The following is a 144,179-nucleotide window of genomic DNA, read 5'->3' as shown; positions in this document are numbered from 1 at the left end:
TTTCAAAACAAAATGACAACAGGATGAATGCACACACTTGAAAATACAATACATGCAATGTTATGCATCATAGTGATGCAACCTCCTTTCAGTTTCATACTGCATGTCAATTGAAATCCTTACTGAAATGCACACCTTCTCAAGATTGCGCTTGACTGGCGTGTCAGGCACTCAATTACAGCTGTTTTATCAAGACAATGTGTTTGTTTTGTAAAATATAGTTCCGGTCTGGTGTGGCACCCCAGCTAACGCACAACGTTGCCACAACGTGGCGTGTTAGCAGGGACTGTCTGCGGCGCGCTGGTGTGTCCCGGGCTTTAGAGTAGAGAGACAGTTCAACTGTAAGTATGAACGGCAGAAACGGATATTGATTTCCCTTTAAGTAGAGCGTCAGGGACAGCCTCCCTGGCTTACGGCCATACTAGCCTGAATACGCCCGATCTTGTCCGATCTCGGAAGCCAAGCAGGCTCGGGCCTGGTCAGTACTTGGATGGGAGACCGCCTGGGAATACCAGGTGCTGTAAGCTCTTGCACCTTTTACACACCAGAGGGCGACAAATCACGAGTTTTAACTTTGGATACACACAATTTCATCATTATTTCAGATTTTACTTCCCCAAATACACAGGCATACAATAGATCTTGTTCTCCAACGTAAACGGTCCCTAGTAACTAGGGTACATTCGTAAATAAATTGAGCATCATGGCTAGAAGTGACTAAATGTTGCCTAATCTTTCTCATCAAGAAATGACACAATTACAGCAACACAAAAAGGAACTCCACCGGACAAAGTTCAGTGCTCACAAGGAGCCTCATTCAACACACACGGTTCCATTCCCATTCATGCAAAGCACGGAAGTGTAAAACTTGGGAACATACTTGAGAGCAAAGATCACATTCAATCTCAATCAAGGCACGGATGTGAATGCAACGGGATGAAATTACTGAAATGATGCCTGCCCTCGAACTGTGATGATGGACTACCCGACTCGCCAATAATATTGGGTTCTGGTGTATTGAAATACAGGAGCTGCTGGATTTGTGTGTTTTCTTACCCCCTCACCATAGTTTGTCAAATGTTTAAACAACTGAACTTATATTCAAGGTTTGTTTCTCTTCATATGTTTTACTGGTTTACATTTGTCTCAGCAACCTGTTGAATGATTCTTCTGCTTTCAAAACAAAATGACAACAGGATGAATGCACACACTTGAAAATACAATACATGCAATGTTATGCATCATAGTGATGCAACCTCCTTTCAGTTTCATACTGCATGTCAATTGAAATCCTTACTGAAATGCACACCTTCTCAAGATTGCGCTTGACTGGCGTGTCAGGCACTCAATTACAGCTGTTTTATCAAGACAATGTGTTTGTTTTGTAAAATATAGTTCCGGTCTGGTGTGGCACCCCAGCTAACGCACAACGTTGCCACAACGTGGCGTGTTAGCAGGGACTGTCTGCGGCGCGCTGGTGTGTCCCGGGCTTTAGAGTAGAGAGACAGTTCAACTGTAAGTATGAACGGCAGAAACGGATATTGATTTCCCTTTAAGTAGAGCGTCAGGGACAGCCTCCCTGGCTTACGGCCATACTAGCCTGAATACGCCCGATCTTGTCCGATCTCGGAAGCCAAGCAGGCTCGGGCCTGGTCAGTACTTGGATGGGAGACCGCCTGGGAATACCAGGTGCTGTAAGCTCTTGCACCTTTTACACACCAGAGGGCGACAAATCACGAGTTTTAACTTTGGATACACACAATTTCATCATAATTTCAGATTTGACTTCCCCAAATACACAGGCATACAATAGATCTTGTTCTCCAACGTAAACGGTCCCTAGTAACTAGGGTACATTCGTAAATAAATTGAGCATCATGGCTAGAAGTGACTAAATGTTGCCTAATCTTTCTCATCAAGAAATGACACAATTACAGCAACACAAAAAGGAACTCCACCGGACAAAGTTCAGTGCTCACAAGGAGCCTCATTCAACACACACGGTTCCATTCCCATTCATGCAAAGCACGAAAGTGTAAAACTTGGGAACATACTTGAGAGCAAAGATCACATTCAATCTCATTCAAGGCACGGATGTGAATGCAACGGGATGAAATTACTGAAATGATGCCTGCCCTCGAACTGTGATGATGGACTACCCGACTCGCCAATAATATTGGCTTCTGGTGTATTGAAATACAGGAGCTGCTGGATTTGTGTGTTTTCTTACCCCCTCACCATAGTTTGTCAAATGTTTAAACAACTGAACTTATATTCAAGGTTTGTTTCTCTTCATATGTTTTACTGGTTTACATTTGTCTCAGCAACCTGTTGAATGATTCTTCTGCTTTCAAAACAAAATGACAACAGGATGAATGCACACACTTGAAAATACAATACATGCAATGTTATGCATCATAGTGACCTGTGTCTTTAAGCATCATGACTTAACAACCTCCTTTCATACTGCATGTCAGTTTAAATTCTTACGTAAATGCACACCTTCTCAAGATTACATTTCCTGGGACAGAAGCATTCATCGTTAAGACACCATTTTGTTACAATTACAGCAGTACATTGATTCTGTGGCCGATTTTAATCAAGTTCATATGAATTCATGGGGTATTTAAGGTCCATATACATAAGTATGGCAATGCTGTATATGCAACTCCTCTCTAATAAGGGTTATCGTGCAAATGGGGGGACCTATTTCGAAATGGTAGAAACTGGGGGGAAATCCACTAGGGGGATTTTCGGAGTAGAATCTGGCAACCCTATTTGACTGTCTTGTCAGGTGCAGATGTAGGCCATAAACTGTAATTCAGAATGTGGCTAGAAATATGGTTCTGTTCCACCAACATGGGGACTACTTTCTCTCAATGGTTTCTTGAATTCATATACAGTGAGGGAAAAAAGTATTTGATCCCCTGCTGATTTTGTACGTTTGCCCACTGACACAGAAATGATCAGTCTATAATTTTAATGGTAGGTGTATTTTAACAGTGAGAGACAGAATAACAACAATAAAATCCAGAAAAACGCATTTCAAAAAAGTTATAAATTGTTTTGCATGTTAATGAGGGAAATAAGTATTTGATCCCCTATCAATCAGCAAGATTTCTGGCTCCCAGGTGTCTATTATACAGGTAACAAGCTCAGATTAGGAGCACTCTCTTAAAGGGAGTGCTCCTAATCTCAGCTTGTTACCTGTATAAAAGACACCTGTCCACAGAAGCAATCAATCAATCAGATTCCAAACTCTCCACCATGGCCAAGACCAAAGAGCTGTCCAAGGATGTCAGGGACAAGATTGTAGACCTACACAAGGCTGGAATGGGCTACAAGACCATCGCCAAGCAGCTTGGTGAGAAGGTGACAACAGTTGGTGCGATTATTCGCAAATGGAAGAAACACAAAATAACTGTCAGTCTCCCTCGGTGGGGCTCCATGCAAGATCTCACCTCGTGGAGTTTCAATGATCATGAGAACGGTGAGGAATCAGCCCAGTACTACACGGGAGGATCTTGCTAATGATCTTAAGGCAGCTGTTAGTTAGCAGCATAGTTGCCAAGAAAACAATTGGTAACACACTACGCCATGAAGGACTGAAATCCTGCAGCGACCGCAAGGTCCCCCTGCTCAAGAAAGCACATGTACAGGCCCGTCTGAAGTTTGCCAATGAAAATCTGAATGATTCAGAGGAGAACTGGATGAAAGTGTTGTGGTCAGATGAGACCAAAATTGAGCTCTTTGGCATCGACTCAACCGCCGTGTTTGGAGGAGGAGGAATGCTGCCTATGACCCCAAGAACACCATCCCCACCGTCAAACATGGAGGTGGAAACATTATGCTTTGGGGGTGTTTTTCTGCTAAGGGGACAGGACAACTGCACCGCATCAAAGGGACGATGGACAGGGCCATGTACCGTCAAATCTTGGGTGAGAACCTCCTTCCCTCAGCCAGGACATTGAAAATGGGTCGTGTATGGGTATTCCAGCATGACAATGACCCAAAACACACAGCCAAGGCAAAAAAGGAGTGGCTCAAGAAGAAGCATATTAAGGTCCTGGAGTGGCCTAGCCAGTCTCCAGACCTTAATCCCATAGAAAATCTATGGAGGGACCTGAAGGTTTGAGTTGCCAAACGTCAGCCTCGAAACCTTAATGACTTGGAGAGGATCTGCAAAGAGGAGTGGGACAAAATCCCTCCTGAGATGTGTGCAAACCTGGTGGCCAACTACAAGAAACGTCTGACCTCTGTGATTGCCAACAAGGGTTTTGCCACCAAGTACTAAATCGAAGGGGTCAAATACTTATTTCCCTCATTAACATGCAAATCAATTCATAACTTTTTTGAAATGCGTTTTTCTGGATATTTTTGTTGTTATTCTGTCTCTCACTGTTAAAATACACCTACCATTACAATTATAGACTGATCATTTCTTTGTCAGTGGGCAAACGTACAAAATCAGCAGGGGATCAAATACTTTTTTCCCTCACTGTATATTACCCTGCTGTATACAAAGCGTGTAGCTAATTTAATAGCACCCGAAAACGCACGCAAAGACAGGAATAACATGTAAACTACACACACATCAGCGCTAACCACTTCCCCAAAGTGCTGCCCAATGATCATAATAATAATAATAATAATAAAAGATCTTTCTGTGTATATTTGATAATCTGGTTAAGAAAGTATGTCATTACACTTACCTGGCTTCCTCTCTTGGCTTTGTCATCCCTGATGAATCGATCCTTCTCTGTGCTTGACACGTTAGAAGTCTTAGACATTTGTTTTGCACCATCTTTCAGTGGGTCGCAAGCTACAGTTGACTTGAGCGCTTTCGTTATTTGTCCACATCTCGCACACTGCTTAAAACAATCTGTGGCTCTTTTATGGGGCGCCGTTTGTGTCATACATAATTTCATGCACGAAAGCTGTTTTGTGCACGAAATACACATTTCGTCCCACTAAATGTACAATATCTGTAATTCATTTCGTGGACGGAATGATGAAAGAGGGCTTTCATTTCGTTCACGAAATAAAATGCAACTTTTGCATTTTGTGCACGAATTGTATTTTCCCTTACAACATTTTGTGGACATAATGCAAACTCGGGTGTTCATTTTGGCCACGGAAGGCAAAGTACATTTTACATTCCGTCCACAAAATTGCTAATACTCATTATGTGCACGAAACGAGCATTATGTGCACGAAATGCCATTTTGTGGGACGAAATTCACATTACGTGGCATCGATTGTTTTGGATGTTTAATTTTGCTTTTAAACTGTTCTACCACTAATGGGGTACATTTTGAAAGAGGTATCGCATTTATTTATGGTCATTGTACAAACTGGTGTAGCGACAAATCAAAATGTCCTCCACTGGTTTTGAAAATCGGGTGTATAGCAAACAGTGTTGTAGACTTGTGAGCCTGTTCACCCGTGAGCTGCTGTGTTTATTACAGAAGCAGCTCCTGCGCAGTGGGAACAGATATACTGCTCTAGTCCAGGCTGGGAAATGAACAGCCGCCACATGCGGGTCTCTTGCCTGATCTGAACACATAAACCCGCCTGTTAGGGGAGATGGGCAAAATGGCGGCGCGGCGAAAGTGCTCACTAAATGAGCGCGCTTTTAAAGCAGTCAGATGAGGGATGTTTTGGACATTTTACCGATAAAACTGAATGAAGCACGTTTTATAATTTTAAACTTTTAATTTGGCACATTTTTCAGTATTGTACACATTTATGACGGCGATTTTTTTTTTTAGGGGGGGTGCCAGGGGGTGAAGGTACAGATTAAGACGTTTGTAGTTCATTTCAACCTAAATGTCAGAATCCCCTTTTAAACCCTAATTACAGAACTGACACAAGAAAGCCGCTAAGTGTAAGAAGCACACAGTACTATTAGTCCGAGATGTATTTTACACTGCAAACCCGACCGGCCGGTTTCGCGGGAAAGTAGAAAGATCAGCTCTGCACATGTATTACTATTGCTGTTATTGCTATCATTAAATATTACTGGTAGTAATAACGACAACAACAACAAAAATAAGGCCATTTGAAGATGCTTTTAAATTGATCAAACACTGCACAACACGATCGGCTGGTGGGCAAAGAAGTTCATTCCCCCCCTGCTCTGTCCCGCTGAAGAGACGTGCGCACTGTCTATATGCGCGTTCAATGAGCAGCACTTTACAGATGTGCAAATCGCAGCTACTGTTTTAGTGTCTAACACGATGCTCTGCAGTTCTGTTATCAAATGTAGAAAAGATTATGGGGTGTATATTCCCAATTGAATTAGAAATGACCACTGCTTTTTTTTCTTTTTTGTATTGTGTGTGTGTGTGTGTGTGTGTGTGTGTGTAAGTATTTAAACATTTGAGACATTTTTAACGGTGTTTATTTGCAGGTTCGAAGAGGAGCTCAAGGCAAAACACCCGAACATGATTTATCTCCTGATGTAAGTATGTTACATTGCTGAACGAATCAGCACTCCTAACCAGTTTTCTGTTGTCTTTTTATGTATGGTCAAAATTAATACAGACATAGTAACTTATGTTGTATCTGTAATATTATGCAGTTGCATCCACAGCATGCCTTTTCTTTATATTGTCTTTAGAGAATTCTGCCTCTGCCTTCAGCATTCCGTGGCAGAACACGATCTCACAATCCTGCAAAACGGAGGAGAACTGTTGCTGGAAGGGCCCGGGTGGTAATTAAAGACATCATATGCCTTCCGTTCAGTATACCCGAAAATGATAATACTTGGAAGACACCAAGGGGTCAGGAAAAGGAGAAACTAGCTGCAGAGGGGCTGACTGGCAAAATTAATCTGGACTCTACCTGGAATGTTCAAGAAGTGCAGGAGGAAATTCAATCATTATTCCAAAACAAATTCAGTAGAGATGGAGATCAGTTTTTTTTTTTTTTTTACAGGTACGTTTTTATTCATCCCTATCTTAATTTTCATATTAAAAATTCATTTGAGCTGATTATGTTGATAATGGTAGTCTCACATTTTTACTTTTTAGTGTTTGTCAGGGGCAAGGAAACTAATTAAACCCAACATATCTGCCAGTTTTTCCTGGAATGGAGCTGAAGTTATTAGTCTGACAGGGCAAGGAGCTCTGTACATTCTCAGTCACCACAATTTGCCAGAAAATGAGGTAAATTGTGTTCAGCAGGTTTTGTGAAGGAGCATGTAATATTAAAGTTTAATGTTTAGTAACCCTTTAAATTTAAAAAAGGCATAATTTATCATTTGTTTTTCTGGAACAGGAAGATGAAACCGCAAATGTGGAGAATACAACACTCCAAACTTCAGTAAGACTTGATACACAAAACAATAATTCACAAGTACAAGAACCGGTAAGGAAGATGAGTTTTGTATATGTTTTGAGTGAACAATCTATGTAACATGAAGGATGACTACCTTACTGTTACATTTGAATAGTGGTGCAATAAACTGCAGTCATTTAGATATTGCAGTGCAGGAGAGAGATCAATTCCTGATTTTGCCTCCTCACATAATCCAGGTCACTAACCCAGCAGTCAATCACATCTCTCCATCCTCTATAGACAGATGGGTTCCAGTTTTGTCCACATAGCCAGGCCATCACTGCCTCAGTCAAAGCAGCTGAAGACAAATCCACATTTAAAAAGCAAGAAAGTGGTGCAATTTCCTAAATTCAGGCTGACAGAAGCAAGTACAGAAGGACCAAACTGCACACTAACATTGCCAAATTCACTTTTGCAGTCATGTTGTAATTCTTATTTATATATTTTTTCCAATTGGTCTTACAGACTTTACTTCATCCAAGAGATGTCAGTGAAGAAAGGTAATGTCTGAACATGTATGTTGTTTCAAAAACAAAGTTGTGTGACTTGGCTTTGAAATTGTGTTGATTGTGAAACTGAGAGTGCTGATTTGACAGTTTAAATGTTATAGGTGCTCATGATTTATAACAAATATGGATTGCATTTAAATATTTTTTTACTGCAGCAAAGTTGTATTTAATTGATAATCAAAGTTGTTATCTCAGTTTATTTAATAGCATACTTTCAGAGTATGAGGAGGGTATTCCTGCTGTGACAGCTGGTTCAGTGGTGACTTCTGTACCTGACAGTGTAGACAGGCAAGTATAAAGGATTTAATGTATACCAGAGTTAAAAATAAAGATATATGTGTGTGTTTAAAAGTCATAGGTAATAAAACATGCAACCAATGGCAGAGCCTCTGCCTTTTGGCTGATTTATAGTGGGGACCTGTCCTGCACAAAAAAAAATGCCAAACAGAAAACCTTCAACAAAAACACAAGATATACGTAATATATCTTGATATACACAGGCTCTAAGAATCATGCCCCCCCAATGTATTCTCACTGTATACCTCTGTATACAGTGGCACCCTCAATTTAATACAAGATCTAGATGAGGAATTACAAAGAGCACTAAATGTTGGGCTTGTAACTGAACCTTTTTGTTAAATATTTTAATCAATTTCAGATAAAGTTGGTTTATGCTTTTCTGTAATGGGGACCCTAATAAGATGCTTGTAAATTGCAACTTTATTCCAATAGCTCTAATTTTAACAGTAACACTAATCTTAATCAAGGAAGTATAGTATAAAAACATTGTCTTCAAATTGAAAATGCATGCATTATGTGTAGTCTACTTCTCTACAGGAGCCCAGAAAGCTTACTCAGAGACCTGTGCACCTCAGTACTCATAGATGGAATTCAGACTGTCAAAGTCAGAAGGACCCATGCTTTCCAAGATTTAATTAAATGGATGAGCAGAGATGACTATGGTTGGAATAAATCTCTCAATGCTTGTTTTGTTGGAGAACAAGGACTTGACTCTGTAGGACCACGCCGTAATCTGATGGAGCTGGCTGCCCGTGGTTTGATAAATTGGGGGGGACTTTGGAGTGGGGAAGAAGGACACCTGATCCCATCTACAGACTTTACTGTTTTACAAAATAGAGCCCTTTTCATGACAGGCAGAATTGTTGGAACAATTCTTATTCAGAGCTCTCTGAAGCTAAACATTTTTGCTGAATCACTGCTGAATACAATTGCAGGAATAGATCAGTGGTTTGTGGAAGATGTTTCTGATGAAGATGTTCAAAGCAAACTGAAAGAGGTATTAGTTATTTTTGCTGTACAATATACATACTATTCATTGACGAATGTCCACTCGTAATTTTCAAAAATGTGATGCATGGGAATAAGTTCAATTTATTATCACAATGAATAGTTCATCACCTTTTTCTGCGAAGTTTATAATTTTTCTTTATTTTAGGTATTTAATCATGGAAGAGTGGACTGGAGTGAGGATCCTGTTGTTGAGAAGATAGCAGGGGACATAAGCTTTTTGGGGCAGGCGAATGATGCCAAGAAAGTTGACTTCATCAAAGCTGCTGCACGCTATTACACTTCTGTAGTGAATCGTGCTCAAATTGAGGAATTCAAAGAAGGCCTTGAAACATTCGGTATAGCAACTTTGATTAAGATATATATAATTTTTTTTGTTGCAATTTTAGATGTGATGAAGCTGCTTCTGTGTGGTCAGAAAAGAACAGTGATGCAGCCGGATGATGTGTATGACATGTTCGAGGCCCAGTTCTCAGAAACAGGGTCAAATTGCAGAGCTTTGGAGGAAGAAGCGATGATGAATTTCATGTTTTTTATTAGCAGTTTGACAAACAAAAGTAAGCAAGCACTTTTATAACCTTAACATTAATCATTTTAAATTACCTTCTTAGCTGCAGCTGATGTTATTTAATTTCTGAAAGTAGTTGAACTATTTAAAATGTGTGTAATCATGACAAGCCAATATTTTATAGTCTCTCAACAAGTTAGATACTATACTCACTGTAACTTGATGCAAGCTTCTATTCCATTTATTTGTATATTGTGTTTTCTGATTTCAGATTCACCGTGTACATTAGAGGACTTAAGGATGTTCCTAACTGGAGCAAAACAGTTTCCTGTTGGTGGATATGAAATTCAGCCAACTATTGAGTTCAGCAGGGATGTGCAGTTCCCAACCGTGAGCACTTGTGGCCTTGTTTTGAGGCTGCCAATTGGACTCAATGAAGAGCAATTCAAAACTAATTTTAAATTTGTAATCCAAAGCTGCCACGACTTTTCCTTTATTTAGTGAAAGAATAGTGATTTTTTTTTAAAGGACATCCTCATGCATCCATACTCCTCAAGTCAAGTTTGAAGCATCCCCTACTCAAGTCTCTGTTGGTAAGATCATTACTCACCCCTCCCTCCGTCAATCATCACTGCTCCGGCCTCATGCTTCATTGCTTCCATTTCATTATCATCACTTAGCAGACACCCTTATCCAGGGTGACTTACATTTGTACCCATTTATACAGCTGGGTATTTTACTGGAGCAATCTAAGTGAAGTACCTTGCTCAAGGGTACAACAGCACTGTCCTACCCAGGATTTGAAGCAGTGAAGCGTGAGGCCAGAGCAGTGATGATTGATGGAGGGAGGGGTGAGTAACGATCTTACCAACGGAGACTTGAGTAGGGGATGCTTCAAAATTGACTTAATTGACCTAAAATGGACACCGTATACTTGCCCTGCAGAACATGTACACAGGTTGCATTTTGGTTGATTGTTACATTGAGGTTTTACTTGAGTTGAGTGATTTTGTTTTTATGTTATGAAAGTTATGGTAAGCTGTGTCAAGACCCTCTTTTGATTAGGTTTTCTTACCTTTAAAGCTACTTGTAAATGTTAATCTTATCTCTTAGAACAATTACTACTAAGAAACTACTACTTGGTTTGTCCATCTATTCCTCGGTCTGTCGCTTGATATATTACACCAGAATATTATTTTAAAGAATGACTGAAATTAAAATTGCCTATAAGCAATACAACTCTAAATATTTATTTACACTACATATAACTTGTGTAACTAGATAAACAAAGTGATACATCTGCACATGTCCTATATATACACAACCTAGATACATTTTGCATTGTTTTTAGAGTGGTTTCACAATCATTAAAATAACTACACAATAATATGCATTAACAAGTAAACAAGTCACTCCAAAAACAATTCAATTTTGTTTGCCCCAACACCATACCATCTTTTGATGGTGTTTTCTTGCATTAAGTTCCTTATATCTGAAATAATGCAAGCAGTTAATTTTCCAGGAGATATGTTCCTACACAATTGATTGCTTTCTTGAACATTTCAACAGTATTTGCGATTGTGACTTCATTACGTGGTACCTCACGTCTAAGAACTTGAAGAAGTGAGTCTGATGGTTGAACTCTAACATCTTCAACATCTACAGTGCCACGGCTTAAATGGCCTTCAACATTAGATTAATTAGTTTGATGTTCATGTCTGTGAAGTTCCATCATGTGTATGTTTGCATGGTGTAGCTGCAAAGGTGTGAAGTTTCTCTCAGTTGATATTCCGTGGTGATTGTGCACTCTTGTGTGTTCTGCCAGAATTTTATTAATCAGATCAGAAAATACCCAATGTAAACAGAAGAGATCTGCTTCATTCAGTGGATCAAGTAGACCTTCTGATTCAAGCTGGTAGAACATATCACGAAACTGAGATGAGACTAATCTGTTTATATCACGCCACATTCTTTCTACACATTCATTGTGGACAGAACTGCCTACAATTACAGATCTCTCAGTATTGTGATACTGCATCATAGCATACCAGACTTGGGTATTTTCCCCACCATGATCTGTGCGGACATGCAATGGCCATGCATATTTCTCAGTGGCTGTCTGAAACTGCTCAAGAACTGTATGTGCCCTGTTGTTATTTGCACATGAGAGAAAGACAATAAGCCTACTGTAACCATCTATTCCACCATGCACAACGAACTTCCAGCGTATCAGTTTGTGTAGTCCATCTAAGTGCCACACAAAATTTGGGCAAGGGGACCAGTACACTCGTCTATTGATTACAGAACTTTGTCTCATAGAGATGCCAGATTGATCAACTTCACGTATAACGTTTCTGAGTCTTCGCCGTGGTACATATATATCACGTGACCTAAGATGCCCCAAAAGATATACCTCTCCTGCATGTGGATGATTTTGTTTAATTTCCTGAATTATCTTTAAATCATCTTCAGAGATCTCAGAAAAACTTTTATATTGGATGTTATGCTCCTTAATTATTCGATACACAGTGCGACGGCTTATGTTAAGGTGACGGGCAATATCAACAATGCGGAGATTAAGAGCAAGCAAATCCTCAATAGATGAAACCCGAGCATCAGCTTCCTAAGGAAAGGAGAAAAATGTATACATTGTAATGTTTATACAAACAAGTTTATACTATAATGTCAAACAGTTTTTGTTCCCTGTGCATTGCAACTGACATAAGGATACATTTTTTTAAATTGTATTGCTATTACTGTTGTAGCACATGCTTTTATACAAGGGAATTTACTTTCAAATGTAGAATTACATAATACTTTGAAAGAATAAACCAGAACATTGTACAAAAATACATTTAAAAATATTATGAACAGATGAATTTGAAATTTGAATGTATTACTAAAGACTGCACAATGCCATAACAGTAATCTACAAGAAGAGTCAATTTTAACATTAAGTAGTATTCATACCTGTATTAAAAAATTGAATGCAAATAGCAAAACAGCCATGTAAAATTCTTACACCAGGAAAGAAATCGTGTTCGGGTGTTTCGCCTTGATGAGCTCCTCTTCAAAACTGCAAATAAACACCGTTAAAAAGTTAGATCTCAAATGTTTAAATACTATATAATGGAATAATGATTGAATTTCCTCCTGCACTTCTTGAACATTCCAGGTAGAGTCCAGATTAATTTTGCCAGTCAGCCCCTCTGCAGCTAGTTTCTCCTTTTCCTGACCCCTTGGTGTCTTCCAAGTATTATCATTTTCGGGTATACTGAACGGAAGGCATATGATGTCTTTAATTACCACCCGGGCCCTTCCAGCAACAGTTCTCCTCCGTTTTGCAGGATTGTGAGATCGTGTTCTGCCACGGAATGCTGAAGGCAGAGGCAGAATTCTCTAAAGACAATATAAAGAAAAGGCATGCTGTGGATGCAACTGCATAATATTACAGATACAACATAAGTTACTATGTCTGTATTAATTTTGACCATACATAAAAAGACAACAGAAAACTGGTTAGGAGTGCTGATTCGTTCAGCAATGTAACATACTTACATCAGGAGATAAATCATGTTCGGGTGTTTTGCCTTGAGCTCCTCTTCGAACCTGCAAATAAACACCGTTAAAAATGTCTCAAATGTTTAAATACTTACACACACACACACACACACACACACACACACACACACACACAATACAAAAAAGAAAAAAAAGCAGTGGTCATTTCTAATTCAATTGGGAATATACACCCCATAATCTTTTCTACATTTGATAACAGAACTGCAGAGCATCGTGTTAGACACTAAAACAGTAGCTGCGATTTGCACATCTGTAAAGTGCTGCTCATTGAACGCGCATATAGACAGTGCGCACGTCTCTTCAGCGGGACAGAGCAGGGGGGGAATGAACTTCTTTGCCCACCAGCCGATCGTGTTGTGCAGTGTTTGATCAATTTAAAAGCATCTTCAAATGGCCTTATTTTTGTTGTTGTTGTCGTTATTACTACCAGTAATATTTAATGATAGCAATAACAGCAATAGTAATACATGTGCAGAGCTGATCTTTCTACTTTCCCGCGAAACCGGCCGGTCGGGTTTGCAGTGTAAAATACATCTCGGACTAATAGTACTGTGTGCTTCTTACACTTAGCGGCTTTCTTGTGTCAGTTCTGTAATTAGGGTTTAAAAGGGGATTCTGACATTTAGGTTGAAATGAACTACAAACGTCTTAATCTGTACCTTCACCCCCTGGCACCCCCCCTAAAAAAAAAAATCGCCGTCATAAATGTGTACAATACTGAAAAATGTGCCAAATTAAAAGTTTAAAATTATAAAACGTGCTTCATTCAGTTTTATCGGTAAAATGTCCAAAACATCCCTCATCTGACTGCTTTAAAAGCGCGCTCATTTAGTGAGCACTTTCGCCGCGCCGCCATTTTGCCCATCTCCCCTAACAGGCGGGTTTATGTGTTCAGATCAGGCAAGAGACCCGCATGTGGCGGCTGTTCATTTCCCAGCCTGGACTAGAGCAGTATATCTGTTCCCACTGCGCAGGAGCTGCTTCTGTAATAAACACAGCAGCTCACGGGTGAACAGGCTCACAAGTCTACAACACTGTTTGCTATACACCCGATTTTCAAAACCAGTGGAGGACATTTTGATTTGTCGCTACACCAGTTTGTACAATGACCATAAATAAATGCGATACCTCTTTCAAAATGTACCCCATTAGTGGTAGAACAGTTTAAAAGCAAAATTAAACATCCAAAACAATCGATGCCACGTAATGTGAATTTCGTCCCACAAAATGGCATTTCGTGCACATAATGCTCGTTTCGTGCACATAATGAGTATTAGCAATTTTGTGGACGGAATGTAAAATGTACTTTGCCTTCCGTGGCCAAAATGAACACCCGAGTTTGCATTATGTCCACAAAATGTTGTAAGGGAAAATACAATTCGTGCACAAAATGCAAAAGTTGCATTTTATTTCGTGAACGAAATGAAAGCCCTCTTTCATCATTCCGTCCACGAAATGAATTACAGATATTGTACATTTAGTGGGACGAAATGTGTATTTCGTGCACAAAACAGCTTTCGTGCATGAAATTATGTATGACACAAACGGCGCCCCATAAAAGAGCCACAGATTGTTTTAAGCAGTGTGCGAGATGTGGACAAATAACGAAAGCGCTCAAGTCAACTGTAGCTTGCGACCCACTGAAAGATGGTGCAAAACAAATGTCTAAGACTTCTAACGTGTCAAGCACAGAGAAGGATCGATTCATCAGGGATGACAAAGCCAAGAGAGGAAGCCAGGTAAGTGTAATGACATACTTTCTTAACCAGATTATCAAATATACACAGAAAGATCTTTTATTATTATTATTATTATTATGATCATTGGGCAGCACTTTGGGGAAGTGGTTAGCGCTGATGTGTGTGTAGTTTACATGTTATTCCTGTCTTTGCGTGCGTTTTCGGGTGCTATTAAATTAGCTACACGCTTTGTATACAGCAGGGTAATATACAGTGAGGGAAAAAAGTATTTGATCCCCTGCTGATTTTGTACGTTTGCCCACTGACAAAGAAATGATCAGTCTATAATTGTAATGGTAGGTGTATTTTAACAGTGAGAGACAGAATAACAACAAAAATATCCAGAAAAACGCATTTCAAAAAAGTTATGAATTGATTTGCATGTTAATGAGGGAAATAAGTATTTGACCCCTTCGATTTAGTACTTGGTGGCAAAACCCTTGTTGGCAATCACAGAGGTCAGACGTTTCTTGTAGTTGGCCACCAGGTTTGCACACATCTCAGGAGGGATTTTGTCCCACTCCTCTTTGCAGATCCTCTCCAAGTCATTAAGGTTTCGAGGCTGACGTTTGGCAACTCAAACCTTCAGGTCCCTCCACAGATTTTCTATGGGATTAAGGTCTGGAGACTGGCTAGGCCACTCCAGGACCTTAATATGCTTCTTCTTGAGCCACTCCTTTTTTGCCTTGGCTGTGTGTTTTGGGTCATTGTCATGCTGGAATACCCATACACGACCCATTTTCAATGTCCTGGCTGAGGGAAGGAGGTTCTCACCCAAGATTTGACGGTACATGGCCCTGTCCATCGTCCCTTTGATGCGGTGCAGTTGTCCTGTCCCCTTAGCAGAAAAACACCCCCAAAGCATAATGTTTCCACCTCCATGTTTGACGGTGGGGATGGTGTTCTTGGGGTCATAGGCAGCATTCCTCCTCCTCCAAACATGGCGAGTTGAGTCGATGCCAAAGAGCTCAATTTTGGTCTCATCTGACCACAACACTTTCATCCAGTTCTCCTCTGAATCATTCAGATGTTCATTGGCAAACTTCAGACGGGCCTGTACATGTGCTTTCTTGAGCAGGGGGACCTTGCGGTCGCTGCAGGATTTCAGTCCTTCATGGCGTAGTGTGTTACCAATTGTTTTCTTGGCAACTATGGTCCCATTTGCCTTAAGATCATTAGCAAGATCCTCCCGTGTAGTTCTGGGCTGATTCCTCACCGTTCTCATGATCATTGAAACTCCACGAGGTGAGATCTTGCATGGAGCCCCAGACCGAGGGAGACTGACAGTTATTTTGTGTTTCTTCCATTTGCGAATAATCGCACCAACTGTTGTCACCTTCTCACCAAGCTGCTTGGCGATGGTCTTGTAGCCCATTCCAGCCTTGTGTAGGTCTACAATCTTGTCCCTGACATCCTTGGACAGCTCTTTGGTCTTGGCCATGGTGGAGAGTTTGGAATCTGATTGAATGATTGCTTCTGTGGACAGGTGTCTTTTATACAGGTAACGAGCTGAGATTAGGAGCACTCCCTTTAAGAGAGTGCTCCTAATCTGAGCTGGTTACCTGTATAAAAGACACCTGGGAGCCAGAAATCTTGCTGATTGATAGGGGATCAAATACTTATTTCCCTCATTAACATGCAAAACAATTTATAACTTTTTTGAAATGCGTTTTTCTGGATTTTATTGTTGTTATTCTGTCTCTCACTGTTAAAATACACCTACCATTAAAATTATAGACTGATCATTTCTTTGTCAGTGGGCAAACGTACAAAATCAGCAGGGGATCAAATACTTTTTTCCCTCACTATATATGAATTCAAGAAACCATTGAGAGAAAGTAGTCCCCATGTTGGTGGAACAGAACCATATTTCTAGCCACATTCTGAATTACAGTTTATGGCCTACATCTGCACCTCAGGTGGACCGACAAGACAGTCAAATAGGGTTGCCAGATTCTACTCCGAAAATCCCCCTAGTGGATTTCCCCCCAGTTTCAACCATTTCGAAATAGGTCCCCCCATTTGCACGATAACCCTTTTTAGAGAGGAGTTGCATATACAGCATTGCCATACTTATGTATATGGGCCTTAAATACCCCATGAATTCATATGAACTTGATTAAAATAGGCCGCTGAATCAATGTACTGCTGTAAATTGTAACAAAATGGTGTCTTACCGATGAATGCTTCTGTCCCAGGAAATGTAATCTTGAGAAGGTGTGCATTTACGTAAGAATTTAAATTGACATGCAGTATGAAAGGAGGTTAAGTCATGATGCTTAAAGACACAGGTCACTATGATGCATAACATTGCATGTATTGTATTTTCAAGTGTGTGCATTCATCCTGTTGTCATTTTGTTTAGAAAGCAGAAGAATCATTCAACAGGTTGCCGAGACAAATGTAAACCAGTAAAACATATGAAGAGAAACAAACCTTGAATATAAGTTCAGTTGTTTAAACATTTGACAAAATATGGTGAGGGGGTAAGAAAACACACAAATCCAGCAGCTCCTGTATTTCAATACACCAGAACCCAATATTATTGGCGAGTCGGGTAGTCCATCATCATAGTTCGAGGGCAGGCATCATTTCAGTAATTTCATCCCGTTTCATTCAAATCCGTGCCTTGAATGAGATTGAATGTGATCTTTAGTCTCAAGTATGGTTCCCAAGTTTTACACTTTCGTGCCTTGCATGAATGGGAATGAACCGTGTTTTGAATGAGGCTCCTTGTGAGCGTTTAGCTTGGTTGTGTGGAATTCAGTAGAGATTGTAAGTGAAAGAGTAAAAGTGTTGAGAGTTCAGGAGAAGCTTGGGGAGAGAGAAGTGAATAGTGGAGTTTGCAGGTATAATATAAAAGACTGAACCACAGGAACGGCTCTGAGCAGCGCAATAGGATCGGTCTTTATACTGCGAGATGAGGGGAGAGCGAGAACGCAGTCCCCCACTATCAGAAATGATGCAGTCGAGATTCCCACATTTGGGGAATTTGCAGGGGTCAGCACAGCCGGAGTGCAATGGCCGAGCCTTGCCCTGGGTGAACCACTTCAATTTTTTTCAATTTTTAAAATACTTTATTGATTCAATTCAAAATAATACATACAATTCATTTACATCTTTGCATTTTCACTCAAACAATACAAGCAAGTTTAACGTTTAAAAGCATTTCCATGACAAATACTAAAATCTTGTGCTAAAACTACGAAATGCTAGACTGTGCAAATGTATTTTCACCTAAATGCTCAAAAGGAGTTACCCTAGGTGAACCAATTCAATTTAAAATGATTTATTCAATGATGCAGAACATTAATAAAAATAACTATGAAGTAGAAAAATATATAAACAATGACAACTGTCAATACTAAAAAAAATTGTTTAACTACATAATTACTATTTCCATAGAAATGTGTACTTTTTAAAAAGAGGAAAAAAAAAAAATCCATTAAAAGTGCAAGTGCATAAAAAAAAAACACCCTAAAATAAAAACTATATACAAGTTATATAGTTTACATATATAAAAAAAAAAAACAATACATTAACATTTATCCATTGCACAGCCCAACACAATTTTTATTGCAAACAGCCCCCAGCCAGCTCCCCTCCTCCCTCGATTTTCCACAGTAAGGCTGCCTCCTCTTTGCCCACCTTACCCACATCTCTTAAAAAGGGGTTAAAGAGAAATTTGGGGAAAAATTTCCAAGCCAATTGTCAAAAAGGGCCCAAAAAGCTTTTGCAAACAAACACTGTAACAATAAGTGTGAGACCGACTCCTCTCCAAAACAGCCAGGTCTAACACAGCGAGGGCTGGGGGTAATACCCCGTTTATATAAAAATTCTCTAATCAACAGACGCTGATGTGCTGTACTCCAGGCCAGATCTTTATGAGCATTAATAAGAAAGCAATAGGAGATGCGTTTCCATGCTATTCTTGTCTGGATCTCTGTCAAAAGACCAGCCGCGGTTAGTCTCTCCCCATCTACCGAAAGCAAGGTTTCCAAACTATGGGCATTAACTTTGTCAGGAGGGATGCTACTGTGAACATAGGTTCTTAAAAAAAAAAAAAAAAAAATCTAACTAACTCATAGGGAGGGGGGCATGTATCTGAGAAGGGGGTGTCTAAGCTTATCCTTGTGCCACATACCCTGAGCACCTTTCTACCCACCCAGAGACGGGCAAATAAAGGTCCAAACACGTTCTCTGGGGGTGGTTAAACAACCTTTCAGGATAAAAGAAAAAAAATAAACACCGCAGTTTTTTACCAACATCTGGTACACCCTTTCCCCCCAATTCTGGGGCTTTATACAATATTTCCCTCCTCAACCTCTCTTGCTTCCCTCCCCATAAAAACTGGAACATAAGCCTGCGAACAATGACTATGCACCTATGCGGAAAAGGAAAGGTAGTGGCCAAGAAATTCAAGGTAGATAAAAGTTCTGATTTTATGACCAAGATTTTTCCTGTCATGGTGAGATCTCGGTCGCTCCACTGGTAAAGTTTTCTGGTAATAATAGGGATTTTGTTTTCCCAATTAATTACCTCCACCCCCTGTCCAAAAAACACACCCAGAAATTGTATTCTGTCCTTCTGCAATCGAAGCCCATGCTCCATTCTTGACTCTCTCCAGTTATGGTAATAGAGGTCACTTTTTTCTTTGTTGATCTGTACACTAGAGGCCAAAGAAAATTGGTCACAAATCTGCAGTGCTTTCTCTACCGAGACATTATCAGCAAGCAATAGGGTAACATCATCCATATAGAGGGTCAATTTGACCTCCCTGCCTCCACTACCAGGCACAGGAAGTCCCCTAATCGCCCAATTCTGACACAGGGCACAAACAAGTGGCTCCATTGCAAAAACAAAAAGCAGCGGCGATAGTGGGCAGCCCTGTCTAACTCCTGAAGCGATATTAAATGGCTCGGATTTAAAACCATTCACTAAGACTCTACTTTTGCTGCCAGTGTACAACAAATCTACCCAACCTCTAAAAACTGGACCAGAATTCATTTTCACAAGAATGGATTTTAAAAACTCGTGGTTTAGGCGGTCAAATGCTTTCTCAAAATCTAAGGCTAAAATACAAAGGGGAAGAGGGCGTTCCTCTGAAAACAGGCACACATCTCTTAGCAGGGACAAATTGTCTGCCATTAAGCGGCCTGGAACTCCACAAGATTTTTCTGTGCCTAGCACTGTGGCCACAACTGGCTGTAAACATAAGAAGAGGGCCTTGGACAAATTTTTTGTGTCCACCACTAACAAACTGAGGGGCCTCCAATTTTTTGTCTTTCTTATTGCCCTTTTTATGAAGGAGAGAGAACACCTTCTCTTAAGGAGTCAGGGAGCAGACCGTTTTGAAGACTGTCATTGAAGATTTGGAGTAGTGGGTTACAAAGCAGATCCCAAAAGGCACAGTAAAACTCTTTCGGGAGGCCATCAACACCTGGAGATTTATCATTTTGCATACTCTACCGCCTTCCTCAGCTCCTCAACTGTGAGCTCTTTCTCCAAGCTGTCCCTGTCCACCTTGCTCAAAGTTTGTTCTATTTTAGATAAAAAGGGGGAAACAGAATCCTTTTCTACTTGTGAGGGGCTGTATAACTTGGTGTAAAATGCCTCAACATAGGAGAGCATATCTCTGGAATCTGCCATTTCTCTCTGTTCTTCATCCACTATACGCTCCATAATGGTTTTTGAGCGGGCCACCTTCCTAAAAAAGAAACGGGTACACTTTTCATTTTCTTCCAGGAATTGTACTCTGCTCCTTAACAGGGTACCTCGGCTTCTCTCTTCAGCTATCCTCATCATATCTTTTTTTAGATTAGCAATATCCACAGCAACGTCAAAGCCGCTGTGCAGCATGGTGTAATAACACTGTAGTTTTCCCTGTTTTCTGGCTAAAAAGGCTCTCCGTCTAGCTGCAACCTTACGCCCCTCCGCAAGAAAAAAGGCCTTGGTTCTCCCTTTTACCTCCTCCCACCATTCTCCCATTGTCCCATATAAAAATTGCAAGGATGACCACTGGGTTAGTTTTTCCTTGTAACGATCTACTATTTTAGGGTTTTCTAATAATTTTTGGTTTAATTTCCAGGTACCCGGGCCAAAAGCAGCACCCCCCTGGAGTCTCACTTGACAATCCAATGCCTGGTGGTCAGTAAAAAAAAAAGAAAAAAACGGCCAGAGAGAGGCATCAATGACATGGACCCTTACTGACGCAAATACAAAATCAATTCGGGAGCTAGTACTGTGTCCCGACCACGTAAACCCTGGGGAGCTAGGGTGTATACTTCTATATGCGTCAACTAGTTTAAAATCTTTCAATATGTCATTTAATAGGTGGGAGCTAGAATCTAAATTTTACTGCAGATAAGGACTGCCGGTCTTTTCTGTCCAAAATACAGTTAAAATCCCCTCCCACAATGACATCCCTCCCACACAATAACAGAGGAGACAAGGCCCTAAAAAGGTCACCCCGGCCCGTCACATCTGTAGGGCAGTAAACATTAATTAACCTGATTAGATTCCCTCTCAATACAATGTCCATGCACAGCAATCTCCCATAGATCACCCTCTGTACCCTTTCAATATTGGGGTTCCCCCCTTTAAAGAGTATGGCAACCCCTGAAGCCCTATTGTTATTATCCCCCACACAGAAACCCCCCCAGTCCACATGTCCTCAAACTTCTTATATTTATCTTGATAAGCCAGGCCACATTCTTGCAACATGAACACATCCCCTCTACCCTGGAGAAGGAAATCAAAGACAGCCTGGCACTTGACTCCGTCATTGATCCCCCGAGTGTTTAAGGAGACTATATTCAGAGACATAAGCAGAAAAGGAAAGATTATCTTAACCATGGACATAGTCTAATATGTACCTTCAATTACTGCCCTTCTTTTCTTTTTCTTTTTTAGAGCTGCTTGCCATTGCTTCGCTGTGGACTCTAGCATCAACGTCGTACTGGTAAATGCTTTTACAGATGCAGTTTCAAGAAAAGCCAGTGAGCTGGAAGCTGAAGAATGCCAGCTCTCTTCACGGTCTGTAAAATCTTTGATCTCCCTCCTAAGAGAGGAGAGAGGGGAGGGCTTTCTTTTCTTAGTGTCCTGACGGAGGGCATTCTGAGGGGGCCTAGTCAGGGGGCTCGCATCTAAGTGAGCTCTGGGCTCCATATTTTCACCACCTTTGTTGGTCGAATCTTCAAGCTCGATGGCACTGGAAGATGGAAGGTTACTGAAATCAATTCCCAGGCCTGAACCTCTACAGAGTGTGTCCATGAAGTCTTGTACTAGGGTCTGAGTGTCCACCTGCTGTGTGCAATCCCAGTCTTGTTGACCCTGGCCAAGGGGTAAAGAGAACAAGTCCTTGCTATTCTCCAGACTAGTCACTGCACTTGATTCTGTTTCACCTTGTTTGGGGGCTACTAGCAGGTGAAAATTAGGCGGAGGTTCAAGATCAGCAGGATGTTGTGCTGTAGGTGTTGTCTGGTCTAGTTGTGCACTATTTGAGGGCTGTGGCTGCTGTACTCCATCCGCAAGCTGTAGTAAAGGCAGTTCTGGGTCTGCACTCATTGAAAATGTTGCATAAAGTGTGCCAATTGCTGAAAAAGGCTGGGCTAGGTCTACATTTTCTTCAGGCTGTTCTAGTTGGAGTTCATCTGCAGGCGATATATAGCCTGTTTACCAACAGGGGGCAAAGTGTTTGCAGACTGAAAGGAGGTTTGGGGCGGTGGCTCAGGTGCTTGGGGGAGCTTTGTTTGAACAACCTCCTGGTCTGACTCATCACTGCTCAGTTCAACTGTTATTCCCCTTCTTTTAACAGGCTTGTGCATTTCAGCCATAGTGTTAGCTTTAACTTTGTTAGCATAGGGGCAATTTTTGAATACATGCTCTTGAGAGCTGCACAGGTTACATTTTAAAGGTTTCGTACAATTTGCGGCCAAATGACCCCTCTCTCCATATATTTTACAACTCACTATGGTACAAGTTGCTGCAAAATGTCCTACAGTTCCACAGCATCGACAAACTTTCGGTTGCCCCAAGTAAAACACATAACCCCGACATGCTCCAATCTGAATAGTTGATGGTAAATGACACAAACCTCCATTCACAGTATCTTTGTTCAGTCTCACTTGAAACCTATAGGTCCCAGTTTTAACTCCATCTCTAACACTGCTCCCATGGAATACAGAGCAGTATTGAGCAAGCCAAGTATAAATATCCTCCATTTTTGCCAGTTCAGAAAACATAACCACATTAATAGTTTTTCTCTCTCTTGCAGTCAACGGAACAATATTAATTTTTTCAAATGCTGGGATGACTTCTTTTTTCTGTTCAAACAAATCGATGCACTTCTCAAATAGAGGGTATGTCGTAAAAACCATGGCTTTCTGACCTGTTAAGACAAAAATGTAGTCCAGATGTCTGGGTTCCATGGCCAGCTCCTTCTGCTGAACTGCATTCAATCCACAGTCAAATCCTGGGCAAACTCAAACCGGACTGCATTCCGGCGCATCCCGTAGGCCGCCATTCTCGGCAAAAAGACGACGATGTCCTCAGGTCTGGATGATGTTGACAAAGTTTAATCAATCAATCTGTTCTGCTTCTTGATCACGGCGTCTCCCCTGCCAGGTAAGTATAAGTTGTACATGCCTCAGCCGCCGCCGCACCTCGGAGCGGGTTCTTCGATCACACGGTGGGATATTGTGCGTCACGCCGCTTTATTGCACATCCTCTCTACACATGAATGTCGATACTGATGGTCATTTGGGTTTGCTGTAATTGCGTCATTTATTGACGAGAAACATTAGGCAACACTGGGGAACACTTTGATCCATGATGCTCATCTTATTTACATACTGCTCTACCATTGGTTCATCCTTCATCCAAACTCCTTTACGGCAAAGCGTTTACGTGTGGAGACGGCAGCGGCTGCGTAAAATGTAGTGGAGTGACTTAGCAAAGACATTGCATGTAATATACTTCAGCTCAAATATATGTATGGTATGTGAATTAAATGGTGCTTATGAACTTGTTTAAGTGAAGAAGTTTGTTCAAAATGCGAATGATCTAAAGTGAAGAGAGTGCAGATCAGACAGTTTGGGTTCAGAGAAGTGTCACATCCCGACACACACTGAAATCACAGACAACACAAACTCATCACACGAAACACTAATGGATGACACGGGCTTGTCTTACTGACGAATTCCCTCGCTTACGGCCATACTAGCCTGAATACGTCCGATCGGCCAGTCGAGAATAGGTGTAACGGACTGCGAGCCCTAAACTGGGAGAATTGCCCTGTTACAGTGGTCATTGTCACCACTTGGTGCCTATAAGTATTACTTTTGTTTTAACACTGCTTGTGTAACTTAATGTGATGAATACTTTTCTTTGTTTGGAAAGCATATAATCACACTTATGCAAGTTTGCTTGTAGAACAACTCCACTGAAAGAGACTTTCTGTTCTTAGTATACTTTGAGGTGATTAAGAATGCCAGTATCTCTTATCTGTAATGCATTTTCACTCTTAAGTTTTGTTTGAAGCGTATTATCTTAAGTGTAACTTTATTTTATTGTGTACTTACCCAGTGTGACTTTTTACTTTTGTGTATGTGCTCACATTTCTATTACTCAAATACCATTGTAGTTCTTTCAAGCAACTGATGCATTAATGTAACTAAGTTATCAAGTACATGAAGTATAAATGGCAAATACAGACATTTATTTCTGGGACTATTTCTGCTATTGGAAAAGTTAAGATGAAAAGTTGTATGTTTTTTGTTCTTGGGACAGTTGAAAGAAACTCACAAATCACTGAATTTAATTAAGCCAACTGCTAAATTAATCTTAGTAAGTTAGCAAGTGTATAATAAGTGTAAGCTAATTTTTTTCTATGCTTGGTTTTTCAGCCAATCCAATAAATAGTTGAACTGAAATCTCATAGGCTCAATTAGATTATTGAGGGAAGACACAGTCAAGTAACGGGTGTGCAATAATCATTTATTTGTGACAAAAATAGAAAACTAATATCATTTAATTACATTACTAAAACAGGTAATATTTAGCTTCTGCTGAGTTACAGGATTGAAACAGATTAAACCCGGTTTCTCTCACTGTTCCTCACAGAGAGCAGCTGTGGTCAGTCTAGTCAGCAGCGGGCAGCCGGGTCTCTCTCTCTTGCTCTCTTCTTCCTCCTGTCCTCCTCCTTGTCACTGTTGTTGTTCTTCTATACTCCTTTGTTCAGTTTATAATTTATATTGTTCCTACTAAACCAATAATAGTGAAACACCTCTATACCATGAGCTCAATGCGTGATGAGACCATGCTTCACTCTGTCCATGCTTAAGGTCAAAAAGGTCAACACAAGAATACACTAGTTATTTAGGATTCACGGGTTCCCATGTAGAAATTCTACATTGTAGACCAATTTGCTGTACCTTAAAATATAAGTAAATAGTAAAATGTATTATTAAATGGCAAATAACTACATTTCAGAGTCTGTTATTGGACAATGTAAGAGAGAGTTTCTTACATTGTTTTTGTTCCCCCAAAGGACAATTGAAAGAAAGTCATTAGATCATTCTCTCTGTGTGACCTATAACAAAAATTCTGCACATTTAAAAACTTGTTTGTCATTATTGTTACAGTAAAGCCCAATATTCACTGGTACTGTATACATCTGAATAATTAGGTGGGTGCATTCTTTTTAGATAATGGTAAGTTATAATGGTTCACCAAAAACAAGCATGTGCAAATATACACTTATTATTTGGATTTGAAGAATAACCTCTGTGTTAAATTTAAACTGTTTAATATAATATACAATAGTAGTAAAACCAGCAATACATATAACCACAATATACACTCACCTAAAGGATTATTAGGAACACCTGTTCAATTTCTCATTAATGCAATTATCTAACCAACCAATCACATGGCAGTTGATTCAATGCATTTAGGGGTGTGGTCCTGGTCAAGACAATCTCCTGAACTCCAAACTGAATGTCTGAATGGGAAAGAAAGGTGATTTAAGCAATTTTGAGCGTGGCATGGTTGTTGGTGCCAGACGGGCCGGTCTGAGTATTTCACAATCTGCTCAGTTACTGGGATTTTCACGCACAACCATTTCTAGGGTTTACAAAGAATGGTGTGAAAAGGGAAAAACATCCAGTATGCGGCAGTCCTGTGGGAGAAAATGCCCTGTTGATGCTAGAGGTCAGAGGAGAATGGGCCGACTGATTCAAGCTGATAGAAGAGCAACTTTGACTGAAATAACCACTCGTTACAACCGAGGTATGCAGCAAAGCATTTGTGAAGCCACAACACGTACAACCTTGAGGCGGATGGGCTACAACAGCAGAAGACCCCACCGGGTACCACTCATCTCCACTACAAATAGGAAAAAGAGGCTACAATTTGCACAAGCTCACCAAAATTGGACAGTTGAAGACTGGAAAAATGTTGCCTGGTCTGATGAGTCTCGATTTCTGTTGAGACATTCAGATGGTAGAGTCAGAATTTGGCGTAAACAGAATGAGAACATGGATCCATCATGCCTTGTTACCACTCTGCAGGCTGGTGGTGGTGGTGTAATGGTGTGGGGGATGTTTTCTTGGCACACTTTAGGCCCCTTAGTGCCAATTGGGCATCGTTTAAATGCCACGGCCTACCTGAGCATTGTTTCTGACCATGTCCATCCCTTTATGACCACCATGTACCCATCCTCTGATGGCTACTTCCAACAGGATAATGCACCATGTCACAAAGGTCGAATCATTTCAAATTGGTTTCTTGAACATGACAATGAGTTCACTGTACTAAACTGGCCCCCACAGTCACCAGATCTCAACCCAATAGAGCATCTTTGGGATGTGGTGGAACGGGAGCTTCGTGCCCTGGATGTGCATCCCACAAATCTCCATCAACTGCAAGATGCTATCCTATCAATATGGGCCAACATTTCTAAAGAATGCTTTCAGCACCTTGTTGAATCAATGCCACGTAGAATTAAGGCAGTTCTGAAGGCGAAAGGGGGTCAAACACAGTATTAGTATGGTGTTCCTAATAATCCTTTAGGTGAGTGTATGTTACATATATACTTTCATGTCCACTGTACTATTTTCCTTTTGTGCCATTCCAGAATTATTTCTGTATCAAATTTAAACTGTTTAGATGTCAAAGAAACAAAAATATTAGAAAGACAAAACATATATTGACAGTATTTTTTAATTTCTCTCCCCTATTTCTGTTTTCAGTTTAATTTTTAATATGATACTTTGAATTCACAAAATTGTATTTCCTCTGTCAAGCTCATTGCCACTATATCTCTATCATTCTGTTTAACTTTCTCATCAATTAAATGCTTCTGGTGCCCCTTAAATATACATTCCCATCCATTTTTCTTCTTTTGTGTACCTGTGTGATGTCAATAGCATGTCATATACTAATAATTATCAATTGAATTTCATTTGTTGTTTAACTATTACAAAGCTTTTACAGTCAGGGTGCTGATAGACTATTACATCAAAACGAAATGAATACAGTGTAAAATTGATATACATTTAAACCTTGCATTACACCTAGTATAACTTTAGTCATCATGTAGAATAAACAAACTACCTGAGCAGTGCTTCCTGTAGTCACTGAAGCAGGTGAACATTATAGGATATAAATGTTTTATATGATATAATCATGTTTTTAAAAGGTTAATAAAATACAACTTACCACGATATAAAATATAAATATTTGTAATCCTTTAAAATACCCAGTAACTGTGATCTCCGTAGAATAAATGCGAGTGCTTTACATATACGTTAATTTCCAAGTACCTAAACTGCTTTGGCAAATGCAGGCAGAAACTGCGCGACAGCGCCAAAAGGCGTAGCGGCAGCAGGAAGTATTACATCCGTAGTGGTTTAGCACTACCGCCAAGCAGGCTCGGGCTTGGTCAGTACTGGGATGGGAGACCGCCTGGGAATACCAGGTGCTGTAAGCTTTTGCACCTTTTACACACCAGAGGGCGACAATGCACACGCTAATTGAATAACTAAGACAATTAAATATTTCCTTTTTTAAGTTCAAATGAAATTAAAACAAACGTAACTTTAATGTATATAATAAGTCTATTGACAGGTATATTTTGTTCCTTAGAGGAAGGAGTTATTTTAATAAAAACGTAATGTAGCGGATATGTCTTCTCTTCCTCTCTTCCAAGATGCCGTTATTTCTTTTGCCTAACTACGCTTAAGCTCCCGCCCCTTTGACGTGTTGCTGTCATACCAGCCACCCTATCAGCATCGGTTTTGGTTTAACCAGCCAATGAAGCGTCAGGAATGTACCAAGTGGGTGTGCCCTCATAGGTAGATCAGGAAGTAGAGTGTGGGCAGTGGGCAGGCGCATGTGTTGCAGTCTGGTTTTACATTACGGATAATTTCACCTACATGTAAGTAAAATGCTCTTTAAACATTATATTGGTTATGTTAACAATGTTGTCTGCGGTGGAAATACTACAAAATCTCGCTTTTAAGTTTCATTATTGTGTTACCCGATTTAATAGCTGTCACAAAAACGAATCACTTTTCAAATCATCGCATACTACGGTACAATACAGTAAGTGCAAAATATACACCATGAGTTCTAGTATATATGAACGAAATGAACTGCAAAATACAGAGTTTTATTCCCTGATCTGTCCAGAGGGGTGGAGCATGGAACTTTTAAGTGACATTTTCTTCTTCACTTTGAATGTTTACAATAATATACTAATACTAATTAATCAAACTGCCGGTAAAAGTCTTTTAATTAAACTACTTCGAAGATTATAAAGCCACAATATAAGAACGCCATATGGAAAAGTGTTGAACCAGATAATGTCTGTACTATAAAGTTGCCACATTCTCTAAAATTCGTGCTTTTTCTATCCATTCTGTCCAGTATCAGTTTTTGTCAGATTCCTGTTGTAGCCCCTGCTGGTCCTGCCCTGCTCTGCCCTGCTTGCTGTGAGTGATGAGTCTGAGAGCCTGTGGTATGATCATATTCAGGCGGATGCCTACTCCGGACCCAAGCAGCATTCAGTTCCTGCTGCTGCAGACGTCATATGGGGAGCATCACTGGACACCTCCCAAAGGTGAAGGCTCAGGGAAGCTGGGAAGACTCTTATTGCACAAGCAGCTTGGTCCTTTTCACCTTGGACCCATGTAGGCCCACACCAGGCTGTCTGTCTTGTCTTATCTTATCTTCTATCTCCCTACCTCTCTCTCACCCGCCGTCTCCCAGGTCATGTTGACCCCGGCGAGGATGATATGACCACAGCTCTGCGAGAGACGGAGGAGGAGGCGGGGTTTACGGCGGGGCAGTTCCAGGTGATTGACGGGTACCAGAGGGAGCTGCAGTACAAGGTGCGGGGCAGGCCCAAGACCGTGCTGTACTGGCTTGCGGAACTGCTGGATCCCAGGGCGGCTGTGCAGCTCTCTGATGAGCACCAGGACTACCGCTGGCTGGGTTTGGAGGAGGCCTGCACACTGGCCGGGTATGCGGACCTGCAGGAGACTCTAAGAGACGCACACCGCTTTCTCACTGACAACGCACAGCAGTGACTGCTTCGCTGCTCTGGCCTGGCCTGACCTACAGACACAGACTCATACCAACATGCACACACACTACTGACCTGACTGAAATACAGACACACCGTACTGACGTGCTGTTGGACTGACGTGAGTCACACATACATGGATGTACTGTGTTGGATTGGGCCATGACAAACACACACACTGTACTTACATATACATTGCACTGGACTGAAATGCTGTCGCACACACAGGACTGGACTGACCTACAAAACTACACAACCCTGATCAGCCTGTAATTGATTCATTAGGACTCAAATCCAGTCCAAGAAGGCAGTACATTTGTTATTTGATTTCCTGTAAATTATGAACTGTAATGAACTTTAATCTGTAATTAAAGCCAGACAGGGATATGTATGTTGCTTCCTCCACAATGACTGTGAAAGATTGGACAATGTAACCATTAAAGCTACCTTTTAAACATAAGGTAAGCGTGGTGTCATTACTTGGGTTGTTAACGAATTCCTTTTGCCACAGTTGTGGTGTACCGGAGTTATGCAGAAAACCTACAGCAACACTCCCTCAATGTAGTGAGTCACTGTCATCATAATATTTAAAGCAAGGTTGTAATTTCAAACATATTTTGTCATTAAAACTAATGGTGCAATCAGCTGAGCCTTCTTTCTCCTCTCTTCTGTGTGCCGAATCAATGGCTAAACAAGTACCGCTTTGTAAGCTTCCATTACAAAACCTGACTGTGTTCACCGAAACATGAGGGCAATTTACAGGTTTGCAATGATAGGATGTTACTTTTATCTGGTAATTTCCTAACTTTGGCACAGTGAAAAGGACACACCAAGCTAGACCAATAATGTAATTTGTTTTTCCAATTATCAAAAGGTAGAGAAATAGAGGCAACACCAAAAGTAACAATACAGCATCCTTTATTTCACATTGTTATTAGTCAGTAAATAGATGCAGAGACCAAAATAAAACCTACAGCAAGAGAAATAGAGGGGGCAGGGGGGAGGCATTTTAGTTCTACAGGGAAAGATAGGGGGGGGGGGGGGAATGCAGAAGAGAAACTATACCAACCAGGGACAAAAAAAAAAAAAAGTAAAACATAAAAGTGGTGGAATTTCAAGTCAAGACACACTTATTAAGAAACCTGTAAAATGTGGCATTTTCAGGAGGGGCTTCCTTTATTTAGCGATCTTTCTGTTTGCAGTCGGCAGTTCGAGCCCTCTATTTTCAGTATCTTTGCTACTTCAAATTCCTCGCTTTGTCATTTTCTTTTATAACAAGTCATCTCAGTGATTGCGTTCCCCTCCACCCAATGAGATGAGGAGGTGTATGAAGAAAGATGGTCAAGCATAGCAGAGAGAAGAGAAGGGAGAAAAATATTCCCCTGGGTTTACCACACTGCACTGGTCCACTGTACGCTCATTCTGAAGATGCGAGTCTTGCAGGGGCATTGTGGCTCGGCGTCCTTGCTCTGCAGGGGCTGCCAGTCTCGGCAGGAGACCAAGGGGTAGTTAGGGCTGGCCTCCTCTCTCCCATTCTATCAGAAGGTCTGCCCCCCATGGAAGCCATGCAGGGATCACTGGGGCTTGAGCTCCTTCCTCCAGGGCCCCACAGCTCCATGGGCATCCCCTCATGTCAGGAGAAGCCAGATAGCTGTGGCCAGACTGGGTGGCGACAGTCACAGGGCCTTCAGCTTCAGTGCCTGGGGCAGCAGTCTGGACATGGACTTCACGTGTTGAAAAGGAAACCGGGAGCTACAAATGGATGAGGGGCCCAAGCAGTAAGAGCGGCCTGGGTTCTTCCACAGAGCAGTTTCAGTGAAGCAGTGGCTCAAATGCAGGATTGCAGCAATGACAACACCGGGTAGCCTCAGTCACTGGGGCACTGGCAACTGGAGGAAGCCTTTTTCTTCCAAAGCATCGTCCCATTGTGGCTTCTCTGTGGACCGCGGGGTGAAGACACTGACTCTGCCCATTACTCCTTCAACTCTAAGAGTAGAAGGAGGAAAAACACCCACAGATGTGGCACACTGCGAGGCAACTGTGGCACAAGGATGAGTTCAAACATGCGACAACTGACAATTCTGTCATTAATACACACAAGTGCTGTGGAGCAAAAAAGGTGACATAAGCAACATGGTCTGGATTCACTTTCCCAAAAGGCACACCCTGATGCAGTATCCCTCCCCCCCCACTGAGGAGGTGACCCCCAGGGTGCCCAGCAGTGCGTCCACAGCCCCAAACACCTCTGCTCCCCTGACTTCCATATCAGACAGGTGTCAATCAATGCAGTACATTTTTAAGCTAATTACAAGCCAATAAAGAGTTTATCTATATTTAAATGAGCACCCAGAAACAAATTGAATTTTTTTTTCCACTCTACACAAGGCCTAGCACTCTGTAACTGGCCAAGCTATGTGATGGAAAAGTGTTAGTCTGCTCCATTTAGTGCTTGGTATTTTGTAGCAGATGCATCTCTCTGTGGGATCTGCATCTCTCTGTGGGAGATTTTTTTTTTTTTTTAATTTTTAGTCTATTTTCTTAATACTTTTTAGTTCAAATCTAATGGAAGGGTGAGTTGACTTGTCCAGTCCATTGGGAAATTTAGGAAAGGCAGTGATGCTTTCCTATTAAACACGGGGAACAATGTTTTACTTAAGAATATCTAATAATAAGTTTATAACCCAGTACATCACCATACATAGAGAGTCACTTTACTATAACTCCTGAAAATGGTTATTTGTTTGACTGATTCTATCAAATAACTGCAAGCTGGCCCAAAAATGACACGCACACACAGTTCGTCTTTCAAATGGCTGGGTAAAATATCAGGTTAGTTTCCATCCTCATTCTGAAGCCTCCCAAGGCTGCCTCTCAGATAAGGAGCCAGAGTCCTCTGCTAAAGCATTTTAAGATTATAATCGTTGATCAAATTGCACAGCACAAACATTCTTTGGATCCTAAGACAACTCCTCGAATCCCCACTTTTTAAGTATTCTTTTTTTTTTTTTACAATCTCCAGATTGTATACAAACAGTGCGGTGACAGCCTCAGTGAGCTGTAACACCACGACTCAGAGGAGGGAGCGGTTAACTTTTGGCCAACCTGGAGTATCTGTGTGATCAGCCCTGATGGTTCCTTCCAGGCACGGAAAGTATGAGAAGCGAGCAAAATACAAACCAAAAAAAAACACTTTTATGGGGGGGGATAATTACAAAACCAACAATATCCTCTGTGCAGAAGGGGGCGATAGAGAAATAGACATCTCAGTGGGTTCTGGGATACTGCATTTCATTCAACACCCCCCACCCCACTTCCCTCAGGGTCACTATTTATTTATTTATTTATTACCAAAGTTAATGGGCCAACCTTTCCTCTGGTCACTACACACACACACCTCTTTTCATTTCTGAGGGATGTGGCATTGCCCCAGTCTTGCTCACACCTATACTGATTACATCACACCTGCAGAACCCAGCTTCCACCAGCCTGACACCTCACTCTGCATTCTGGGGGGTTTAAACAGTGCACGGCTCTTTATGGCTGCTGTTTCTCAATCTTCTCAATCCATCCCCAGAATAAGTAGAAGAGGCTCAGTCTGGTAAGTCTAGTTGACGTTGCTCCTGGTTTGGGTTATGAATGATAAGACACTTAACATAAAAGCAGATCCAAAATATTTAGTTTTTTTCTTTTGTGATCCAAAAAATTGCCCACCTACAGAACACCCCCCCACACACACACACACGTCTCCACTCTCTCATTTCTGTGAAGACATAAGGGGTTGTTTTGAGGTCCCCCCCCCTCAAATCCTCCTCCTCCTTGGTTTCAGAAAGCTGAAATTAAGCCGCAATCGTGTTTAAGTAATCAAGCAAATCTCAGCACAAGATTCGGTCCCAGCTGTCCAGGGTCTCTCTGTTGTCCCATGCTGCTGGAGTCATGTCAGTGAGCTCAAACCTGCAGCGAGGTGGCCTACACAGAATCCACACTGATGCACTGTGGCCAGGCGAAGGAGAAGGGCCCAGAAAGGGGTTTTCCTGCCTTGCTGAACGAGTCCTACTAACACAACCAGGACATTTCCTCTGCCTGTGTGTAGCCCAGCTGTGAAAGCCTTGATCCCAAAGGCCAAATCAGCCAGTCCCCTCCAGCACTGAAACCCAGGCCAACACGGCACGTTTCCCCTCACATTCGCAGTCCTGCTTGAGCTCGTCTGTCTGTGTTTACTTGCTTGCTTGCTTGACTGCAATTTATCATTCCTTGTCCTTCACCTTAAAGTTCCCTCGGAGGTGAGCCCAGCAGAAGGTCGTCCAGACCACACTACCCACTGCTCTTGCTGGGGCAAAAAAAAGCCCATCCATCCACCTAAATGAGAGAAATAATCCCAGACATGCAGCCATGCTCCCTGGGCTGGCTCGGAAGTTGGGGGGAATCCAGGGTTTCCTGAATGTCCCCACACCTGCAAACCACATCCCCTCCCACTCTGTAAAAAGCAGAGAGAGAGGGAAAGAGGGGGAGGGGGAGGGGGAGGGAGAGGGAAAGAAAGAGGGAGAGACACACACCAGCTGCACTTCAGTTCAGGAGTGTGTGTGTGTGTATGTGCGTGGTGGCCCAGTGCATGTATGTGTGCGTATGTATGTTGGGCAGGTGAATGCTTAGTGGGAGGTGGGGGGGCACATTAAAGCAGTCTGACACTGTATTCACACACATTGACAGCCAAGGCAAAGGACTCCCCTCTCTCCCCTTCCCAATCCACCCCCGTATCTCCCCCGCCCCGGCCCACTAGGACCTCTCGGAGCTGCAGGGTGGGCTGACTGAGGCCTTCGCCAAGAGGTCCTTTAAGCCCCAGCGCTGAGACAGTGTCCACAGAGTTAGTCCAGTCCAGGGGAGCAAGGGAAGGGTCCCGCTCTGTGAGGCTGAAGGGCCTGTGTGCTCGTTTGTCCTAACTGGTTCGGCGAAGCGGAAGGGAGGGGGAGGGGTGTTACTACAAGAAATTCTGTATAGAGAGGAGGAATGAATGTTGGGTGGGTGGGGACAAAGACTCAAATATGAAAAGAAAAAATCCAGCTTGAAAGGCCAAAGCCTTCCCCCCCCACCATGACACACACACAAAGCAAGTAAACTACAAAACCAAAAACAAATGAAAAAGATACATACCACCATTCTCCACCCCCCACCTGGCTGAAGACCATCTATTAACTGATTTTAGATTCAGGGTATGAGGAATATAAGCTGGTACAAAAAGAGGTTTGGGATGTCACAGCGCCCACCTGTGGCCCCTCTCTCCACTCCTGAGACAATCGCTGCAAAATCATGGCGTCCCTGACCCCTGCCTCCAAACCACAATGCCTTGCTTCCTAGTCCACAGCAATCAGTATTAATATCCCGTCTGCAGTTTGGGTAACTACGCCAACCAAATGCACACACTTTATACGCTACAAAAGGACACTGTATATATCAATCATGTGGGTGGCTCCATGTCTCAGAGATCTGTACTCTAACCTCCCCCATGACCTCCAGGTCACCAAAAGAGAAAAAGGAATAAAGAACAAAATCTGAAGTCGGAGAACATTTTTAAATCCTAGAATCATGGAGTGGATCAGTTCAGATTTTAAAAGTGATATTGTTGGAGCTGCTCAAACCACAGCAGTCGCCTTCCAAATGTGGATATCACACTCATGAGAGAAAACGACAGCCACAACATTTCCCCTCCGAGATACTGCCATTTGCCCCTGTATGAGCAGTATAGCCCTGCCTACGAGCTGACCACACGGGACTGTTCAGGCTCTGTGGGAGTACCTCTGGGAGCAGCTGGCGAGGAAAAGACAGGAGTCTGAAGCCAGATACTGTTATCCCTTATCCGATACTCTGCCCATCCTACTCAGTTTAATTTGCAGAAAAGGTGTCTGTGTGGGAGGGCTGTTTTTTGTCCAAGCCCCACTAGAAAACAAACTGATAGCGATAGCTCTGGGCTGGCCGGGGATCTGGGGAGCAGTCGGGGGCTTGAGCACTTTTCTGCTCAAAGTGGTTGTCTCCGTCTGGGAGGTGGAGGGGCCTGCATTCTCGATCTCACATTGCCCTTCCTCTGCCGTCTTCCAGAAGACAGCGAACGTAGCAACGGACAGACTAAGGATGAAGACGACGCTGCACTGCATAAAACCCGACAGCGGCAAATGAGAACAATTGCATAAATTGTCGTTTTGGTAACAGCCAATTCATTTCTCTATATTTCGGTACTATTTTATTCTACACAAAAGTCCCTTGAAAAAATAAATCTAAGAAGCAACTTGAAGCCTCTCAACAGGAATGAGGGAGGGATGGTAGTGAGGGGGGCGGGGGTTCGAGTTGTGATGAAGTCGCTGCTTTTTCGGTTTGGTGCACACCCCCCCAGCTCAGTTATGCAAAAATATACTAAACAAAAACAAAAAGAGAAAAGGTCCTCGCCAGATGGGGACACAGGGGTTTTGTTCCCGTGACAGGGGGACAGGGTGGCTTTGATCGAGGGAGGAGGCCATCTTGTGTCCTTTGTGTGCTGGTTGCTCCCCTTCAGCCAGCAAGAGGGTTTTCGGTTGGATATTTTTGGCTGTGTTTGAATGGGGGTGGGGGGTAATAGGGAAGGTGCAGCTGACATGAGACAGGCTTGGGTATCGAGCTGGTGGGAGTTAAGTTAGAACTCCTTGATCCAGGAGCCTTGGACAAAGACAGACAGACATGTTGAGGGAGGAAGGCGCACAGATGGGTGGGTTGCCGTCAGAACTGTCCTGGACTAGCACATGGCGGAGACGGGACAGAAGGGCAGGGGTGAGAGAACAGGAAGGGGATGCGCTCAAGACACAGTGTATTCAGAGTGTTGGACAGACCGAGACGAACGCAGACGAGGCTTGTGGACTGGGGGCCTTGGACAGACAGAGGTTAGTCTGTGTGTGTGTGTAGGTGGGGTGGCGGTCATGGGGCAAGTGAGGGTGGGTGGGTGGGTGTCGGAGAGCTATTTTTGGGGAGAGGATAAAAGAGGTGGGTGGGCAAAGAGGGGGTGAGGGGGCGGGCGTCTGAGGTCAGGACTCCTCGTTGCCGGAGTCCTCGTCGTCGTAGCAGTCGCCCTCGCCCCCCTCCCCCGCCTCGGCCACGTCGCCCTCTTCCTCCTCGTCCTCCTCCTCGATGTCGTCGTCGTACAGGTCGTCATACAGCAGGTCCGAGCTGCTGTCGTGGGAAGGCACTTTGGTCTGGATGCAGTACTCGGCCAGCGTGGTGGGCACCTTCACCCCGTCCTTCTCCGCCTCCGCCTTGGTGGCCAGAACTTGCTTCCTGTGGTGGGAGAGACATGGGGAATCTACAGATTATCCTCAGCTGGTACAAAGCGTGCGTGTGTGTGTGTGTAACAGCATGCGTGCGTGTGTGTGTGTGTGTGTGTGTAACTGTGCGTGCCTGCGTGTGCGTGTGTAACAGTGTGCGTTTGTGTAACAGTGTGCGTGCCTGCATGTGTGTGTGTGTAACAGCGTGCGTGTGTAACAGTGTGCGTGTGTAACAGCGTGCATGCGTGCGTGCGTGTGTGTGTGTGTAACAGCATGTGTGTGTAACAGCATGTGTGTGTTTAACAGCGTGCGTGCCTGCGTGTGTGTGTAACAGCGTGTGTGCATGCGTGCGTGTAACAGCATGCGTGCGTGTGTGTAACAGAGTGCGTGTGACAGCGTGCTTGCATGTGTTACAGCGTGTGCGCGTGTTACAGCATGTGTTCTCGTCTCGCATAGTGCAGAGCAGTGTCTGTACAGTGCGTTTTCCTCTCAATGTATGCACAGTGTAGTGGCCTGTGTTGACATGTTTGTACTGTGTGTATTCCCCATGTCTCCTCTCATGTCATGTGTGCAGCAGTGTGTGTGTGTGTGTGTGTGTGTGTGTGTTGACCATGTGAGCAGCGCACCTGATGATCTCAGCATACTCCTTGTCCTTGCCCTTGCTGTCCCTCCACTTGCGGAACATGACGGAAGCGTCCACGTTGGCCGGGGAGAAGGTGTTGGGCTCGTTCAGCAGGGAGATCACACTCAGGAGGATGGTCCTGCACACAGACACACACACTTGCTCACTCAGTGTTCAATTAAGAAAAATAAAATAAAATAATCAGACGCAGGTCAGGAGGACAAAGGCCAATTCAACTCCCACAGCAAGAACATCTGGGAACAATCTTTACTACGATACACAATACCTCTGACAGGCTCACAAACTCTGTCTAACCCTCTGCCTCAACATCCTTACTGTTCACACCAAATACAGCACACAGCTCCTATCTGTCCAGTACTCACACCAAAGTGCCGCATTAAATACCAGATAGAATTCAGTGTGTATCAATTTGTTACTTAACACAACCTATATATACTATACTGCCATGTAATACATCTAGTATTTTGCATACTACTAAACTGTATTCCATACATGTACTACATTTCACAATTCTGTAGCTGTTACAAGTACGATATTTTGCACTATTAAGCTCAGTTCTCAGTATTTTTAAACCCCGACAGCTTTTTTCTATGTTATGGTTCTGGTGCAAATCCAATCTGAGTGTTTTTCTATCATAACCCCTCTTCTACTGTTCATATCCTCCAACCTATCAAACAAAGGAGTACCCAAGCATTTCAGAATACAGTGTAAAAATATGAATAATAACATCAATTATCTAAAACAAATCCCTATTTAAAGTTTGCACTTTCATACTAGGGATGCACCGAATGTTCAGCAACCGAAATTATTCCGCTAAAAAAAACACTTTCGGTGTTCAGCCGAACAAGTGAGAAGACCAAATAAATTTTACCGAACAATGATGCTTTTGATGACGCGATCAAATAGCAACCAGCTATTGCGATTTATTTTGTTTTCGCTGGAACTCGAACGCACTGTTCTGTTTGCAAACGCAGAGCAGCAGTCCGAGTGTGGTTTGGAGAGGTCAAGCCAATCGTTTAATCAAGTAGACCATATAAATTAGCTAGCTAGATAGGTCTTATACATTTTGTATTTCACTATTGTGACCGGAAAACATTGCCACAAGGACGCCAATGTAAGACATTTTCATTGCAGCTCACAATGCTAAACTGGCAATTGAATGAAAATGTATAAAAAATTATATTAATGTTCAGTCAATTACAGCTGTAATTGCAAAATATTCCTTTATAAAACAAATAGTCACAACCATTATAGTTAAATTTGAAATAGTGACAATAAAAAGTTGTGATAATATCGGGACAATAATACAAGAGTCTGACACGACATGCGTGAGAGTTGAAAGGTCTGCTATTATGCCATTTCCATACATCTTCTAATAATGTATTTTTACATAGATATTTATTTAACAAAGTTGTTGTGTTAGATAAGTATTCATCAATTGCATCAATTACAACGTATTAATTTGAAACGATTTGTGACAGAGACATGCATGTTTTGGTGCGTAGTGGAGCTTCTGCTGAAGAGAAACGTGCCTTTGCTGGCGTGTGCGGTACTGACCAACGGAAAGGACGTCACTGTCTGTCATCATTCCTAGAGATTGTATATTTTTCACCCAACCACAGACCGTGACTCTATGAATATACAGTGAGGGAAAAAAGTATTTGATCCCCTGCTGATTTTGTACGTTTGCCCACTAACAAAGAAATGATCAGTCTATAATTTTAATGGTAGGTGTATTTTAACAGTGAGAGACCGAATAACAACAGAAAAATAAGGAAGATCTGGGCCAGGTCCTGGGGTCGATGTACAGAGAGGGCAGATTGGCCCCTTCGATGAAGAAGAGTATCCTCTCCCTTCTTCACAAGAAGGGAGACACGAAAGATCTGAGGAACTGGCGGCCAGTCAGCCTCCTGTGCACCGACTACAAGATACTGGCCAAAGCACTGACGCTCCGGCTGCAGCGGCCACTCCCTCAAGTCGTGGGTCCCGACCAGGTCTGTGGTGCCCGGGGGAGATCGGCGGCCGACAACGCCATGCTGCTCAGGGATGTCGTGGCCTACTCGAACGAGAGAGGGCTTCCCCTGGTCCTAATCAGCTTGGACCAGGAGAAAGCCTTCGACAGAGTGGGCCACGAATACCTGCAGCTTGTTATGGAGAGGATGGGTCTCGCTCTTGGCCTGAGGAAGTGGGTCAAGATCATCTACAGCGGCCTAAGCAGCAGGGTCCTTGTGAACCGCCACCTGACCGAACCATTTCCGGTCAGGTCGGGGGTCCGGCAGGGTTGTCCCCTGTCGGCCCTGCTGTACGTCCTCTGCTTGGAGCCGTTCATGCAGGCGATCCGCCGGGACGTCCGGGTGACAGGTTTCCATCTCCCGGGTTCCGGCGGAGAGCAACTGAAGGCCCTGGCCTATATGGACGACGTGGCCGTGGTCTGCACGGACGCTCCGTCCGTGGCCAGGGTCGAGGAACTGCTGGACGGCTTCTGCAGGGCGACGGGGGCCGCTGTGAACAAGGCCAAGAGCGAGGTCTACCTCTCCAGGGCATGGCCTGTCGGCCGGGGCCCGCCGACCGTGTTCCCTGTGAAGCCGTTTATCAAGGTTCTGGGGATCACGATCGACGGGACCAACACGGGCACCCGGAGCTGGGAGGAGGCCATAGCAAAGGTCCAAAAGAAGATCCACGGCTGGAGCACAAGGACCTTGACGATGGCTGGTAAGGTGCTGGTCGTAAAGGCCATCCTCTTCCCGATACTCCTCTACGTAGGAATGATCTTCCCCCCAGACAAGGGTATCGCAAAATTAGTGACCCGAATTATATTTCGGTTTGTCTGGGGGAGCAAAATGGAGAGGCTGAAAAGAGTGCAGATGGTGAAGGGTACCCTGGATGGAGGTAGGGGGGTCCCGGACGTTGTGCGGCTGATAAAGGCGCAGGGGCTGGCTTATGTGGTCAAGAACATCCAGGCTGCTGGCAAGAAAGTGAGTTTCATGAACCGCTTTTATTTTGCCAGCAGCCTGAGACCATTCGGCCTCTGCGCCATGGACAACACCAGGCCGCACTCGTGGGATCCCCCGCCGTTCTACAGGGCGCTCCGAGCCTTTGCGCTCGAAGTAGGTCTCCATAAAGTCGTGCTGGCCTCCTGGGATTATAAGACCATCTGTAGTCAGATGAGATCTGCCCAGGAGACCAGCCGGATAGAAGATTTCCCTCCCGAAACCTGCCGGGTTTATCTGGGCTAACGCTACGCACGTTTGCCTCACGAACACGCAGAAAGATGTCTCCTGGATGGCTGTGAGTCGGTGTCTCCCCACCCGAGTGTTTATGCACAGAAGGGGCATAGCTCCTTATGACACCTGCCCCTATAAGGGTTGCTTGGGGAAGGAGACGGAGGCTCACATCTTTAGTGAGTGCCCCTCCGCCCACAGGGTCTGGCTCCTGTTTTCTCCGTTCCTCCACAGGTTCGCCGTTCCTGCGCGGGCGACCGCCCAGCAGATCCTATACGGTCCAGCCAAGGGAATCTCTATATCTACCTTGAGGTGCTGGTGGCGTGTCGTCTGCGCAGTGAAGCAGGCACTGTGGGAGGGACGGAACATATGTTTGTTCAATAAGCAGGAGCTGGACCCGATCGTCATCGCGCGGAGGGGCATGGTGTTTGTGAAAGACTACGTCAATCTGGAGGTCCATCAGAGGGGCAAGGAGGAAGCCTTTAAGAACTGGCGCATACAAGATCTGGGGGAGCTCAGGATCCCGTGATGGGACCCACCTCCGGGGACGGTTAGTTCCCCCTGCTGGAGCCCGAGTCCAAGATCTTTTAAAGATCTTTTAAAGATTTTATGAATGATTGTTTTTAAAAGAAGATTTTAAATAATGAATCTTAATTGTTTTTAAAGATTTAGTTGTTTTTAAAATACATTGTTTAGGGTTTTTTAGGTATAGTTTTGTTATATTTTGTTGTCAAATACATTGACCGTTTTTGGGTTTAATTTAAAATGCATTAGACTTTTTTTGTTTGTTTTTTATTTTTTCCTTTTAATTGTTTCTTTATTTTGTCTAATGCATTTTCTGTTATTTTCAATGTATTTGACTCTTTTGTTGGTGTGCAGTTTTTGCTTTTATCACGTTTTGTTTATTTGATTTGAGCACATTTATTTTAAAAGTTAATTGTTTTAGTTTTGTTAAAATCACAAAGTTTTTAAAATTTTTAAGTGATTTTAAGGATTGATATGTCAATGTTTTTAATCATAAGTATTAAAAATTGAATTGTTTTTATTTCATGCAATGTAAAATACTTCAACCCAATAAACAGTATAATTTTAATGGTAGGTGTATTTTAACAGTGAGAGACAGAATAACAGCAACAAAATCCAGAAAAAACGCATTTCAAAAAAGTTATAAATTGATTTGCATGTTAATGAGGGAAATAAGTATTTGATCCCCTATCAATCAGCAAGATTTCTGGGTCCCAGGTGTCTTTTATACAGGCAATGAGCTGAGATTAGGGGCACTCTCTTAAAGGGAGTGCTCCTAATCTCAGCTTGTTACCTGTATAAAAGACACCCGTCCACAGAAGCAATCAATCAGATTCCAAACTCTCCACCACGGCCAAGACCAAAGAGCTGTCTAAGGATGTCAGGGACAAGATTGTAGACCTACACAAGGCTGGAATGGGCTACAAGACCATTGCCAAGCAGCTTGGTGAGAAGGTGACAACAGTTGGTGCGATTATTCGCAAATGGAAGAAACACAAAATAACTGTCAGTCTCCCTCGGTCTGGGGCTCCATGCAAGATCTCACCTCGTGGAGTTTCAAGGATCATGAGAACGGTAAGGAATCAGCCCAGAACTACACGGGAGGATCTTGTTAATGATCTCAAGGCAGCTGGGACCATAATCACCAAGAAAACAATTGGTAACACACTATGCCGTGAAGGACTGAAATCCTGCAGCGCCCGCAAGGCCCCCTGCTCAAGAAAGCACATGTACAGGCCTGTCTGAAGTTTGCCAATGAACATCTGAATGATTCAGAGGAGAACTGGGTGAAAGTGTTGTGGTCAGATGAGACCAAAATCGAACTCTTTGGCATCAACTCAACTCGCCGTGTTTGGAGGAGGAGGAATGACCCCAAGAACACCATCCGCACCGTCAAACATGGAGGTGGAAACATTATGCTTTGGGGGTGTTTTTCTGCTAAGGGGACAGGACAACTGCACTGCATCAAAGGGATGATGGACGGGGCCATGTACCGTCAAATCTTGGGTGAGAACCTCCTTCCCTCAGCCAGGGCATTGAAAATGGGTCGTGGATGGGTATTCCAGCATGACAATGACCCAAAACACAGCCAAGGCAACAAAGGAGTGGCTCAAGAAGAAGCACATTAAGGTCCTGGAGTGGCCTAGCCAGTCTCCAGACCTTAATCCCATAGAAAATCTGTGGAGGGAGCTGAAGGTTTGAGTTGCCAAACGTCAGCCTTGAAACCTTAATGACTTGGAGAGGATCTGCAAAGAGGAGTGGGACAAAATCCCTCCTGAGATGTGTGCAAACCTGGTGGCCAACTACAAGAAACGTCTGACCTCTGTGATTGCCAATAAGGGTTTTGCCACCAAGTACTAAGTCGAAGGGGTCAAATACTTATTTCCTTCATTAACATGCAAATCAATTTATAACTTTTTTGAAATGCGTTTTTCTGGATTTTTTTGTTGTTATTCTGTCTCTCACTGTTAAAATACACCTACCATTAAAATTATAGACTGATCATTTCTTTGTTAGTGGGCAAACGTACAAAATCAGCAGGGGATCAAATACTTTTTTCCCTCACTGTATAGCCAATACAATTAAACCCTTTTAATGACATGCAGAAACCCACAGAAGGGAGTAGTATATGTGACACCATATAACACCCCTTCTCATTTGTTAGTGTTTATACAGATACCCCATTAGCTGCCATGTTATTGCATATGTGATTGATTAATTTGAAAACGATGCTCCTGCCTCTATTAGCAAGTGTTACAATTCAATAGAATGCAATGTTTTGATCAAAGACCTTATAACACTTGCAAGTAGAAACTGTGTGGTCTATACAGGTGTGCAATTAGCTTTTGTTATAATGATTGATTAATTACCTGAATAATTGCCACGTTTTAATGTTCACCACACATTTATGCACCCTCAGTCAGTTATAGGCCTAATATAATCTATTCAAGAAAGGGGGCTGCCTCTGAGAAGGACCCCTGCTGCAGTAACTTGAGGCAGACGCCCCCACACACATACACACCCCCAAACATCACAGGCTACTCCAGCTCACCACCTCCATGCCCTCCCTGTTACCTGACATTCTGTGTGGGGTTCCACCTCTCGGAGGGCAGCTCTCCACTCTGGGGGTCGTCCACAGGGGGGTGCAGGATTGAGATGCACACGTCGCCGTTCTGTGGATGGTGCACGCACACAGACAAACACAAACACAGAGGTTATTAAATCAGCTTCCCTCAGCTGCAACAACTAACCCACAGCACAACCCCTCACCTTCCCGCTCTCTCTATCCCATCCACCCCACCTGCCTCTCACACTCAGTCCTTCCGCTGTGACCACTAATTTAACCCCCTCCCTTCCTCTTTTCCATCTCTCCATCTTTCCCAATCCTTCCACTGTGACCAGCAGAGCACCCCCCCCCTACACTCATCACTAACCAACACTTGTTTTCTTGTCCATCTCAGTCAACTCCACCTCCCACCCTCTCCCTGTCTCTCCACTTTACCCAGCAGCCGAGGAGGTCTCCCTCAGAGGCTGACCTCCCTGGGTAACTGTTAGCTCGGGGGGGTATCTTACCTCATAGATGTTAGGGTGCCACATCTTGGTGAGGAACCTGAATGTGGGTGGGGAGTAGGGGTAGTCAATGGGGAATTTAATGTGAGCCTGCGAACAGAGAGTGGGTGGGGGTGAAGTGGGAAAGTGACAGGTAGGGAGAGAGAGAGAAAGAGAGAAGAGGAGAGAGCAAAATTAGAATACTTTTTGACACCCGTTTTTCCAGTTCATTAATACAATTCATTCCTGACCTTGTTTCCCCAATAGAAAGAGATATAGAGGGGTATTAGGGAACTCAAAACAAATTTAATCCCCCACACTTCTCCCTCTCGGACTCTCCTGCTGCTTGCGTGAATGTTAAGCTTATGCTTTTGCAAGAGAAGGGGAGTCAGTTATGGTCCCTGGCAGTGCTCTATATTGTTCAGAGCCTGTCAGAAAACTCAGCACAGGCCGAGGGTGGGGGCGAGTGAAAGCTACCCTCCTAAACATGCCTACAGACCCACACACACCTGCCCCCACACACACATACGCACCAGTGTGCAGGTACAGATTGATAACAAGAAAATGCGTGCACGTGTTGGCATGTACACTCCAATACAGGATGCCAGAGGACTATTGCATAATCCTCGATAGCAGCTCCCACTGTTACTGAGCTTTCAGTGGCTTTTTATTCAGTACATAAACACAAATGCTCAAATCAGTTTGGAGAAAGCTTTTCCCACTCCTTCCATGACACAAACCTGAAGACAGTAGGTGGTTACACAAGCACAGTAGGCCGGAGAGCTGACACACTGTGGGGGGTGTGGCGGAGGCTGTGTGCGCAGGCAGGAGGGCAGTGTGAGAGTGAGTGTGCATCTCAAACTGCACACAAGGGCAGGAGAAAAAAGCTTACAAATCAAGAGGAGACCATTTAGCTCATCCAGCGCTTTGGTTTCCTTAGTAGGCAAATCTGAGAAGCTTGTCCATCAGTGAGTCTTCAAAATGCATGCCTGGGTAGCTCGTTGCATAACTCTGAAATAGTTTTTTTTTTTTCCTCCTCCAGCTCTGATTTCATCTAAACTTCACTTTCACTTGAGCCCTTGACCCCCATTCTTTTGATCTATTGTTTGAACTTGAAGTAGTCCCTTGGGGTTAACTTTGTCTGTACCTTGGAGAATACTCAACACATGAGATAAAGACAAAGACTCCTGTTCAGGCCACAACACTGCAGTCTTTATTGGTCTACTTTTCCCAATCAATGTAAAAGATTTGCATTTTCTTTCCTTTCTTCTGCACGTCAGGACAATGTCTCAGGGAAAAATTAAAGTTTGTATCGGAGTTTTGTGGTCTATATTCAGACTTATTTTCCTAAAGCCTTTTGAGGTCTGATGCACATCTGTCTGTAACTTTTCAACTTTCTTGATGTTGGGTGCAGGTGTGTGTCTGTATATGGCTGTGTCCCTCTGATTGTCCTGTTTTGGGTGTGTCTTTATATTTGCGGCAGAGAGAGAGAGAGAGAGAGATTGAGAAATGCTGACTCACTGTGTAGAGAACCCTGGCTATGTTACAGTATAGCATTACAGTCCAGCCACACAGATAGAAAGAGTGAGCGAGCAAGAAAGAGTAGGGGGAGGGGGCGTACGTAAGAACTATAAAGAGAGGAGGAATGGCATGTGTGAGGGGGAAATTAGTGAGTTAGAGAAGGAAACAGACAGTGAAAATGAGGGGGGGCAGGGCAAGAGGGAGAGGGAGGGAAGAGAGGGACTCACAGTGGGAGAAAGGGAGGAGTGTGACAATGTGCAAGAAAAACCTGCAGTGAACAACAGAGGAAGAGACAGACAGATAAAGAGGGGGGGGGAGGGAGAATCACAGCACAGAGAGAGGAGAAGAGAGGTAGAGTGTGCGTGTGAGCGAGAGAGAGATTGTATGGGACAGTTACAAGGAATTAGGAGATCTTTTTTTTGGAAGTCTACAGTAATCCCACGTGAACAGCACAAAGGCGCAGCACTAAAGTGATATGAGCTAGACTGGCAGTACATGAAAACTCACATACAGACCCATTGTTCTTTCCCAGTCTTGGAGAGTTAGAGAAGCAGGAAGGCAATAATAATTATAAAAAAGACAGATACAGAGAGAGAGCAGGTGCAGTACCAATCCCTCAGTGCTAAATATAGCACTGTCTCTGTGGGGGGGGTTCTGAGTCTAGGACACAGCATGCTGAGATGGGGAGAGAGAAAAAGGGAGTTTGAGAGGGAGGAGGGTAGTGTGGGCTAGTGGTTGCAGCTGAAAGATGGAGAGAGAGAGAGAGAGAGAGAGAGAGAGAGAGACACACACACACACAGTGTGGATCAATGGCAAGAGGTCAGCTTTCCGCTTTCTCATTTGCACGATGAGGGAAGGAAAGTTTCCATTACATGTCCAGAACAGCCACGTCAATCAGTAACAAAATCTCCTGGATGACAACAGTAGCAGCAGCCCCTGCTCCAAGAGCTGGGCATCACAGACGCCCTCAGAGACGGGCATCTGGTTTCTGAAACGGGAGCCGTGTTGATGGGCAGCTTCTGCTTGGTAATGAAAAGGGCCCAGGTTCTGCACGGACCCCCTTTTTCCTTCTTGAATGCATATTTCTGTATTTCACCCCCATTGTCACAGGAGCACTCCAGTGAACGGGGTGTGGGGTGAGGATTTATGCGTCATCTACCATTTCACAGTTAGGGCCAGATCCTCCTCTAATGACCAGATCGTTCTGCTCCTACCGGGACGGCCCACTGAGGTATGCAGAGGTCGGCTCAGGCAATCTCAGCCTGGCCTAACAAGACCCCTAGAGTCTCACTGCTGTGCACCGAGACTCGTCTTTTATGGTGACTAGTGTCAGTCACATTTGGATTCTGGGAAAGCATTGAAAGGGGAACTAGAACCGCTTTGAATGCCAGTTGAAATTGAAATTGAAATTGAGTGGCCTAATAGTTAACAGGCCCAGCTGGCCACTCAGACCTTGTCTATGTGAGCACCAGTCCGTAACACAGCCAGGTTGCCTGAGCCCAGTGTGCACCTACATGAGAAACCTTCTTTACAATCCTATAAGAGAACTTTTGTTTCTACCAGAAAAACACATTTTTCTTCAACTTATTCAATGATAAAATATTTTCAAACAGGAAAATGAAGAGTGAAGGGCCTCCATTCGCTTCTCTAGTATCCTTTATTCTCCCCTTTGCAGAGCCATGTATGCCTTTAAGATTAATGAAAACCCTAAGAATGAAATGTCTTTCAGTTGTATAGACCCTGAAGAGGGAGACAGCGCTACTGTAACACAGAGCACAGCTTGGGTACCAGTCTTAGGAGGACACACGAGTGATAGATGAGCATACACATGTGAATAGATAAAATCATTTAAATTAAATATGTATGTGGAGCCCCATCACTGCAGTTGTGGAGAGCCACTTTATTCTGCAAAACATCTTCACCGCTACTACTTAATCGATCTGATCGCTCGCTCTACTCCTGCTGCTCCCCCCCCACACCCACCCCGGCTCTCCTTTTAAATTAGTGAGTTGAAAGCTTCACTGGATTGAGGAAAAAAAAAAAAAAAGTGAATGAGGCCTAGTACTTCTGACACATAAAACATCAACTATTAAAACAGTAACAGTTAAAACATTAAAACAACCACCACCTATTGTTAATACTATATCCACAATACAAAAAATCTCTACCAAACACTACATTGACAGCACCTACAACAGTGTGAGTTACTGCGATATCAGCAACTACAACAATAACGCCAAAAACGACAATAAATACAACTCAACTGACACCACCAGCAGCCCCAGAGAGACTGTAGCTGCAGTACTGAGGCTATAACACAGTCACTTACCTATGTGACTCACAGACCACTGTCCGCGATGTACATCGTTCACTAATTCCCACCTGAATGTGCTCTGCCCATCGCTAAAGCTCTACTGTGTTTTCTCCCTCCCTTCCCTTCCCTCTCCTCCTCTGGACTCGGCAGGCCTGACCTGTACGGAGCACAGCTGTCCAGAGGAATCAGTGCTCACCACAGACAGCCATTCAGCACAGCCCAGTGAGCCCAATATTGCTGACAAGAGCCAGGCTTCTGCTCAAAGGGAGCACACACTGTTCAAATGCAAACCTTGGCTTTGTTAAAGGAAACAATGGACACATACAAACTGTGCTTCTGTGTGTAAAAAAACACTGTACTGACTGAGCCACTACTAACTATAAGAGGTGCATCTCAACCCCAAACAAGAGGCCATTTACCGTGGGGGTCCGCACCGTCTCTGTGAAGAGTTATGCTGGTATGTGTCTGGTACTTACAACACGTCAGGAAAAGAGAGAGAGAAAGGAAGAAGTGTGAGGAGAGGGAGAGGTGGGATGCAGGGGAGCAGGCGTGCATACGTAGGAGAATTAAAATAAGGGGGGAGGAAGGAAAAGGTCCGTTTGAAATGCTTCTGGTAAGGAGTCGGAGAGAGGGAAGCCAAGTCATAGCAGGGTAAAGGAAAGGGGGAGGGAGAGAGAGAGCACACAAGAGAACTGAGGACAGACTAGGAGAGCAGGGGGGGGGGGGGAAGGGCATGGTATTTGTTAGAAAAACCTGCAGTGAATAAGTCAGAGAGAGAGAGCACACAGCCCTAAGTGACGGGGGGTAAAAAAAGAGAAGCAGAGGCAGGGAGGAGTGTGTTGGACAGCAGAGAGTGAAAGTGCTGAGGGAGCAGAGTGAAGTCAGCTTACCTAGTGTGCGAGACAGACCCCCTCACACAGGGACATCTCTGACACCCCTACACAGGACGGACACACACACACACACATATATATATATATATATATATATATATATATATATATATATATATATAAATAAATAAATAAAACAAGCATTCAATCAGTATCTAGCCTGACCTTAATGAGAAAGTGAGTAGAGGAGAAATTAGCTCTAGGGGATGTGAATTCACATAGCCAATAACTTCAATTAATTTCCTGTTTCCCAGCTCTTGCTTGTGTCTTTAGATTGGTCTTGGGGTTTTTAATTTTCAGATTTCCTTCTCTGCTGAGCAGTGCTGCTGTGCTGGTTTGGATGCCAGGTAGGAGCAGCCTTCTGAAGGACTGAGACGACAGGGACCGTATTCCTGTTCACAGCGATGTGTTGGATTGTGTATTATTTTGAGGTGGAGCGCACGCACACACACGCACTTGTATACAGTCAGAGGTCGGCCCCATGAAGATCCTAAGAGGGAAAAACTAAATATCATCCTGGAAACTAAGTAAAAAGAAAACCGAGCCGCATGTGTGGTCCAGGCACAGAACAGGCAGAGGGTGGGCCGTGTGGCGCTGATCTCGGAGGTGGGGGGGGGCTGTGTAGAGTGCCGATATCATTATCTGGAGCGCACAGTTGAAGCCACCCAGCACCATCGACAACAAAATAACACGAACACACAGGTGCACACGCACACTCTCCCTCTCTCACGGATGCTTGACAGGCACATACCCACACACGATCAACATGCTCCCAATGAGACTGCCCCTGCCCTGGAGCGTGTTTTAAGTCCATGTCTGCCGCACACAATTCACTCAAGCACAAACATACACAAACTATCCAGCACCTGGCAATGGCTCACATACACAAGGGCTGAAACCTCCATGATACAAAAGTTTGGTCTCTGTAAATATTAATTGAATTGGTGTGAATAATTTTTTAAATATACAGCTCTGGAAAAAATTAAGAGACCACTGCTAATTTTTCTTAAATCAGCTTCTCTACATGTATGGCAGCCATTGCATTCATTTTTTTATTTGGGAGAAATGTTGTCAGTAGTTGTCAAAAATGTTCATTTTACCCAAACACATACCTATAAATAGTAAAACCAGAGAAACTGATAATTTTGCAGTGGTCTAAATTTTTTCCAGAGCTGTACGTCGGTTGTGTTTTTCTGGAGCTAGTAGATAGTGGGCAGTCATCTTACAGTTCAGAAGGGGTCCAAAGTGGCACAGACCAGTTGTGTCCTGAAGCCTGCGAGAAGCTCTCAAACAGCTTTGTAAGCAAATGTGTAAACAGGATTTGAAACTTCATGATCCCAAAACAAGCTGTGCAGGGATGAGACAGTGCATGGAATGAAATGGAGTGAGAGGGAAGAGAGAGAGAGAGAGAGAGAGAGATGGAGAGAGCTGAAGAGAAGGGGGTGGGGGGAATACTGGAGAAGAATAGAGCAACAGATGAAAGAGACCCAGTGAGTGGTGTGTGAGCCTGTTGTTACAGTGCAGAGCTCAGCGGTTTAATGGACTGAGTACAGAGAGACTGAGGCCATCCAGGCAGGCACACAGCCCAGCACTGTCACTCACAGCCCTGGCCTACAGGAGAGGGGGGGGGGGGCGGTCAATGATCTACTGAAAAGAGTGAGAGGGAAGGAAGTGGTGGGGGGGAGGGAAGAAAATGGAAAGATATTGTGTGATGTGAGAGTGAGACAGGCGGATATGGATACGGCCCTGGTGCAGCACTCAGGTGAGCAGATGCAGTGAGTGAGACAGGAATGGAGTCGAGAGAAGCATTGTGTATTTATTCGAGGAAGCGAATAAATAAAAAGTTGTACTTATAGTATAGGTACATTCATCGGTCCTGAAGCTTCAATAAGTGAATGAATTCGCTTTTTTTTTTTGTTATCCGTTTCAGTGCATGTTAGCTCCAATGTAAACGCCGGAGCAGAGCGTGTGCCAGGAGCGGTTCAATCACGTCTCTAATTAGAACATGGAACAGCATCACAGCATCACACAGGAACCTGACAGCGGCTCCGCTTTGAACTGAGCGTCCGCTCCCTCTCTCTCATCTCCCTCAAAAATCAAACAAAGCCGGGCGTGCACGCTTTCAAAGCGAGGCTTCAGATGTCTACTTCAGCAGTGTGAGAAGTTAATGAGTGGTGTCGAAATAGGAGTAGAGTGGAGGGAGAGGCGGAGGAGGCCCGGGCACTTGCACAACACACGCTGCGACAAGAGATGGCCTTGATGAGATCATTGCTCGGGGAGGACCCCGTTCTGCCATTCACTTATTATATCAATGACGCAGGCTGACTCTGGGTAAAGGGAATCTGGTTTTCAATTCTAATCGTCGCTCCAAAAACTACTCTGGGGTAACTATTTTCACAAGTGCACCCAAATAAACTCATCCTTTCCCTCCACGCACACTCACACACAAACACATTCCCCATTGAGAGTTCAGACAGAAGTAAAATCCCACAGGACTGTTTCTCAGGCACTGGAGCCTGTCACTTTCTTTGAACTGACAGTATTAAATTCCTGCAAATTGTCTCCCTACAAATTCTCCCCTAGAATTTTCAGAGGAAAATAAAAGAATAAGCATAACAATAACCATGAGAGCTTGATAAACAGGGGGGACCTTGTTCACCACGAGGTGTCACAATGCCCAAGTGCAAAAGATCACACCTCTGAAGAGCAAGCACTAAAATAACAGTAATAACAGTAAGGGGCAATCTGAAAGAATACAGAGCTGCAGGAATGTAGAACCGAGTTAACCTTGACAGGCATGTCAAAACAAGCCACGGCAGAGAAGCCTTGAAACTCCCAATGCTGCCAGCACCTTAGAGGAGAAGGCCAGACAGTGAAGTGCAAAATAACTTTCACACCCCCTGGACACAACCCGACCGCACAGAGACTCGATTCATGCAGGACTGGCTGAAAAGTCTGTGTTATGTCAGCCTGGGTGTCATCTGGGAACACGAGGAATCGATAAATTAAGCCAGACAACCAGTTAGCTATGCCACAGGAAGCTGCTGGTTAAATTAAAGGGTCGCTGATGGCCTGGTGTTTTGGTGCCCTCAGGAGTCTGGCAGTTGCTTTGGGAACTGTTCGCAGGACTGATTGGAGGGGGGAGGGCTGGGAGAGGTATTGCTCATCCTTCCTCCATTACAAGCCCTGACTCACCAAACAGAACCGCCCTGGGAAGGCAAAGCCAAACCGACATCAAAGTCTTTAACCCCTTAACCCAGTCCTAATGGTATCTGCAAAACTGACATTACATTTCTCTGTGTCTGTGAGCGGTCGGGAAGGGGGGGCATAATGAAAAATAATTTCAACAAGTAATCCTACGAAAGAGACAAGAAAATAGCTAAGATAACATCGACACCGAAACAGCTGGTGTACAGCAGTCACTTTGACAGGTGCAGTGGAACCCAAACAAACTGCTCTGTCTGGGATATCAGCACAGTTTGGGCCTTGGAGATGTTCATAAAATATTTTACAAGGGCACATGCGGACGAGAAAACCCTGATCTAGAGAAAGTACTTAAAAGGTACAGTGCGAAATGGTGCAGCCCACACTTGGAAACCACCAGGCGCCACCACAAAGCCTGTGCAATGAGCTCCCCTCTCAGACTACAGGCTGGTCGAAAGAAAGAGGCAGCGGGGGGGGCTCTCACAACAGCTCTGAAGGCAGGCCTCCTGTTGCTGTGCTGTTTTCCCACAGTCAGACTGAGCTTCAGGGGGATGGCAGGGGCTGGCAGCAGGGCCAATGATTGTGGAAAGCATTTGGACAGCGGCACTGGCAGGACTGGGGGAGAGGGCACTGTTGATCTCTCGGTCTTTCAACACAGTGGGGGGCAGGGGCATAGTTCTGCCAACTCCACACTGTGCAGCAGTGTGCAGAGGGGTGTGCGCATAACTGGCTGAAATTTTTCATAAATTATAAAAATCCTCTCAATCTACCGTGTGTGGGGGTAGGCAGAATATCTGTGTATAGTAAGCAATGCATATGGCACAGCTGTTTTAAACCTTGGCTCACGGTCCATGGGGCTTGTGGAGTCAGAGGAGACTGCCCACTTTCAACTGGGAGAGCTGAAAAGCTATGGTGTCCTGAGCTAGCATTCTAAGCATGCTCATTGCAGCTCATAAATAAATTAATAAACACAAGAATGAGGAGATGAGAGATATTTGAGAGCTATGGGCACTTTGAGCCAGTTGGGCTCTCTCTGCACCATCTTATTTGCCAGTAGGTGATAACTCTTGAGTTGCCCTGTAACCCAACCCAAACACAAATATCAACACAAACTTAAAAACATTAAATTTACTGACCTTTTCTGAAGAGCATAACAAGCCTAACAAAATCCAACATGAAACACTGGTTCAACAACCTTTCCCAGATGAAAGAGAATCTACAGATCTTCCTGGGTGTGCAGTTAACTTCTTCAAGTTTTCAGCTAAGATCCAAGGATTGCTCCCATTTTTATTTTCTAGGCATTTCCCTCAGTATGTAAGTCATGCGCACAGATTATGCCATAATACTGTGCAGGCTGGCATCTATCTGAGCTGCAGTCTTGTTCAGATTTAGTCAATGCTGCAGTCCCTGCAGGGTCCAGAGAAGCATCAAAGCACAGTACATTGATGTCAACGTCATGACAGAAATGTAAAAACCACTAACAAATGTGTACTGAAGCACTACAATAATTTGATTTACTTATTGTAAGACTTTGGCAGGCAGGTCCACTGTGCATCTAGGGAGCAGGCTACAAGACTGACAAACTCGAACCCAGGACCTCTGCACTGCAAATAATCCATGTGACCTTATTGTCATCTTGTTTTACTGAGACTATGATACACACATGGAGTTAGATTCTCTAGACATTAAATTCCTTATCATTAAGTCATTTAGCATGGTTTTACTAAAAATAACACAAAGTTAACATTTACAGCTCATCTACAAAGGCTTTCCTTAGGTCTTGATGGACAACCAGTCATCCTCCAAACAGGGAGGCCAGCAGACACTGGGGGCTGGATGTCTAAAGGCCTCATTTTACACCCAGAAAGCACTAGCTCAGCACTCCACTACTCACACTGACCATCTCCTTCTAAAGGATATTATTTCACCAGTATATTCAGTTTCCCCACGGTAAAGATAATGCTGCCTGAGGTTTACAAGGCTCTGAAGCAGCACAGACTGTCAAAACACTGCAGAAAAAAGAGCTGACCGACCTTCAGTGGCGGAACAGTTCCTGGACATCTGATGGGCAAGTATGCATGTGAGCAATTTCTGATCATTTTGACAAAGGCAAATTTGCCAGCTTAGGAACACGGGCCATTTGGGAACAGTAAAACAGGGTAAGGTACATCAATGGAAGCTAAGATATTATGTGGTGAACCAGTCCTTCCCCTTCTAAACTTTAGAGTAAGAAACCCTGTCAGGAAAGCACTTATTTTATTATTATTTTATGAATTTCCCATTTATTGATTTCTCTCATTTTGTGACTTCCCTGGCACATAAATATGGTCTTACAGTGAGGGAAAAAATTATTTGATCCCCTGCTGATTTTGTACGTTTGCCCACTGACAAAGAAATTATCAGTCTATAATTTTAATGGTAGGTGTATTTTAACAGTGAGAGACAGAATAACAGCAACAAAAGCCAGAAAAACACATTTCAAAAAAAGTTACAAATTGATTTGCATGTTAATGAGGGAAATAAGTATTTGATCCCCTATCAATCAGCAAGATTTCTGGCTCCCAGGTGTCTTTTATACAGGCAATGAGCTGAGATTAGGGGCACTCTCTTAAAGGGAGTGCTCCTAATCTCAGCTCGTTACCTGTATAAAAGACACCTGTCCACAGAAGCAATCAATGAATCAGATTCCAAACTCTCCACCATGGCCAAGTCCAAAGAGCTGTCCATGGATGTCAGGGACAAGATTGTAGACCTACACAAGGCTGGAATGGGCTACAAGACCATTGCCAAGCAGCTTGGTGAGAAGGTGACAACGATTATTCGCAAATGGAAGAAACACAAAATAACTGTCAGTCTCCCTCGGTCTGGGGCTCCATGCAAGATCTCACCTCGTGGAGTTTCAATGATCATGAGAACGGTGAGGAATCAGCCCAGAACTACAAGGGAGGCTCTTGTTAATGATCAGCTGGGCAGCTGGGACCATAGTCACCAAGAAAACAATTGGTAACACACTACGCTGTGAAGGACTGAAATCCTGCAGCGCCCACAAGGTCCCCCTGCTCAAGAAAGCACATGTACAGGCCCGTCTGAAGTTTGCCAATGAAAATCTGAATGATTCAGAGGAGAACTGGGTGAAAGTGTTGTGGTCAGATGAGACCAAAATCGAGCTCTTTGACATCAACTCAACTCGCCGTGTTTGGAGGAGGAATGACCCAAAGAACACCATCCCCACCGTCAAACATGTAGGTGGAAACATTATGATTTGGGGGTGTTTTTCTGCTAAGGGGACAGGACAACTGCACCGCATCAAAGGGACGATGGACGGGGCCATGTACCGTCAAATCTTTGGTGAGAACCTCCTTCCCTCAGCCAGGGCATTGAAAATGGGTCGTGGATGGGTATTCCAGCATGACAATGACCCAAAACACACAGCCAAGGCAACAAAGGAGTGGCTCAAGAAGAAGCACATTAAGGTCCTGGAGTGGCCTAGCCAGTCTCCAGACCTTAATCCCATAGAAAATCTGTGGAGGGAGCTGAAGGTTCGAGTTGCCAAACGTCAGCCTCGAAACCTTAATGACTTGGAGAGGATCTGCAAAGAGGAGTGGGACAAAATCCCTCCTGAGATGTGTGCAAACCTGGTGGCCAACTACAAGAAACGTCTGACCTCTGTGATTGCCAACAAGGGTTTTGCCACCAAGTACTAAGTCGAAGGGGTCAAACTTATTTCCCTCATTAACATGCAACTCAATTTATAACTTTTTTGAAATGCGTTTTTCTGGATTTTTCTGTTGTTATTCGGTCTCTCACTGTTAAAATACACCTACCATTAAAATTATAGACTGATCATTTCTTTGTCAGTGGGCAAATGTACAAAATCAGCAGGGTATCAAATACTTTTTTCCCCTCACTGTACATGAGGTTCTAATGGAGACTTTAATGGATGTTTAGCATAGTTTTCAGTGCTAGAAACAGGGTCTGAGCATTTTGAAAGTTAATCTGGGCTGAACTTCAACGCTCCCACCACAGCAGTCAAACCACCCCCAACCCCCGGCCAAATACATAGTTAGCATTTATGCTCAAGAAGTGGTGTCCAAGCTGACCGAAGGGGTTATTATTGTATGACTCTGTCCAAACAGCTACTGCCTGTCGGGTGGAAACTGCTGCTCTGGTAGGGGAGGATCAGGAGACGTAGGGCTTGGCAGGATGAGGATCTGGCTTCACACCCCGCAGGGCCCTGACCCTGGGCCTCAGAAACACACCACAGCCTGGAGAGAGTGGGCAGGACTGCTAATGAAAACCTGGCAAAGCCTCTGGAAGAAACAGGGACACGCAGGCAGAGAAACGCACACACCCATTCTGACACACAGAGAGACGCACAACGGAAGACCCAACGGCTCAAAGCAAGAGAGAGATGCAGTCGCACACCGGGGGAAAAAAAAAACCAGACACGTACACCCACCCACTGACACCAAACAGTCAGTAAGAAACAAAAAATCTCAAATAAAATAGGGGTTCAGGTGCCCCTAACATCCTAACAGACAGCTGTGAAAAAATAAGTGAAAAATAATAGATACTGAATTTGGAAAAAAGCACTGTGCATGTGTGTGCATATGTGTTGTTGTTGTTGTATTTTTAATTCATTACCTCCCCCAATCTGCCTGCCTGCCAACCCACTCATTTTATATAGTCTATACAGTTAATCTATTTGTGGTTTAAATCAATATCTTCTCTGGTTTAACAACAGCAAAGCTTGCCTTTTCAGCTACAGACAGTGACTCTGGATGTGGCCTGAACAAGTCCCGTGGGAAACCTCAAAGCGCAACTGAGGGGCCCTCTGTATTCTCTCTGCCTCCTCTCAGTCCTGAGTGGGGAGCTTGGGTGGGGTCCCTGGTTAGAAAGCTTCCCAGATAAGGAGCCCCTTGAAGAAGCGCATTTGAGATCCTTTGCAGTGAAAACTCCCAGCAGTCGATTGCAGTGAGCTCCCCCATGGCCTGCTAGCCCCTGCAGCTCACAGAATGAGCTCCTCGAGGCCCTGCTCGGTGTAACACCCCTTCTAGCTGCCTGAACTTGCACTAGGTTATTTTCTCAGTCTTCCTAATGTCACAAGTTCTCCAGAGGCTGTTGTCGTCAAACTGTCAAGCCCCACTAATGTTCGCACACGTTCTCTCTGCTGATTTACCTCCTTTGCTCTTTGCAGTTTGCTCCACTCCCTACTTCCTGCAGGCTTTTGTTTAAAAGCACAATCTAGGATGTTTTGTTCGTGACAGGCTTATATGAAGACTGTTGGATTATGTGTAAAGGACATCGAGGCCTTTAATATGCAAGTGCTATATAAATGTGAAAGGAGGGATTGACGGCACAGATGAGCCCCATCGCCTGAAGACTGCAGGGTCAAACCCAGGCCATTCAGTGGCAAGAGCCCCTTTCACAATAACACACCAACCCAGTTTATGACCCACTTATTAGCAACATGGGTTCTGATTTTCGTTAGCATAAAAGCACATACATGGGTAGAAAGTGGGTTGACCCGGGTCAAGAGCAATCCAGCACAGGAAGCAACACTGTAGCAAAGCTAAAGGAAAGAAAAAAACAGAGGAGGTTGGCACACGTGTCTATGTGCATGTCGGTGTATGTGCGAGTGTTGCTGAGTGTCTTGTGGGCTTCTCTGTTGTAGTATTGGCTGCGTTAATGAGTTTCCAACACATCTGGTTCCACCCCAGCCCCAGCAAGGGGAACAGCAAACGAGCCCATCAATAATTCAGCAGCCTTATTAATATTCAATCAGCACCCCCTTTCTTCTGGTACCTTGGAGCTCCACACGTGCCACCTCCCACTCCACCTCTACAGCAGCGCTGAGCTCACAGCCTGCCAGGCAGCCACTCTGACAGCCCCGCGTGGAGGGAAAACAGCAGCACCATGAGAGACACACACACACACACACACACACACACACACAAATATATATATACACACACACACCGCACAACAGGGAAACCGCCGCCATCCACGGATAAATGGATAATACGTTTTAAAAAAAGAATAAAAGAGAAAGGAATAGAGAAATTAATCCCGTGTCCTTCTCATTCTCTGTTCTGTAAAGATGTCCTTGGGGATGCCATTTATATCCCCGGCAGCCCTATAAATAGGAGCCGGCCTGTTTGGTTCACACAGAAGGCCTGGCGGGTGGAAGAGCCGCATGTGTCTGCTGTACCTCTTCAAAAGCACTGTCGTCCACTGCAGCACAAGGTGTCAGGTGTACTATAGACCTTTAATTCACAATCGCGCTCCTTTGGGGCATAAAAGGGTCAGGCACCAATGGAGTGTATTCAGGAAGAACAAAAAAGAATGCTTCTTACCCATGTGCTCTACCGTGCTTTGCTTTGCCCTTGCTGAGCACTAGCATACTGTAGGGTGCCCGTCTTTAATATAAAGAGAAGCCTCAATCTTCAGTAAGCAGTATACATACATATACTTAAAACTTTGACACTTAAAAATCCTTAATGTTCTCCAATGCATCTAGTGAGAAGCACTGCATTTTCAATACAAAACCATCTTTAAGAACGACCAAGAAGGTAACAACAAAGATTCAGTCCACATTGCTCTTTCAGTTTCTCAGCAGTAGCTAATTGATCCTATAACTTCCATCGGACTAAGAACAGAGACCCCACAGCTTGCTTTGACAGGTACATTCTACATACCCACAATGCACTTCTTTACTCAATTCATTCTAAAGTGGGGCCGTCCTTGCACTGAAAGTGCTAATGCACCACAGCCTGCCTGTCATCAGACTAAAGCGGTATCAGATATTGACAAATTGGATGCATATAAAACCTGTACCCTTCCCACCCTCTCACATTCACAGCAGCTCAAAATCAAAAGCCTTTTGTATGATCGCTCCTAGAATTACTGCAATGGTGCAGTTTAGCCGCATTCATTACAAATTTGACGATGGGGGGCCAAAAAAAAAAAAAAAAAAAAAAGTAATTCTAGTGGTTTCAAGCATCATTCCGAGTTGTGTCTGTATGTGCTGCATTACCTGATGATTCACTCTAAAAATAGGAAGTTAAATTTAAACATTTAAATATGAACTACAAACAAAATCCTCCCGTGTTTGACGTCAGTGCTGCAATCGGAGGCAACGTACGAGAGCAGACTGCCGTACCCAGCCCTTGGAGCAGGGGGAACGAAGAAGCTGCAGTGCAAATGCATTTGTCACCACAAGTACGGTATTCCCATGTGCTTTTTACTGTGAGCCGGTAAATTGCACCTGACAACAGGGCTGGGTATCCATTCGCACTGCAGCTTCCACTTTTAAATTTGGATTGCTCTTCTCTCCAAGATCTGTTATCAGTGGCTGCCCCTGAGATGCATCTCCTCTGATTTCATGCCAACATTACACCTCGCACAGACTCTCTCTTTCCCTATACTGACCGTTTTCATTTTCAAACCGTAGTCCTGGAGGAGCCCAGTTTCTGCTAGGTTTTGTTCCATCTGAGCTCTTAACTTCATTTCAACCTTGTTATTTGTTTTCAGCCCTTAAAAAGGTGGAGATAATACAGTTAGGTGACATCAGAGTGAAACCCAGCGGGCCCAGGGGATTGCAGCAGACATGTTGTTTTGCTCCCTATTATAATTGTGTCAAGTGACCAGTATTAGACCGGTTATGGATTTACATGGCATACTGTAGGTCTTTTACAAGTCTGTCTGCAGGAAGAAAACTAACTACAATTACGGGCAAGGTTTAAAAACAGCACTATATAGGGTTGGATATCCGTTGATAAATAAACTTAGCTTGATCGTTTGAAAGATTGATTGACTGCTATTCAGTTCAGTCCAACTCCTCTCTGAAGTAAGGAAACGCCTGCACTAACAAAAGTTAGTGACCGCTTCCAGGGTAGGTTAAACTGGGCTGATTCCCACCAAAGCACTGGGGCAACAGAAGATACACACAAGTTACTGGAAGGGCTATTTCTGTTGTTCCTTAAACATGGCATCTCCCCTACAACATGCCAGGTGCAAAAAGCAATGCACTAGTTGAAGGGGGTGGAGGGGAGGATATTTATTTACAGAGATCTACCAATAAAGGAACAGTGATCTACCGCTAACCATAAAGGTGAGATGCCCTGAATGGCCTCCTGTGGATATGATGTTATAACCCTGCAGCCTCCAGTGGACTTTCAACAAAATGCATCATCCGCATTGTCAGCTGTGGACACTCCTTCCCAAACAATGAGAACATTAAATTATATAGGGCACAATATTTAGCCCTGAAAGGAAATGATGTATCCTAACTTCGTCTGTAATTTTCCAAGTGTGGCTAAACAACTAGGCTACATCCCCAAGACGATATATCTTCATAGTTTTGTAATTGGCATCTCTTCACAGGAAGAAAATAATAGCACATCCATTGTCTCTTTTTGGTTTGTTTTGTCACTGTCAGGGTACATCAAACCCATCTTTCCTACAAATTTATGACTTATAAGCTCAGAACTTCAGAATGGGCCTAGCATGTCCAAAGATAGCTGCATACCTCCCTTAACATTGTGTACCTCTGAGATGCAAACTGCTGCCCCCTTGAGATGCCCAAAATATCTGATTTACTGACGCTAGAGAGCTTTTCCAAAACTGTTTAGCCATTAAACATTCTTCTGTAAAATTAAAGACCACTGTGTTGCTGCAGTTACTTATTAGTGGCGGTTACAAGCAGACATTACCCGATGGCCGTTGGAGCTATTTCAGGGTACAGAACTGTAGCCCTGAGCTTAGATTAGATTCAAACAGGACACTAAATATTTTAAAGACTCTAAAATATATTTTATAATATATATTTATAGATAAAACCATGTGCATTTGAAAGTCTTGCCTGTTCCTTTGCTTTGTGTTACCTCTTTGCTTCCCTTGCTATAAGCATTTTACTCATTTGGAAAAATCAGACAGGATTGAAACAGTTGATGTTAAACCTAGCTGTATAACCTGTAGACCATGCAGACTTGAGATAGCCCTGATTTATAGTTACAAGCTATAGCTCATATTCAAAATACCCATTATATTAATAGCATGATGCATTTACAATCCAAAAATACATTGAATGTTGGATAGTTAAGAGCCTGTACAATCCGTGTCTGGCACTCACATCCTGAACATTAAAGCATCAGCCTAAGTCAGGATTCTCTGTGTGCGGAAGGGGCTCAGGACTGCTGGGATTACAACCCGCTAGCTGGAAAAGCCTGCCATCTGATCAATGCACAAAAGTTAAATTCCCACTGACATTGTTACCACTTTGGGGGAATATGAATGGGTTCTGCAGCACGGGCTCCTAAAAATGTGTGTGTGTGTGTGTATATATATATATATATATATATATATATATATATATAGTTAATAAAGAATGTTTGTCATTAGAAAAATAGGTGTTTTCGCCAGCCTTTACTGCAGGCCAGAAGTGGGCTCAGCTTGGCCTGGGAGGGAGCTGTGCTTGATGCAGCTGTGCTCAGGGGACCACTGTATTAGAGTGGATGAATCTGATTGGGAGAGGGCTGGCACTAGATCAATAAATGCATGCAGGACTGGGGGGAGGGGTTCTGCTATAAGCAGGAACATCAGTTTAATAGCCTCATGCTGGCATGGTGCTCAGTGCTGCTGGGAGACCTGTGCTCTTTCCACTGTAAAGGGCAAGCCTTCAGCCCAGCCTAGCCTACCAAAGCAGCTGATGATTTCAAGGTTATATAAAAAAAAAATGCTAAGTTCTAAGAATCTGCGATGCATACTGAAATCAAGCAGGACAAGTTGCAAAGCACAAGGATCACAAGGCAGTGAACAAAATACTCAAGTCACAGCAGTGCACTGCTAAGCAGCAAGCCTCTGCACAAGTAAAAGCTACAGAGCTCTGTTCCCTGGACTGGCAACAATGTGCTGAAAACTGCCCAAGGCACGATACCCAGAAAAGTATCGACCCAAAACCAGTCATTTCTCCTCCCCCACAGTCCCGTCTCATTCCCCTGCACCTAAACACTGTCTAGATTTAAAAATAAATAAATGAACAAATGCAAATGGCAGAGCAGAACCCATTCAACAGTAGGATCTGTGTGATTAAGGAATTTAAAAGAGGCTATTTCATGTTACACAAAGCCAAGTTAGCTTTACAGGCATGTCCAAACATCTTTGCAACCGGTTTCATTGATAAAACACTTCGAATGGTTTGTCACATTCTAAGCAGGTTAACTTCACACAATCTTTCCGTTGATCGTCAGCACAGAGGGATGAAAATAAGACTCCTATGGTGTTACAAGTCACAGGTTTCAGAAGAATCCGTGCTGATTAAACGAGAAAAGAATACAGTTATGCCCTTAGATCACTTGTGTTAACCTCCCCACCCCCACCGACAGCTTGGTATTACTTATGCACTTGAACAAACACGTCTGTGGCAGAGTATTCCGTGTGGTGTTGGTCATCGTTGGCCTTAAATGGAATTATATAAATTAATTCTGGGTGAATTTGTGCACAAATGTGCTGACCAGTAAAGATCCAGTAAAAAGCACATCCAGTGATTTGATTGGACACAGAGGACTGCTCTACTCCTCACCTCCCCTTTGCACAGCAACAACTCAAAGAAAACCACAGCGAGGGGATTCAGTCGGCACTAACATCTTAACATGGAGTGGGGGGAGACAGGGCGTAACTGACTTCTCGCTTTGAAATTGAAGTATGCAGTTCTGCAATATTTCCATCCCTGATTATATAATGGTCTCTTCAGTGGTAAGTCTTGTTGTTATTGTCTTTCAAAGAGCAGCAAAAAAAAACCAAAAAAACAAGAGGCCAAATGGAATTACTGTCCTCAGACTGTCTCTAAACAGGAGCAGCAGGGGAAAATGAGAGGATCTTTGCCCGGAGTGACATTACAGGACCTGGCGAGCGACAGCAGGAGGCCGTGTGGCGTAACCCTCCCGCGGGAGAAGGGGGCCAAGCCGACACTGGGAGGTCTGTGAGCACAACAGACAGGCATCAACAGCGCGGGCCCTTCTTGGGCTGCCGAGAGATAAAAGCACTTGGCCTTCCAGCCATCGCATCACAGCACAGAAAACAGGAAAGAGGAAGGGGAGCAATAGAACAGAGAACTGGTTTGGGAGCTGCCTAGGTTGAATTGGAGTTAAAGCACTCAAGCCCAACTCTGATAGAAGAGTAGAAGATGTGCACACTGGGTAAAGAACACCAGAGATGGCACTGCTCTCATTCTAGCCCACTTAAAGACAGCCCTCTTTATGTGAGCATCACATCGCAGGCCACTTCGAACATTAACACCACAGCTACCGGATCGAAAAGAAAAAAGAAAAAGGCACATAACTCTGTGTAAATGCCACTCTCTCTGCCTCCTTCATCCACACAGGCATGAGATCCATTTAAGGTCAAAGAAAACCAACTGGGAATACTCTACCACTGACTTGTTTGTGCAAGGGCATAACTCTTTCCAAGCTGGGGGGGGGGTAAAATAAGTGATCTAAGGCCGTGATTGAGCTTCTCCAGCTTTAATTCAGCAATGATGGCACCCTATACTGGACAGGATTCCTCCAGAACCAAACACACACAGCTTTTTCACATGGGCACAAGATGTTTAAAATAGTTTTAGCAAATTAATTACTGCACCGTATCAAACTTAGCATCAGCTGAAGGCAGTTCTCACATCCCTGTCCTGCTGGTTAAAACCAGTTTGCCATTAGCAGCCCGGCCTGGGAACTCGGGAGGCCAAACCATTCTGCTGACAGAACATTAACTCAGTGGCAGGAGATCAATGTTCAACACTGCTCTGTCAATTAGTATTTCCCTTCATCCAACATCAGAGGGTTGTTTGTCTGGAGATACAGTCTAGTAATAGAGTTATAATCAATACATTACAAATATGTTTTTTCCCAAATAATGGTAATAATTCCTCAGTTTTCAGATAACCCAGTGTGGGAGTAAATATGCAGGTGATATTTCACAAATAATCACCTTTTAGAGTATTGAATATAATAACTGCACGCAGGATAAATCGATGCATTCATCACCGACAACCATTTTAATTATTACCTCGCGCTGTAAACTCAAGACATGTGACGGTCAGCTTACTCACAAATCATAACCCCACAACCGGCCTTAAAAGTGCTTTGTATTTTAAATGGTTTATTATTACCATTATTGGACAAAAAAAAAAAAAAAAAAAACACCACCTACTTAAGTCTTAAAATAACACATCTATCACACTTAACAAGAGCCAGTGTACCTCTGCCAGGGGTAATGGAAACACTTGAGCCCTGAATCAGCACACTGAGCAGGGGCCGCAAAGCCAGGCAGAGGAGGCGCGTTGGGCCCGGAGTCAGTGACACTAATGGGAAACAGCACAGTGGAGCTCTAGCTTTCCTTCACAGATTGCAGTGTGCAGGGGCAGCTGCACCACATGTCTCAGGACAGGGCTCTGGGAATGTCTCAGTACTGCAGCCCTTATCCTGTTCTCTCATCACATTTCACATCCAGGGCCAAAGCATAATAACACAGGTGCACTCCACTCCTAACGCATCCTGTTTCAATGTTCTGAAAAGGCCGGTCCTGCCGAAATAAAATGGGTTTCCAATGGGGATTTACCCTTTTAAAATTGACATTTTTTCTGGATAAAATATACAGACTACAATAATATTGCCAACATAATTTGATTAATACCTGTATACCTTTATTGTGTTGAAGGCATTAAACTAATGCTGTTCTAAGTATGAATTTAGCAAAAATACCAGCATGCTGGCTATAATCAATTCATGTTGTTTTGCAGTTAAGCTTCCTGGTTTTATTATATTTTGAGTAATTAATTTGAGTTTGCAGCATTTTCATTATTATAATGGTTACAACGTGCTCCGTTTTTAACTTACTGATTTCCATAGTCCCTTGGGGTACGTTATTAGTGGAGTGCACCTATAATAATAATAATATTATAATTCAGTAGTACTACTATTATTATTTCTATAGTCCACTCTAATTTATAAGCCTAGGACAGGCAGCACATTTGTCAATAAGACAAATGAAGCAGGCCTTGTTAAGAGGGGCAGTATAAAAGGGAGTAACTATTGTCATTGCTATTGCTGCATTTATCATTTTAACAACAGCAACAATCCAGCAACGTACAGAATAACCACTTCCCTAAAGCTGTAATAAGGATGAATAGTGCATGCGAACAAAAAGAGCATATCGCAGTGAGTAGCTGATTTCTGCTTTCAGTTAAGCAAATGTCAATACCCTTTTCACGAGGCATGCCTGACTCCAGTCAAAACTGTACAGCCTCCACCCAAAGGGTCTCCAGCCCTGTTCCTGGAGAGCTGCAGGCCTCCACATCTTAGAGGGGTCTTCAAATCAATGAATGAAGAAGACTGATATTGACTAATGAAGCCAGTCACTGGTTCCGTTATGTAATACAGAGCCTGGCGGCAATTAAAACCAGATGACCTGCACAGCACTCAAAGCACAGCCTGAAGACTCCTGTGTACCTCAAATGCAGACTGAGACAGGGGAGTATGCATTCGGGACACCCCCATTAAATTTGCACTGTAGGACCTCGGCACAAGCAAGAGCGATTCCCAGCTGTAAATGTACACAATCCACCTCTCTGCCTTCACACTCACACTGATATCACCAACACAGCCTGTTCACCCTGCACTCTGAAGATGATCAAATCACAAGTTCCATCATTGGGTAATTTAGGTCTACTACTGTAATCCATCATCTCATTTGCTAATGTTGCTGTATCTTGCAGTAGTGTGTAGTAACATTTTGCATTGTTACCATGTCAGCACTAAGTAACTTCTGCAGTACTATTTTAAAGTTAGTTGTGAGTATATATAATTTCATTTTTTAATTAATTTTTCGAATAACAAACAAAAATTAAACCTGCTGCCAAAACCACGCTGGAAACTTAAGCTTTAACTGGAGTAAAGACTTGAAGCGAACTGAAATGGAAGTCATGTATCAACCTGCTGCTGGACTGAGGGAACAGGGGCTGATGGGATTGACAGTGCTGGTGGCCGAGTTTGTATGCGTGACTGTCAGTGAGTGAGTGTGTGGCACTGTCAGCTTGTATGACACTACCAGTGTGTGTATGTGAGACTGACTATGTAACTGTGTGTATGTGTTGGTGACTGTCTGTGTGTGGAAATGTGTGCCTGTGTCTGTGAGTGCACCTGGCTGCTTGAAAGCCGGGCAAGAGGGACAGCGGGTACGCAGGCAGGTTGTGAGGACAGGCACAGCGCCTTGATAACAGCTGCGGCCCACCCAGAGGACAAGCTATTTTTGTACCAGAGTCTGTGCCACTGAGCCTGATAAGGGGTGAGGTTACAGCCATGGCCCTGGAGCGAGGCAAGACCGAAACCACGTACAGTAGATGTGCAAGGGAGCTGCTGACAGTCTGATCTCACTGGATTCGACCTGGTTCAGTATCACTGGCAAGTCAATTCTGCACACCTGAAGTAGGGGGCGATACACCTGTAACCTGAATGTGAGCGTGTGCTTCAGTTGCTTAAAAGCCACAAAACACTGAAAGGGGAATATTTAGGTAAACTGAAGTTGTATACAAGAGAAGTTGAAAAAAATAGATCCATTTATAGAAGCTAGTATATAGCCAGGCATGGATGCATGCATGCGAAGACAGAGAGACACCTAGAAAGCAATGTAAGGAAGAAAAATAAATGTATATGCAATCTTGGGGTCCAAATGACAGCCCTGTTTTTTTTAGTGTTGTTCAACACATCATTTGTGAGAATTGGGGCGACAACAGTGAAGAACTCCCACAGTCCTTTTAACTCCAAGAACTGAGGAGTGAGTAAGTGTTACATCTGTAATGTAAATCACTGATTAAAACCTAGGCCTACACAAGGTGCTTGATGGAGAGGGAGAAAAATCATTGTGTTAGTGGGAGTCAATAGGACTGGATTAGAGAACCACAGGAGGAGGAGAGGGGGGGAAGAAGAAAAAAAAAAGTAAGGAAAGAAAAGAAGGTAGGGGAGTTGAAGCTGTCCACCACATCACCAGCCCCCTGTCCCTGTAAAGATGCTGTAGGTCCGGTAATCTTACCTTGAAGTACCCCCCCTCGTACAGCGTGTTGGGGGGGCCGAAGATGGCCACCTCCCAGTTGTACAGGTCGGACTCCTCCACCAGGGTGATGCGGAACCCCTCCACCGGCTCCTCCTGCAGGGACTTCAGCTCCAGCATGAGCGCCTTCTGGGAGCTGGGCATCTGCTGCTGAGCCATCGCGGTCCCGCCGAACCGAGTCGGGCAGAGGACTGTCCAAAACACGTGATCCGAGATGTGGTGCGGGTCAGGCGGACGGGGTGGCTCCCGGCTGGGTCTGAGAGGCTGTTGCAAGCGAATCCCAATCAACAACGCGTGTAAATAAAGCACGACAGCAAGACCAAAGATGTATCCAGTACTGCACGTCCACTGGTCGAAAGGGGGATCCTGGTCCGCAGCTAGTAGTACATTTGAGCTGTATCAGATGGGTCCAGTCCAGGTTGAACTAGAGAAATCCTTACATACAACATCAAAATGAAGTGTAATTTGTGGGTCCGCAGATAAGGCGACAGGAGTGACCAAGTTACAGCTTATATTGTAACAGTCGGGTCGGTTACCACCTGAAATCCGAGGTGGGTCGAAACCGAGCCGATCCGAAGTCCACAGAGAGAAACTGATGGGAAGACAGCTTTCAATTGATCGTGCAATCCTGGCACATTGTTCCACGATCACAACAAACCAGGAAAAATATGCAATTGTTTCTGGGGGGGTCGGGGGTGTTACAGTAAGGTAGAGGGGAAAGTGCATAAATAATACATTGTAGCACCCGAATAAACAGGGCCTCGAGGGGTAAATAACGATTCCACTAACAATCACAAGTTAAAATACCGCGGAGAGCATGCCTATGTGCGTTTCAAACGCAATAGATACATATATTCGTGTGTGTGTGTGTGTATATACATATATATATACACACACATCTGAAAAACAAAATACATACAAAAACAAACCCACAGGTTTTGCTTGGGCTCCAACACGCTGACAAACTCCGCAGTGCTGGTAGGCAAAACCGCTATTTGGAGAAGATATCACATTAAAACAATACCAATAACTCTAAGAAAAGCGGCGATCGCTGCCCACACGCTCCCGCTGGCCGAGGCCGCTGTCTTCTCTCGGGGTGTTTATTTGCAAACCCAGAGCTCGGCATATAAACAAACAGCGCAGCCCGGCCACTCGACTCTCCCTCAGTTGTATCCTAGGAAGAGAGGGGAGGTTGTGTTTTAAACCCCCGTCTCTCCCAGTTCTTTCACGGCCCGTCCTCTTCCCTTATATTCCTCTCCTGGATGTTTGTTTTCTCTCTCTCTCTCTCTCTCTCTCTCTCTCTGCCAAAGCAGGAGCGATCGCAATCTCTCGGCTTCTCGCTGTCTCTCTCTCCCGCTGCCCCTTCGCCCCCGTCCGCTCGTCTCCGCCGTCGTTATCGCGGTTGTTGATTAATATGAATACTGGCCGTGCAGGGGCTCGGTGTCAAGCTACTACAGAGGCCCACCCTCCCCGGGTGCCGTGTCTTCTGTGCTACCGGTTCCCCCCCCCACCCCCGTGTGTGGAGGTCAGTTTATTTGATTTATTCAGCAGCGAGACTCAGTCGCAAGGTAGAGAGACTCTCCTCGGCTTCCGGCTCACACTGCGCCTCGTCGCGCTGCCCTCACGTCGCCGCTGCCGCTCACCACGCAGCGGGTCAGGCTGCCGTGCGCCGATGTGCAGGTCGCCTCTAATTCGTGCACTGGGCCACAAATACTAGCATGTACGTTTACAGTTTTGTTCTCCACTTGACAGACAACGGCCTGAAGAAATGTTAAGCTGACTTTGAAAATGTTTTATCTTAAGGTGTTATTCTATATTCGTCCTGTCTACTGGTGTTTAAGCAAGTTTTGCCCTTTAATTATATTATATTAGCTTTTTTTATATATATTATTAGAAAGGCGTGGTATGAAACGTTGTCTCCAGCCTGAACAACATGAGAGCCCCTGTCTATATCGGGGGGGTTTTCAAACCGGTCGTGGAGTACCCCCTGCCCTGCTGGTTTTTGTTCCAACCTAGGTCTTAATTACTTAATTGAATGGTGTGTTGCTTTGTTAGGTCAATTAAGGATTCAATTAAGCAATTAAGACCTTAGTTGGAACAAAAACCAGCAGGGCAGGGGGTAGTCCAGGACTGGTTTGAAAACCGCTGGTCTATATATAGATAGAAAGATAGATCACAGTGGTTCTCACCCCTGATCCTGCTGGTTTTTGTTCCAACCAAGCTCTACTTCATTGAACCCTTAATTGAAGTAATAATTTGATAAATTTGACTTTTTAAGTTGTGTAACTGATAAAAAGTTGGTTTCTAAATAATAAGGGCATTATATAATTGTATACTAAATTCAACTAAAAGGTCTCATTCAGGAAATTAAAAGTTAAATTAAGGGTGCAATTAAGTAATTGAGAGATTGGTTGTTACATAAGCCAGCAGGGTAGGGGGTCCTCCAGGATCAGGGTTGAGAACCACTGATGTATCATCATCAGCCTGTATTGATCCACTGCTTGAAGAAGATCTGCCCAAGATATTCCCACTTCTATTGCGATGTACCACCTCAACACTGACCGCACAAGCCTGAGAGTGATTGCTGTAATAAACACACAAACTGCCTGTCTGATGGTAACATGCTGTGAACACTGTGTCCTGCTTCGCTGACCCCAATTTGTCTGAAACTGTAGATCTCTTTCTATATCAAGGTAAAAAATAAATCTAGAGACGATAAAGAAAGAAAGACAGGATTGATGAGTTGTGAAATCTATGTATGTATTTATTATTTGTGTGGGTGTTTAGTTAGTTATGTGAAATACATTTTTTGTCCTGTTTTCACCTGAATGGTCAGTATGGTTTCTGAAGGACAGCGGACCACTTCTGGGGCAAGCTGACTAAACACTCACCCATGACAGGTACTTATTCTAGTAAGGAAACACACTGAAGCTTAGAGTGCCACATAATAGACCATTCAGGATGCCAAATGAAAAGCCCCAATAGTCATTTCAAAATGTCTGATTTAGATTTCATGACATGCTGCAGACACATATTAGGAAGAATCAGATTTCAGATCAGAAAGGGGTCTGAGGGTCCCAGTCTAGTTGTCACTTTGTTAGTGACCATATCTAACAAAAAAATAGTAAATTAAAGAAATGTAGGAGATGCAGTTAGTGGAATTTGCTGGCCTCTGTTTTTGTATTTAATTAGCCTGTGTTTCGTTGCTGCTTAGCTGTCTGACACAGCTGGAACTGCCTACACACAACCAGCCTCAACGGCCCATCTGTCAGCATCATGCCAGCAGTGATAGAAAGGCCAATGCTCACAGGTGGTGATGATGTCATGACACTGAGCCTGACTTGCACTAGCTTGGTCTTATTTTTCTTAGCAGACTTTATGCTGTTTTTAATTGACAGGCACGATCGAGTGCCATCATGTGATATGGAACTTCTCAGTTATAATTTGTCTTTGTTGTGTAGTTGGGGGGCAGGTGTCAGAATAATTTAGCTCGGCATATCACTATGATGTTACAGGCAACCTGGATAGTTTTTTAAGGTTTCTGATTTGTATTAATGCCTCAACACTATAGTTGTAGTCTTCATCTCTTTTAAAACATCTACTCTTTGAACTCTTCCCGAAGTGAACTATCTCTGCTGGCTACTACTCTACAAGTTTGACTCTTATCCTACCCTATACCTCACTTTCCATAACTTTACATCCCCTTAGCTCCCTGGCCAATATTATACTGATATAGGGCGAGGTTTTAAAGTGGCCTTTTAATAAAAATAATGAATGTACTGTAAATCAGACCTTCCAATATTTTCGATTCAGTACAATAGAATACATTCCAATATGGAATTAATTATTTTGCGTTCTGGATAACTAATAACCAATCACATATAACATGCTAACCTGCACGTTTCTCCCTACTGGTTGAAAAGCATCAATGTCCTACATGGTAACAGTATTTAACATTCACTGTCCCTTAATTCCCCATGTCCACTAATACTCATCGCTTGCCCCCCAGTGGTGATTTCCAACTATAAGACCATCAACACAGACAGTACCATACTGTACATTCTACCATTAATGTATCATTAATACACATAAGGGTTGTATTTAATTTTACTACCAACATACACAACGTCCAAATATTCCCTGATTTCTCGTATTGTTTACACGAAGATTACACACGAAAACTCCACAAAAGTGTCGTAAACAATACAACTTTTTCCCTCCCTCTCTGCCGTATTTCGATTTATAGTGCAGCCAAACGTCAGTAGGAGGGAATTTTGAGTTATTCGTCAGAATTAGCTAATCCAATCACACACGTCCTTATCGAACGCTCCAAGAGTTCCTCCAATCAGAGTGTGGAGGAGGCGTGCCCCAGGCTGCAGGGTTAGGTTGTCCCAGTGTGTGCACATGTGAGAGTAGCGTCTCAGTGAAACATTCCCATACGGTGAAAATTGTGTTTTTATGTGTAGTATCAATCGTTGTAAACACAAGCGGAAATATCCTATCTGAAAATGAAGTTGCAAAAGAAGACAAAGAAGACAAAGAAAAAGGAACCTGCTGTTTTGAGGCCACAGGAAGCGGTAGGGTTAAATAAAGTCTAAAATACAACAGTAACGACGTACTTGCATTTGGTAGTCAATCGTTCATAGTTAAAGAAAACGGTATTTTTCTTCACTTGGGTTACATCATAATATGAAATCTTGATTTTGGGGGCTGTAGGGTTGATGTTGATCCGCACGTGTGTTTTATGAAGAAGATGGTACTGTGCATATGAGTGCGATCACATGTAGTTTTAGACATGAACAATGCCAGAATGTTGTCCTTGTCATAGGAGTAGGTGTATGTTTAACATGCTGTTCAAGTGTATGTTTAACATGTTGTTTATATGGAATACCTTCTCTGCACGTTGACATAGGGATCGATCGAATCGTGTGACAAACTTAAGGGCGTTTCTCATAGTTTTTTTCATATTTGACATGGCTCATAAAAGCCTGTTACGTCAAATAACATTAGTCTGTTTTGTAAGTTCAAACGTGTAACATACCTTCTAAAGCATCGTTCTAAAAGAAGTGACTGGAAGGAAATATGCTAGGGGGAGGAGATAAGTGTGACACCAACATCCGTGTAACCTATATTATAGTCCCCATGTCGTCATCATCATAATAAACAATACCCCCACCCCCATTAGAAAATGTGCAAAAGATGAACCCACATGGATAATACAATATGAATATGAAGGCACAATGAACTTATAAACATATTTGTTTGTCTATAAAGTATAATTTTAATCGTTTTATTTAAATTAAGGCTGCCCAGGAGAGAGAGACTTGCTTTAAGTGGCTTTCCTTCTGATGTGACTCATTTAGGTGTAGATTTGCATGGGCTAAGCTTCAGCTTTTGGTGTTGGTTAGGGTTGGTGGTGTTCTTAGGGGTTATAGGTGTAATACCATAGTGTCGTGTGTTGTCACACACTCCTTGCCTAGAGCACACTACTCACTTTAATCTTTTTGTACTGCACCCCCCCTGCTTACTCCATCCATTTAAATGCTGTCAAACACTACCTATGGAGAGTATGATATGGCTGTACCGCAGATCTTTCATTGCTGACCATGAATCTGACTCTCATTCAAATGACAAGAGAAGTGTGATGTTTTAAAGGGTCATGTGGAAGTCTTGCTGATGTGGTCTCTTGTGTTTTGTTTAGCTATAGCGCTGTGTTGTATGTCACAGGCTGTTTGCTTAAAAGCATGTTGTTGTTGTTGGAACACACACAGGGATACACTGAAATAATGCAAAACATAGGGAAAGATTGTACTGCAGGGACATGTGAGGTATTTCACTAATCTAAAGAAAACCAACACATTTTTAAACCAGCTTTATTGGCCCAATGAGTTTCCAAAGCATTTACATATGCACATAAAACAAAGTAAAGACAATGTGTTAATGCTTTACACTGACTTTATATTTGTAAATATATCTTATATAAAATGACAGACATTTACAGAACTAAAGTACAGGTTTTTGTATTGGTCACCTGGAGACATACTTATGTAATGGCCCTCATTCAATAGTTCATCCAATAGTGTTCTCTCTCTCATAGGCTGCAGTTTCAGACCCCTCTGTCAGTGATGATGGCAGAGAAGACGAGCAGGTGGTGGGGGGGGCCTCGGTGAAGAGGAGCCGGCCGCAGGTGGAGGTCTTGGAGGACGGGGTGCTGCGGCCTGTGAAACTGTCCCGTGGGGAGCTGTACAAACCCCCCACCACTGAAGAGCTGAACACACTGAGAGAGACGGAGAGCCTCTTCCACTGCAGTCTTCTGAAGATGCAGGTCAGGGGGTGGGAGAGGAGGAGAAGTGGGCAGAGAGGGGCAGGAAGAAGAGGGGGCAGGGTGAGATGGGATATGAGGGAGAGTAGTAGGACTCTAGTAGGGAGTGTCGTAGTGGGTTTGTGGGTAATCAAAGAGGCAGGAGTATGGTGTTAAGGTCTGAGGCTGTGCATCGTGTGGGCTAGTGGTGTTGAGTGTGGCCTGGGGTGCTGCGCAGTGTTGAGCAGGTGTGTTGTGGCTGCAGATGGAGGAGCTGCTGAAGGAGGTCGTGCTGTCAGAGAGGAGGCGGCGTCTCATCGACACCTTCGTCCAGGAGGTCACTGAGCTGTTGCAGGACGTCCCCCACACCCCTGACACAGAGGTCAGTGGGGTATAGGGTCAGAGGGTCACATGGGAGAGGGCTCAACCTCGGGACAGAACCGAACTGGTTGATGATGATGAGAGTAGAATTATGGGAAATGTGCACCTTAATAATATGTCTTTAAAAGTAGGATTAGTAATAATTATAATTAAAATGATGATAAGCATAATTTTAGTGTAAGTCTAAAGCTTGTAATACAGTAGCACTGATAATATGCTTAATCATAGAAATCAATCATACAGAATCTTTCCATATGTTAAGTAATAACTATTTAAAAACTATAATGCTGAGGTTTTACAGACAGACAGCATTTGTTCAATAAAGCAGGGAGGGATTTGTGAGGGTTAGAGATTGCCTGTGGTTACAGAAACCTCTCTCTCTTTCTTTGTCTTTCTTCCTCTCTTCTCTGTGTGCCTCTGTCTTTCTTTCTCTGCAACTGTGTGTTTCCTGTGTGTCTGTGTGCAGCTGTGTGATCAGTCCTGGCTGCCCAAGGGGGTGAAGGTGCCATTTCTGCAGGTCCCCAACATAGTGAAGGGACGATTCCACATGGCACCCCCTGCCTCGGTCAGCCTGGTGGGCAGCTACCCACTGGGCACCTGCACCAAGCCGCATGTCACTGTGGACCTTGCTGTCACCATGCCGGCGGTGAGTGAGGGCACGATGGGTACAAGGGGGCAGGCAAAGGGAGAACAGGCTTTTTGGTTAGTTCTACTCTCTAAACTTTTCTGTGTTTTTGCCCCTCCACCCCATGTGTCAACACTTTCCTTTGTCCCTGCAGGAGATCCTGTATCCAGGGGATGCTCTGAACCAGCGCTACCCCAGGAAGAGGGCTCTGTACCTGGCTGGGCTGGCCCACCACCTGGCCCCCCAGCCCGCCATTGGCTCCCTGCGCTTCTCCTGTCTCCATGGCAACCGCCTCCGCCCAGTGCTTCTGCTCACTCCGCCAGGTACCAAAGCATGTAGGGTGTGCCAGGGGGTAGTTTGTGTGGGAAAATTGAGTCAGTGTTTTTAATGTGTATGTGTCCCCCTCCAGGGAAGGACAGTAGCAATGTGACCCTGCGTCTGCTCCCCTGCCCTCCTCCGGGGTTCTTCAAGCCCACCCGCTTCCACCCACAGAGGAACAACATCCGCAGTCGCTGGTACACTGGGCTGAGCACGGAGGATGCTGGTGAGTTTGAGTCTGAGGCCGGGGACTGGGAGACAAACAGACACAGGGAGAGACAAAGGGACACAGAGAGAGAATATCCAGTCCTGTCCAGTCACCCCTGCCCTCTTCACCCAGATTTCAAGGAGCCCCCCACTCCCCACTACAACAGCAGCCTGCTGGGGGACCTGCTGCCCCTGCCCCACCTCAACTTCCTGTCTGCCACGGCCGCCCATTGCCCCGCTTTCACCGCAAGCGTGGCGCTACTCAAAGTGTGGTTGCGGCAGAGGGAGCTGGATCAGGTAAACGCAGTGTTTTTGTGTGTGCGGCTGTGGCGTCGGTTTGTGCCCGTCTGTGTTGCATAGGAATTGTGTCTGGGCATTATGGTGTGTTTCTGATTTGTATGTTTCTTGTGTGTGTGTTTATATGTGGATCAGTACATGTATGTAGACAACTAGACTTAGTTTGACTTTGTGGGTGTATATATCCATGCTCTACCAGCGTCCCATAGTGCCTCTCTCTCTCTCTCTGCAGGGCTATGGGGGGTTCAGTGGGTTCCTAGGCTCCATGCTGGTGGCCTACCTGCTCTCCACTCACAAAATCAACAACATGATGAGCGCCTACCAGGTGCTGAGGAACATCCTGCACTTCCTGGGTAAGAGGCACAGGCAGGAGGTGGTGTGCATGCATGTGGGGTTAGGGGTCTGGAGGTTGGGGGTGTGTGAACATTGTGCTATAGGCTGGGGAGTGTGGCGTGAAGGGCAACTGGTGGGTGTGGGGTGGGGTGGGAAGAGCATACAAAATGTTAACTAGACCTTCTTTTTCTCTTCTTCAACCCACCTCCCCATCTTTCCCTTCTCTCTCACAGCTTCCACAGACCTGACCGAGAATGGCATCTCTCTGTCAAAGGACTCGGACCCTGCAGCGGTGAGACCCGGCTCTGGTTCTGATGGGGGGAGTTTCATTAGCTGGGGAGTTTGGGCTGGGCCCGGGAGGTCTAGGGCAGCAGTGCTGTGTCAGCAGTCGAGTGTGACGACAATCATGGTGTACGTTCTGCATGTTCTATTAAATTGAATTGGCTGCATCTTTCCTCTCCTCTCTTCCTCCTCCCTCTTCTGTTCCCCAGCCCTCTCTCCCTGAGTTTCACAGTGCTTTCCAGGTGGTGTTTGTGGATCCCTCAGGGCACCTCAACCTCTGTGCTGACATGACCGCCAGCACCTACAAACAGGTGAGACAGTGGGCGGGCTGAACTGAAGTGGGACACTTTTGGATGGACTTTTGAGTGCACTGTGTTCAGAGTTTGGACTGTGTGTGATTCTCTTTCTCTCTCTCTCTCTCTCTCTCTCTCTGTGTACAGGTGCAGCAGGAGGCATCCCTCTCGCTGCAGTTCTGGGACGACCCCACGCTGGACGGCTTCCAGGTCCTGCTGATGACCCCCAAGCCGCTGATCAGGAGCTACGACCATGTCTTCCAGTCAGTATTGAGACCTGACCTCTAGTACCCTCTTCCTCTGTCCTCTTGCTGCCTCCTAACATGTCTTCCTCACTCTCTCTCCCCCAGGCTGTGTGGGCTGGTCAAGCTGCAGTCAACCAGTAAGAAGCTGGGCCTCCTGAGCGAGCTGATGGACCACAGTGGCAACTACGTCCTCACCGTGCTGCCCTACCTCCTGTCCCTGCTGCAGCGTGGACTCGGGGCACGCGTCCACCTGCTCACCCACACGCTGCCGCCCACCCCCCAGGTGAGACTGGCGCCATGCCCCCCTGGCCCTTGTAAGCAGGTCAAGTGTGTGGAATCGAAGCGCACTTAATACTGTTTGTAACCTCTGTGTGTGTGGGTGTGTTTTAGTGGGCCGTGAACAGTGATCCCCCAAAGCACAAGGACCAGCCGCCCCTGTCCTTTGGTCTGCTGCTGAATCCAGAGTTCAGTGCCACTGTGCTGGAGAGGGGACCCCCCGCAGACAGTCCTCAGGTACACACTCTCTCTCTCTCTCTTCCTTTCTGTCGTGCAGTGTCGGGCTACGAGTTTCTGTTTGCTGTCTCTCTCATCTCCCTCTCACTCACTGTCTCCTTGCTCCTGTGTGTGCAGGCTGTCCACGGTGTGTCCTTGTGAGTAGATTGTCTCTTCCCTCCAGTGGTATTAATCCCAGTGTGTGTGTTTATATAGGCAGAGGCTTTCCGGCAGCTGTGGGGGGGCCGTGCAGAGCTGCGGAGGTTCCAGGATGGCGAAATCTGTGAAGCCGTGCTGTGGGGGGGGAAGACGGCATGCGAGAAACGCCTGGTCCCCAGGGAGATCATCACACACCTGTTGGAACTGTGAGTCTAGAACTGGCATCTCTCGTGTGTGTGTGTGTGTGTGTGTGTGTGTGTGTGTGTGTGTCCGTCCGTCTGTCCGTCCATTACCTGTCCAAGTGATATATCTAGCCCCCCCACCCCCCCTTTCTTCCTTCTGCAGCCATGCCGATATTCCAGAATCCTGTGTGCGCTACACCGGTGGCCTGCTAGATGAAGTCATCAAAGTGAGACGGGAGGTAAGGACAAACATTTTTGCCCTCATATGCATCTTGAATCTGTAAGATGGAACTCCTGCATCTTATAGGCACTCTGTGTCTGTCCGTACACTGTGCGTTTTCCATAAGTTTCCAGCTTTCGTATCCAAGGTGATAATTGGGGCTGTTTTTCCCTATTTCTTGAAGAATTTGTCAGCTTTGGAAAAACTATTAAGAGACAGCTTTATATCTCCAGCTCAGCACAAGCCCATTGGACTGCAAGAATGTGTTCAATTGTTCTCACTCGCTGACCTGAAAGCACTTCGCTCTGTTCTGCATTGACGCACAGACAGCGCACAAGCTAATTGACTGTATTCCTGCTGGGCTTTTCAGCGGTGACCGTGTATTTTGTTCCCAAATGAACCCTGCCTGTTCAGTCCAGCTCTTTGTATAGAGATTGATTCAGGATGCCTTTAATACCACCAAACCAGTCTTTTTTGTTTTGACGCCAGCAGTGGAAAGCAGATGCCTCCACTGAACACACTGACTACACCGCCATCACTGGACTTGTTAATGTAGCTGTGAGGGCTGTGGTGAGGGTTACTGGAAACTCTGAAAATGCAGGTGTGCCACAGCTGTAGAGGCCGAGTCTGCAGTACCATAGGAGTTCACTAGGTGGCAGTGTGGTGCCAGGAGTGAGATCGGGTGGATCCATGTGAAGCTGAGGGCCTTGTTTCCTATCAAACTGGTGGTGTAATTATTTTCTTATGTGTCACCAACTGTCCCTCTGTCTGTCTGTGTGTCCTCAGTCTTGCAGCACAGGGGAGGAGGACAGCCTGCAGGTGGTGCAGTCCTACGATGATTTGAGCAGGAAGCTGTGGAGACTGGAGGGGTTGCCGCTGTCTGTCACCTCTGTCCAGGGGGCCCACCCTGCCCTCAGATACACACAGGTCTCTTTGAATTCTGTCCACCTGTCAGTCTAGACTATCTATCTGTACACTCAATCTGTCTCTGTCTTCACAGTTGGTGTGTACTGTCCTCCTGACCTCTGACCTCTGACCCTAGGTCTTCCCACCAGTTCCGTTCAAGGCAGAATACAAGTGTTTCGGGAAAGTGAAGAAGTCTGGATTTTTAGGTTTATATCTGCTGCTTCCGCTGACAGAAAAGCCCTGTCCAGTGTACATTACACCCATCAAAGGTACCCCTCTCTCCCACTCCTTCTCTCTCCCCCTCCCTGTCTCCCTCTCTCTATCTCTGACAGCCACCCTGCCCCATTCGTTTTACAGTGTCGGTCTGTCTCTCTCTCGTGTTGCAGTGGTGTGTCACATGGAGGGCAGTGGGAAGTGGCCCCAGGAGCGCATGGCCATTCGCCACATCAAAGCTGCCTTCCACCTCCGTGTGGCTGAGCTGCTGAAGAAGGAGCACAATCTTGTCTGCCAGCCCTCTCCCACACACCTGGACGTTTACAAGGTACCGCCCCCCGCCCGGCTGCAGTCTGTGGCCTCGTGTGTCAGAATGTGTTTGGTTGGTTGGTGTGTGTCATCGCGTGTGTGTGTGCACGCATGTGTTTGCAGTGTCAGCAGTGTCAGCATGCACATAGTGTGTGGGTATCAGTATACTCTTTGTTCTCAGTTTGTGCTGAGTCAGTGTGTGTTTACTTACAGTCACTATATTCTGTGATTGCGTGCGTGTGTGTGTTTGTGTGTAGTCATTATGTACCCAATGTAAGTGTGTACCCAGTGTCAATATGTGTCTGTGTATGTGTGCTCAGCATCACTCTGTACTCAGTATATGTGTGTCTGTGCAGGATGGGCTGGTGTTTCGGGTGCAGGTGGCCTATCACCGTGAGCCGCAAATACTGAGGGAGACCATCAGCCCTGAGGGGATGCTGTGTTACCGCGACAACCCGGAGGCCCAGCGTCTGGAGTGGGAGACGCTACATCGGACCTACCTGACCAGCACGCTGCACGGGTACCAGGGCGCCCTTGGCACAGTGCCACAATGACACGGCACAGTCTCGCTCCACACTGTCGCACTGCCAGGGCAACAAGGCGCACTCTCACATGGGTACCACGGCAACACATTTTGCAGGGGTACAGTAGGAGAGGGACTGGTGTCTTAACTTTTTCAATGTCTCTCCCCCTCTTTCTCTCTCTCTTTCGCTCTCTCAGACTCCAGCAGCAGCACCCCTCGTTTGGTGCAGTGTGCCGGTTGGCGAAGCGTTGGGTTGGCGCCCAGCTCCTCAGCGGAGAGCTCGGTGATGATGCCGTAGACCTTCTTGTGGCTTCCCTCTTCCTGCAGCCCGCACCCCACACCTCTCCCTGGTAACACTCCCTATCTCTCTCTCTCTCTCTAATCCCCACTCTCACTCCATCATCCAGTCTTCACTGTACGACCTCACCCTGGTGACCTTCCTGTCTCTCTTTCCCTGTCCTTCTCAGGGAAAAGCCTTCTTCCTCTTCAGACTCTCTCCATCACTCACATCCCCTCCTCTGTTTGTATCCTGATTTCTGGTTGTCTCTCTCTTACTGTAACTCTCTCTATCACTTTCTTTTAACACTTTCACTAATATCTCTCTCTCCCCCTCCCCCAGCTCTCCTCAGGTGGGTTTCCTGCGTTTCCTCCATCTGCTCTCCTCCTACGACTGGAAGAACAGCCCACTGATTGTCAACCTCAATGGGGATCTCACAGGTGACTGCCCACCAGCCAGGCTCGGCATTTTCACATTCACTGTGCACCTGCAGTGACTTATGTTTTACCCTTCTCTCTCTCTCTCTCTCTCCCTCCCCCCCCTCCCTCCCCAGGTGCGGATTACACTGAGATTAAAAATGACTTTGTAGCTGCGCGGTCCTCCTTGCCCGTCATGTTCATCGCCACACCCAAGGACAAGAAGATGTCAGTGTGGACCAAAGAGGGGCCTTCTGTACAGGTAATCTCTCACACTCTCTCTCTCTCTCTTTCACTTTATGGGCTTTTCTGGCATTTTTATGACCATCCAATGCAGTAGATATTAACTTCCGCCCCCCTTTATGCTCAGATTCTGCAGCGTGCGATTGTGGTGGCCGCAGAGAGCCTGCAGGTCTTAGAGACGCAGCTGATGGACCCCATGCAACAGCAGGATTTCAAGGTTGGTACAGTCATGGGTGGCCGTGAGAGTGCCCGAGTCTTTGGTGAGATAATGGAAAGCTATGTAGATGGGCTAGGCTCTCTCCTGGTACTGTAGTATATTGAATCGTCTCTCTCTCTTTTGCTGTGTGTGCGCAGGTGGCTTTCCGGCCCCCCCTGGACCTTTATGATGTTTTGATCCACCTGAACCCCAAGCAGGTGCCTCTGCACAGCCAGGCAGTTGACCCTCCCCGTTTCACCTACAGCCGCGGCGCCCTGCACAATCCCAGCCTCTCCTGCAAATCGCTGCCTGTCATCGACTTCAACCCTGTTGACAGATACCTGGCTGAACTTAGGGTACAAACACCATTCCTGCCTCCCCCCTGTCCCCCTGTCCTTGGGTGTTAATATCTACTGGAATCTCTTTGTCTTTGTGTCGTGTCCTGTATTGGGAGGTTAGTTATGCAGAAGTGGAATGGAAATTGTAAATTTGACAGCTTCCTGTGAAGGTAGTGTGTCTATAATATTTTGGATCATTCCTCATTTTCCCGGTTTATTTAATACATTTTCACATAACAGAAACGTTACAGTTTGGGGCACATTAATTACATTATTAGCTCTAACCTTTCAATGCCTATACATTTCAGACTGTCTGAAGAACCACGATTTAAAAGCTTTATAATGTCTAGCTATTGCATAATTAATGTTGTGATTTCTTATCGCTGCTTCGTGTTCTGAAATTCTGATTGAGATTCCTTTTAGTTTGTCCTACATGAGACCACAAGGACACTTTAACCTACAACCAATATGTGTTGAATAGCAGTTTATAAAACTTATGATTGGAAATGTATGTCCTGAGTGCCGGTGGGTCAAATTTTATTGGAACAATGAACGCACCTACCACATCGAACAATTCTTAAAACTTGAAAGTAGATATCTGTTACACATTTATGGAGATGTTTTTAATTGTGACTCAGAGTTCCAGTATTCATTTGGAACTTGCAGGGAAACAGGTTAAAATGTCTCGGTTCTGAACGTGCCTTTGATATTGGGTTGGTAAAGGTTGTGAGCTATTCAAAATATGAAGTCACTTGTGTTTTCAGTCATTTTGATTTAAAATGGATGTTCCCGTGACACTCCCCGTAATGATTAGTTTTTCTCCGTGACCATTTGTGAGTTTCATTGAAGAAAATGCAGTGAATGTGAAGGTCTCAGCGAGGCACTTGACTGCAAGATACCTATGGCTGTCACGAGGAAGCCTAGCAAGCTAAGTTTCAGGGAATGAGAAAATGCAGTGAATGTGCCGGGACACTAGGTATGAGATGGGGAAGGACTGGGGGTGTGTCTGTATAGAAAGTCTCGATGAAGGCTGCATGCTGGCGTACACATGGGTGTTGTTTTTGTTTAATTGTGCAACCACAATTTTTGCAGTCTCTTGTTCTCTCAAACTGAACGTGTGCGTGTTTCACTTCCTGGTTTCATCTCCCTGGAAATTTCTCAAGAGTCTGGCACATATCACTCCCACTCCCTCGAGTTGCTGTCAGTTTTTGGAGTCTGTAGGCCATATGGCACAGGCTGATGGGAACATGCAGGGTGTGACAAGGTCAACCATTGGCCAACTATCAGCAGCAGCTGCACTCTCTTGTTGCTTGGGCTCCGCAGTGTTGGAGTGGTTGTTGTCTTCATGAACCTGGAAGTAAAATGGACGCCCCTGACCCCATATTTCTATTTTAGAGTTACTTCTCGTTTCAGTCAGTCAGGCTGTGGTAATTGACCCGTGAGTGGCACAGAGGTCAGCTTCAGAGCAGACATAACACTGGGCGAGATGAAGAAAGAACCTCAGGATGTTGCCTGTATCGCTGTATTATTACCTCGGGTTTCAAAGTTGTATTTTAAGCTAAACAGGAACAACCCTTCATATATAAAAATGGACCAATGGAGAAATCATCAAAACTGGAATGCATGGAGGCATCTGTCGGCATGGAATGGCACTATTACACATTTCCGTCTCGCTTCCTGGGAGGCGGGTGGGACAAAGTAGCTCCAACGCCACCCAGCATTCCTTACCCAGGTGGTGCTTCTCTGCTGCTGCCTTTCAGAGGAGAGGAAATACTCCAGAGGGTTCTAATAAGCCTTCTAATAACAGGCAGCAGCAGCAAAATAAATGTAATAATAGAAATGGGATGGGGATTTGATTAAAAATAGCATTGTCTCAGGTTGCCTCCAGGTGCTTGACTTCCCAGCAGCTCAGCAGCCTGTTCGGGACTCTGCTTTAACAGGCTAAGAGAGGTCAGAGCCCTGAGCCCATCTGTGCTGCTTCTGATCTCAGTAGTTTTTTTGGGTCGACTCTCGATGGCATTCACTCTGACCCCCAGTGTTGCTGTTTTCTTCCCAGGCTGCCTTTGGAGACTTGGCACTGTTCTTCTGTGACCCGTATGGTGGCTTGGTGATCACGGTGCTGTGGAAACCCCAGGCCTTCAAACCCCAGCCCTTCAAGGTGAGAGCAAGGCATGCTGGGAACATGTGCTTCCTACCTCCCCCCCCCCCTCTCTGTCATTTATCCCTAACTACTAACCTCCACTGCCTCCTTCTCTTTCCCGGTTTCTCCTGAGTCTCAGCAAACACATTAGGAAAGCCACTATCACTTTAAAACTCACCCTGTGGATTCAGCATGCATAACTCCCGGGGTTAGAGTGTGTGACTCCTGCTGATTGAGAACAGGTGTCGGGCAGATGGTGCTAAGGGGCGGCAGAAATCAAAACCACATGGCATCTGGGGGTTACCATTTTTCTACTCCCAGGTACCCTGTTTCCAGGGATATGTCAGTACTTAATGTCTGTAATCTGCCTATCCTGTTAAAAACAGCGGCACCATCCCACAGTGTTTCCCAGCTGCGCTAGCACATGCTGACACATGTATGTGTAGTGTTTCTTAAATCAAAACCACACGCATTCTCTGCCATAGCATGATCAAGGGAACTGCACATGGAGAGAAAAGATGGTCAATATCTGACCAGTGGAGTGAGGAGAGTGACTCAAGGGAATGTGTTTTAGCTTTGTGGGACGTGTCATTATTAGTGGTTCATCCATTCATGTACACTCTCTCTCAGACTGCCCAGATGAACGCTCGCCGTGTGGAGGTGATTGGGGACGAGGTTCACACTCTGCCCAATGTGGAGGCCATCCTGGAGGACTTCCGGGTCATGGGGGCGGGGCTGGTCACTGAAGTGGAGCCACGGACTGAGAAGTGGGTCATCTGAGAACACGCCCTCCGGTACAGGCCACTCCCACATTGAGGATTGCAAGACCGCGGAGGCGGAGCCTGAGGAAGACTGACCGAAACCCCGAGCCGCTTGTTACATCATTGACTGGATTTGTGGACTGTGTGATAACCCTCATCTTTATAAGAAATGAACTATAGCTCTAATGTGCTTCCATTGTGGATAGAGAGATGCCTCTAAATGATGGCTCTACCTACTCCTGTATTTTATAATTAAAAAGAGGAACATATTGCATGTCCTAAAGACCAGTCCCCTATTTGCTTGTCCTTTTGATTTACCTCAGTTCTGCAGGGAACAAAGAGGTATGGGTGGTGACTACTTCTTCGGTGTGATAGAGGGGTCACCTGCTCTATGCCTGTGCCAGCCATGGACAACACTGCACAGCCACAAGACTCGTTACACTTGTGCATTTGCTTCCAGCAGCCTGGCAATTTAAATACATTTTCAGTGGTATTTGAGTGCTTGGTAAATATTTACATTCTTACCCCAGAGAGGGTGCCCATGAACATGAGTTACTTGCTCTGTGCTTTTGTTATGGTGGGTTTCATCCATCATCATCTATCTGTCTGCCTCTCTCTCTCTCTGCAGGGGAAACTAAATGTAATATAGTATATGTAAGTTCAGAAGACCATATTAGCAGTTATATCTGTGAAATATTTCTAGAAACATTTCCCAGGTTGCAATGGAGTTGGTTTATTTGGCCTCTTGGCCTGGTTGGTAGCCCTCGCTGTGTTGAATGATTGTTTTGGACGTTCTGTACTTTCTTGTGCCGTCTGTTCAATGAATCGAATCCTTTATTTGATAACTAAAGGTGTGAGGATTTGAATAGTGGTTGTGTTTACATGTGGGGATAAAAATCCCAAGTGTGTAAAGGCTTGCAATCTAGGTAACCATTCAAATTTGATTACACAGAAACTCTCTTACAGAGGTCCTGGGAAACTGGAATGAGAATGATTAAAAAGTTGGTTGTGGGTTGTATTTGCAAAACAGGCACTTAATCAGCCTGTATTACTTGTGGACTGGTATTTTTGCTAAGATGTGGATACGTGTTCTTGTGAGACAGTGGACTACTCTTAATGACCACAATGCACTTCACCATAGACTACAGTCTCCACTTTCTTAGGGGGCATGACATTGGTCTACAGCCAATTTACAAACATTGGCAAAATGTACACAAAACAATAGCACTTCCTTTTCTAATGGCCTCTACTTTTCCTCTCACCTACATTCTATCCTTAATAGGTTGCTGCATACTTGTGTGTGCTTTTGATTGCCAATCCGATGGGAAATATTTTAGTGGTATTTAATAATCAACAATATGTAATAATTCAACAGCATATGCCATTCCCTAGGGAAAGCAGACACTGTATGCTAATAGAAGCAATTTCATGGGTTCAATATGTTTTGATCAATGCATTTCTCACAAAACACTTCCTGAACATTCTTTCATATTGACCTGGTCACAATGGGACAGGAAGTTACTGTGAGTGCAGTCTGATTAAAGTGCCGAGCTACCCTCTCTGAAGGCCTGTGCTGGCCAGGTCCATACTTTCACCCACCAACTGGTAATCACAGGGTCTTCAGAGTGAGGATGGTGATACTCGACCACACCCCCTTCCCCCTGCTCTCCCAGTCCTGTGGCAGTGCAGAGTTCTGGCCAGTAGGTGGGGCACTTTTGTAACCGTGAAACTAAATAAGTGGGTTTAAAATCACACAAGAGACATGCGAGTCATCGGTCAGGCAGGAACCATGGTTTGTGGTTTAGTTCAGCCTGCCAAACATATTTCCACTTCTCTGCAGTTCCAGTAACAGCGCTGATGTCATGGGGTATGCTTTTAAAATGTTCCAGTTGTTGAAATGGTCATAGGCCAACCCTATTATTGGAGTCTTGTCCTCTCTACTCCAATGTTTAACTCTCAATTATTTAATTTCACCTTTTATTTGCCAATACTGCTGTGTCCTTGGGTTTTTAGCAGATGGGGCCTCCCAGATATTTTGCAAGATCACATTATACCCTGCAACACAAATATGCTCTCTCTTGGCGGTGCCTATTCATAACATAATAATCGGCTCAAGGTTTTCACCTATGCCCCCACATTGCCAGGTCCCACCAGACCAGAACCATGGCAGGGTCCCACTGCAGCACTGGCATGTACCAGTATGTGTCTTGATATGTTGCAATTTAATATGTGAAAACGGTGAGCCCTACAGAGGACAAACTAAAGAGAAAGGATGCTGGGGGAAACTTGGGAGTATTAGTCATTCGTACTAGACTCAGTCCAGACTCGCTGGCTTTCCAGGGAGAATCCTGGGAAACGTGCTATTCTCCAAACCATCATTGTTACTGGCAGACGTTACGCTTATTGTAAAGAGGTTTCTTTTCTGGTACGGATCAAAGAGATTTTGCCACCGACGGTTCCCATCACAGCCCCATGTGAGGGCGCAGGGGCGCATGAGGAAGGTACATGTCTGACACGGTATGCCTATGCATACACTCATACACACACACATTGCACCTATACATGGGTCACACACGCGTGGTGGACTGTGGGTCACACAGGCTACACTGTTCCAGAATTTGTGTCTAATGAACAACTACACCACCTAGTAGCTGGGGGATATTAAACCCCAAATGATATAAACTATTTCCTATGGGTTTCCCCATGATTTTACTCTCCTTTTAAAATGTTACAGTTGTTGAAATGGTCATAGGCCAACCCTATTATTGGAGTCTTGTCCTCTCCACTCCAATGTTTAATTATTTATTTTCACCTGTTATTTGCCAATACTGCTGTGTCCTTGGGTTTTTAGCAGATGGAGCCTCCCAGTTATTGCAAGATCACATTATACCCTGCAACACAAATATGCTCTCTCTTGGCAGTGCCTATTCATAACATAATATTCGTCTCAAGGTTTTCACCTATGCCGCCACATTGCCAGGTTCCCTCAGACCAGAACCATGCCAGGGTCCCACTGCAGCACTGGCGTGTACCAGTATGTGTCTTGATATGTTGCAATTGAATATGTGGAAGGAGGCTTGTTGAATTATTTTTTGTGTTGTTGCCCACACGGGAGTGGACAAGGACACAGAGACATATGTGGATGTTATTTTTAAATTTATGTTGCTCATTTAAAGTATATCCAATTCAGCAAGTGTTTGCACCAATTTAGCAATTAAGAGATTGAAGAATGCATAGTAAGGAGGAGGAAACTATGGAGCATGAGGACGGGACAGACCCTGCCTGCAGAAAAAAAACACTGTGTATACAATCTTTTCCAGCAAAACACCCTGCAGAGAGGAAGTGTGTTGGGGAAGTGGATCAGTGCCACATTGCCAGAAACATGACTCAGGGTTCACAGCAACTCAGATGCCTCCCTTGGTGTTGGAAATCACACTCGTGTTTAGTGATTTTTCCTTTGCTTGACACTTTTGCTTAGGCTTACAAAAGAAAAATGTGTACTTAAGTGTCCTAATGGAGTTTGTTCCCATAATGCAATATGCTCCCTGTATGTGATTGCAGCGTGAAACCATATTTTCTGTCATTTTTGGAGCCTATGCCAGCGAGTCTCAACCAAACACCTGGAGACAGCATGTCTGAGACAGGTGAGAGAAAGGAAAGGAGACAGGCGGGTTCCTTTCACACACCCTACCGACAACTGTTAATTTCATGCTTCTGATGGTCAATATGGTCTCTGAGACTCAGTAGAACTGCCTTCGAAGTCTTCACTGGCATGTCTCCAATCTCACACTGTTGTCTACTTTTATAATTAACCTGAAATAACTGCCAACACCCAACACGTCAAACAGTGTTTTGGGTTCACACCCGCATGAAGGAGGTGTGTTGTAATAGCAAGTTGTTCTGCACATCTTGTAACATTTTGGGGCATGGTCTTTTTTTCTCTGTGGAAATGTGAGCAACACCTGCTTTTGTTATTTGTGATCTGTTTAGGAACCGCTTTTGTTTTGCTACAGAGGAAAAGCGAAAGAGAAAGGATGCTGGGGGAAACTTGGGAGTATTAGTCATTTGTACTAGGCTCAGTCCAGACTCGCTGGCTTTCCAGGGAGAATCCTGGGAAACGTGCTATTCTCCAAACCATCATTGTTACCGGCAGACATTACGCTTATTGTAAAGAGGTTTCGTTCCTGAAACAGATCAAAGAGGTTTTGCCACCGACGGTTCCCATCACAGCCCCATGTGAGGGCACAGGAGTGATTGAGGAAGGGAACGGAGGAGGTCAATTGTTCATCACTAATCAGCTCCAGGATCTCATCCAGATGTTTCCTCAACTATGGCACAAAATTAACTTCAGGTACATGTCTGACACGTTGTACCTATGCATACAAACACACACGTTGCACCTATACATAGGTCACACACAGGTGTCGGACTGTGGGTCCCACAGGCTACACTGTTCCAGAATTTGTGTCTAATGTACAATAACACCACCTAGTAGTTGGCCACAGGCACTGGGACCTGTTGGGGGATGTTAACCCCCAAATGATAGCCAAAACAGTGAGTTCTTTTCCATGAGTTACCCCATGATTTTCCTCTCCTTACATTTCTCTACACTGGTCCATTTAATCTGGGGGTTTGCAAGCTAGGAGCACACCATGGAGGAAGCAGGACAAGAACAGGCAATGGTTTTCTCCCACAGGTTAAAAAAAAGTTAAAGTGACTAAAAAGCAATAACCCACCCTAAAATGTCACCAAGTCCAAAATTAACACTCTCGAGACCACTGGCAAAACAAGCATTCCAAGGCATGAGAGATAAGGAAGTGTGGATGGGCGGCAAAAACAAAAACAGACCCTAAGATGTAGACATCTGTTCTCCCAGGGCCTCAGTCGTTACTCCTCAGTGTCCTGGTCTCCACAGATCTCATCAAAACCAGGAAAGAGGGAGGGGATCCAGTCTTCCCACGCAGCATCTAGAGGAAAAGGGAAAAGAATGGAGGGAGAGACAGGAAATGGGGTGGGGGGGACGGACGGACAATGGCACCAGGCAGTCGCACGCCAAGAAAGGGCCCATACACCGCTGCCATGGCTCCCCAGACAACCATACTTCACTTGCTTTTCAATCCTCAGTGCCCTCTATATCCACCTCCTTGTACTGTATGGATGAGGTTTCTTGACTCCTTACAAGGATCTGCAACTTGCTTTAAAATTCAGATTTTAGTTCCAACTATAATTACAATATTTTCCTTCCCCCCACAATAGAAATACCAAAATGGAACAAGATAGAAGCCAAGGATGCTCCTCAAAAGTGTTACATCCAATATCAAATGTAATATATAAATTAGATGTGTGGATGAGATGTTTGAACTATAGGCTCTTTTTCCAAAGCACAGGATAATGCAGCCCAATTCCGATAAACAATGAAAGCCCCAATTGTCTCCACCCTCCAGAACCTTTACTTAGAGCATTTTACCATGGTAAGCCAAGTTATCATTTAGAGATATCTTCAACTATTTAAAAATCTATGTAAAGCTGCTCTCATTTTGTGACAATATGCGCTGTTTTCTCTCAATCAGCTTTCCTCTTCTTCACTTCTTCTCTCCCCTTGCTTCTGCTGCATCTGCCCTGTTCAATCTTTTATCTTGCCTTCTTTTCCTCTCTTTCTTAACTACCCCTCACGGTTCTTATAATGGAAACATCACTTTCCGTTAATTAGTTACTAAAATGAACTTAATTAGTCTTACATGATTACCGGAAACAAATAATACATCTTGATTTGGGCTAATGGAAATAATTAAGTGACGATATATTTATATATTTATATATACACCGATCAGCCATAACATTATGACCACCTGCCTAATATTGTGTAGGTCCCAAAACAGCCCTGACCCGACGAGGCATGGACTCCACTAGACCTCTGAAGGTTTGCTGTGGTATCTGGTACCAAGATGTTAGCAGCAGATCCTTTAAGTCCTGTACGTTGCGAGGTGGGATCTCCATGGATCGGACTTGTTTGTCCAGCACATCCCACAGATGCTCGATTGGATTGAGATCTGGGGAATTTGGAGGCCAAGTCAACACCTTGAACTCGTGATTCATCAGACCAGGCCACCTTCTTCCATTGCTCCGTGGTCCAGTTCTGATGCTCACGTGCCAATTGTAGGCGCTTTCGGCAGTGGACAGGGGTCAGCATGGGCACCCTGACTGGTCTGCGGCTACGCAGCCCCATACGCAGCAAACTGCAATGCACGGTGTGTTCGGACACCTTTCTATCAGAACCAGCATGAACTTTTTCAGCAATTTGAGCTATAGTAGCTCATCTGTTGGATCGGACCACACGGGCCAGCCTTCGCTCCCCACGTGCATCAATGAGCCTTGGCCGCCCATGACCCTGTCGCCGGTTCACCGCTTTTCCTTCCTTGGACCACTTTTGATAGGTACTGACCACTGCAGACCGGGAACACCCCACAAGAGCTGCAGTTGTGGAGATGCTCTGACCCAGTTGTCTAGCCATCACAATTTGGCCCTTGTCAAAGTCGCTCAGATCCTTACACTTGCCCATTTTTCCTGCTTCTAACACATCAACTTTGAGGACAAAATGTTCACTTGCTGCCTAATATATCCCACCCACTGACAGGTGCCATGATAATGAGATGATCAGTGTTATTCACTTCACCTGTCAGTGGTCATAATGTTATGGCTGATCGGTATATATATATATATATATATATATATACGATAAATTACTGACAAAAACAAAACCATCCCACAAACAGTACCCTATACAGAAGAATTATCAATTTGTTTTGTTTCTAAATGCCCCAAAAGCAGTGGTGTAACTTTAAGCATTTCAGAAGGAGAACTTTCATTGTGAGTCCGTGGTGGGGGTGGGAGTGTTCTGTATTTTTTCTGCTTCTTATAGTCTTGACTAAGCCGTTCCCACTTAGCTGAGGCAGCCTACAGTGAGGGAAAAAAGTATTTGATCCCCTGCTGATTTTGTACGTTTGCTCACTGACAAAGAAATGATCAGTCTATAATTTTAATGGTAGGTGTATTTTAACAGTGAGAATAACAACAAAATCCAGAAAAACGCATTTCAGAAAAGTTATAAATTGATTTGTATGTTAATGAGGGAAATAAGTATTTGATCCACTATCAATCAGCAAGATTTCTGGCTCCCAGGTGTCTTTTATACAGGAAACGAGCTGAGATTAGGAGCACTCTCTTAAAGGGAGTGCTCCTAATCTCAGCTTTTTACCTGTATAAAAGACACCTGTCCACAGAAGCAATCAATCAATCAGATTCCAAACTCTCCACCATGGCCAAGACCAAAGAGCTGTCCAAGGATGTCAGGGACAAGATTGTAGACCTACACAAGGCTGGAATGGGCTACAAGACCATCGCCAAGCAGCTTGGTGAGAAGGTGACAATGATTATTCGCAAATAGAAGAAACACAAAATAACTGTCAGTCTCCCTCGGTCTGGGGCTCCATGCAAGATCTCACCTCGTGAAGTTTCAAGGATCATGAGAATGGTGAGGAATCAGCCCAGAACTACACGGGAGGATCTTGTTAATGATCTCAAGGCAGCTGGGACCATAGTCACCAAGAAAACAATTGGTAACGCACTATGCCGTGAAGGACTGAAATCCTGCAGCGCCCACAAGGTCCCCCTGCTCAAGAAAGCACATGTTGTTTGGCAAACTTCAGACGGGCCTGTACATCTGAATGATTCAGAGGAGAACTGGGTGAAAGTGTTGTGGTCAGATGAGACCAAAATCGAGCTCTTTGGAATCAAACCACCCCTCCGTGTTTGCAGGAGGAGGAATGCTTCTGCTAAGGGGACAGGACAACTGCACCGCATCAAAGGGACGATGGACGGGGCCATGTACCATCAAATCTTGGGTGAGAACCTCCTTCCCTCAGCCAGGGCATTGAAAATGGGTCGTGGATGGGTATTCCAGCATGACAATGACCCAAAACGCACAGCCAAGGCAACAAAGGAGTGGCTCAAGAAGAAGCACATTTAGGTCCTGGAGTGGCCTAGCCAGTCTCCAGACCTTAATCCCATAGAAAATCTGTGGAGGGAGCTGAAGGTTCGAGTTGCCAAACATCAGCCTCGAAACCTTAATGACTTGGAGAGGATCTGCAAAGAGGAGTGGGACAAAATCCCTCTTGAGATGTGTGCAAACCTGGCGGCCAACTACAGGAAACGTCTGACCTCTGTGATTGCCAACAAGGGTCATTAACATGCAAATCAATATAACTTTTTTGAATTTTTTTTGTTATTCTGTCTCTCACTGTTAAAATACACCTACCATTAAAATGATAGACTGATCATTTCTTTGTCAGTGGACAAACATACAAAATCAGCAGGGGATCAAATACTTTTTTCCCTCACTGTATTTGTAATGCAGCATTTATCCCATTAGGATGGCAAATGGGAGAGAATGAGGTGAAGTGGTGGTTTTAGGGTTATATGTAATGGTGGGATAAGATCTTAATGCCGACCTTAATATAAACCTTGTAGCTGCTTTTGGATTTTAAATGTTTTTATGTTTTAAATGTAATATGAATAATTTTGTATTACTGGTATAGAGATAAGCAAGCTGGGTGGTAGACGGAAATGATTGCACCAGCTGTGTGCTCTGTGGTCCGAAAGTTCTCCTAAATACATACACTCTACACCTATAAACAAACGTTATCCTACACATACATATACAGACACACATGGGTAAAACTCAACTGACTCACTTTTACAGAAACAGTGGCAAGATGCAGATGCTTAAGTAGTTTAACACCTTGGCTCTATCAGTGTGTAGTCTGTAATGTCCACCTCAGGATCGCATGGATTGTTTTGATGGCTTGCTTTTCTTACAGCAGGAGAAAGAATTTAAAGCCTTAATAAAAACCAAATTCTGCCTTGGGGGTGCAGAATGGACCTTCGACAATTCTATATAATCCATAGTCTGCATTTGGTCAGGAGTTCACAACTGACTGAATATTGCCAGGGTTGCAAGACTGCGGATAACAGACTAAATATTTTTTAGATTCAAAGTGCTGCCACAGAGACTTCTCTCTTTTATTTTATTTTTAATATTATTATTAAATGTATTATCAATAAAGTTATCTTTTTCTGAATGTCAGTTGCTGAATGTTGGATTTGGCAAATGGGGGAAAGAAAGAAGGATAAAAGCTTGAGAAATAAACATGAATGACAAGGTCTGATGTGTGGAGTAGGTACAGCTGTACAAGTGTTTCTGTTGGTTAGGTTTCAAACCACACACTCAGCCCTGGCCAAAGATCCTCATGCCTGCCTAGATTCACTCATGGATAAACTAGCAGGCAACCAAAAACTGAGATTTTAGTTATTATTTTTCCAAAGCTGTTGGAGGTGAGAAGCACGGCAACCCACGTAGGCTGTAGACTTTGGAGAGAGTTCAGAGCTTTAAGGTTGTCTCAGTGTTTAGCTGCCTTTATCGCAATGACTCTTGGTTTTGAAACTATATTTGCTGAGGGCTGTGTCATGTTTTATAATGATTCCAGACAAAAACAGCAAATGTTTGTGTGCCGTGGCGTTCTTATGCAAAGTGTTGGGGTTGGGGGGTAATCTAGGTCCAACTGTGGATATGTTGTCAAGTCTCAAGCTTTTCTATTTGATAATGCTGTATGTTGAGTGATGGCAGAGCTACCTAGAGAGAGAACTCCTCTGAGAATTCTTCCCAGAGTTCCTCACAGATCACAGACAACTTTGTGTATGGCTATATCCACTGGGTGTGGATAAATATGGGAAAACTGCCTAATGTGTCTCTTTCAGGGGCTGTTATGGCTGGGCTCTTAAGTAATAATTGCATTAGACAGCAAAAGAGCCACCAGTGTTTACTGAACCTACTGGGAGAACACCTGAGCAAACCCTCTCTGCAACAGTGTCAGAAAGGATAGGGAGGTTTTCAAGATGAAACAACTGTCCTCTATGGCAAGTCAAATAAACATTTAGAGCAGTGGTTCCCAAACCGGTCCTGGGGGACCCCCTACCCTGCTGGTTTTTGTTCCAACCGAGCTCTCAATTACTTAATTGAACCTTAATTGAAGTAACAATCTGCTTAGATTTTACTTTTGAAATTGTGTAAGAAAATAGTTGTTTCTTCAATACGTTTTTTAATATAATTCTATATTTAACTTAAACCCCCTACTGTTTAAAATAATTAAAAGTCTCTGATATTGGAAATTATTAGTTCAATTAATGGTTCAATTAAGTAATTGAGAGCTCGGTTGGAACAAAAACCAGCAGGGTAGGGGGTCCCCCAGGACCGGTTTGGGAACCACTGATTTAGAGATATCTTTAAATTAGTTCAAGATATCTTCAAATATTACAAAATATCAAATTAATTTGACATCACTCAAAATTAATTCATATAGCTTTAAACATTTTCAAATGTACTTTACAATTAGATATCTGCAATTAATTTTAAGATGTCTGCAAATCATTTTGAGATATCTCAATATAACTTCCTGTTCACTCATTCAATTATTTCTAAGTAAACAGGAAGTGATTATCTCCTCAAATGTACAGTTATTTCGAGCAGAGAGAGAGCAGTTTAATAAGATGGATGTGGAAAATAATTTGTGTGGGAGGAGGAAAACATTTAAAACAGTTGAAGAGTGCAGAGAGAGAGAGAGAAGATACAGATCCACACAGACTCCACCCTGGCTTGTGCCAGATGAATCCAACAGTGTAGAACTGGGAGGCTGGCTGGGTTGTCCTCAGATCTCCCTGTCCTTGGTTGAGTGCCAGTGGAATTATGGTGAATAAATTTCTATTGGCCTGTCCTCCAGCACACTCTAAAGTCTTTCTGTTGGAACCAGGCTGTCAGCGCAAGGGGAAGTGGGTGAATCAACAATTCCTGTGTGTCTGTGAGTTTGACTCCATCTCTCCTGGCCTGGTACAGAGATCTCTAGTGGTAATGACTGTCTATTTTAAACTTGCATTTCAAAGCAGTGCCTCCAGTAGTATTAATGAAACTCCATTCATCCATCCATTTATTTTCAATAACTGGTTCAACCAGTACACGGTAACAGTGAGCCAAGCGTGCAGGGTAACCGCAGGGCATAGCCAATCAACCTAAGCAGCACGTCTTTGGGATGTGGCACCCGGTGAAAACCCACAAAGCCACAGGCAAACTCCACACAGGACACCCAAGTCCAGAATCCAACTCAGGTCCAAGGATCTTGTGACATAACTTAACACATTAGCATCTGTACATCTCGAATATATATGGTGTCTATTCACTTATATATTACTGTGTGGTCCTGTCTTGAACTGAACTCCCTTGTAAAACCAATCGGTGAAATATGATTCTGTGGAGCACCAAGTTCATGGTAGGGACCTTCTCTGAGTACTTAACAATGAGTCAGATTGGAGGTAGAGGACAGCTGAAGGGTTTTGGTCAACACAGAACATGATGGTCGAGAATTCTGAATAACACAAACCGACATACCCTAGACTCAAAATGAAGCACTTGCGAAGGTCACATGATTTATGGTCACATTGGTCTCCTTTTGCTGGCTAGTGGCTGAAGAATTCCCCAACCCCCCCACCACACGCTCCGGTATAAACATGTTGTCAGGAATTTGGAGAAAATAGGGAATAAATATAACCTGTCTGCTTAGTTCCAAGGTGAGCTGAAGCAGCTGACATAGGAGATAGTGAAGGCTTTGCGAAACTGGGAGGTCACATACATCTGTTGCCCTTAGGCTGATTTATGGCTTCTAATGCTGCCTTCAGCACCCAGGCAGTTGGGGTGGAGATCACCCCCCATTTTACAATGTTTTGCTCCCCTAAGAATAAATCATAAACCAGGAGCCTGGCATTTATGTCCTCTTTATCCTCCAACTCACACAATGCAAGATTTGTTGAAGTCAGCCAGCGCTCTAACGCACGTCAAGTATTTTCGGCAGAGACATGAACACCTCCTCATTCTGGGAAATGGAGCCAAGCAGCCTCTATTCCAGGGAACATATCATGCACCTCATATGGCGCAATCTAGGACTTTCATCGTTTGTATATGTTTCTAGTTCACTAGTACGTAACCAATGACAAACCACTTATGATAACATCTAATTTCTTATTATGACCCCCCAGACCACATACAGTATGTCAGATAAATGAGGAATACAACAGATTTAACCCCTCTCGATATCTCTTTAAACTACCTGCATGTTTAGGGGTGTAGTGGGGCATTTGGTCACTTGTGTATTGTGTAGATGCAACAGTGTCAGTTCTCTAGAAACACAGTGACTACTGGTTCGTGAATTCTTCCCTGACTGTGGTGGTTAGTTTTTTAAGCCATCAGATGGAACTGCTGGGGACATTAACAGATTTAAATGTAATACCAAGCTGTCCTTCCAGGCAAAGGGACAAGAAAACAACAGAAAAAACAAATCTGTTCAGTTTCCTCCTCGTGTAGAGAATAGTATTAGTAACTGCTTCATCCAGTCCAGGGTAACAGGGTAACCTGTTTGTTGTACTTGAAAGAAGGCCGACATGACAAGCTCGTTTATAACATTAAAAAAAAAAAAGTTTATTTTATTAAGTCTATTGAAGTATATAACAATGGGTTACATTGTGTTACATAGTGTCATTTATGACACTAACCAATGACAGACGAGTATGATTTTGTGGGATTTTTGTATCAGGTGCAGAAGTAAAATGCAGAAAGACCAATATAACCCTGTGAGGCCATGATAGAACACCACAAAACATTAGAAATGTACCCTATATGAATATAATGAACTGCCAGCTGACCAATCACATGGCTGTGAAGATGCCAATATGCTGTGTTTACTGAACAGAGTAAAAGTGCTTCTTGCTCAATCAATAGTTGCTGTCAACGGGAGCTGTCCAATGCATAAGCCAAAGCAAACATCTTTCAGTCCAGTATAATAGCCAAACAGAATTGGCTGAGCAAGAACCACTTTTGATCTCAGTTGTACTTAGAGATTTAAATTGTCCATTAGTCTACAGTCTCATCTCAGCAAAGAGCAACACCAGAGGAAGAGACTCTCAGTCCTGCAGCTCTCTCTCCGCCTGTTACCGAGGGACTCAACCACAGACCATGCAGAGATAACAACACATTTATTGGTTAGCTTTAATCACAAGAAAGGATACCACTATCATAACACAAACTGTGAGTGTGTGGGCTTTCAGGTGACACTGGTGAACTGCTTAGTGTGGGGAGGTGAGCTGGTATACAGAGAGACAGGCACCCTCAGTCTCTCTCTGCCAAGTCACTATTGGACTCTAGGGCTGTTGCACTCATTTTGGGGACGCCCTGGGAAGAGTGTTACAACAATGCTGTCAACCCAGGGGTACCACCACTATCAGAACATAGTTACAAATACATGTTCAGCTAGTTTGGCGCATCACAGACACAGCCTTCCAAACAAGATTACACATTTTTCCATCATCTCAGCACCTGGCATTCTCAGGCAGATACAATAACTAAACAAATAAACAAACAAACACATTAACCCTTGTCAACTCAAGTCCTTCCCCACAGAAAAGGAAACACGGTGTACTCTTAAGTTCTGTGTCGGCATTCTGGTCACACATCTGCTGGCTACACAGGGCCAGAAGAAATTCTACAGATGTCCATATCTTATCATACTCATAGGTCACGATGCAGAAACCTGTGCGTTTTTCCCACTGCTGTGTGGGAAGCGGCCCAGTGATTTACACTGCTCTAGGCTGTTTTGCGCTGGCTTCTGTTGGAGGTGTGTGTGATGCAACCAGCAAGGCCTGTCTCTCCGCCACCCACCTGATCCACCAAACCTGTTTGTCTCTATGAGAGGCATGACAGACAGACTCACCTGAGACACGTGTGACTCACACTACAGGTACACACCACATCACCTGTTGCTGCTTCTGGTTTGTTCTCCCTCCTAGCAAGATGTTTTGCGTATTCCACCATGTGAACAATACATAAACGTAAAATATCAGTGCTTTGGAGAAATATTAGAAGGAGTAAGAAATCTTGATGCAGGAATCAGCAATCCTCTATCAATCTGAAGGCCAGCGGGCATTAAGGCCCAGGCTGGGCTGCTTCTATTATTCCACTACTTTATGGAGTAAGGGTGAATCACACACTCAGTATTCAATGTGGGTTCATCCTCTGATCAATCTTTCCAGCACCAGATTACACATTGGATAAGGGGATCTGATAATAAATAATAATAGTAAATACTATAAAATTCATGATAATATTGGAGTAACTATTATAGAAAGTTTGAGGCATAAAGCATGGTAAACTTTAGTATATCCTTATGACTGCAATAGTAAACTATAATACAGGAGAAGTAAGTAACGATACCTTAAGAAGTGATTTAAAGTTAAGCTTTATTTGTATTATTGCAGAAGCTGTTTGAATATTGGTTAAGGTCATTTCAAAACACTACATTAAAAGTGTCTGTCAAAACTATTATGGTATACGGCAAGTGATGAGGATGAGAGTGAGAGATGGGGTAGAAAACACTGTGCAGTAATTGTGAAAAAAGTGATTGTATTCATCACATTCCTCCGAGATAGCAGAAGATGTGAACTGCAGTGCAAGTAAAATAAGTAATCCTTTTATCAACGCATCGCCACAACAGGAGACTGTTCGAGCTGCCGTTTTGTTTACTTAAACTAAAGAGAGATGCTGTATTCTAATCACAGGAGAGTTTGCCATAGTAAGTGTTCCTGTTTACTAAAACCAGCTCTGCACAACATAAGAATTCAGAAGAGGAAAATAAATTAGTCTGCCTTCAATTTTTGTACAGCAAAAAAACATTAATATTGACTTCAAGATAATAATGTTTTATTACAGTATTTATCTGGATTTATTTGCTCCATAGGACTGAAGAAGCTGAAATATTGACCCATTTTTCTCTTCTCTTCTTGCCACCGCAAACAGTTCCCAGACAAACTATTAAGGGGCGTTCAGGGGTACCAACTTTTAATGTACAAAATATTATAGAATATAAAATCACTGGATTTATCTCCGCATCACCTCTTCGCTGTCCCCCAATTCATACACCCAGTCAACACCCATAGCAACTGGTTTGGGCACAGCAAGGCATTGGAGACCTCAAAGGAGCCAATACTGATCCCCCTGTTGTGCACTACTATTGTAGTTTGTACCTCCAGGTGACCTGTCACACCTCCTGATTGGAATACTGGACAGCCAGTTTGTGGCTGAAACGGTTATCTGAGTGTCACCAGCAACACAGATGGTTATGACACCGGTTCACCAGGTACCCAACTATGCCACCCCCAGTAATTGTAACGGGGAAGGGGGACCCCAACCACCCTCTACATATATGTTTTCCCCAGGCAGGTTCGACACTCCACACACCCAGCACGCAGATACAACAGGGTAACATGGAAATGTTTATTTCAAAGATAGCAATATTCACTTTCAGAGGCAGGGCAAGAAGTCTGTCTCTCGATCACAAAGATGCACCATATAAGGGAAACTTAATTAGTTATTCTAAGTAAAAAAAAAGCCTTTCATAAACGGGGCTATAAAACTATAAAATCAAAAATAGAAAATAGCAACACTCAAAATTGAATTGAAACAAATAAAGTTAATTCTATATTACAGGTGTGTGAAGGAAAACAATTGATGAGGAAAGAGAGATCCTGACCAAACACTCTATTTAAGAAGGAACAAAGTCACTTGAGCACTTTTGAGCACTTCCAGCACTTTAAGACCAGATTCCACTGAGAAATAAAATGTGGTGTCTTCTCTGTTGAAGTACCCAATGTTAAATTGTTACAATATTGCTTAGCTGTTTCTACGTTACCTCTTCATCAAACTGTACTTTTTAAGCATCGCCCGCACGGGGTGTGTGTGTGTGTGTGTGCATGACAGAGTTTAAATGTTTAAACCCTTATTTGTATTGCAAAATCCTAAGTAGGCTAACTAACTGTACCAGTAAGATGATGACAGACGGATCACCAAGGCATTTGGTGGCAAGCCATGCTATCGCTGTGTAACCAAGTTCACCAAGCAGCAGAGTGTTGGTGTAAAAACGGAGGCCTGTGTTCCACTGGTTTAAGCGTCGTGCCGAGCCGAGCCGAGCCGAGCCGGAGTCCCGGAGCTTTTACTGCAAAACCAGCCGCTGTGATCCGTCCCTCTGATGAGGAGCAGCGACTGTGGGTTTGGTTTGTGTTTCGTTGTAAAAACAGAGACAGGAAACACTACGAGCAACACAGCCCGACGTGGAGAGGACTTTTGCGCGTTTTATTCTTTGTGCTTTACATGATTGTAAACAGCGTAATAAACACACGTTTCTGTTCAGAGATATCAGGAAGAGCTGAACGTGTAGAGACATTATATTCAGACAAACACGTCCCCATAAGAATACGTTTCCATGTGCAACAATAAAATAAATAGCAAATATGTATTATTATTATTATCGTCATCATTTGTGCTAGTATATATGTATTTTAAACGGCATAGCGTGACTACCTTTATTACATAATACAGATTTGTACCTGCAAACGACACTTCATGCCGTATTATTTATAATGTACTTATCAGACGTCCTTAACCAGGGCAAGTCACAGTCGAAACTAAATACACACGTTTCACGATTAATCATCCAGATACAATATAGCCGGTTATAATTGAACTAAAGTGCGCGTCTCAGTCCTGGCGTTTATGGACGCATTTATTAGAGGAAACCCAGATCTGCTGTATTAATCTGTTCATTAACTGATCTTGTAAATGGACACGTTGACTGAATCGTGTTGTCTTCACACTGACTGTCTCTGGATTGTCCTGCACACATTCACACACACAGCCTGAACACGGCCAGCTGTCATACAATATAATACCATCGGCTGCTGCGATGCGATTATTATCCTTCAGGCGCTGCACCGGTCCTGTGAAATCAGTGTTTAATGCACTCGGATATTAACTGTAAGCAGTAAAACATTTCATTGTTGCTGCTAATAAAACTGTAATTTCTTCGTGATCGCACACGGCACTTGAGATTATATCTTCCGATACAATGTGTCGGATCTCCTCCTCTGTCTCTCGTCAAACACACATCTCCAATTCTGATAGTGACTCGTGTCCTCAGTGGGACGGACGCTTACGGACGCGTCCAGCACCAGCAAGTTAACCGGCACAAAACACGGCGCGTCCGGACGCTCAGCCAGTGGAAACGGGGCATTGGACTGTAGAAGTTGTGGAAAAAGGGTCACATCGAACGTACATGAGAAAACAAAGTCACAATCAAACAAAAGTACTGAACAAAAGAAAACTGACTGAAAATTGAAGAAAGTGCATAAAATGGTTGGATGAATAAAGTGATAACCACTCAGAAGGGGAAGAGTCAGTGTGTTTTGTTTATTGCAACGGACACGGATACTGGGTGACACCACTACTGGATTGAAAAGCAAGTGGACACTGGAGCAGCCATATCCTTCCTGTCTGAGACTGTATACATGCAGAATCTATAGCACCTCACACGATGAAAACTGCTCCAGTGAGATGAACAGTGAATGTGGCAGTGGAGCTCAACAAACAGAAGGTAAAGCTACCACTCTGTATTGTGAAAGGCCACCACCAAGCCTTGCTGAGACGCACATGGCTGGTCAAGAATGGAGTATTGGAACCAGTGAGTGATAGTGAATGGGCTACACCTGTTGTTGCAGTCTTAAAAAAGTTGAATCCCTCTTTGTGGCGACTTCAAAATCACTGTTAACCGGGGTGACTAAATGGGGGCAGAATACATTATGCACAGACAGAAGTTCTACCTGGACAATCTGACTCACACCTTCCAGATCCAGAACATGCTGATACGCCAGTTTCTTGTGGGTAACATTTCTTCCTCTTTGTGAATGTAAAGCTCCATGCAAACATGGGAAATGTAGAGAACTCTCGTGTTCCTGAGTTCGTCCCTCTAGCCGGTCTGTCTGTGGATTTATTTGGCTAACCTGACTGATTGCTTGATTGTGTTTTCTCCAAATCTAATGCTACGTGTGCTTTCACATTGGTCCCTATTGTAACAGGGATCATTAAAAACGGATTGACTGGAAGACTACATTTAATGGTTTTAAAAGCAAAACAAAAAAGAAGAAAGCAAACAAATTGAAAAAAAACCTATAATCTCTTTGAAACCTACAACGTTGTGTATTTAAAAAAAAATTATATCAGGTTTACACTTCCTGTGGCTGTTAGATGAATTTCCTGACAGACAAACAGGCCTGTAGAAGATTTGTTTATTGTAATAACAACCAAGAAAACACAAACAAACAAATTCATGAATAAATACATATTTTAGTTAACAGACAATATGCTTTTCAAAACATCTTAATTTCTTAAGCCCTGATATATGAAACTAATTCCCTTGTTGTGTATTGCAACTGTTCAACAAGTGGATGTGAAAAGATCTCTCTATAACCCCTTCTTTTAAAATGCATTAGTCCAGTCAAACCCATCATGCTGCTCAAAAGTATTTCAAAATCATAAGACTGTTATCCTTCTTGAAAACCAAGCAAAACATCATATCTAAGTGGTGTATTTCACGCCCCCCCCCCCCGACCCTCGCTCACCACTCACATTGTATAACAGCTACAGTTGATGGACATTCTTGAAAAAAGGAAAAAACAAGGAGAGAGAAACTGAGAGAAGGAGATATGAGGGGAGGAGAGAGAGAATAAGGGAGGGTGGAAGATGCTGAAAGGAAGGAGGGAGGGAGCTGAGAAGTATGACTGGGGGAGGGCCACTGTCAGTCTTATAAGACTGGGTGTCACTGCCAGGCTGCCAGAACACACAGACAGACGGCAATCTGTGGAGGTACCTTTGTGGACAGACCAGAATACCTTAGTCCCATACTCTCTTAGAGGATAGTCCCACCACAGCAACACCATGGGCAGACAGAAGTTTTACCTGGACAAGCTGGCTCGCACCTTCCAGGTCAGGAACATGCTCATACGCCAGTTTCTGGCTGAGTGTCTGGGGACCCTCATTCTTGTGGTGAGTTTTTTGTAATTCTTTACTCTTCAACTGACTATTATTGATTATTATGTTGTAAATTACTAATAAAATAACACTAATTGCATATATAATAATTTGATGTCATTTCTTCGCTTTTACTGTAATTTTTTTCCTTAAAAACAGACCATGATGTCAGTGTCACTTTAGATTAAGCCTGTATGTTAGAAGAGGGGGTTCTGGAGGCTGACTCTGTGGGCTGCAGTTTTATTCTGACTGTTTAGAGTTCACTTTAGCATGACTCTCCCGCTAGTGAATCACACATCCTTTAAGGCTCATTCTCCGCTGCTTCGACAGGTGCTCACTCTGATGATACTCCTTTCACAGGAATGTGCTGCACAATAATTTCAGCTCAGATCTGTGAGAATTGGCTTATAAGTTAATTGAAGAACACTTTCAAGTGGCAAAAAAGTGTATTTATTTGTCTTTCTTGTATTGCATTCTTGGCCTGTCATTCCCATTTTCAGACTCTCCGCTGTACAAATCTGTAGCAGAGACTGACTGCTCTAGCACAGAGAGTTTTGCATCTGTGGTTGCCTGTAGAAGAAATTCTGTGCCTCTCGTGTCTTGTTCAATTAGTGCAGCAATCAGACTTCTAGAATATCTGCTCGTTGCCATGCCCTAAGGTGGAGATCCTTGACAAAGCAGCCAGTGGAGCACACTGTGTGAAAGGAGAGCACAAAATAAGTCAAGTTTAAGTTTATATAGGACAAAATCATATTCCTTCCTTTGTGGAAATAAGAAACAGGTTACATTCCGTAACACACTCTTAATACAGCTTTTTCACTCGGGCATTCAGACAAAAGCCTCTGAAAGCCTGTGACTTACTCCAGCTAATTGAGCTGTGATTATCCTTGCCTATTAAAAAAATCAGGGTGCAACTTTGCTTGTACTATAAATTGAATCACATCTCACACTGTTTTGGTGGTTTTATGGGGCTTTGAAAGGCTAAAGCTTGCGATGTTTTTCACCTGCTGGCCATGCTTTTATTTTTACTTTTATTTTTTTACCACATTGTCACTGAGAAGCACAGGTTAATGGATCTCAGAAGGGCCACATTCTTTTCATTTTTTCCCCCCGTGCTTCCCTGTACTGTGCGTTTGTGAAATGAAGCACTATGTCACACCTTTAGCACATCAGCCCTACCCCTAACTACACTGAAAGAACAACAGGGGTTATGCAACACATGGGAATGTAGTGTGTGCCTTGACTCTGGGGGCTCCTGCATTAAACTACACTGTTGTCTCCTTGCCGACGCTTTAGCATCTGTCATTGAGACGTGTGAGCTGCAGTGGGCACAAGGGCGCGGCTAACTGTGCCTTTTCAAAGCCAAACCTTGTCTTTAGGATTGTGCTGATAGCATTCTTTATTAACCTATACTGAGCCGACCCGTGATTTGTCTCGTGTCTATAAAACTGCAAGGCATTGAAACCTGAATCTTAACGACCTGAGGGGACTCCTGCTGTTTGGGTTTCCCATTCCTGGACCGATCCGACACGTTGAAACATGTGCAGAGTCTGCGACTGAGCCGAGGGGAGAGGAAAAGGGGGTGATAAGATTGCTGACAAGCTTCGGTTGGTGCTTGTTTGCATTGAGAGGTGTGTGGTGATTGAGGGGTGGGAAGGTCTTGATGGCTATAGCTGCCGAGTGGGTACACAAACCAGGGTTACGGGTTAAGGCTTCAGTTTTGCCTCTGCGGTGAGTCTCTTCTGCAGCGACAGCGAGCAAACTCACATTTCGCTGTGACACCACAAACAGCTGCACTGCAAAGTCTGCTGAAAACCTCCCACCATGTTTGCCATTCATCTGTGGAATCGCTGCTGTAGTATCTCATCAAGCAGACAAGCCACAAGAACAAGCTCCCATCAACACAAACTCCATCTTCCAACTGCACAACAAATCACCTTTATATGTTACAGTCTATTGCATGCTTTTTTGTGCACTTTAGTGTAAGAGTTTTGCAAGGCGGCTGGTTTGGACAAGGATTTTGTGTTGATACTGTAGGGCTGGCTCTCTTTCTCTGTTGTTGTCAGTCTGAGATTAGGTACAAATTTGGAAAGCTGTTGCCTCTGTAACCCTAAATATTTACTCTCTTCAGCGGAGGAGCTTTCTGCTCTGGGCTGGGTTCTCAAACAAGAACTTTTCCAGGCAATAAATGTCCTAAACAATTTTGTTGTTTATAGCCAAGTTGCCGTTATTAAGCAAGTACAATACAGAACACACGGACAGCTGCTAAACTTCTAACTTCTCTTTCTATCGAAATCCAGCTCTATTAAAAGTAAATATCCAGGGAATGCCTGCAAGACAAGGACAGATTGCACAGGGTAGACAGGAACTAAACAAAAAGACAAAATAAAACAGAAAAAAAATGACTTGAATGACAAAACAACTACTCTGCAATCTCAACAGAGAGTGGAAAAAAACAAAACAAAGCAATACATTCTTTACTGCTAACCCTTAGCCTAGACTGGGGTTTTCAGCAAGTTCAGTCATAAATATTGGTTTATGTATAGTAAAGTGTTCAGTTAGTGGAAGTCTACGAGGGGTGCATTTTAGTGGCAAGATAAAAGTCTGCCTTTTTTCAGACTCCTTCACAGTGCTTTAAGCTTTCTGATGAAATATCAAATTTGTGTTTGGCAACAGATTTATATACTTCTTTTATTATTATGTATTTATTTATTCATAAAGGAATTATATAGTGAGGTTACACCGTGGCAGTGCCGCTGGCTGGGAACCCTAGGGGCGCCTCGTTGGCGGCAGGAGTGGTAAGGCGGACTTGAGACAATGGGATCCGTGTAGCAGAAAGATGCCGTGACATTGCAAGGTGAAAATGTAACGGCAGACGCATGTTAGTCACCAGTAAAAAATACGGAACTGGGGAAGGAAACTTGAGGAAAATATGCTGTTGTGTTTTGGTAGTGTTTGTCATCAGGGGCAGGGCTGTCAGTGCGTGGCACTGGATTATGATGACTAATATAGTAACGATCTGTTAGAAAATAGGTATTTATATGTTATTTCATCACTGGGTTTGTTTTATCTTTTGCAAACAGCAGGAAGTTTTTTTTACCTGCCAGTGAATTAACAGGTGATTTAACCCTATCCTTCCTGGAACAGATAATATTTCACTGGAGCACTAACTTCCCTCTCAAACAATGCCTTCCTTATTCAAGTGAGAGTAAGGCCTATGGGACAAGACTTGAAGACTCGGTATAAACACTTAGATCTGAACGCAAACATAGCTGACACTTCCAGTGGTGCTCTTATACAGCAAGGGCCAGCTCAGAGTCCTTCCCAATTAGCTGTTTTAGAAAATAGATAAAATTAATTTAAAATTGTGTGACCAATAAAAACAAGTAGATTGTGGCTCTCCAGGACCAGGGTTGGCTGCCCCTGGTAGATAAAGACAGGATTAAAACAAGCAAGGCCTCTCTTAGTCCCAGAAGGTCACTGTGTTGAAAGGGTCTGTATCAGTAGGCGGGCCAGTCTCCCCTCAGCCCTCAATGTCAGCCCAGAATACGCTCCTGTGACGCTGGCATTCGGGACTTGCTGACGGGACTATTCCGCTGCCGTCTCTATGAGCTTCTTTCACAGCCGAAGCCCTGGACCTGCTGTGTCCTAGTCTGCTTTGATCTTAAGAAAAATAAGTCTGTTTCACCACTGAATGCCCCACCTCCACCTCTCACTGCCTAAGAATCCCCCTCTACTTTAGTGAAAAGGAGACACAGTACAGTGGCTCTAGTCAGAGCTATGGCATAATACAGTTTCGCCTGAAAGACTCCCGGCGGTGCAGAGACACGGCCCATTGTGCCAGCCTTCCACACGGAGCCACTGCAAAGGCAGACCAGAAATAGGGCTGTACAGTTGACTGGCACACCAAATCCTAGCACTGCACACACCGTTGGCTCTCGGGGAGAAAAAAAAAACTTTGAAGCGTCCCGAAATCCAACTTGGAGAATTCCACACAGCCTGGTGTTGAGGCAGGTATATCACATTACTGTCTTTGTGTTGGTGTCGATCATTGGTTTCCAATGTGTAATCGCTTTTCAGTTTCTGTACACGGGTTAGTCACAGCTGTATTTTGCATGGATTAAAAGCATTGCCACTTCATGAGGTGAAACCTCTTGGAGTATTTTCCATGCTAAGACCACAGTGAAAATGTATCTGGGTGGGATTATGATTGAAAGGGCTTGGTCAACAATTGCCATGATCAATTACGATACAATGGCTTCGTAGAGTACTGTAGTGTGCCTATGCAAAGATGTGGTTGGATGTTAATGCAAGGATTATACCAGTGGCCAATGTAGAGGGCAACAGAATGACCACAGCACTGCAGCATGGCTCACACCTCTGTTCTGTCTTCCAGATGTTCGGCTGTGGTGGCGTTGCCCAGGTGATCCTCAGTGGTGGCACACACGGCAGGTTCTTGACTGTCAACTTTGCTTTCGGCTTTGGAGCCACCCTAGGCATCCTCATCTGCGGACAAGTTTCAGGTGTGTACACCCCTCCTCCTCCTCCTCCTCTTCCTCCTCTGCTAGAACCTCTGGCACACTATTATGCAAGTTTTTCCAGTGAAAAATGGCCAGTAGAATCCCCCAGCTGTGGTGTGAGGACTTGATTGTAACTGAATGATAAGAGCTGTGACACTAGTAGCTCCAGGCTGTATAAGATCTGCTGCCTGATTGAGAGCTCAGTTTTCTGTGGTCAAAAGCCCTGTGTAATTAAATACCTCCTACGACTTGTAGGGTGAATTTAATTGCCTTCTAAACATGGGTGAGAAGAATGGAACAGCCCACACAAAAAAACAATAAGAACATTTCCTAGTGTGTTTGTTTGTTTCCAGTTTGGAAGGGTATGGGAATCAATAAGAACAGAAGAGAAAAAAAAGTTTAGATTTTAAGTGTTCCATAGAAGAGTGGGTGACATTGGTGTGGTAGCCTAAACACTTCAACTCATCCTCCACAGAAATACCTTTGAAAACATGACTGTTTTGAATGAGGTCTTCATCCCTCTCTCTCTGACTCTTTCAGGAGGGCACCTGAACCCCGCTGTGACCTTTGCCCAGTGCCTGCTAGGGAGAGACCCCTGGAAGAAGTTCCCAGTTTACTTTGCAGCTCAGACCCTGGGTTCCTTTCTGGGCGCTGGTATCATCTTTGGCCTGTACTTTGGTGAGTGGGCTGTTAAAGACATCTCTGGGAGTGATATACTGTATAGTGAGTGATGTATATATGTAGCTATATATGAATATGTTGCTATATTAACAAGTGGAGACAATATGGGGTGGATTTTCCCTTCTGTATTTCCCCAGTAATGAATTTAGTACAGAGTAGGCAGTTTGCACTTAAAATAGAAAAGAAAGTTAAGAATGCATCGTACCATTAAAAGTGGTGCTAAGGAACAAGACCCCATGGCTGCACAATAATCCACATCTATCTCTGCACGTCTCCTCCCAGATGCCATTTGGGGCTTTGGCCAAGGACAGCTGTTTGTGGTTGGCGAAAACGCCACTGCAGGCATTTTTGCCACCTACCCATCTGACCATCTGACCCTCCTCAATGGCTTGTTTGACCAGGTGAGTCACAGGGAGCTGCCCGTTGCCCAGCTGGAGCCACTATAACACTTCTATATTCCATAACGCTCACATGAGGTAATTGCAGTGTGCCAAAGAGTAGGTGATTTTCTCAATTCACGCACAGCTTTTTCAAATGCCCTCATTGTGTCATAGTAATAAATGGATGATGAACTATTATAGCCGCCCTTATCTGCTTTGCAAAGTAGTTGGCTCTGGCTAATCCTCCTTCTTGGCAGTCCATCTTCTCTGCTGCTAGGAATCCTTTGCAGCCTCCATATGAATACTGCACTACTGCTATAAGGAATTTTTAATATACTCACAAAATGAGGGTGATTCCGACCTTTCCCTACAAAAGATACAGATTTCAGGGAGGAGGTGAGACATTAGTGATTTTGAGTGGAGAAATAACTATTTTTCCCCTCCAGCTGATCGGTACTGCCGCCCTGGTGGTATGTATCCTGGCTATCGTTGATCCGTACAACAACCCCATCCCACGTGGGTTAGAGGCCTTCACAGTGGGCTTCGTGGTGCTGGTCATTGGCCTGTCCATGGGCTTCAACTCTGGCTACGCTGTCAACCCTGCCAGGGACCTGGGGCCCCGTCTCTTCACTGCCATAGCTGGCTGGGGTGGTGAGGTGTTTACGTAAGTCGATCAGGTCGATCTCTCTCTCTCTTTCCGCTCCTCCATATCAGCCCTCAAAAGTGTCCATTATCCTTAACATTATTTAATTTTAATGTATTTATTAGCAGATGCCATTAACTAGGGAATGTTACAACTGTCACAAAATATACACATTTCAAAGACTCATTCCCAGTAAGAGCAGGAAATGTGATTTACACCTTCAGTCCTAATCGTAAATAAACATTAACCAAGAGCAGAATACAGTGCCTCATTTTCTGTGGTGTGGGATTAAGGGGTAGTACAAGTGGTAGCAGCAAATACAGCAATAATTACATTAGTGCTCTATGCAGTCAAAACAGTTGTCAAGACATATGAACAGTCAGCTCTATTGCCTGACTTCCATGGGTCTGAGTTAGAATGAAGGGAGAGGGGCTACTCTAATAAATGCATGACAAAGTGATGTCTCTCTCTCTCTCTCTCACTCTCCTTTTCTCTCTCTCTCCGTCTAGTGCCAAAAACTACTGGTTCTTTGTGCCAATCTTCGCCCCCTTCCTGGGTTCTTTTGTGGGCGTATTGGTATACCAGCTAATGGTGGGATACCATGTGGAGGGGGAGGCCCGGGAGAAGGCAAAGCAGGATGGAGAGGATAGGATCAAACTGTCCAACACTAACAAGGAGCTCCTGTGATCCCCTCCCCCTTTGCTCCCCACTTCTGCATCACCACAACAAGCACCCCCAGCTCAACCCCACCTGTCCTCAACAGACTGACCTCCAAACCATGATACTTCTATCCCCTACTGCACACACATTATTCTACTGACTACTGGGTCTGGGGCCAACGCTGCCCCAGTGGTGGCAGCAGAGGGCTGAAGCAGGCACCCAACCCCACTCATCAACTCACACCGACCCACAAACCACATCAGCTGAGATGATCACCACTGCACAACAGCTCCAGTAAAGACACCTTCTACAAAGCCTATGTACAGAACTCTTTCAATGCTATGTTTTGCCAGGTGTGGTTAAACATGGCTTTAGATGCTTTTTATGTGTTTTTTTCCTTCTCATTTTAAAAGCAAAAGAAGCTCTCTGTCACAAGACAAATCAACAGAATTGTATTAATTTTTGGAAATGTCTACACAGTCTTTAAAAGAACAAAGCAGCGTATAGCCTCGATTCTTTAGCAATCTTGTAAGTATACACACAGCTGTTGTTTTTTGTATTAGTATGAATGTAGGCATTGGCAGAATCTGAAATGATTATATAGATGCAATTATGTGTTTTTCTAACACTTGATTAGGTGAGTATCTATGTTGAGCATTTGATTATTATTATGATTATTATTGGAAATTGTGAAGCATGCTCGAATTTCATTTGAAAAATGCTTACAAAGGAGAACAAACTCTTTCAATAGCCACATCTGCCTCTTGAACAAGCACCCAACCATCCATCCAGTCATCCTTTGAGTGTCTTCTCTGGCTCACTGATACTTTATGGATGGCTTTCTGAATCAGGGCACTGAACTCTGTTTTCAGTCTGCCTTTTGTTTATTGAATATGCCAATGAATCGCCTATACCCTACACTGCACCCACACTGTTTTACAGCAAAGTGACTTTCCAGGCCAAGGGTAATGCTGAAATGCTATAACTGTGAAATAAGCCTGTCATTCATTAATCATTCATTAACTCAGTAAGTCATTTCAACTTTTCATCTGTCTTGTAAAACAAAGCAGTGCTATCTATTCTTATTATTTTTATTTTTATTGTTTATTCATGTTTTTATATTTTTTTGGAATGGGAGGGATGGGGGAGGACAGGTGAAAGGAATACAGCACAATCTGAACTTCATTGGAGAAAAACTCTGTAGCAAGCGAGACCTCCTGGATTCTAGGCAGTACTTTTTCTGAAGGCAAATAGGTCAGAGCACCCATAACACTCCAGGTGTTAAAAAATACAAAAACATCACTTGTGCCAGTGGAGTTGAATTGGCTTCAATGGAGATACAGAATACAGTTCCATGTCTTACTGATTGTATCAAAGTCATATAAAATGCCCACACCTGCTTTAGCACACAGATGGGAACCATTTGTGTTTAAAAGGCAGAAAACTATAAAGAGAAAATAACATGGAACAGGAATATTAAGTGCACATGAGATTGTAGTTAACTTGAAACAGCAGGAATTTCAGCAGAACTTTGTTTTCAAAACACAATTTACCCTAATCCCAACGTTTCTCTTCCGCACATTTCTGTGCTGACCCATTCCCCCAGCCCCACCAATAAAAGTATTCAGCTCGATTCTGAAACTTCCTTTTAGTCAATCAGAATACAGTTCACAGTGGATGGTGCAGAATTGCCAAAGGAGGGAAGGCTGCAGAGTTCTGGTCTCTTCCTCTTTTTGTTGATATTTTATTAGCTCTGGCGTTCTGCATTGCACACTGATCCTCACCTATCTTTTTACCTTGTTATGCTTGTAGGAGTGTTTTCCCGCCTGTATTTCAAAAGTGCACTATAAGAATATATGTGTTGTGTATCAACAGAGGGCTGGAGCTATAAGTCACAATTTGTTAACCTTACGGATACATTTTGTATTTGTATCGAGCCAATCTGTCATTTATTTTGTATTTACCCTATTGTATTTTTCAACTATTGTTTTTGTACTGTATCATATATACCTGTTATTAGGCCAGAGAGATTGTATAATAATACATATTTTTTTCCCTGAACATGTGGGATGTGTGTCACTGTAAAGTTTTACTGTTTCCACTTGCATTATTTCAGTGCTTCTTTAATCATTTCTTCACACATAACAGTTTGAAGATTTTTAAAGATCTTCATTTACACCATTTAAATACAGAAGATAAATTATCAGTCGAAAAACCTATTACAACATATGAAATGAACATGGCATTCAATTCTTTATCAGTGGGTAAGTCTTCAGGAAATTTCTTTACATCAGAATTCTATAAAATGAATATTGACACTCTCTCACAAATTCAAAAAATCTTTGATCAGTCTTTTACTGAAAAAACCTAATCCCATCAATGCAACAAGTACCAATAACCCTCATTCCCAAACCTATCAAGGATCCCTTAGAATGTGGGAATTACCGCCCAATTTCTTTAGTAATTCACACTGATCAAAAAGGAGATCAATGGGAGATTTTCTTCTGAAAATAATAAAACCTTATGCTTGTTACTAGATATACTTCTGACCCAGGTTTAGCTGTTTCTTTAGATACAGTGAAAGCATTTTTATCAGGTAGAATGGGAATTATTTTATTATACATTTATTCAAATGGGATTTGGGAATAACTATTATCACCTGAATTAAAACTGTATATGCTTATCCTCTGGCTTCAGTTTATACAGGGTTGTATACATCTGATCTATTTAAAAATTTATGTGGAACAAGACAAGTTTGTCCTCTTTCACCTCTGCTATTTAATGTAATAGCTGAACCTCTTGCAGCTAAAATCCTTCAATCAACTAGTAGTAGGTAGGAGTAGGAAAAGAGTTTAAACTGAAAATAATGCTATGAATAATCCTGATAAATCTCTACCTAGTCTTCTAAACATTATTAAAGAATATGGAAACATTTCTGGTTATAAAGTAAACTGGGGAAAATCTGAAGCAATTCCTTTATCTAAAAATAGTTTTCCTAGTGCTTATGCTTTCCTTATGCTAATTCTCCCTTCAAATGGACTCCTGGTTGTATTCAGTTTGTGGGTATTCTTATTCCTACATTTGCAGATAAAATCATTCAAGTTCAATTAAACCCCTTAATAAACAAAATAAAAATTTAATTGGAACTCCCTCTTTCTTTTTTTGGAAGAATAGAAACCATTAAAATGGCTGTTATGCCCCAATTGGCATATGCACTTGCCATATTCATTTGGTCTTCAAAAAAACCTAAAATAAAAATTGACCAAAGAAAAAAGACCATAAAGATGGCAGCTATAACTTACCCACATATTTTTTGTGTTATTTAGTGTACCAATGTAGACAGTTTACTCAATGGCTGTTTATGCAACATCATAAAACAAATACTCTGCTGAAACGCAAAGAGGAAGTTGCTATACCCTTTTCTCTTAAAGATATTTTCATGCATGGCACACCTACTCTTCTAAAACAAAATCCAGTTTTTAGTAACACTACTTTAATCTTTATAAAACTGTGTAAGGTGTTCAGAATTCATACAAATATATACTTTCATTCTGGAATATGGAAAAATCAATTTTGTATCGGAAAAAAAAAACTTTGTCAAATTAATCATGGAGTTAGAGAGGAATCAACAGAATAGGAGATTTAATCAATAAACATTTTATTCACTGCGTTATCTAAAATAAAATTGATGGTAATTAATTAATTCCTGTATTTTTTAAATTAATGTATGTTTTCTCATAGAATAAGTATATGTATAATACTTTTTCAACATTAACTTAAATGTGCTGGCAATAGGTAAGCAGTTTTAAGAGGACACGATAATGATCAATAAGTTGATGGTACAAAATAATACATAAATACATGCATATAAATAATTACAATGAAATACGATTTATTGATCAGTTTAAAATAAATAAACTTTGTGTGCAGTTTACACTACTTAACTGAAAATAAATATGCACTGAAAAGATCTAATATCTAATATTAAATTTGACTTCCTTGATGGTTTTTCAAGTCTAGTTTATGTACTCTTCTGTATTTATATGTTTACTTTAAGTTTTAAAATGTATTTTTAATGACGCTAGGTAAATTAGATCCAAGATGGTGGTGGTGATGAAATACAATCACGTATTTGGTGCCTAACAGCCATCTTAATCTGGGGTGAAGGCTCAGTTGAAGTATTTTTGTAACATAAACATAAGTTAGGTTAGATGCGTGCCTGATTTATTTGGGTTTATTTGTTAAAATTGTAAAACATGTTTGACCACTCTACTTATAACATACTTGGAATTTATACACACGTCTACTTGCGTGTCTTGCAATCATAATGCACAGCTTATTACTTCGCAAGACTCCTACCCTGTCCAACGAACCTGACCCTGACCAGGAATCAGGAGCAGTGGATGAGTTTGAGAGGATGCCAGCAACTGAAAGTGTAGCAGCAAAGACAGAGTTAGCGGCTACAGCTTTGTGCAGGGGTTGTGTTTGCTAGCTAGCTAACCTTAGGGCTCAGCATAACAACGGTTATGTAAGCATTTCTTTGGGAGAACACGAAACAACTCAATTAACCTACTAACATCATATAAACCACCTAGCTAGAACTCTATATCATTGCTGGTTAGTGCATGTACACACACGACAAGAAAGTTTAGTTTAAATCTAAAACAGTTTCCTTTTAGTGACAAAATGTGTTCATATAAACATACAGACAACAAATAGTACAATATGAGGGAGACACCAGGAAAAACAGACAGACAACAAATAGTACAATATGATGGAGACACCAGGAAAGAGAGACACAGACAACAAATAGATGGAGACACCAGGAAAGACAAAGAGTATGGTGTGCATTAACAGAAAAGGGTAGATACAGGAGTTGTTACTGAAACGGAATAAAGTGTTCTTCCAAAACATGCAATTTGTCAGTAATACATTTAGCTGTATTTTGTGCTTGGGGTGCGGTGGGTCAGTGTCTGGGCTAAGCACCTAGTCTCTTCAAAAAACCCTCTAAAAACCCACACACTGACCCACACACTTACATATATGCTAAATCAATCAAATCAGATCAATAGAAATCAAAACAGTGATCTGCATTATATTATTATTATTATTTTATTTTTTATTTTTTATTTATTTATGATAAAAACATGTCCCATGGCACAATGCAGCTTTGGCATATGATAAACCAACAAATGGCTATTTTACATAATTGTGAATCATATACAATAACTGAATATAATTTACATATATAGAAAATTATATGCATTAAACAAAAGTATGTCAGCATCAGAGTAAGATTAAGGGTGTCATAAGCATAAAGCAGTATGGATACAGGCTAGGCTTAGTTTCTAAGAAAAGATAAACCATTTCATCTTTATCAGCATTGCATCTACTGTATTTAAGCAATAGTAAGGGTGTATGTAAGGGTGTATACAGTAGGTGATCTACCTGTGTGGGCATGTTCACAACAGGCATGTGCTTACAGGACACAAGCCTGTGTGGGTTTAAATGTGTAAAGTGCTTTGAAACAACTATGCAAAGGTTGCCATACCAAATAAAGATTGATTAAGTATGTTAATATGCATGATAATTAATTACAGACTAATGTTAATGGTATTGTTTATCATATATAAAGTCTTCAAAACTCCATATATAACCCAAAGATTTGGTGCATTCTATTGATAGTGGTTTTTTTTTTTAATCGGGTAGAATTTTAACATGAAACAGCAGAAATCATGTTTAATTCAGAAATAAATGGATAAGAACAACCACCACAAGAAAATACAACCCCAGGTTACAGATACCTATTGATATGTCAAGTAACCTCCCGTATATGTTTAAGCCTGATCATTCAGTAGATAACTCCATCCTTTTGACAAAAATTAAAATTGTATGAGGGAAACAGGATTGATCAAGAGATTTAAATCAAGAAGCACTATAATATTAACTTTATCTCCTACCAATCTGTCAGATGAAGTGGTGGGTGCCACTGCCAATTTCTAACCTTTTAATGTGTGTTCTTTTAGATGTGTTTCATCCAGCAGGTCCAGGGCTCAATTTTGGTAGATGCTTGCCTGTGCAGGTACCGGATCATGAGAATGATTTGGTGATGGGGATTGGATTTATTTTACACTTTGATTTGATTGCATATTTTCTTTATTTCAAACATGAGGACATATTTTTTTCTCACATTTAGGGAGACTCAGCCCACTGTTTAGGGCACATTTCTCACTTTGATTTTGATTCTAATTATAATATGTAATCAATACATTTGATAATTCAATTTATATGTGTCTATGTGTATTTGATCTCTTTTAATTGCTTGTTTTGTAATTGCTTTTAATAACAATATGTGCTACATTTGATAGTTTGGCTAGAGTTAAGGAGTAAGGGCTGGACTGGTAAGGGCCACACAGCTGAAGAAATTAATAAACAACATCTTGCACTAACTCCCTTTATTCTTTTCTTCCAATCTATAATGATTGACAGCACCCACCTCAGTTCACGATGGATGAAAAAATATACAATATAAGGACAACATAATACTATGTGTGGCCATCGTTCCTATAGCGTGAGAAGCACAGATACTCAGAAAGAGGCAAGACCAAATGGCCAGTGCAGGTAAAAGTGTACGATACTTAAACAGATGTGAGAAGAAAATTAGTACCATCTGACTGGCTGAAGACAAAAGAACATTCCTGTGCACCTCAGCCAAGTACAGAGTGGGTAGTGTCTCATCTTTTATGGCCTTTTGCTCATGTTGGTAAATGAGTAGTTTCAGCAAAACACCTGAATTTATTACTTTTCTACTATGAAGTGGAATCGTCTCACTGCAATACTATTATGAAATGTAACTGAATCTGAGTGATTTACTTCCTCTTAATGAACCTCAGAGGTACAATCTCTAAATCTCTAAAAATAAGAAAAACAACCAACAAAAACTATTGAGTCCCAATGCAATCCTGAATGGCATTTTGTGGTGTATTGTGTGCCACAGCTGCAATGGAATAATATTCTTTACATGTTAGTGTGTATGTATCTCATAAATCAAAATAATAATAAAATGCAGATCAATGTTTCAATCTCTATATCTTCATCAGGTAAGTGATCAAAACATTGATCTGAATGTAAAATAAATGTATAGCTGAAATAAAATATTTTTTGGAGCATATATGTTTTAAGATTTTAATGAATAAGCCCATTGCACATTATATTTCTGAATATATTACAAAAGTGGCCATATGATCATAGTTTAAGAAAAATGCCCACCTCTATTTTAAATTTTACACACAAGATCACCGCACTTTGGTGGCAAATCAGCCTCCTTTCCCAAGATGGTGTGAACCTTCCTCAACTCCCATGGTCCTATAGCCTCCAAATTCACATTTGGGAATTTACACTCCATGACAATATATACATTGCAATATATACATATTTAAAAGTATATTACAATATATTGTTCCTAACAATTGTGTATTATACAATATACTATATTATCAAAACATTATAACACCCATTTCCCAAAACATGCTATATTCTGAAATATTCAAGATATTTTGAATACATTTGCAAAATACAAAAACTGAAATTATTTACATATTATAAAGTTTATATTTCCAAAAATTATATGACGGTGTATTAGAAACCATTTTGAAAATGTGTAAACCAGCTAAGTGTATCCAAGTAGGCAGCGGGAATGATGTCCTAAACTTAATTCAGTGATGCAATGTATTGATTAAATAGCTCTGTAGTGCACAGGGACTGGACAGGGAGAGAGAACTCAAAATAAAATGTGAAATAACGTGATTTTCATTAATATAACAAAGTGAACTAAATAGTGCATTGAGACTGCTACATAAACTGAAGTGATGGTTTCAGGAAGTGTTGGAGGACCCCTCAGACTCCAAGGCACATTGACACAGAACAGCTTTTTGAATGTGAAGAATGAAAGATGAAAGTTGGGTATGACAACATTCATCTGAATTAACCTTTTCAATGTGGAATCAGCTACATTTTTACAACAAAAAATAATCTACTTGTTACGTCCTTTACTGAACAGTGATAAAATTGATCAGATTCAATATGCACAGGCAGATTCATTTCCTGCCAGTCTGCGCATCTGATGTCTGGGTTAGTCAAGATGCTATCACATACATTCCTGCTGTTATTTGCTCTGTCTGAATCAGAGTTTAATTGCTGGAATGAACTGTAATTTAAGCTCATGCAAAATGTATCAAGGGCAACTGATGTGCAATTAAAGCATATCAAAACTGTATGACTGACTGTCAGCATATTTTCTGCTTCATGAAAATAATATTCAAATGCATATGCTGTGTAACAGACTATTGTTCTACTCAGGTTTTACTCCAGCCTTACTGTTAAGCAATTTACTGGAAAGCAACAGCCTGGAGCTACAGGAGCTTTGCGAAATACAGCTACAGTACTGTGCAAAAGTTTTAGGCAGGTGTGTAAAAATGCTGTGAAGTAAGAATGCTTTCAAAAATAGACATGTTAATAGATTATATTTATCAATTAACTAAATGCAAAGTGAGTGAACAGAAGAAAAATCTACATCAAATCCATATTTGGTGTGACCACCCTTTGTCTTCAAAACAGCACCAATTCTTCTATGCCAGGGGTTCCCAACCCGGTCCTGGAGGCCCCCCTGCCCTAATGGTTTTTGTTCCAACTGAGCTCTTAATTATATAATTGAGCCTTATATTGCATTGTTAGTTCAATTAAGGAATGAATTAAGCAATTCAGGGCAGGGGGGCCTCCAGGACCGGGTTGGGAACCCCTGTTCTAGGCATTCTTACTTTACAGCATTTTTTCACAACTTGCCTAAAACTTTTACACACTACTGTACATCAGCGGTAGTGCCTTTTGTTGTGATCTAATAACATGATTCTACATGTTCTTGCTCAGCAGCATAACAATGAACTTTAGAGCTGTACAGAGCCCTTGCCATATTAAAATGAGCAGCCTTAACTGAGTAATAATATGCATGAAACCGCATAAGATATTATCTAGTAACTAGTTATCTAGTATCTAGCCAACACAAAAGCAGTTTCATAAACACAACCGGTACAGTACTTCCTAACATTTGTATTTACATTTAAAATTTGAGGAAACCTATGAAATCCACATTCACACCTTGTCTCCAGAGAGGAGTGATAATAAAAGTTGAATGGACTGTGGGTTCCCCCGCCAGGAAAGATCATTTTAAATAAAGAGCATGTCAGGATCCTAAACATAAAAAGCCTTTTCCTAAATACCTCTCTTTTGATTTTATCAACAGATGCTGAACTTGGGACAACCAAAAATAACCCTATTTTGTCAGGCAGCAGCCTTGTCACCAGTCTCAAAGTTGAGAGCTTATTTTCACCAAACAATGCAAGGTTTTTATGTTTTTTCTTTTCCCTTCAGTAATCTGCCAGGATACGCCTTTTAAAACCTTTTGTGACAAAGACAGGATTTAACCACAGTTCCGTACGTGATAAATACTTGAAAATAGCTATAGTGAGAAGTGGTGGGGGGGGAGCAATTACACACAAGGAAGTCATTTCACACAGGGAAGTAAATATTATGGAGAAGGTTGACTACCTTAATTTCATCCCCCACCCCTACAGTGATGTGTGCAGTATTGTGAGAACTGTTTCTTTCCCATCTCTGACCTTCAGTCATTTCCTCCTGCACTCAGAGCCTTTTTAATGTCTTCCTGGTGGCTCTGCTGTGGTCCATGTAGACATGAGGGGCCTAAGCCCTCGTCCTCCAGGGTTTCTGATCCACCCTCCATCCATTCATTACAGAGCCTTGCCGCACACAAGAAAACCCCTCCAAAGCAATGCACACATCCAAACATCCTTGTCATGCTACTTATCAGCTAATATTTCTTTCAAGATGTGAGCTCAGTAAATTATTAATCATTCCTCTCCTCTGGCTCCTTCGCTCAGATAAACCAGGTCTTCTTCTCTTTCAAGTGGTGCTGGAACATATCCATGAAGTTCAGGTATCTTCATCCACAGCCTACTGAGGCCTAGAACCATACCCAGCAGAAGGGTGAACTTGCGGTGTCAGGGCTGGCTTCAGGGATATCTCAGTACAGTGCCAGTACAGACCCCTCCATACAACCCAATGCCCAAATGCCAGTCTCTCTCACCCCCACAGCAAAGCGGTTAGAGTGGGGCCATCCAGTTCCCTTGCAAAAACGCCCACAGCCAAGGTTTACATGTCAGTCTTCTCCCTGAATAGGTGCTTACGTGCAGCCAAAGCTACCAGTGACTGTGATGTTTGTGTTGGCTCTGTTTAGTTCTTGGTGTTATGTGTTCCGTAGATAATATCTATATGTCAAATGGGTTCAGACAGAGAAGGGGAGGGAAAAGGAAGAGAAGGAGGTAGGGAGAGAGACTGAGACAGGGAGAGGGGCCACATTACTCCATGATGAACTATTGAAGACATTCCAGTCTTTGATTAATTTAAATACTAGGCTTGGCCTATATGACCTGTAGCATGGCGTAACCTGTTTGTATGCTCCTGAATCAGCCTGCATGTCTCAACTGGCTCAGTGCAGCTGCCATAGCATTAGATACTGACTATTAAGCCCGCCTTTTTTCTATAGGTTCAGATATTCTTAAATCCCAGTCATTGTTTCAGTTTGATTCAGTCTCAACCTGCCATTCTGTATAAGGCAGTTCTTACATGTTCTTTTGAAAACATTACTTGACAACACAAGCAAAGTGAAACAAACATGAAGAAAAACAACTGGCTTTCTGAAACAATTACAGATTTTCTTTCTGTTTTTCTATTTGTGCTCTTTTTCTCATCAAGCTAAAATTACTCCCGGGCTGTACATCATTCAGTTGCATAAACATGTCAGTGCATGCACAGCAAACAGGAAAGACGAGCAGGGTTTCTGAAGACTAGCACTTCCCAAATTACCCGTTTACAGATCCCCAATCTTTATCCTCCTTGTCAGTATTGATTAGTCCTTAATTATTTTCTTTAGCAATATTTGCATGATGCATTAGTGTATATTAGTGTAGGGCTGCCCTAGCCATAATTACTTACAAAGATGGAGTGCCCCCTCTGATTTGCTGACTGAGCTGTAATCCTCATTCTCATTGTTGTGTTAAATGTATGAGAGAGTTTAGGAGAGTGGCAGATGACACTTCTCAACATCTGGAGCTGTTTGGCTCAGGAGAGAACTCAAGTGGGCACATGATTCTGCAACTGAGGGCAGAGGAGCTGACTGAGTCCCTATAGGAATGCACAGCCTGCAAAAAACTCTCCATGGTGTACCAGAATGTTCAGGTGGACACCTGCCCAAATGATCAGCACAAACATTGGTTTTACCCCTTTGTGGTAAATATCATTCTTAAACCTAGGATTCCTCTTCTGCTATTTTGACAGTGTTCCCTCTGCCTAGAACATGTTTGCTTTTTAATAAAGGAGGAATTCCTTAAAATAACAGTTGCCTTCATCTCCAAGTCAGATGTGAAAAAGGCTTGCACAATCTTGCTGTCAGGTGGGTGCTTAATTTCCTCCTGACCTATTAAAAGCCCCTCTCAGTTATACACTATTATATGGGTGGATTGAAAAGGCCCTGTTTATCATGTTCATAACCCAGGAAAATGTGTATGCTTCATCGGATCCTGTAGTGGGCTCTGTGTTCACCACCATATCCTGGCTTCTCCCTCCTTTCTCTGCTTCCCTCCTGCGATTAAGCACTTCTGCAATATCCCGAGTCTCCTCCTCTTCCTAAATCCCAGGCTTTGTAGTTGGGCAAGGCTCTCAGGATATTTGCGATCTTCTGCTTAAATTAAAAGGTGTTTTTTTTTTTTTTTTTTGAACACTAAATATTTCAACTTGTCCATATTAAAGGACCATACTGCCCCAGCATGCACAGCTATGGGAGGTTATCCAGGCAGGATTGGCCAGACTCTTGACTGGGTGTGATCTGTGCCAGGCTGGACTTGGTATGAGTACCTCTAACCTTCTTCCAGGTGGCTCAGTGGTTATTGTAGCCAGTCAGGTTGTGCTGGCAAGAGCTGTGTAAGTCTGTGATAGAGTCTTCCACTGGGGAGCAGCTGTTAGTCATGGATTTGAGCAGAAGATGCACATCTTCCCCTCCCTAGGAGAAAGATTAATCTCAAGACAATGTGTGTCAAAGGACTCCAGGGTTACTGCAGGAAGAGTCCCACAGCACACAGACTGCAGTGAAGGCTATACAATTTGATAGCAGAAGATGAAGGAGCACCAAGTTTGCCCAGGTCCAGCACAGACTGTAGTTGGTGTAGTTGTATCTTGCCATCTCTCAAAGCTGAGGATCGTTGTGGTATATTTATATATTTGCCAACAGCTAAATAAATAAAATAATAATCTATGTGGTTCAAAACCAAACCAAACCAAACCAAAAATCGAATCCATTTTACCAATGCTGGCTAGGTGTTCAAATGAATCAGACAAAGATAAATACTTATCTAATACTTGACCACAAATGGTAGCTTTAATCGCTGAGTCTGTTTCTGTACTTACAATATTATTCCTGGCAATATACCAGAATATCAGAACACGTTCCGCAGTAATTTAAGGCATCTGTAAAGTCTTTTTCATTAAAATGGGATCTGAGTGTATATAACCTCAATCTAAGCTCAGGCATGCACTGTTACACAACAGCTCCCATCTTCACTCCAACGGCTGGCAGGTGGAAATGGAAAGAGAGAAAGAGGGAGAGGGAGAAGGGGGGGGGGAATGCAGCTAAGCTGAGTGAGCAGTCCTTGAACGCTGCTGGCTAAAAGTGAAACTAAATGTTTTTAAAAGGTTTTCAGAAACAAAAACAGGCTACACCACAGTACTAAAATAGGTTTTTGAAGCAGGCTGGAAACAGGGACCCTATCTCCACAATCTCTATCTATCTCCACAACTCCACCAGCAGAGTGACAAACCTGCTACCACAAACTCGAGCATCTGAGGAGCCAAGAAGGAGTGAGAGTGAAATGTTGATTCCATACTGAAGTGGGGCCCTCGGATCAGTTACTGTTACTAGAGCAGACATAATACAGTTAAGTCCTAGGTTTGTGCTAAAAGGAGGGAGGGGCCATGGGAAAATCACAGTAAAATAATAGGGGTGCTGTGAACGCCGGACACAAATAACGGGGAGTAAGAGAGAGAGTCTCCGTTTCCAGTTGTGTCCAGGCTTTATTAAGTTCAGGTTTGTCAAAAAAAGGGGGGAAACACAAAAACAAAAACAAAACAGCAAAACGAAGACACAAGCATCCACAATCGGGGTGCTCCAGGCAGACAGGGGTAATGGACTCAGTCCTCCTTCACGGCGGTTAGCTGTCTCCGTCGGGGAAGGAGAGAGATTACAGTCCACGTGAGTCTACAGCTTGTTTGCGAGGGAGAGGACAACACAACTGCGGCACATGGGCACCTGGGGGCGTCAGCAGCGGGCGTCAGCAGCAGCTGTGCCGTGACAGACAGCAGCCTGTCACAGGTGCTAACATTACTTAAGTATGCAGGAGCATAAGGAAAGCATAGTTAAAGTGCATAATAGTGCTGTATTACAGGTATAGTAAGAACAGATATGTCTTGAGTCTGGACTGTGTGGTCAGGAATCAAGACCTCAGTGGGAAGCTCATTCCAACACTTAGGGGCAAGAGTTGAAAAGGAGGACTTGAGTGGTCTGGAGCTCTTTGGAAGTTTCATGGGAAATGAGAATACTGTGGCAGGGAGACAAACCCAAGCAATAATCCAAGTCCTTCCTGGTCCCTAAGAGCAGACAAGAGCTTTTCCACATGTTCACCGCAGCCAAGATCATGTACTTTACAGACACCCTTTCCGCAGGGGTCCCTGCACAGGCTAATTGTGCTGCAGTAACAGGGGCCCTAGAGCTACAAACCAGGAAGGAAGCATTTAGTCGGTCTCTTCCTCATTTGCTAGAGATAAACCAACAACTGGTGCAAAGTGGCCCAATCTTTGGCGGCCTCACGATTTGCTGGCTTCCTGTCTGTCTGTGATCAAAATCACGTTCTCTGAAGTAGTTGATTTGAGGTGAGCATCAGTGCAAAGTGTGAGACTGACACTGAGCACTCCTATGTCGGTGTGCACTCCTGATTCAATGCACACTCCTGGGAGGCCACTGACCTCAAATCCTTTCAGCAAAAACAATCTGAGCTTTTTCACAATCGCGAGATGTATTCATATCTTAATTCAGAGTTGTTTTTGTTTAAACCTGATCCCAGATTGGCCCCGAGTGAAAATCCAGACCGGCTCCATCCGGCGGACTGATGCATTCCAGTTCTGATGACAACTGCAGGGACATGTGGGAGGCAATCAATTCGGATCATGTTGCAACATTAACAAGCTATCACCTGTATGGTGGAATCCATGTGAAAACAAAACACCTGTTTCATGAATAAGTAACATGATAAATACAGTTTGTATATGCAACAGAGCATCAACACTTCTCTTCCACGTGGTTTAAGATTAAAAGTAATTTGTTTTGCTGTTTAGAAGTGAGGAGGAGCAGGACTTAGCAATTCTATGGCAGTGTCATTGCTGTGTGTGTCTGACTGTGTGTTGAGTGGATTCTCACAACGTCTTGCCTTACTGTGGCAGGTTTGAAGGCAACAGATCAATATCTATGTACTCTATACATGAACATTTCGAAAAATAGCATCTGTGCACTTAAAAGCTTTTACAACAAGGTACTTAACACAGAGGAAAAAACAATATTTGAAAGTATCTCCAGTTCATGTTGTAATAAGCAGCAGAGATGAGTGTGGCAGCTCACTCCTTTAGATCCTATCTATATATAATCTAACTGCCCCACCTTTTAGCACGTACCTGGGACATAACTATTATTTCTACACTTGTTCTGTTTGTTTTTGGTAATTTGTGCTAGGAAGTATGCTTATTGTGTGTTGTATTTTGCACAAATTGTATTTACTGCACTTTGTAATGCTTTGAAAATACAAAGTCACCCCGGGTAAGGGTGTCAACTAAGAAATACATAATAATACTAAAATAATATTAATTACTATAGTGTATTGATGCCTTCTAGTTATATAGCAAGCATTTAAAATTAGGAGTAGACACTTCTTATTCTTAATTTTTTAAGTCACTCTCTCCATTTTATTCAGGCTATTGCAAACAACAACAACAACAACAACAAAAGAGCTATAACTTGATTGTGTTTCTCCTCGGTGGTTATAAGACACTCCACACAAGTGTGTGCATTATGGTTCACCCCCCAACTCCATGTGTTCTTAATCAAGTCTCTGAGATCAGAAAATCCCACTCTGTTGGCTGTTCCATATCATCACCTTAAATCAGCTGAGGCCACAGCCTTCAGAGGTGGTACTCCCAGAGTTTAAAGCTCAGTGCCATTAAAACTCAGGAATGCTGAGACTCTAAATTCCTCTGAGATTTAATTGGAACCTTATCTTTCCAAATGTTATTTGATGAAACCGGTTTGAAACTGGAGAATGTCATACTCCTGCATTTGCTTACTTTTTTAAATTCTGTACAGTCCCCTTGGCATGCAGGGCACTGTATACAATTACATGTATATTTTAGTGCTTTTTGCCCTGTAGTCATAAAGATTACTTTTGGGTAACTCCAGATCTCATTACAGCACAGGGTTTTCTTATTGTTGATCCCACAGGTTTTTAAGGAGTGCAGATCTGTTGATGTGGATTAATTTGACTTTTGTCAACTTGAACTGACTCGGCTGGGGTGTTTTTTGTGACTGGGCTCAGAGGCGTGGCACAGAAGATGTTGCTGGATAGTGGGAATGGAGGACAAATACTGCCCCTCAGTCCGCTGTGGCTTAGAAAATTGCGAAAACACTCAGGGGTCAAAATCAGGGTCACAATCAAACAAGCATCGTTAGATCATCTTAAGTGCAACGTTTCAAATGTGTTGCGTTTCCGGACATTGGTGAGTTGCATAGCAAGTTGTTGTTGAATGAGAGCTATTGTTTTCTCTTGTTCTTTTCTGCACCCAGTATAATTTATAGGGTGGATCACATAATTTAAAGGCGTGTTGAATTATTACATTATCAGAGTGAGAATAAAAAAATAATGCGGAAATGTGTTTTTCAGAGGTTTTTAGGATGATTAAAATAAATTGTATTGATTTTCTCAGTCGTACAATGTTAACTGCCAATCATTTTAAAACATATTTATTGAAATCACTGGGAATATATTGAACAAATTGATTATTTTGTGATTGACTCCTTCTGTGTAGACCTTCTGTGATCAACTTCAAGATCGTTCCTCAACTGCAGTTTCACAAGGTGGTTTGGGAAACTCGTTCGAAGTGGGCAGCAGTTAATAGTGAGAATGACCTTGAAACCTGAAGGACTAGCAGTTTGGGAAACAGACCCTTGGACAACTAAACAAAATGCTGTGGCTACTGTGTCGCCCTCTAGTGTTAGGAGCCTGTATGGCGGTGGTGGATGTGGTGACAAAACCGTGGTGATTGGATTTTCTGTATTCAGCTCTCAGTCTCATTAGTCTTAGTGAAGTTCAATAATACTGTTCTCAGTTATCATTGAATGGATTTTAATCCAAATAATCCAAATAATCCAAACACTCTCTCTCTCTCTCTCTCTCTCTCTCTCTCTCTCTCACACACACACACACACACACACACTCAAGAGGAGCTGCCCCAGCCAGGATCATGTCTAGTTTAAGTGCACATGAAAGGACAGCAATGACCAGGAATCATTAAATGCAGACCACATTAATACTGTCACGAAAGTATCTTTGGGAAATAGCCTTGTGCTTTTATTTGTGGTATGCTGTGTGTTGACATGTATTCGTATCACTCAATCGCTTCAAAAAGCAAACACCCCACTGTATCCTTTCTACAATCTCCTCCAGTAAGTAGCTATCCATACTATCTTTGCAGGCTGCTGCAGTGCACTCGAGAGAGAGTGCAACCATAAATAACATCTAACTTAGAACATGCCAGGTATTTGTCTGCCCCTGAGGGGAGGAAATTAAAAAGGACTGAACTTTGCTGAATGAATTAAACTAATGAGATTCCATCTGTGAAAGACAAGAAGCACCTACATGACCCAGCAGGCCTATATATGTGATATGAGGGTTTTCTAGAGCTTCTTGGTTTGGAAGAAGAATGTCGCTCTGGCCTTCATATCACAACACCCACCCTACTTCCTGTCTACCACCTAGTACTCTATGACTTGAAATTGAGGTGAAGGGGGACTTGTGGCCCACTTTAGGCAGTTATTTGACACCTGGACTTCACCTGGCCCACTGATTAATTGCCCACCACTGGCTTATAGGGAAGTTATACAAATAATATGTTCAGTTGCATATCATATTTTGTATTTTCTTTCAATGGATTAAAATAATCGAATATGCATTATATTATTATTTTGATTGTTTTTATTTTAACATTTTGGTATACTAATTAAACCGTTAATTCTTAGTGAAGCCGTGCCTCAGTTGCCTAATCAGACGAGCCACCTTTGGGACCAGCACTTCCTGCGCCAATGTTTATCTAATTTCACATTGTTTGAAGTAGGAATGATTGTTTACATCAGTGGTTTTGACCCCAACTAAGCTCACTTACCTAACTCATTACTTAACTGAAGCATTTATTGAGCTCATAATTGGTCTAATTTTACTTTTTAAATGATTCACCATACCAAACGTTTGAGAATTCAAGTGCCTAATATGATTTTACGTTTAACTTAAAATCTCCAGCAGTTTAAAAAATAAAATAAAGGCGAGTCTGAACCCAATGAAGTCTGTGACCAAATCCACACGTACTTATTATAAGCTGTTAACACTATGTTGTGGGGGTGTTGTCTGAATCTCCTAGATCCAGCAAATTAGTCTTCTTAAAAGAAAAAGGGAAATTTCAATGTCGGGATGTTGGAAAATCACTGGATTTAAGCAGGCGGTCTGTGGCAGTAAGTCAGACCACACAACAACACAGCAACATTGGACCTTGTTACATTAACTGATTTCAATACTGAAGCAAGTCTTGCAGTATTTTCATGGGTGGATTAAAGAAAAAAATGAAATACCCCAGACTGTTCAGCTGCTACTTCTACTATGTCAACTACTTCTGCAGTCTCAGGTGAGGCTGATGTTTTGCAGAGGGCCAGGACCTTTATAACCCTGGATACTAGCCACCAATATCTATCACCCTCGAAGTCCCCCTTCATTTTTCTTAATTTCCTTTTCCTGAGGTTCCCCCTCTCTCTTTCCACAGATGCTGAAGCACAGAGCCTGCATGGACTCCCACACTGCCATCGTAGTAAAGAAAAACAAAAAATGCAAGGAGATTCGTACAACCACAAATCAAATAGTTTCTCCTATTGCTGATAGGATCAAGAAAACAGTACAATATTAAAATACAATGTGTGATACAAGTGACAAAAAAACTGTAATAATATAAAGATCCTATATTATGTATATATTATATATTATAAGCAATGTGTCACCTGTTGCAACACAACTACTGGCTATAACATTACATAACATACTACGTCTCTATGCAGATATTAAACATCAGCTGCATTGAGCTGTGAAATGATGAGTCATCAGTCTTCATGTGAGAAAAACAAGTACAGTAGATCTCAAACAGGTGCATTTTAATGCCAAGCAGGAATTGGAGATTGAGTAATAGAAATAATGATACTATGGACTTGCCAAGGTGAGTGACAGAAGTATCAGAGAGCCAGTGATGGAGCCAGTAATGTCTCTGGGGCTTAATATATGAGGTTATATATAATAAACTATGAATTTAGTATGTTCGATCATATTTTCAGAATGGGTGACATTCCTCACAGGTGTATTAAAGCGTATTGTGAAAAGGGAAAAAACGAACTAGATAGCTAGTTTATCTTCCCCACAAAAACAACACACACCAGACTGCCATGATGTTACTTCTAATACTTTAGGGATTTGTGATTTCTTCAAGCACGGTTGCCAAACAAAGTTATTAAGTGATAACTGAGGGATTGTACATGTTTCTATAACAGGTAATGGATGGGAGGTGGCCGCACATCACTCTGCCAGCTGGTTGTAACCAGATTGATGAGGATCGTTCCAGAAGACAGCAAATGAATCAGCACCGGAAATGTGGTTTGGTAATCATTTTTCCCAGCAAGCAACCTAGAGTTTTCGAAATGTTGTATATATCTAGATTTATTCACCAATAGTTTCTCTGTATATCTGAAAGAACTGTGTACCAGAGACACGGCATTGAATGTAATTTTGGTTGCCCTGAGAATATACACAGCTGCAGTACAGAAAACAGGAAGACTAAAATAAGTCAAATCAATACGCTGAGTGGCATTAAAATAACAATGAGGTCAATATTGTTTTGAAAGGCACACGTGTTTTTATAAGCAGAAGTTAGAGTTATTAATACATGTAGTATGTGTAGTGCATTGTGTTTGTTTTTTACATACAGAACGGCATTAGAATGGTTTACACGCACCTTTCATTTAATTTCATTCACCCTATACATGATATCATATTGCAGTTAGTCTTCTCCAGTTCCTGTTTCATTGCTCCCCGGGGAAGAATGCTGTGACACTGGATTCACGCAAAAAAAAAACAAGACGCAAAATCCACTTAAGAACATAAGAACATAGGAGGAGCCCATTTGACCCATTGTGCTCATTTGGTGTCCATTAATAACTAAGTGATCCAAGGATCCTATCCAGTCTATTTTTAAATGTTCCCAAGTTTTCAGTTTCAACCACATCGCTGGGGAGTTTGTTCCAGATTGCATACAAGGAGAAATGACACATGCATTTGTTTTGGACAGCTTTTGTTTTGTATTTGAATAATGACAGTAGGTATAAAAGCAGTTGAGTATGACAAATATGATAATAAACATGACTCAACATCCCTCCTCCCAAAAATGGAAAACTCGTTATTACCATTATTATTGTATTACCAGTACTCTCTTCTTTGCAAATGCAACTGGAGCATTAGTAGCGGTTAGCAGTGCTGTTCTCAGTGATAGGGGATTACTGACCAGCCAATATGAGACCCTAGTGCTCAAAAGAACACGCCAAAGACTAGATGAACTGAAGGATTTTGCAGGTTTTAAAAGGTGTGAATCTGTCGTGTCCCAAATGAGTCGGAAATGTCAGGTGACATAAAAAAACACAATGACTTTTGCGTGGTTTAAAGAACTGTTTCACTGAATTTTGTGCGTCTCTGCACAAAGTTGCAAAAATGGTGTGGTAATTGTGGAAATGAGGTGTAACATTTATTGAAAATCTGCCAACCTTAGCGACACTTACAGTTGTGTCAGTTAGTTAAGATCAGCATATTGAAATTGACCATTTTAAGGTCAGTGTGGGAAAAATAGCCAAAACTTCCAGGAATCAAAATAACAAATCAGGAATAGGTACAGACTTGCTCACCACATAGTTATTGATTGTCTGAAATCTGAAAGACGTTAAACATATTGAAATCCGAATTAGTACATATCCTTTTCTATTTTGCAACAAAGATGCTAATTGACATATTTTTGCATTGTGGCTGACCTTTCCTAAGAACATCTAGCCCACACTTTCAACTTACAGGCGGTTATTATGTGGTTAGATTAACAGTGTATATAATATATAAACTGAAGTTCAGTGCATACAGGCAATGTGGGTTCATGTTCAGTTCAACAGTGCACAGGTGACTGGTGTCGCAGTCTGTGGCCATAAATTCTGTGACCTAGTCAGCACTGTGTGTTTGTGGAAATGTCTACAGTGCCTGTACCAACAGATACCACTAATTACTCAACTATTTTTCTCTGCTGGGCTTATATGGTGAACTCAGCCCTCAGCCACTGTAAAGTCTCTAGAAGGCAGTTTAGAGGTAGCCAGTGCCCACAGGTGGCCTCTCTCTCGCTGTCCTTGGCAGACTTTTCAAGCACTTTCAAGCACTGGAGACAAGCCAATGTCTGCAATGCAATCTGGCCATGTGTGCAACATGTGTTCTTATGCAACTGCAGCCTTACAGTCTGACTGGAATTACTATCTTCCATCCCTAGGAGCTAGAGCAAAGAGATCCCAACATGATTAATTGTTGACAGCTGAAGATCATCAGTTTATCAAAGCTGGCTCTATGGTACCTGTAAATGAAGACACATCAAGCCAAGTACAACCCCCACTGCTGTATATATTGTGCATTGCTAAATATTTGTATGAATAAAAGTGTTTTTATTTTCCTTAATTCTGTTTTTGCCACCTGCCTCCTGGATGCCAGCTCACATGGTATCAGGAGTATTGTCATTCCTTTTTGTGTAGCTGGGTTCAGGAGTGTATTAACTTTTCTTTCTCAAAATTGCCAAATTTTGTTCCTACTAGCAAATTAAAACATTTAAATTATTTATTTAGTACAGGGTTGCCTGTCCTTAATCAATGCATCAGTGCTAAATGAAAACACTAATTGAGATGATTAAAGGAATTTGCCAAATTATTTAACAAAAGACTACATGCTCACCTTGCGCAGGGAGGAAGGAAGTGCAGTTTCCACTTGTTTCTCTGGCCTTGCATTTGTTAAGGATGCTTGTGTCCTTTTTAATCTGAAAACTCCACTTTCATGAGATGAGCTGGGAGGGTTAGAGAGAAATAGTGAATCAGCGGACAATCAGACCGACGGGTTGGCATGCACTTTCCATGTTATGGGACACGCTGGCCAGTAACCATAAGTGCCTGGGATTCCAAATAAGATATGCATCAGGAAAAATGAACTAATTAAAACAAGTTTTTATCATGAATTCCATACTCTATAACGGGCACAACACGAGCTTCCAAAACCTATATACTAAAAAGCTGGTCTCCTATCACCAATCAGAATGAGGTTATTCAGATAGAGATCTTCAACCCCAGGATCCCACCCAGTATTTATGCAGAGGAAAGACTTAATTGCTTTTACACGAGGGTGTTTTATAAGTCTGTCTTCCATTGTCTACATGTAACTAGGGATGAGAATTTGGAATAATTTTGTGCTGGAGCACTAGCATTCAAAATAATACTTGTACTCAAATTGAACACCACAAAACTCTTATTTGATTCACAGATATTGCTGACATGTGAGGCTGATAATGCTTCAATGCCTCTGGAGCAATTAAATAAAGATTTTATTATTTTGCTAATACCATTGCTTAAGTACCATGCACAGTAAGGGCAAATTGCAGTTTAGTTTTTAACAATCCCCCACCGATTACAAGTGAACAAATGTTATTATTAATGGAGCACGCAAGCAATAAGTGTCAACTCCTTCTACAGTAAATCTAACTAATGCAGCAAACTAAAGTTGTGATGAAGAAGGTGTTGCACATTCCTGTTTAAATGGATCATAAATGTCCTTGTGAAAAACATTAGAACAAACATAAATACTCTTAAACTTCCGTGTTGTAATCTTTTCATCCATCAAAATACTTAAAAAAAGTGTGTCTGAGGAACTTATAAATCAATTCAATGGTCCATACTTTTATCTGAAAACATACTTCAAATTCAAAATAAAAAAATCAAACAATCCCATGCAACCTGTTTGAAAAACAAAGAATAAATAAACAATGTTCTGGCACGTCTCCTTTAACATGACTTGAAAATATCTTTGAATCGTTTTCTTTTGATAATGACAATAGCTTATGTTTCAAAATGTAAATGCTGGAGTATCAAATTGCATACATTGCATAACTTACAAAAACACTGTTGTTTAGACCAACCATTACTTCCCTTTGCTAGTTTGTGAGATGCCATTGTATTTTAATTTACTTCAGTTTAATTCAAATAACATGGCAGTCACATTCGTGTAGCACAGATTTCCGCAGTTTTGCAAAGATCTGCAGAATTCCACCAAACCCATTGGTGGAACATACGTTCAGAACTGCGGACATCTGCGCTACACAAACGCGACCGGCCTACTCAATGAACACTGGCTGACACATGGCTTACGTCGCCATCACGAAAACATCTATTTAAATGAAAAACAGTGTGGATGGAATGTTGTAAACACTTTGTTGTAAAATGTTGTAGGACTGCATAATTTGAAATGATATTAAACTGTATTCAAGAGATAAAATGTACAATCATAAATTATTTGAGTAATAAATAAATTCTCAAAGAATTCAAGAATTTAACGTATTTTCTCTCTATGTGGGGCTCCCATTGTAAAGGTGTATTTAATTAATTGTTCGTTTGTCATCCCTGCGCTTCTGCGTGCGGTTGGGTGTAGGAGAGATGGCGTGTGCAGACAGGCCCGGTAAACTGTGGTTCGCCCGACACACACATGCAAGGCTGCTGACAGGTGTCCCGGCTATGAGCTTTGTTTTTTATAAGGGCTGGGCTCAAGAAAGGCACATAGCATTGGCTTCCTTTGCTTTTATTAAAAGTTAAAATAGTATTTAAACTGATGGTTTGAAAGGCCTAGAGTAGTTCAGCACATAATTAACAAGTTACCTACAAATCAGGTTGCCACTAAAAAAGATAGAACTTTCGATTTGGCAGAAAATCTAAGAGAATTTTCTTTATTTTGTTGATTGTTTAAAATATATATGAACTACATTGATAAATGTATTTTGAATGTTTAGTTTATTACTGAGGGTATTGTATCCAACATCATCCTCTTTGATAAAATAATTAACTTGGGGTTCCCATTTTTCTCAATGTAAAATTCTAAAACGTAAAAATGTGTCTGGAGTGCTGCAGCTTTATATCAATCCCAACTAAAATAAGGATGAATCATAAATGCCATTGCCACTTCCGTTTGTGTTTGTATATAAAACAAGGCTCCTACTCCAACTCAATATATGTTTTGTTTTTCTTTGTGTATGAATACTTAATTTGAACGTTATATTTTAATTTGCGGAAAAAAATGAATTTAGCTTTTTTTATAATGGAAAACTAGGAACCTTGATAATGTCAACTAAAGCAGCAGAGCATGGATGGAGCAGAAGTAAGATTTTATTGTGGCCCCTAGGATATGAGTTCTGGCCCTGGGACACCTTCTCCTAACCCAGTTTGCCAAGTGTTTTTATTTAACAGAGTTCTGTTATATAACACTGGTGCCCTGGAAATGAGTGGAATTATTGATTTTTCCCAGTAATACACAACTGGTCTCATTTTCCCAAATTCACACAAGGACAAGGGACCCAATAAACTGGCGACACAGATGCCATGGCTGCTCATTTCAATAGATAGTGTTTATATATTCCCTGAAAGAATTGGGACTTGCACTGTTCAAACCCAACAGTCCAGACTGCAGACTGTTTCTGCATGCCTCACTTTAAGGGCATTTGGGGAGCTTCACGAATGGAATGAATTCGAAAGCTTTTCAAAAGAAGTGGGATGAGCACACAATTATAATAATAATAATAAGATGAGAAAATTACAGAATTGAAGCTGTAATAGTATCCCTTTGGCAGTTTTCAATATTCTGGAATAGCCTGTTTTGGAATCACTTTGGTTTTGGATTTTCATCCATTTTTATGTCTTGTTTTCTTCTGTGGTATTCTATAAATAGTTTCTTCCAACAAGGGGTGGAGAGCTCACTCACCACATTCCTTGACTCCACAGACTGAGAGACCAGGGGGAGAGAGAGTGTGTGTGTGTGTATGTGGAGGGTGGGTGGGATGTAGAAGAAGAGCAAGTGGTGGGGGAAGAGAGATGGTGGATTGATGGAAAGGAAAAAGGTGGGGTGGGGTTTAGAGGGGTACTGCTTTAGTTCCACAGTCGACAGACAGGTCTTGCTAGACTTTGGGAGTTGTCCTGAGGACGGCCACAGTAGTCCAAATGCACAATTATTCATTTACAAAGATCTACTACGTTGAGAAACAAATGGAGAGTATAAACCAGCTAATGACCATATCCTTCTCAGCATGGTCACCAAGAAGGATTGCTTTCAGAGGCTGTCACTGAATACCAACGATGTCAAGATTAAGTGATAAGCTTGGCTTTCAAAATATCAACCTCTGCCTATGACACTTTTCAGCGACGTGCCTGTTCTTGTCAAACTCAAAGGGTTCAAAATAACCCTCTTAATGACACAAACATGCAGCCAAACAGAAACTGAATTCCAATTAAGTTACTTTTTACTTCCTACTAATCAATCAGGTTCCAGCTACTAGGATCAGTTAAAAAACAAATTGAATTAGTGCTGGGAGGTAGAAAGGATCCAATATAAACAACTAGAAAAACAATCCAACACAGCTAAGCTAAGATAAACTCTTAAGAGTAATAACCTTGCAAAATTTGCATTTGTGTTGATAAGTCTTCATTCAGGTCAGTGAAAAGCATGAGAATCCATAACACATGCTGAAGAAAGTGAGTCGTCAAGAGCTCAGTACACAAGATCTATTTTGTGTGAAAACTTCCAGAAGCCCAACAAACAGATGGGCCTATGAGAAAGCCTCTCAAAGAGGGTGGGAATTTGAGGAATTCAGCGTTATCAGGTGACACTTCACCCCGGGACGTTTTTGAGCTGGGGAGGAACCGTTACGGGGCGACTGTGGCCTGCAGGAACCCAGTGAGTCTGTCTGGCGCTATGAGGTTACTCTGAAGACCGGACCAGAGCAGGGGGTGGAGCATGTGAAATTATAATTCGTCAGACGTGGGACGGAGACAATAACAGTGAGTAAGAATCTCCGACCGGGGTGGGTGGGGGATTTGGCTGAGGAAATGTTTTGCAAACCATCTAAATTTCCAACTGGAGAAGATATATTTCCAACTGGATCAGACATTTTCCCTCTGAGAAACCCAATCCCTGCTGCCCCGCTACCATGCTGCTGCTGGAATTGATACAGTTAATAGTTGTAATGTCTCCTACCCCGCGGAATAAAGTCACATTACAGCACTGGCAAGCTGGGAGGGAGATTTGAGCACACCCGGGATTCTGCAGGAGTGATGCCCTTGTGATTTTTAATTGTGCTGGGCATAATTGTAGCTAGCTTAGGCACAGACATGTGCACCAGAACAGGGGAGAGAAGCAAGAGACCCCAACACAGATTCCACTCCATACAAAACATTTGTCTTTTACAGCCAAGCGTTCAAATGCCCCACCCCTGTCTCAGTGTTGTCATGGAATCGCACTTCACATTCCCTTCTCCCTGTGAATCCCAGGATTTGCCCTTGGAGGGGTTGTTCAGGCAGGCCAGCTGAGTCACACCAAGGAGCAGGACCCCTCAGGCAGTCTTCCCTCCTCAAAACAGACAACATCACTCTTTCTTCCTGATCCCGTCCAAATACACCCTTGGCACCCAATAACATATAATCAGAAGGGATTAATATATGTTCTTTGGCAAAATGATTTTGTTTTGGAGGTTTTATTGGTGTTACCATGGTGATTGAAAGACACTAGCCCTGTAGCATGTAGTCTGTACCATGGTGAAGGATGATAATACAAATTATAATTATTCTCCTTTTTCTTTTCTCCCCAAAGCAAAACAGCGGGTTTTCTATTCCTGGCTCATTACAGTGAATGGAGATGTAGGTTTACCACACAGTGGGGAACGCCTGTTTTTTGGTTGCACAGAGCTTCAAGATCAGGGCCTGCTTTCACAGCAGACAGAGAGAGGGAGGGACAGGATGGATGAGCTGGAGAAGGAATTCTTCGCTTGGCCGGCAGTAAATCTGAACCTTCATAACTTCCCAGGAACACAAGAGTGGGAAAGCATTTTAAAGAGGGTGGGGATGGGAGGAATTCACTGTTATCTGATGCAGCTTCACCCTGCGACTGCGTATCGTCTGCACATAGGCGAGCAAACTCTGTGTGAACCTCAGAGCCTATGCGGCTACGTGGCCTGTGACCCCAGCGGGTCTGTACGCAAAAATGCAAAAAAACAGCCGGGGCATGAGAGCATATGCTCACCTGCACACCTCTCCTGTCCACCTTCCCTCTCCCTCTCCCTCTCCCTCTCCCTCTCTCCCTCTCTCTCTCTCTCTCTCTCTCTCTGCTGACTGCCAAACAGTTGCACTTAATTTGTTGGAATGGGTTTGAATAGGTGAGAAAGAAAGAAAGAAAAACATAGCAATAGAAATCAATGGAAGTCTGGTGATGAGCTATACATTGCACCTGCATTGAGGAGATTCCTGTTATCTGATTACAATACAGGCAATATAGTTTTAATGTACTTTTACCACACCATAGATTCAGAAACAGGTGAATTCCTCCGTTTCCCCATGGCTGCCCACCAGATCTGCCCAGTTTACTTTATATAAAAAAACAAGAATCTTTAAATACTTACTAGTATCTGCTGTTTACATCTCAAGTGGAAGCAGTCTGCTGATAGCATAGAGTTCAAAAAAGCCCTGATTGTTTACTTCTAATGTCTTCTATAATTGGTTTGCCCAACTGTCTCTTTCCCCACTATTACGCCCCACCCTGCAGGTTGGTGTCTTCGAAGCCAGTTAGAGCATGACATGAATGACAGGTAGAGCAGTGCATAGATTTAACACATGGAGGCTTGCAGGTTTATGTCATTTATCTTACCACCGATAAGAAACAACAAGACCCAATCTGCATATTTCAGGAATTGAGGGTAGGGCCCCCGCCAGCCTTGAATTTCAGCAGTGGGTGTCGTTGGAAGCTCGACACAGCCGATCTACAGACAGTAGAGAAAGTGGTTTTATGACTTCTTCAAGAAACAGCTGGATGAAAGCTTTGGACCCATTAGTTATCAGACACTTTGAAGGACAAATGGCATTGCTTTCTGCTCAACATTTTCTTTACTTATTCTCATTCTCTATTACCTATAGAAAGGATAAGGAAGGGGTTGTGGTTCTTGCTCACACAAAGCAGTGCCAAGAGCCTACACAACAGATTTATGTAGCCATTCATGGGCCCCGACTCCCTCTTGCACTGTACCCTACCCACACGCTGTTACCCAGCACTGTGGGTGTGCTTTAGTTTATAACCATATGCAGGGTTGGCAGCTGGCAACAGGAGTGTTTTCTCCAGCCCTTTCCAATAGTGGTAATCCAGCTACAAAAACATTCATCCCCTGTATCTAATCAGGCAGTCAGTAGGTACAGAAAGATACATTCCTGAGATCTGTTTAAAAGACTGGGCAGGCCCAGGATGCAGCCACTTCTAAGAATAATGCACCATACTTAATCCTCTTGTTGCGATGGAAATCTTATCCATCAATCTCCTTTTGCATTTTACTCAAATTTCATTTTTTTATTCCTCTTTGTGGACGACTTTAGCAGCTGTGTTTTGTGCCGTGCGGTCGAAGGTAGCCAAGTGGCTGTGTTTCCTCCTGCTCATTTCCTCTGGAGGATGGCCAGTGGGACAGTGGGTCAGGGCCAGTGACCGGATAATAGCACAATACAGAGGTTCAGAGACTCTGTAAACAGGGTCAGCCACAATAGAGACTAGGATGGTTGTAAAGTTCAAAATAATCCAGTGCAATACAAATCTGCGACCTTGGCATTCCCTGCAGACACGCAGTTGCCATCACAGATGGCCAAAATCCCCGGATGCTGCAGGCACACAGGGCCGTCCCCAGATTCCTAACCGCATTCAGTAAACAATTAATTTCAAAAGTAATATATACAAGTTATTTTCTTTTGTTTTTGGCGAATAGGTCAGATGGATAGAGGAGCCTAGGGGGTGTGGATATTTTAAGAATGTACTGACTCTGCCTTCCTCCCAGTGCATCGCCCTCAGCCCCACTCTGGGAGCAGACTGAATTATGTTCAGGGAGCGACAAAAATAAAACAAGAACCAACAAGAAACATGGGCACAATCGAGTCCCGAGCAGGTAGAGCCAGTATGGAGAGACGCATTGTACAAGTGGCTTTTGGAGGTGCTTGAATGGTTTAATTAGCATGCATATTAAACACTGATCCCCAAGTCAAAATTAAGTGTGCCACATTTATACAGCTTAACACTCATCTCTTCAATTAGCTTCGTGTTCAGCCACAATAACAAGAAATCCAGAAGAAGCCAGCTAAGTCAGAGTGCTGTTATTAGCGCTAATGACAGGGGCTGGGTGCATGACATGCTGCATCAGAGCTCTGGGGTGGCAAGGTATGCGACTGTAAATATTTTGCAGACTGAAGCCAGGTTTCCGGTGCTGAGGGTCTTTTTTCACTTAAAAGGAGCTCGGACAAAACCTGTGGCAAGGCTTACATTCATAAGCGCACACTAACACACACACTCATTTGGTAGTCTTGTGGGGAGGCATCAATTGACGCCCATTACATTTTAATTTACACAAAGGAAGCTGGGAGATATTGGTCATATTGTGGCTTAGGTTAGAGGGTGACATTGACAGTACATGTTGTGGGTCATTATAGTAAATGTATCTCATTGGAGATCATATAAAGTTATAATGCACTGGTATAGCCAGGAATATTTGTAATTTGGGAGAGTGTTTGCACTTGGACACGCAGCCCGAGATGCCTGACATGTAAACAGCATCGCCCTCTGCTGGTGAATAAGAACAGGCTGGTATATCAGCCAATTGTGAGCTCACAACCGCAACAGCTTAGAAAGGCATCTGGGACTCTCTCTCACCCCAAAGACAGGCCCCCATGCTGACAGATTTGATTGTATTATTAGCAAAAAAAGCTTTGTAACATATCACAGGGCTCGCAGGCTTGTGGAAATTCCCGTCATAAGCCTCTCTTTAAACCCTCCCACGCATTCATGAAAAACAAAGCTCAGAATCAAAAGATGGGCGCACCTGCTTGGTACGCTGCCCTGCTCTCTGCCACGGGAAAACAGGATGGTACAGCACTTCTAACCTCAGTCAAGCAGACCAAGCATGAACCTCTGTGAAGCAGGAAACGATGGTAGAGTGGACACAGATACACAAATATGTGTATTAGCACCAGTGCTAGGAATTTACAGTGCATTTACACAGAGAATCTGACGATCATGTTACTTGCAGCGTTGCCCAGTGATCGTAGACAGGCTGGGCACTGAGGCAGGCCCAGCACACCGCACAACACACACAACACAATGCTCTGTACAGTACTGATGCTCCTTTATTGAAACTGCAGGTTAGACTGGTGACATCTACAGATCTCTATAAATTATTCATTATCTCATAATCTGGTAAAAATTCCTTAGTATGTACTACAGGGACAGAACATGTGATCGAGGACAGCACAGGACACATAGAAGAGTAAGCAGTAAGAGGTGGAATACCAATACAGTCTCTAAACACTTTACCAGGTTACACTTCGATAAAGTTAAAAACAAGTAACAATTTTCAACAGGCTTTAAGAAACAGATTTTTTGTATTTGCTAACATGTGGACAGTTAACGTGCATTTCATTATATCAGAATTACTGTAAAATAAAACAGAGCCTTAATGAACACAGAGTTGTAAAGAATTTCCGGTCACATTAATATCTAAATAAAGCTTTTAATGTCCTGAAGAAACAACAACACCTGTTTAGCTATAAAGGGTTACGTGCATGTGAAAGTCATAAATAATTAAAATCTTTGTCAATAAAGCCTTTTCCTTTACTCGTGCCATCTTTAATGTCATCCGAAAAAATGAGCATAAACACTAATCTTTAGGAAAATCGTAAATCAAGTATTTGTTAATAAAGCCATTATCTTTTCTGCATGAGAGAGAACTACAGATTTGTCTGTTTCAGGAGTTAGTCTTGCCTTCGACAGCTCAACGAGATCGTGCCTGGTCTTGCAATACAGCAGGAAATTCACTAATACAGTCTCGCACAGCCACACAAACAACGACGGGCACAGCTCACATACTGCAGCCACGCAACACACATGGGCACACATACTGCAGTCATACGGCACACACGTGCCATGTCTTGGCCGCGTCTCCCTGGGCCCGTCAGTCTGTCAGGTAGCTGCTGTTGTCGAAGAGCGGGGTGACGGTGCCGTCCTTCCACTCGATGAGGATCTCTCCGCGCTGCAGGGATGGTGAGCGGTAGGGCAGGGGGGGGCGCTGGGTCAGGGGAGCCCTCTCGTCCACTGCTGCCCGCCCAGGTTGGCCGGCCCTCTCCGTCTGGCTGTAGGACTTCAGCACACACACCAGCTTCTTCTTCCTGAGAGAGATGGGAGCAGGGGCAGCACAGACTCAGAGCACAGAGAGCGAGGGAGGACAGATATAGGAGTCGGCACTTCACTGGGCACCAGGACTCTGGGAACCACTGGGGGCCATGGGCTTTAGAAATGACAGTGATTGACCAACCAATGTTAAAAGAACAGGCGAGTCCTGACCAGTTGCAACTGAGCAGCAGTCTGACTCTGAGAATTGATACACATGCCTCCTCCAATGTGAGGCAAGCAGTTCTGTTGCTCTACCAGCACCGGGTCCTACCTGTTGAAGTGAATGTTGAGCATGAGGATGGTCAGGCCCAGCAGCAGAGCCAGGGCACTCAGGACCAGCATGGCCACCTTCCAGGTCATCCCTGCAAACGAGAACAGACTCAGAACTCACAGCTTGAACCTCCTCTCCTTCACAAATCTTTTTTCATGGCCGTACATTTTTAAGGTATTAATTCAAGCATTCCATTATAACCACTTAAATCTTCTCCAATCAATAAATCAATCATTCTTTATTTAAATACCACCCATTGACACTAAAAGTGTCTCAAGGCGCTTTACAGCATAAGAAACAAACACATCAGCACTTAGTTGTTAAAGGCCTGATCAAACAAGCAACTTTCCAAGAAGGAATTTGTGTTTGTGTGCATCTCACGTTGTCGGGGGTCGTGGTGCAAGATACCTAAAGGAGCAAGGTCCAAACAAAGCTGTCCGAAAAGGAAGGCACACTGATTAAGTTTGTGGAGACCCGGTGTGGGCCACAGTGAGAGATAGAGAAGGGGGAGCTTGTATTATTAGTTGGGCAATAATAGGCAACCAATGCAAATGGACAGGGGTTATATGTGCATGGATATTAGAATATCTAAGTATTCTAGCAGCAGAATTGAGTAGCAGCTGTAACTTAGAAATTGCACTTCTTGTAAATTCTCGCATTATTCACACCATTAATCTGTCTCCTCGGTCTGTTGTCTGACTTTAGTACTGAATTGTCAACTCTTAGGCCACACTGCCACCACCTGGAAAAATGGAGGAACTGCAAGTGCTCATGGAGGTCTAATACAGCCACAATGCTAAAATCCTGCCTATGGAATCACAGCAATCTGACAGGGCAGAGCTCTCCAGTTCTGGGCCTGGATACTACTGGACCTTTTGGTTTTCATCACAAAGATGGCTTTCCACTACTTGATTGAACCAGTTACTGGCTTAATTAATCACTAACCAAAAATGTAAATAAAACCTGATCGTCTGGGGCTCTCTGGGGAACAGGACTGAAGACCTTTACCACTGAGCAGTCAGACTGGGTTGCATCTCTTGGTGCAGTGTTTGGTGATCAATTCTGGCCCAGAAGCCTGAATGCCCTCGTCCAGGACCCACCGTAGTCCAGGCTGAAGAAGGTGGTGGAGGGTCCTGTAGGGGGGGTGCTGGTGTCAGATGGTGGGGGCAGCTCAGTCCTGGGCTCCCTGTCGGAGGGGCTTGGAGACCCTGGGCCGTCCACCATGAGGGCAGCACCTGTAAGTCCTGAAACAGAAGCAGCATGGATCAGACTGGACACCTACCTTGTGCATTAGCACAAGGACTGGCGAGGGACTGCATGTTTCTATTCCGTTTTCAAATCCTGTGCCAATAAATGGGGGACAGAATTGTGTGGCGACTCTGAAATACAGAAAATGTATAATTAATGAATTATTCTATTTTAGGAATGTCTTCAGTATTGACAGTTTGTCTCTGACTGCAAGTTTATCCCCAAACGTCCATTAAGCGGAAATCTCCTTTTCTTGCTAAGGAAGTAAACAAAATGTCTACAAAGTGCCCAGTCAAAGCGCACTTCCCTGCAGTTGTTCTTTGTAATGAAAAGACTTGGAGAACACTTTTCAACAAGATCTCTTTAACGATTCATCTGCAGTGAAGTGGGAACAGGAATATGAATGATCAAAGTCACTTGAAAGTGCTGTGATTTCACTTGAAAATAGACTCTGCTGTAGTTGTACAAACACAACTGCTGCAACTACAGTATGAGAGGTACATCTGATATTTTATCTTAGATTGCATATGACTGGCCTGCTGTATTATCTCTTGTTCTGGTAAATTGAGAGACTGAAACAATATTACAGAGTAGAGACCTTGTTAATGTTTACTGGTACAGCGACATCACATTCAAAGCATTGTACATTGCTGTATGACAGTTAAATCCAGAGGAGTATGTTACTGCACATAGTAAGCCATGGCAAGGACACTATTTACAATGGAGAATGACATCTAACAGGGGTGAAGTGATGCAGACACATGACACTGCTATGAGAACTGTCAGAGGCTTCACTATACTTGAACTCCTAATTTAATTCCACTTCACTCTGCTATTTCAAGCATAACTTGAAGAGTTCACAAGACTCAATATATTTGCTTATATTATTGTTATGAGCCAATGACCTGATGAATCCCTGTAACACAGAGCTGCCCCCCCCACCAAACATACACTTCTGTCCAAAGGAGCCCTACAATCCTCTAAATCTATCTCAGAAGCTACCCTCACTCACTCCAAACACAGGAAATTAACACTGAAGCCATCAACACATTGACAGTATTAACATTTTCATATATTCGGTTTTATACTGATGCACCTCAGTGTAACCTTTTTATACTTCTCCACAGGAAGGAAAGAGTTATATTGCTGCCCAAGAGCAATGTCAAGGCTGACTCCAGAATTGACAACATGCAAGATGGGTCCTGAAAATGTCACTGAAACAATGATGACAGTAAAACTCAGCCCAAGAAAGTGGATGTTGTGATTAATTTGTCCGGGTCCAGGGTTTGGAAAATGACAGATTCCCAACCCTGGTCCTGGAGGAGCCCCTTTTCGTTCCAACCGAGCTCTCAATTACTTAATCAAACCTTAATTGAAGTAACAATCTGCTTAGATTTGACTTTTTAAATAGTATAACAAAGGAGCTGGATTTTTAATATGTCCTTTATAGCATTCTTTACTTAGCTTAAAACCCCTACTGTTTAAAATGATTAAAAGGCTCTTATGGTGGAAATTATTAGTTCAATTAAGGGTTCAATTAAGTAATTGAGAGCTCAGTTGGAACAAAGAACAGAAGGGTAGGGGCTCCTCCAGGACCACTGCATAACTGCATTACTATACAGACAGGTCTAAACTGTAAGGGTATAAATGGCTATGATTGGCACTAACCCCACTGAAGCATCTTCCACTAGGCATACTGAGGCTGTGCACACTAAGAACAATAAAGTCTTCAACCAGACTCTGCCTGATCA

At 43.1% G+C, this 144,179-nt stretch overlaps 5 protein-coding genes, 2 non-coding genes and 1 pseudogene across 7 annotated transcripts in view; 5 read left to right on the top strand and 3 right to left on the bottom strand.

Annotated features, from left to right (window-relative positions):
- The first annotated feature begins 408 nt into the window (after nucleotides 1-408).
- LOC136757058 (5S ribosomal RNA) lies at nucleotides 409-527 on the top strand. Its single transcript, XR_010819105.1, has one exon. It is a non-coding gene; the product is annotated as a 5S ribosomal RNA (ribosomal RNA).
- A 1,055-nt stretch (nucleotides 528-1,582) lies between these two features.
- On the top strand, nucleotides 1,583-1,701 carry LOC136757057 (5S ribosomal RNA). Its single transcript, XR_010819104.1, has one exon. It is a non-coding gene; the product is annotated as a 5S ribosomal RNA (ribosomal RNA).
- Nucleotides 1,702-17,909: 16,208 nt separating this feature from the next.
- Nucleotides 17,910-18,045, bottom strand: LOC136757795 (uncharacterized; annotated as a pseudogene).
- A 10,304-nt stretch (nucleotides 18,046-28,349) lies between these two features.
- Nucleotides 28,350-30,034, top strand: nudt2 (nudix (nucleoside diphosphate linked moiety X)-type motif 2). The gene is made up of 3 exons (XM_066711948.1): nucleotides 28,350-28,425; nucleotides 28,917-29,109; nucleotides 29,259-30,034. Exons 2-3 carry the CDS (start codon nucleotides 28,989-28,991, stop codon nucleotides 29,576-29,578), a joined length of 441 nt encoding a protein of 146 aa, XP_066568045.1. The 5' UTR covers nucleotides 28,350-28,425; nucleotides 28,917-28,988; the 3' UTR covers nucleotides 29,579-30,034.
- A 441-nt stretch (nucleotides 30,035-30,475) lies between these two features.
- ube2r2 (ubiquitin-conjugating enzyme E2R 2) lies at nucleotides 30,476-68,931 on the bottom strand. The gene is made up of 5 exons (XM_066711947.1): nucleotides 67,308-68,931; nucleotides 44,316-44,402; nucleotides 43,818-43,915; nucleotides 37,481-37,615; nucleotides 30,476-36,867 (listed from the first exon to the last, which is right to left on the bottom strand). The coding sequence occupies exons 1-5, from the start codon at nucleotides 67,482-67,484 to the stop codon at nucleotides 36,618-36,620; spliced, it is 747 nt and encodes a 248-aa protein (XP_066568044.1). The 5' UTR covers nucleotides 67,485-68,931; the 3' UTR covers nucleotides 30,476-36,617.
- A 2,767-nt stretch (nucleotides 68,932-71,698) lies between these two features.
- nol6 (nucleolar protein 6 (RNA-associated)) lies at nucleotides 71,699-84,270 on the top strand. The gene is made up of 27 exons (XM_066711946.1): nucleotides 71,699-71,773; nucleotides 71,819-71,902; nucleotides 73,423-73,650; nucleotides 73,892-74,008; nucleotides 74,474-74,653; nucleotides 74,787-74,955; nucleotides 75,042-75,176; nucleotides 75,291-75,454; nucleotides 75,687-75,807; nucleotides 76,021-76,079; nucleotides 76,279-76,380; nucleotides 76,510-76,625; nucleotides 76,713-76,890; nucleotides 76,998-77,120; nucleotides 77,316-77,464; nucleotides 77,604-77,679; nucleotides 78,447-78,587; nucleotides 78,703-78,835; nucleotides 78,953-79,107; nucleotides 79,445-79,608; nucleotides 79,809-79,961; nucleotides 80,231-80,328; nucleotides 80,442-80,566; nucleotides 80,675-80,764; nucleotides 80,902-81,099; nucleotides 83,138-83,239; nucleotides 83,852-84,270. Exons 2-27 carry the CDS (start codon nucleotides 71,834-71,836, stop codon nucleotides 83,999-84,001), a joined length of 3,495 nt encoding a protein of 1,164 aa, XP_066568043.1. The 5' UTR covers nucleotides 71,699-71,773; nucleotides 71,819-71,833; the 3' UTR covers nucleotides 84,002-84,270.
- An 18,511-nt stretch (nucleotides 84,271-102,781) lies between these two features.
- On the top strand, nucleotides 102,782-111,936 carry aqp3a (aquaporin 3a). Its single transcript, XM_066711945.1, has 6 exons — nucleotides 102,782-103,006; nucleotides 107,388-107,514; nucleotides 108,052-108,189; nucleotides 108,475-108,593; nucleotides 109,019-109,236; nucleotides 109,725-111,936. The coding sequence occupies exons 1-6, from the start codon at nucleotides 102,899-102,901 to the stop codon at nucleotides 109,900-109,902; spliced, it is 888 nt and encodes a 295-aa protein (XP_066568042.1). The 5' UTR covers nucleotides 102,782-102,898; the 3' UTR covers nucleotides 109,903-111,936.
- A 27,913-nt stretch (nucleotides 111,937-139,849) lies between these two features.
- Nucleotides 139,850-144,179, bottom strand: part of LOC136755389 (uncharacterized) — an 8,202-nt gene continuing 3,872 nt past the window's right edge. The window contains exons 3-5 of the mRNA XM_066711944.1: nucleotides 142,281-142,424; nucleotides 141,181-141,271; nucleotides 139,850-140,905 (exon numbers count right to left, since the gene is read on the bottom strand). Of these exons, the coding sequence (XP_066568041.1) occupies nucleotides 140,692-140,905; nucleotides 141,181-141,271; nucleotides 142,281-142,424 (449 nt within the window). The 3' untranslated portion in view covers nucleotides 139,850-140,691. The remainder of the gene's footprint in view (nucleotides 140,906-141,180; nucleotides 141,272-142,280; nucleotides 142,425-144,179) is intronic.

Source organism: Amia ocellicauda, chromosome 8, assembly GCF_036373705.1.
Source record: "Amia ocellicauda isolate fAmiCal2 chromosome 8, fAmiCal2.hap1, whole genome shotgun sequence".
NCBI lineage: Eukaryota > Metazoa > Chordata > Actinopteri > Amiiformes > Amiidae > Amia > Amia ocellicauda.
Note: the sequence above shows the minus strand (reverse complement) of the source record. Positions and strands in the feature narration are given on the sequence as shown.

Bases quoted from the DNA above. Each gene is read 5' to 3' on its own strand.
- nudt2 (XM_066711948.1), top strand. From the start codon at position 28,989: ATGAGTCTGAGAGCCTGTGGTATGATCATATTCAGGCGGATGCCTACT. The intron at 29,110-29,258 runs GTGAAGGCTCAG...GCCGTCTCCCAG, and splicing joins TCACTGGACACCTCCCAAAG to GTCATGTTGACCCCGGCGAG.
- nol6 (XM_066711946.1), top strand. From the start codon at position 71,834: ATGAAGTTGCAAAAGAAGACAAAGAAGACAAAGAAAAAGGAACCTGCT. The intron at 76,381-76,509 runs GTGAGACAGTGG...CTCTGTGTACAG, and splicing joins CCGCCAGCACCTACAAACAG to GTGCAGCAGGAGGCATCCCT. The intron at 81,100-83,137 runs GTACAAACACCA...TTTTCTTCCCAG, and splicing joins GATACCTGGCTGAACTTAGG to GCTGCCTTTGGAGACTTGGC.
- aqp3a (XM_066711945.1), top strand. From the start codon at position 102,899: ATGGGCAGACAGAAGTTTTACCTGGACAAGCTGGCTCGCACCTTCCAG. The intron at 108,190-108,474 runs GTGAGTGGGCTG...GTCTCCTCCCAG, and splicing joins CATCTTTGGCCTGTACTTTG to ATGCCATTTGGGGCTTTGGC. The intron at 108,594-109,018 runs GTGAGTCACAGG...TTTCCCCTCCAG, and splicing joins TCAATGGCTTGTTTGACCAG to CTGATCGGTACTGCCGCCCT.
- ube2r2 (XM_066711947.1), bottom strand. From the start codon at position 67,484: ATGGCTCAGCAGCAGATGCCCAGCTCCCAGAAGGCGCTCATGCTGGAG. The intron at 43,916-44,315 runs GTAAGATACCCC...CACCATCCACAG, and splicing joins GGCACCCTAACATCTATGAG to AACGGCGACGTGTGCATCTC. The intron at 37,616-43,817 runs GTAACAGGGAGG...GTCTGTGTGCAG, and splicing joins AACCCCACACAGAATGTCAG to GACCATCCTCCTGAGTGTGA.